Source organism: Lathyrus oleraceus, chromosome 7 (assembly GCF_024323335.1).
Source record: "Lathyrus oleraceus cultivar Zhongwan6 chromosome 7, CAAS_Psat_ZW6_1.0, whole genome shotgun sequence".
Classification (NCBI taxonomy): domain Eukaryota; kingdom Viridiplantae; phylum Streptophyta; class Magnoliopsida; order Fabales; family Fabaceae; genus Lathyrus; species Lathyrus oleraceus.
Genome location: NC_066585.1, coordinates 395977763 through 396121941, shown reverse-complemented (window position 1 = coordinate 396121941; position 144179 = coordinate 395977763). Strand labels below are relative to the sequence as shown.

The 144179-nt window shown below is 37.5% G+C and overlaps 1 protein-coding gene across 1 annotated transcript; it reads left to right on the top strand.

Annotated features, from left to right (window-relative positions):
* Positions 1–37393: 37393 nt before the first annotated feature.
* On the top strand, positions 37394–131763 carry LOC127104004 (uncharacterized). The gene is made up of 3 exons (XM_051041228.1): positions 37394–37491; positions 37800–39843; positions 130534–131763. Exons 1-3 carry the CDS (start codon positions 37394–37396, stop codon positions 131761–131763), a joined length of 3372 nt encoding a protein of 1123 aa, XP_050897185.1.
* Positions 131764–144179: the final 12416 nt, after the last annotated feature.

The window sequence follows — 144179 nt, the reverse complement described above, 5'->3', positions numbered from 1 at the left end:
ACTCCTAATTATTAAGGTCCATATGTTGTGAAGAGAGCCTTTTCAGGCGGTGATTTGATTACTACAACTATGGATGGTGAAGAGTTCACGTGTCTTGTGAATGTCGGTGTAGTCAAAAAATACTTCGTCTAAAAAAGGAAAAGAAAAACTCGCTATGTTGAAAACCTGAAAGGGCGGCTTAGGAAAAAATGAGCGTCTCGATTGATTGAAAACCCGAAAGGGAGATCCAGACAAAAGTTAGAAACATAAAATAGAAAATTTATCCCGGTAGATTGAGTACCCCACCTTGAGGCAATCTAGGCAAAATTAGGGATTATGGCAAGTAACCGCATTCGGTTGGTCCTAATCATGGAAGCAATTTTGAGCAAGTCATTTGGTTCTGATTCATCATTCTCAACTGAAGACAAGCACAATGGATGTTGAAGTTGGTAGGGAGAGTAGTGATCATTGTATTCAATGTATCCCTTTTCCATATAAATTACCATTTTCAAACTTTGTAAAGATCTATGGAGTTTCGTCATTTACGGACTACCATTCTATTAAATAAGGTTAAGCTATTATCTAATTGATTCTATTTTTATGATAATTTTGAAATAAATTAATGAATATTTATTTTTCGTAAAAATAATAAAAACAATCACTTTAAGAATAATCGATTTCAGTAAGGAATGTCAACAACAGTCTAAGAGCAGCTAAGTCTTAAAGTATGAAGCATTGTTGGTATTCCTTAAGCAATTGGTTTGGTAACTATTTTCCTCCCCAACATATCGTCATTTATCCCCAGCATGATCGATGAGTGATTTCTCATCCTCAGTAGAGACGGTGGTTCTCATTTCCAATTAAGCTGATGATTGGTCCCCTTTGCAAATTCATATTCCCCAGCTAAGGTGCTCATGTTTTGTATCCTCCTAGTTTTTGATTTTTGATTGGACCCTGGAAACTCGGAACCTTTATTTGGTTTCCATTTTGCATTTGACTGTGTTGCATAACTTCGACAGTTTCTCCTTTGTGTGAATCAGATCCAATTATCTTTGCCTTGGAATTAGTTTATTTCACAATTGCCAAGAAGAATTTAATTAGTATTGAGGATGTGATGGTCTTGGTCATAGCATCCCCAACAATTTTCTTAAGTCCTCATGCAGAGTTTTACCTCTTGCATTCCCTGGAGGAGTTTATCTTCTAATATGAAGATCCCTCGTTCCCGGCAGTATGGGATTCTGAGCAGTGTTTGATTTTTTTGTCCCATGCAAGGTTGCCTCCCATTCTGATATGGTGTTGACTTAAAATTCCCCATAGTGTTGACAATTTGGATCTTCATCAGATCCTTTTTTCTATCCTCAGCATGTTTGGTTGATAATCCTTCAGCAGTACCCTCCCCATAGAGTTTTTCGCGATTGAGTGGAATCATGTTCTCCATGACTTTCCCAGCCAGAACTAACTTATTCAGAGCTAGATGATTTATTTTCATCCCTATCATTTTCTCCAGTTGGTGTTTCCATCTTGTTGAGATTAGTCGAGTGTTGCAACAGTGATTCAAATCTTTGTTATTTGTATCCTTTGTGTTGTTTTGTCAGCATAATCATGGTCATACATGCATATTCATGCGTAAAACACATCATCAAATATTTCATTATTAATTTTATCGCATTTGTTTTTTCTTCGGATCCCCTACTTCGGTAATATTCTTTACCCGGGCATATTTAATGTGTCTGTCCTCCTTCAACTATAGAGTGCCATCCCCTTAAGCAGAAAGAGTTTAACCTTTCTCATTCCCCACTGATTTATTTCCTCGTGGATGATTATTATTTCAGTTTCCCCACTAGTTAATTACCTGGATGGAACCACTCCCCTTGAGTTAGACCCTCTTTGGGTTGAGTTTTTGTTTGATCGTTTCTTTCTAGTTTTTACCTATATAGATATTTTGGTCCCCTGAGAGTTTATTACCCAGTAAATGATAATATTCTTCTAGATTTTTTAGTACATTACTTTTGCCCAATACCCGATAATATGTAATCTGCTTCCTTTGTTTTCCCCAGCGGATTCGTTTTCACGTCTCCCCGAGTAGTCTATCATTGATATGTTCACCTTAATCGGTGACAGATGTTCTCCCTTTTTGGTTTTCTACCCAGTAAAAAGGTAGCTGTAATCCCTATTTTATTCCCCATAGGGTCTATCCTTGATATGTTCACTTTAACCGGTGACAGATATTCTCTCCCTTTTTTCGGTATTCTACCTAGTAATCGGTAGTTGTAATTCCTACTTTCCCTTGCTGAGTTTATCCTTGATATGTTCATCCTCTGCGGTGACGAATATTCTCTCTTTGGTATTCTATGCAGTAACTGATTGATAGAATTCCCATTTCTCCCCGGCAGTTTATCCTTGATATGTTCATCCTAACCGATGACGAATATTCTTCCATTGAGTTTATCCTTGATATATTCACTCCCAGTAGGTAAATCCTTGATATTCTTCCTTTGTGTTTATCCTTAATTCCCATTTCTCTCTCTTTGGTCTTCTTCCTAGTAACCGGTAGTTGTAAATCCTATTTGAGTTCTCTCCCCAGTAGGTTATTCTTACCCAGTAACAGGTAACGAATACACCTCTTTCTCCTCAACGAGTCATCTTTGATATGTTTACCCTAACCGGTAACGGATGTCCCTCTGTCAGAGTGTATTATCTTCCCACCCAGTAGTTTTTAATAGATAATATATCTCTTGTACTCCTGTGTTGAAGTCCATTCTTCCCCAATTGAGTTTGAGTGCTTATTTCCTTAGTGGAATCACATTTTCCTGTTTGATTCGAGTATTTCGGCTTTGTTGTGATCTACCCGTTTCCCCTGCAGATTTTCCTGGTTCCCTAGACCGAGTCCTTCTATCGATTTATTTTCATGGAAATCCCACTCGTATCCCCAGCGGTTTTAAGTCGTAGCTTGGCCTACTCATAGCTTATTGTCCCCCTAGAGTCTTTATCTCCCTAGGGAGTTTTCCTTACGAAATGCAGTTTGCTCCTGTGGACTTTCAGTCTCTCCGGATTCTTCTCCTTTGTGGAAATATATTCCCCACAAAGATTGTTTTAACATTCATATCATATGCATCATGAGGTCTCTTAGGGATCAAAATTTGTTTCTAGATGTTGTTATTTAAGTCCATTCTACTGAGTTGATACGAAGATTTTAGCCTTCACATCCTCAGTTAGAATGTCCTTAAATAGGGTCAACTGTAAGGCCCCAATTTTGACCCTGAGATCCCTCATGCTATCTCTTCATTTGAATTGGCTTTGGGATCACACGTTGGCATCCTCCTTACCCCTCATTCCTTGGGTTCGCATTGGGAGAGATCACCAAGCACATTTGAATGTATCATACTTTTTTTTTCATTATTTACTAACCAAAATACCAAAAATATGTCTATGTATAGTTTTGTTTCTTTTGTAGGTAGTGTGTGGATCCACCAATGCCTCATCAAGCTCACAACTAGGGTTTGAGACCCTCAATGCAAGGAGATCAATCGAGAGACGGTTCACATTGGTTCTAGACATCATATATGGGTCCACATGATCTTCATTTATCATTTTGATCAAGAATTCATCAAGCGTTAGAAGCTTGTTTACCTTGGAAACCCTAATCCACTTGGGTATTTGGTGTGACTTCCTCAACAAGTTTCTTCAACATTTGATCAAATATATCAAGTTATACATCATCTTATGCATATACGATCCTCCATGAGTCCAAAAGATCAAGAGAACTTCAAGTTCAGAAGTTGGTTCAAGGTGGTTGACCAGAGAAAGTCAACTGGTCAAAACTGGGGTTCACTAAACCCTATCTCCTACAATTTTTGTCATATGAAAATGATTCCAAAAGAAAAGTTACTTCTTAGGACATTTCAAACAACTTTAATGTAAACATCAAGAGCTAGGTTTTCTTGGAAAGCCATTTTTTATGGTGAAATATTATAGGTCATTTTGTTTGTGCCCGAGTTAGGAGGTCAACTTCCAAGAACCATAACTTTCTCAATATTTATGAGATGAAGGCCATCTAAGTTCCATGATAAATTTCAAGATGTCCTTTCCAACTTTTATTCTTTTAGAAATGTCAAATTCAACTTGCAAAGGCATGTGCTAAGAGGAAACATTATAGGTCATTTTGGGTCATTACCATTGAACAAGCAATTTTCCTCAACTTTTAAAATGCATAACTCCTTCATGCCAAATCCAAATGAGCTCAAATTTGTGACCAAACTGAAGAGGTTTGAAAGAGATACAACTTTGATGAGGGAACATTTTCCATTCGACTTGGTACTTAGAAACATTTGACTTGGTACTTAAAAAAATTTGACTTGGTACTTAGAAAAATTTGACTTGGTACTTACTCAAGGTGGAAGAAGTGAACATTTGACTTGGTACTTGGAAAATTTTCAATTATGTTTGAATTCCCAAACTTCCACCTCAAAAGTCATCATGATCCAAGCTTCAAATGCAAAAGTGTTCAACATGGAAGTTGTTCCCCTTGATGTCACCTTTCTAAAAAGTCCATTATCACCTAATTTGGACCAATATTGACGGACTTGCGCATGGTTCACTTCATAGGTTTGTTTTGGCAAAATTTGAATTCAATTATCCATTTCCTTTTGCATGCTTACATGTTATTGCTGCAGGGTCAATTGTGCACGAATTGGAATGTAATAGTATCACGAATTGGGCCCAAATCATTGCCCATGAATCCATGCAAAAACTTGCTAATTTTGGAAAATTTTCAAAGGGTGAAAAAGGAATATCATTGCCTATTTAAACAAGCTTATTGCCTCAGAAATGACACACACACACCTTGCCCAAGCTTTGCCAAGAGAACTCAGAACCTCACACCATATAATTCCTTGAAGATATTTTTGAAATCGAGTTTCAATTTCACCTTCTATTTGGAAGTTCAAACTCCAAGGATTCAAAGCCTTTTTCATCTTAATTGATCACTACAAGCAAGAGAAGGAAGTATCAAGAAAATTTAGATCGAGATCAAGCCAATTTGAAGCTACCCGAAGGTGATTTTTCAAAAACTTGGAGCCTTCGATTCTCTCTCATTTATACACTATTCTCTTTGATTTTTGGTTGGTTGTAGTCCTACTAATGTAGGCAACAAGATTGAGTTGCTTTAAGGTTATATCGAAGCAACTCAGATCATGAACCTCAAATTTAAAATCCATGTATCTTTCTATATACTTGGAATTGGAAGAAATGGAGGTCAGATTCGTGCTCCTGTGCATTTTTCCTTCAAAAACATGTACTCACTTTTCATTTTTCATTTGGTTGAGGGTGGACCAGTTTGGTGAGGTCTACATGAGAAGATGACCGGAGCTAGGGCTTCGGTGGTGCATTGGAAAGGTCCAAGCCATTTGATATGGTTCCAACGTTTTAATCTCAGCCTTCCATTTTGATTACCACGCGTGTGATGCTTTGACTAAGGTGTATCGTGGATAGCACGCATGTGGCCATCATATCTGCCACCTCAATTAATGGGGGATATCTGATGGGCCTTGTTTTTTTGAATTTCTATTTATTTTTTGATTTTTCATTTAATCCTTTTTTTTTGTTTCATTCATATTAATTTCATTTTTAATCCAAAAAATATGGGACTTTCACCAAAAATCTTTAAATATTTTTCTCTTCCATATTCTAAATTAAAATGATTTTTTGGATTAATTTTGATATTTTTCATGAATTAAATGTCTTTGTGCATATTTTTAATTGTTTAAAAATACTTCTGACTTTTTAAAAATAGTGAAAAAATTTGTCTAAGGTCCTTTGACCTTGTTTGACTTAGGATAAATCCCTTGGCCATTTATTTGGTGTTTTGACCAAATTAAAATGTATTTTTATTCATTTTTAAATTGATTTTTAATTGATTAAATATTTTAAAATATTGTTGAGCCACTTTTATGGTCTTGTGATGTTTGACTTTCTGTTTGGGCCTTGGTCAAGGTTGATTTGAATTTTGTTGGATCAAAACCATTGGATTTAGGGGATTGATGAAATGTACATTTCATCTCCCAAAATGAATTGATGGTTTTGATTCGATGAAAGCCCTCCCATGATCAATTTGGGTTTCTATCTCCCTCTCCCTCTTCATCTTCATCCCTATTCTTTCCCATTTCCTTATTTGACCAATGAAATCTCTAATGTATAAAGGCTAATTGATTCATCAATGACCTTGTGTCAAATGAATCAATAGAAGTATGACTGAGATAAGTCACTCCCTTTTGATTTTTATTTTTGTGTGTGGTATGTTTTAGGAGTTTAGTTCTTCATACCAAATCTCTAACATGCATTAACACCTATATTTTTATTACCCGGCCTCAGATAGTTGTGACTTTTACATAAGTCCAATTATGATTGCTTAACCTAGAGATAAATTTGACCCTCAAGGCATAGCATTATAGTAAGTTAGATTGTAAGTCTCCCATTCTTCATGGCATTGTGTGGAGAACTTGACCTTTTTTCTTTCATGGGAGCTACTAACATACTTGTTAAATATCCAAGTTGGAGCCCTTCTCATGGAAGATGGCTTGGTTTAAGGATTCATACTTGTGAGTGAATGGTTGAGGGTTCTCCAAAGAATGACTTAATCAATTAAAAATCACCATTAACACTTGACTAACATTTGACTAACTCTTGTTAATATTGCTTTACTTTCAAGTCGTTTTCTATTAAGCAATTTAAATTTCAGTCATTTATCCTTGATTGCCATTTACATTTCATATAACTTGGTTATGTTTATATCCTTTTCACATTGCTCATTTGTGTTAGAAAATTGGGTATGATATTCCTGGATAACTTCGAAGAATCGTGTTCGTACACTTTCCGAACAAAGTATTTCGACCCTATTCTTGCTTGGGTTCACGAAATCTTTGTGGGGATAATTCTTGAAGAACAATTTGTTTCTGGCAAAGAGAAATGTTCAGGAATGTAGAGGGAAAGTTTGGTTTCGTTATGTCTTGTTCAAACTGAGGCCAAATGACTCCTTATATAGGAGATCAATAACAGAAACCGAAAAGACGCAACTGTTCAGAAACGGTTACGTCGGTTGGGAAAGGATTCGAAATTCAAAAGAAAATTTCGAACGTTGGAACCCCGTTTCAATTATTCGCATTCAATTATACGTTGACTCGACGAGCGTGCACTCCGCACTACCCCTAACTCGTTTCCAAGCTTTAACGCATAATTGCATCGGCCTATAGTAAATCACATTACTACTAAAATTACATTGATGATACTAAAATCACCAACAAATCCCCCCCCCCCCCATTTTAGTGTAATCCTTGATTTACTCAGTATATACAATAATATATACAAGGGTATAACACACAAGTATAACGATCAAACAAATGCGTAAATGAAAATGTCTTGCGATTGAATTTTCATCTTAGTACAAATACACATTCCAAATAATCAAAAATCGGGGTGTCATAGCGATTGAACCCGTCAATCCATTTGAGTGTCTGAAGATATAGTACACATATGTTTCTTACAATACTCTACTATTCATACTTGACACTTTACAAGCCATGTGTCCTTATCCATTAATAAGCATATAGGAAGCCAAGTCCAAGCTTCTTGAAGCGGCAAAACTTCATGCTCACATAGGTGATTCTTTTAATCTTGCACCTGCATTTGCAATTTTCCAAAAGAACCATTAAGAAGATATAATTCAACCTAGCCATCACTTGCAGGTCTGAGAACATACCTTGGGAAGATAAACACAATTGCTCCAATCTCTAACTATGATCTTTCCATATTGAATTCTTCTTCTAATTTTGTATTAGAAGGGAATTGGGTATACCATAGCTAATAGATTTAAATGGACTTTAATCCCATCCCAATTACCGACTTCTTCACTAAGTCTCTAGCTAACCCCTTCGTCAAGTGGTAAGCTATGTTTTGTTGCGACCGAACAAACTCAATAGATATCACCCCATTCATGATTAATTCCCTAATCATACTATGTCTAACACCCAAATGTCTAGACTTTCCATTGTATATTTGACTATAAGCTTTAGCCAATGTGGTAGTACTATCACAACGGATAGAAATTGGTGATATCGGTTTAGGCCATATCGGAATCTGATATACCAAATTCCTTAGCCATTCCGCTTCTTTACCAGCAGCAGCTAATGCTACAAACTCAGATTCCATTGTGGAACCAGTTATACATGTTTGCTTCTTGGAAGCCCATGAGATGGCACCTCCCCCAAGCAAGAACACCCATCCACTTGTAGAGGATGAATCTTCAACATTATTTATCCAACTAGCATCCGAATAACCCTCTAACACCGAAGGAAATCCCATATATGACAATCCATAATTCATTGTACCCTTCAAGTACTTGAATACCCTAGTTATCGCATGCCAATGATGTCTACTAGGATTACTAGTAAATTTGCTCAACTTTCCAACCACATAAGAAATATCCGGTCTAGTGCTAATCATAGCATACATCAAAGAGCCTATAGCTTTTGAATATTCGAGTTGATCCACAGGTTTACCTGTATTTGGCATAAGCTTTTCTCACGGATCCATGGGAGTACTTACTGGAGAATAACTTTCATAATTGAACTTCTTGAGTATTTTCTCAATGTAATGAGATTGCGTAATTACAATCCCCTTATTCTCCCGTTTAATCTTAATACCAAGAATAACGTTCGCTTCTCCCATATCCTTCATGGAGAACTTTGATGACAAGAAATTCTTTGTTTTATCAACTTGATTTTGGTCGGTGCCGAAGATCAACATGTCATCAACATATAAGCAAATGAAAACTCCTTTACCGGAAGTATCAAATTTTCTATATACACATTTGTCATCTTGGTTTAGAATGAAACCATTAGACAAAACAACCTCATCAAACTTTTGATGCCACTGCTTCGGAGCTTGTTTCAGCCCATACAACGACTTAACTAGCTTACACACTTTATGCTCATTACCAGGCATTACAAATCCTTCAGGTTGCTTCATATACACTTCTTCCTCCAAATCACCATTCAGAAATGTTGTTTTGACATCCATTTGATGAATCACTAGATTATGAATAGCCGCCAAGGCAATCAACAATCTAATAGTAGTGATACGGGCAACAGGAGCATAGGTATCGAAATAATTAATCCCTTCCTTTTGTCTGAAGCCTTGGATAACTAATCTAGCTTTAAACTTGTCAATTTTACCATCGACTTTCATCTTCTTTTTGAAGATCCATTTGCAACCCAATGGTTTGCAACCTGGTGGTAAATCAGATAATACCCAAGTATTATTTTCCATGATAGAACCAATCTCTTCGTCAATTGCTTCTTTCCAAAAAGCAGAATCTCGAGATTTCACAGCTTCATCATACGTTCTTGGATCCTCCTCTATACTATAGCAATAATAGTATTGAGTGTCAATCTGATCCTTTGATCCCTCAACTAAATATAGTTGAAAATCAAATCCTTAAGATCTAGATTTTCTAGCTCTTTTGCTCCTACGGGGTTCAAGTGGCTCACTTGGCACATCATTTGAATGATCATCCCTTAGAGATTCATCTGAATTAGGTATAGAGTCCTTTGGTCTAGATATAGAAGAGAAACAATTCTCATCAAATATGGCATCTCTCGATTCTATAATCGTGTTAATAGAGATCGAGTTATTAGGTTCTATAACATAAAACCTATAGGCCTTGGAGTGCTCAGCATATCCAACAAAGATGCAAACTACACCCTTTTCACCCAAAGTTTTCCTTTTTGGGTTCGGGAGTCTAACCACGGCCCTACAACCCCAAACACGTAGAAATGTTAAGTTGGGTCGTTTCTTATACCAAAGTTCATATGGGGTAGTCTTGTTCCTTTTATTAGGAACCCTATTTAACAAATAGCAAGCCGTTAACATAGCTTCTCCCCAAAACCCTTCACTCAAACCAGAGTAAGATAACATGGCATTCACCATTTCCTTAAGCACTCTATTTTTCCTTTCAGCCACACCATTTTGTTGAGGTGTATAAGGTGTCGTAGTCTCATGAATGATTCCTACGGATTGGAAAAATACAGGATCATAATATTCACCACCTCTATCTGTCCGTAATGTTTTAATCAATACATTCTGTTGCACTTCAACTTCAGTTTTATAAATTTTGAATTTATCTAAGGATTCGTCCTTAGCTTGCAGCAAATAAACATAGCAGAATCTAGATGCATCATCTATGAAAGTGACAAAATATTTTTTATGTCCTAATGATGGAGTAGCATGCAAATCACATAAATCACTATGTATCAACTCAAGAATGACAGATTTCCTTGTTATACTTTTAAAAGGTTGCCTAGTGATCTTTGTTAACATGCAAGTTTTACAATTTTCTACATTTTTATCAAAAACAGGAATTAAATCATCTTTAGACATTTCATGCATTCTTTTATAATGTACGTGTCCTAGACGAGCATGCCATAACGATGAATTGATAACATTCGAAGAGGACATAAATACAGAACCAGAATCATTAGGAACTCCATTCAAATTCATCATAAACATACCATTATTATAATATCCAAATCCTTCAAACACACCAGACTTCGATAAAACATATTTATCGGATTCACACACTTGCTTGTATCCAAGCTTATTTAATACAGGACCAGAAATTAAATTCTTACGTAGTTTAGGAACATACAAAATATTAAACAAAGTAATAGTCTTTCCAGAACTGAATTCTAGCACCACGTTTCCTTTGCCTTCAACGGGAGCGAAGTGATCATCTCCCATGTAGAGGACAAAACCATCTTCAACTGGAACAAGAGTCTTGAACCAGAAACGATCCTTGCAAACATGTGTTGTAGCGCCAGAATCAATCCACCACGCGATAGCATCATCCTGCACATAGAATGCTTCAGAATTTAGTGAAACCGAATGTTTAATCAAACTATTCAATCACGAATTGATTTCTGACCTTGGTTTTCGGATTGGTCCTTAGGCCCCTTTCCTGAACCACTTGCATTCGCGTTATCATGCTTTTTTCCGGAACGACAATGCTTCTTGAAGTGGCCTGTTTGGCTACACTTCCAGCATTCTAGTTTCGGTTTCTTGTTAGTACCGAAACTGCCCTTATTGTTCTTGAAAGCACGCTTCTTTCCTTTGTTTTTGTTGTTACCGTTCTTACCACCCTCTTCGACCATATTAACCAAGGGTCCAACAATTTCTTTGCCTTTTCCTTTGTCATCCTCCTGCGCTCTTAGAGATTCTTCTATGCGTAAGTGACTTCCAAGTTGGATCAAAGACAGTTCGTCTTTTCCATGCTTCAGATTGTGTTTGAAGTCCTTCCACGAAGGAGGCAACTTGTCTATGATGCTTGAGACAGATATTGTTTCATCCATCTTCAATCCGTGTTGTGTGAACTATCCAAGGATTCGGAGGAGTTCATTGAATTGTTCCATGACAGACCTCGATTCAACCATTTTGTAATTGTTGAAATTGGTTACCAGGAACTTTTTACTGGATGAGTCCTCTGCCATGTACTTGGATTCGAGACAATCCCACAATTCCTTTGCAGATTCTATGTTTTGATAAATATCAAATAAGGGATCAGACATACCGTTAAGAATGTGCCCTCTGCATATGTAGTCGTCGTTTTCCCATTTTGATCTACGTCTCATATTTTCAACCGTGTCTTCCTCCAGAAGTTCTGGAATCGGTGTAGACAGGACGTGCACCACCTTCAACGTTGTCAACATGAAATGCATCTTCTTTTCCCAACGCCTGAATTCTTGTCCTTGAAACTTGTCCAATTTTCCGAAGTTTGTAGTCATCTCCTTGACGGTGCTTCCTCCAGCCATGATTATCAGAAATTACTTTGTTCGTTTGTTAGAAAATTGGGTATGATATTCCTGGATAACTTCGAAGAATCGTGTTCGTACACTTTCTGAACAAAGTATTTCGACCCTATTCTTGCCTGGGTTCACGAAATCTTTGTGGGGATAATTCTTGAAGAACAATTTGTTTTTGGCAAAGAGAAATATTCAGGAATGTAGAGAGAAAGTTTGGTTTCGTTGTGTCTTGTTCAAACTGAGGCCAAATGACTCCTTATATAGGAGATCAATAACAGAAACCGAAAAGACGCAACTGTTCAGAAACGGTTACGTCGGTTGGGAAAGGATTCGAAATTCAAAAAAAAATTCGAACGTTGGAACCCCGTTTCAATTATTCGCATTCAATTATACGTTGACTCGAGGAGCATGCACTCCGCACTACCCCTAACTCGTTTCCAAGCTTTAATGCATAATTGCATCGGCCTATAGTAAATCACATTACTACTAAAATTACGATGATGATACTAAAATCACCAACAATTTGAGCCATATCTTGTGATTCTATATATTTGTTTATGTGTTTTGGTTTTGTTTGTGGTCTTAGGACCTTAAAGTACCTAATAACAACAAAAACCCAAAAAACATCTTGTGGACTGTTGAACTTGTTCTGAACTTTTGGACTTAGGATTAGGCAACATCTTGAGACTAGGCTGTTTTGGATTGTGCCTTTATCTGATACAAGCCTTAGGAATTTCTTGGGTTCATCTGCTACTCTGTCTTTGTGCTTAATTGTTATTTTGATCTTGTGTCTAATGCTCTGTTCTGAGTTGATCAAGGAATATTTCATCTGATGCATTAAAAGACAATGAAGATTGCTAGCTAATGGAGTTTCTTACTTGGATGTGGCTATCTTTATTTGATGCCTTGATCTTCATGATGTTTGGATATTAATCATTGCTTATTGATCATTGCTTGATTAAAGTCCAAAGAAAAATGGGTTTCCATATGACATTCTTGTCTATTGGATTGTATCCCATTGGTCAGATCTTTTCAACTCTTAACTTTTAAATTTGTGCTTAGGATAGCCTCTTCATCTCCTCCCACTTCTTAAATTTCAAAATCTCTCCCCCTTTTCAAAAACTTTCTTGGCTTGTGATTTCAAACTGAGACTTTGTTTTAATAAATAGAAACTTTGGCCTTATGCCATTGAATTTTCAAACATTTTCTTAAAACAAATTTGTGACTAAACTTAATCATATTGACTTGAAATTTCAAAAGACAAAAAGAACTAACAACTCCATTCAAACTTTTAGCCCCTTTGTGCCTTCTCTTATTAACTTTTGTTAAAATCAATTCACCAACTCATTTAAATTTTTTACCATAAACTATGAGGTATTGATCCCTCATTTTTATGTTGGCACGTAGGCACGAGTTCCAAGGTCTTGTCAAACACTAAAATATAATTAATGAATTATTTTCTCACCCCCCACAATCCATTTTTGTTCAAACATCTTTTATACCAAAAACACATGCACACATAAACAAGGGCTCCCTAGGAGTACCTATGACACTTTAGGTGCTAACACCTTCCGTCTGTGTAACCAACCCCCTTACCTGTAATCTCTGGAATTTTATTAGTTTTGATTTAAAAACTTCTTATCTTTGGCTTTTGTTCGTACTTTTCCCTTTTCCTTTGGAAACAATAAAACACGGTTGCGACTCTAGTTTTTTGACGTCAAGTTTATCCATAACTTGATGGTCATGAATTTACCGCTACAGTATGTATATGGGTATGATGGGGTAAGGTGAGAGCATTTATAGGGTGGAGAATAATTAGAAGGATTAGAATAGTTAATTTAATATTAAATGATTAGAATGTATAGTTATATTAATTAATTAATTAAAATAAAATGAGAATTAGTGGAGTTGGAGCTGAATTGACATAAAGGAAAATTTGATGGGTAGTGGAGAGAGTTTATGTTTTAGTTGGGCTTTAGTGTAATTATCAATAGTTTAAATTAAATCTTAGAGATAAAAAGAGGATTAAAGACCGTAGAGTTGTCAGTATGTGAAGACATAACTTAGAGAGATTAGGCAAGAACAAGACTAAGGATTGAAGGAGGGAGATCTATAATCAAAAACCTTAATCAATTCATAGTTTTGCAAGGAATCAAGGTAATGGGGGATAAAGAGCTTTTATATGGGTGTATAGCATGAAATGATTAAGAATAGGTATCCTTACTCTCATTAGGATTGTGTAAAATTATGTTTTTATGTGTTGTTGGTATGTTACAATATGAAAATGTGATGATTGATTATGTTGATTATGTGATTGTTGCAACTGAATTCATGCGTGAATCATTATGTTTATGAATATATGATTTTATGCAATTGTTGGATAACTAAAGCTTTGAACATGAGTTTGAATGTTGGTGAAAGTGATGAATGGGTTGTATGTCAAGTTTCAATGATCCATGACTGAAGCTAGTTGAAATATCCCCACCGAACGTATTGCACGCTCGAAGGTACAACAAAGTTGCCACCAAACTTTATTTATCCCAAAAGAGGGAAGGGAAAACATAGAAAAAACCCAAGGGGAAAAAACACAGAGAAACGAGTAAGGGAATCAGTTATGCAAGGGGAAGGTATTAGAACCCCTCGCATACATGGTACTCCATGGGAATCGTCTCTAATGCTCTTGCTTGGATGGGTGTTGTTATATTCATGTTCCTGCAAAACAAAAAAGGGTTAGAAAAAGAAGTTCTCGAGGAGGATTAAGGTCGTCATGCCTGCGTATTCTCATGGTGCAATGAGAAAGTCAGAGCCTCATAGTTCGAAGAACCAGGGAGAAAAAAAGGGAAAAGAAATAAAAGTGCTCACAAAGGATTCACATCATCGTGGTTATGTATTCTCATAGTGAAATGAGAAAGTCAGAGCTCCGTAGTTCGGATAATAACGATTGAGAAAAAGATAAGATCGAGGGTGGTGTTTAAACCAACAGAAAAGGATGGGGGTTAACCATAAAGGTGTGTCCCAAAATAAAAGGAATTGCAATGGTGTTTAAACCAACGAAAAGGAAACTTGTCAAAACCGGAGACTCACATGACAAGGGTCTTACTAAAGCACTGAGTCTAACATGGTATGGAAGGATAGCAAGAACTTCTCAAATCCGGAGACTCACATGACAAGGGTCTTGCCAAAGAATTGGGTCTAACATGGTAAGGAAGGAAGCAGGAACTTGTCAAAGCTGGAGATTCACATGACAAGGGTCTTACTAAAGCACAAGGATTGAGATGGTAAGGAAGAGAAGAAGGAACTTGTCCAAGCGGGAGGCTCATATGACAAGGGTCTTAGCAAAGCACATAGACTGACATGGTTAGGAAGAGAAGTAGGAAATTGTCAAAGTCGGAAACTCACTTGACAAGATGTGCCCCAGAATGGGCATACTGGAGCGCAATGTTATTAGTAAACGGTTGAACCATAGCAGTATAAGCATAAGGATTTGGCTGAACAAGCGGAGCAAAGATATGGAAATTGAGATGAGGACCCATATGCGCAAGTTACTGATCTTCAGCGGCAACAGGTGTCTCTTCTGTTTCAACCCCTTGAGAAGAGTAAGGATTGGGCATTCCCCACTGGAATACAACATCATTCACAATAGCAAGAGCGACATCATAGGACTGGTATGACATGAACGTATTTCCATTAGCAAACTGAGGCTTGTAGGTGTGAGGAATTCCCCACGGGTAGGCAACAACAAACCTATTAGGACCAGCTTGAGATAAAGGCTGGCTAACAATAGCAGGTTGAACAACATGATCAGTAGCATCCATCACGACAAGAGTTGTGTCAGCAGCAGAAGTCAACATAGTAGCATCATCCTGATTGACAACAACAACATTGCCCCTCTAAGTTTGTAGATGTTCTAGGATGGTACCCATATGTCCTTGGAGAAGAGTCAGAGCCTCCCTTGTTGCAGCGTTTTCTTATTCAAAATCAAACATAATTCTTTGTTCTAGATTTGGTGAAGTACCGGTGAGTCGTCGTCTTTCTGAAGAGGATGAAGAAGGATGTAAGCATTTTGTATTTAGGATAGAAAAGTGCAAATGAATGAATGGGATTTTTATGTAAAAATATTTTTGATTATTATTTCTCAAGGAATGCTCGAGTCTTTATTTGTTGCAGGCAATCATAAAGCATAGGAAATAAAGGCACAAGATTAACTGATAGATAATAAACCCTTTTATATTCATAATGATGAAACAAAGAGTAAAATTATTACAATGTTGCCCCAAGGGCTACCTCAAGTGATTTCAACAAGATAATAATGAAACCCCTCAAACATAACTAAGCATCCACCGAAATCAGATCAACCATCACTATGTATCCTCGAAGGCATAAACTGAGTTGGCCTAGTCAACAGGTCTTATAGAACCACCTCTTTATGACTAGGGATGACGAAAATAAAATACTCATAATTGTTGATTGTATGCTTTCGGATAAAATCCTGCTAATGATGTATAGGCATTGTTTCAAATCCCCAAAAACTGGAGAGATAAGGAGTCAATCCCTAGTCAACCACTTCGAGCCTAGAAGTAGGAGTTTCTTTCGGATCTACAAACCCTTACGCTTAACCTGGGGAAGGGAAGTGTTCATTCGATCTGACTAAGCGGTCAAATTACAAGATGAGATGTCCCATATACGGATCAACCACATAATATTCTTCGCAAAACATCCTGAAGTGTCGAAGAAACCATACAAAATCCAAAAGTTATGTTGGTCGTTCTTTAATGAACAATGACTTGGCAGTCAAAGTTTTCAAAAAAATCAAAGTGGAGACTTAGGCAAAAATTGGGGCAATTCCGATGGATTAAAGCTTCAAAAGGAACTCCATGCAAAAATTAGGGATCAAAACAAAAATCGAGAGTGACAATGAAAGTCCTCAATAAAACAAAAATAGGTGGCCACCATGTTGGTGTAAGCCCTAGAGGCCAATACTTTTGGTACTTGTATCAAATTATTTATTAATAATAAAAGGTTTTTTCTTTATTACGTTTGTTTAATAAAGTCCCTAGAATAGCTAGTCTGTGTAATGTATCAAGTATGACTTAATCATGAGATCACATTAAACATAAGGACATTATTCTTAAAGTATCCGTAGTCGAGCTTTATTGTGAAGTGGGATGACATTAAAGCATTAAGACTATTATGTATATAGACTGATGATCATATCTCATGGATCATGGATAAGGAGTTATCAAGTCTTAAACATAGGTATGAATATTAAGAGTAATATTTATACCGGATTGACCCGCTATGAGAATACTATATAGAAAGTTATGCAAAGTGTCATAATTTATTCTCATGGTGATAATGGTGTATACCACTCTTGGACCTGAAACCACTATGGACCCTAGATGTAGAGTCGAGTGCTTTATTGATGATCAAACGTTATCCGTAACTGGATAACCATAAAGACAGTTGATGGGTACTCCACGAAGCATGCTGAGGGACATGGGTGACCTAGATGGAATTTGCCCATCCTGCATAACAGGATAAATGTCTATGGTCCCAATATTGAACTAGACAAGGATGACACGGTATATGCCTTGTGTTCAATATAGACATAAGGGCAAAAGGGTAATTATACACATAAGTATTATCACAGAAGGAATTGTCAGATCACATGAAATTTTCGTGTCTTGGGTAGCAGTGATGTGTTGCTAGATACCGCTCACTGTTTATTATGTTAAATGCGTGATTTAATATAATTTCCAACGTCACGAAAACCTACAGGGTCACACACAAAGGACGGATTGATGAGAGATAGAGTAACTAAGGAATACCGTAAGGTACGGTGCCCTTAAGTGAATTATAGAACATCGTAAGGTACGGTGTACTTGAGTAGAATACGAAATATGGTAAGGTACCATGGGCTTAAGTGATTTTGGGCATATTATAAGATATGGGCCAAAATACACTTAAGTGGGCCTTTTAGCTTAAAGCCCATACAAGTGGTTCTATAAATAAAACACTTGTGCAGAAGCATTCATTGCGGTTGCATTAGTTTCGTTTTCTCTCTCTCTTTCTCACTCAAAGCCTTTATTCGTACCAGCTAGCACTGAGATTGAAGAAATCCATTCGTGTGGACTGAGTAGAGACGTTGTCATCGTTCAACGTTCGTGATCGCTCTGTGGATCTGCAAAAAGGTTTTGATCGTCACAAGAGATCTGCACCAAAGGTTTCAATCGTCACAAGAGGTAAATAGTCTATCACTGATCATGACCATTCGTAAGGATCTCTAAAGGAGAACATTTTAATTTCCGCTTCGTTTTGGACCGCAATTCTCCTTCAGTGGTATCAGAGCCACTTACGAAACCATGACTCGGATAGCTGTTTATTTTCTATATTAATATGATTAAAAGACAAAATGAATCAATTAATTAGACGGGTAATTAAATTTGGCATCATGAGTGTACGAGTTGGATGATTGATGTTGACTATGCTTCGGAACCGACATTAGTATGGTGAAGCAGCGATACATCGATCGTCCATATGTTACGCAATTGAGACCGATCAACTTATATATGATATAAGTAATCCTAATGCAAAGTACGGTATATATGATATACTGTTTCTGTTTCATTCATTCAAACACTAAGTGGTTGTTTTCCTTTGAGCGATCAATGGTCATTTGCTTCGAAATCTGACATTAGTATGGTGAAGCAATGACCCGTTGATCGATCATACTGAATCAATAATCGAGGTGTGTTTGACAGTCTGAAATTGGTGCATTAGGGTTAGGGACGGCACAAGTGTTGTGCCGTCAAGGAGTTGTGAATTTAGGGCTTTGTGGAACACGTCTGTTGACTGTTTCAAAGTTCTGTTATTTTGGGCGCGTGACGTTCGTCACGAGCTTGTGACGATCGTAACAAGCTGGAGGTGACGGTCGTCACGTGCTTTGTGACGGTCGTCACACTCACAAATCCAGAATTCTAGGCGTTTCTGTTTTTGGCCGCGTGACGCTCGTCATGGGCCTGTGACGGTCGTAACAAGCTTGTGACGGTCGTAACATGCTTGTGACGGTCGTCACACTCACAGAGTCAGAATTCTTGGGGTTTCTGTTTTGTGACTGTGCAAGAGTTGTGTTGATGCAAAACGATGTCCATTTCAAATCAATTGTTCATTAAAATTTTTGGACAAGGGCGCTGCCCCCTTGAACCCTGTCCGCTGACCGAGCAGCGGAATCCTCGGCTAACTCTGCGTAGTATGATCGGTCGCCGAAATTTAATTTGGTTTTAATTAATTAAAGATATTAAAAATTAATAATAATAATGTGTTTCTTATTATTGCCTTGTTGTGATCAGTTATGGCCTTAGTCTTCCTTCATTTTGTTTTGGGTTTTTTAAAAATACGACCTGCGTGTCGTGCCTCTCCTTTTAATCTCTTAATGTAACTTCTTTTCTCATCTCAATCCCTCGTATGTAAAACGAGTTTCTTCTGTAATGTAATGTTATGAAGAAAGAAAAGAAGACAATGTTATGAAGAAAGAGAAGAATAAAATATCAAAGGAGGATAACCTTGAAGATCTTGCTTGGAAAAGCTTAGAGAAGAATTCAATATCAAAGGAGGACAACCTTGAAGGTCTTGCTTGGAGAAGCTTAGATCGTCATTAGGTTAACTTAGGTTCTCTCATTGGCTTGGGAGAACAATTGCGCTAGGGGCCATAACTGTTTCATTATGTATGTTGATGCATGTGTATGTATGTTGATGCATGTGAATATATGTTGATGCATGTGAGAGACGATTTATATGATAAATAAGCCGGTGAGATCATAACAATTACAATTCCCTCAAATTAAATATTAAGTTTATGCTTTCCAAGTTTTACCACTCATCAAGACTAGTATCGGATAATGTAGGTTTCGCCTACGCGAGGTGCATGTTCTATATTAGTAAGGTGCGATGGGATAATTGTAATATCCAATTGCTAAAACAATGGGTCAAACTTAACAAAATAAATTATAATAAGATTATATATGTTTAGAAGCAAGAGTTGGGAATGATCCATATGATGGATTGGAATAAGGAGTTATTCACCCAACTGAAATTTTTTAGAGTTGTATGAGATACAATTGGAAGGAGTTCATACCTAAATAACCTAGTTTTATGTAATCCGCCTACGTGGACTTAGAACAAAGTGAAATATGGATCTCGACCCACTAGAAAATCTTCCAACGAGATTTTCCAAATCAAATGATGAGGGTCATTTGTTTTGAGTAAAATAGTGGGAGCATATTTAATTAAAGGCCTAATTAAATATGTCAATGATACTTATATTTTCATTAATCCTTATGTAGATTACCAGGACAACAAACACCTCTAACAACATTTTGCGATCAATCCTTGACAAGGAAAAATTGTATGGGACAAATTTTCTGGATTGGCACCGAAACATGAGGATTGTCCTAAAAAATAATAGAAAGCTGTATGTCTTGGAGACACCTGTTCCTGAATAGGAACCTCCTAGTTCTGCCACTAAGGCAGAAAGAGATGCTTATAAGAAGCATGTCGATGATGTCAATGAAACTGCTTGTCTCATTCTGGATGTCATGAACTCAGAGTTGCAAAAGCAACATGAGAACATGACAGCGTTCGATATGATCAAACACCTGAAGATGCTCTATCAAGAGCAAGCAAGGCATGAAAGGTTTGAAGTTTCAAAAGGCCTTTTTCAAGGCAAGTTAGCTGAGGAGCCCCTGTAGGTCCCCATGTGCTCATAATGATTGGGTTTTCCCCTCGTAAGGGAACTTGCGAGTGATTTGATCTTGCAATCGTTGCCAGATGGATTCAGTCAATTTTTCCTAAATTTCAATCTGAATGATATGGACAAATCTCTTCACGAACTGCTAGACATGTTAAGAACTACTTAGCAGAATCTGAAGACAAAAAGGAAGTCCATTCTGATGATCAGAAATGGGAAGAGACAGAACAAAAGGCCCACCAAGCAGGGTGATAAAGGGAAGGGCAAGGAAGTTGCCAAACCCAGACCCACTGTTGCTGCTTTGAAGCCTAGTGGAGGCATAACAAAGGCAGGCACATGCTTCCATTGCGGTAAGACCGGACACTGGAAGAGAAACTGCCCAAAGTACTTGGAAGATGACAAAAATCTCCATTCACAAGAAAAGGTGAAAGAGCTAATGATCTTTTGGCCCTCATACATACTGATGTATGTGGACCACTGAACATACCAGCCAGAGGAGGTTTTCAGTACTTCATCACATTTACTGATGATTTCAGTAGATATGGTTATGTGTATTTAATGAAACACAAATCAGAGTCCTTTGAAAAGTTCAAGGAGTTCAAGAATGAAGTACAAAACCAACTAGGTAAGAATATTAAAACTCTTCGATTAGATCAAGGTGGTGAGTATTTAAGCTTAGAGTTTGATGACCAATTGAAAGAGTGTGGGATCCTATCCTAACTTACTCCTCCTGGAACACCCCAATGGAATGGTGTATCTGAGAGAAGAAATCAAACCCTGTTAGACATGGTCCGATCCATGATGAGTCACGCCGATCTTCCAAACTCCTTTTGGGGACATGCACTATTGACAGCAGCTTACACACTGAACCGTGTTCCATCCAAAAAGGTTGAGAAGACACCATATGAGATATGGAGTGGTAAGAAACCACATATGTCTTACATAGAGATTTGGGGTTGCGAGGTTTATGTGAAACGACAAATTTCAACTAAGCTTGAGCCCAAATTTGACAAATGCTTATTTGTGGGGTATCCTAAAGAAACAAGAGGGTATTACTTCTACAATCCTTCTGAGGGAAAAGTGTTTGTCGCTCGAACTGGAGTTTTCCTAGAAAAGGATTTTATTTCCGAAGGAACCAGTGGGAGGAAAGTAGAGCTTGAAGAAATTCAAGAATCACAAAGCATAGATACACCTATGGAGGAATTAGAGCAGGAAACACAAGAAGTTGTGGAAGAGCAACCTGCTCAAGTAGAAGAAGACCAGCGTAGGTCAAGCAAGATACGTCAACTACCTGAGAGATATGGATATCTCATAACTGATCAAGGTGATGTATTACTCATGGATCAAGATGAGCCTGTGACCTACCAAGAGGCCATAACTGGTCCCGAGTCTGAGAAGTGGCTAGAAGCCATGAAATCTGAAATGGATTCCATGTACACAAACCAAGTTTGGACCTTGGTAGAGCCTCCTGTAGGAGTTAACCCTATAGGATGCAAGTGGGTCTTCAAAAGGAAGACTGACATGGATGGTAAGGTACATACCTATAAGGCAAGACTGGTTGCAAAAGGATATAAACAAATTCATGGGATTGACTATGATGAAACCTTTTCACCAGTTGCAATGCTCAAATATGTTCGGATTTTACTTGCTATCGCTGCATATCATGATTATGAAATATGGCAGATAGATGTCAAAACTGCTTTCCTTAATGGAAATCTTCTTGAGGATGTGTACATGACACAGCCTGAAGGATTTGACATACCAGAGGAAGCCCAAAAGATATGTAAGTTACAAAGATCAATCTATGGATTGAAGCAAGCTTCCAGAAGCTGGAATCTTCGTTTTGATGAAACAGTAAAACAATATGGATTCATCAAGAACGAAGATGAGCCTTGTGTCTACAAGAAGGTTAGTGGGAGCATGATCGTTTTCCTGATATTATATGTAGATGACATATTACTCATTGGAAACGATATCCCTACCCTACAAAAGGTAAAGTCTTGGTTGGGGAAATGCTTTTCTATGAAGGACCTAGGTGAAGCAACCTATATATTAGGAATCAAAATCTATAGAGATAGATCACAAAAACTGCTTGGCCTAAGTCAGAGTACATACATAGACAAAGTGTTGAGACACTTTAATATGCATGATTCCAAGAAAGGATTCATACCTATGCAACATGGCCTGTGTCTATCAAAAACACAATCCCCTTTAACTAAGGAAGAAAGGGATCGCATGAATAAGATTCCATATGCATCTGCTTTAAGTGCAACGAGTAGGTACCAATCTGATCCTGGTGATGCTCACTGGGTAACTGTCAAGAATATCCTTAAGTATTTAAGAAGGACTAAGGACTCATTCTTGATATATGGAGGTGAGGAAGAGTTGGTTGTAATTGGATACACCGATGCTAGCTTCCAGACAGATAAGGATGACTTTAGATCGCAATCTGGTTATTTGTTTTGCTTAAATGGTGGCGCTGTGAGCTGGAAAAGTTCAAAGCAAGATACAGTTGCTGATTCTACAACCGAGGCCGAGTATATTGCTGCCTCAAGTGCAACAAAGGGAGCTGTTTGGATCAAAAAGTTCATTAGTGAACTTGGCATAGTTCCTAGCATTGTAGATCCCATTGGTCTCTACTGTGATAACAATGGTGCTATCGCACAAGCTAAGGAGCCTAGATCTCACCAACGATCCAAACACATACTTAGGCGTCATCTCATTCGAGAGATAATAGATAGAGGAGATGTGAAAATATGCAGAGTACCTACACTTGACAATATTGCTGACTCACTGACAAAGCCTCTTGCGCAGAAGAAGCATGATGGCCATACTAGATCTATGGGTATTAAGGGTATGCCTGATTAGCTCTAGTGCTAGTGGGAGATTGTTGGTGTAAGCCCTAGAGGCCAATACTTTTGGTACTTGTATCGAATTATTTATTAATAATAAAAGGCTTTTTCTTTATTACGTTTGTTTAATAAAGTCCCTAGAATAGTTAGTCTGTTTAATGTATCAAGTATGACTTAATCATGAGATCACATTAAACATAAGGACACTATTCTTAAAGTATCCGTAGTCGAGCTTTATTTTGAAGTGGGATGACATTAAAGCATTAAGACTATTATGTATATAGACTGATGATCACATCTCATTGATCATGGATAAGGAGTTATCAAGTCTTAAACATAGGTCTGAATATTAAGAGTAATATTTATACCGGATTGACCCGCTATGAGAATACTATATAGAAAGTTATGCAAAGTGTCATAAGTTATTCTCATGGTGATAATGGTGTATACCACTCTTCGACCTGAAACCACTATGGACCCTAGATGTAGAGTCGAGTGCTTTATTGCTGATCAAACATTGTCCATAACTGGATAACCATAAAGACAGTTGATGGGTACTCCACGAAGCATGCTGAGGGACACGAGTGACCTAGATGGAATTTGCCCATCCTGCATAACAGGATAAATGTCTATGGGCCCAATATTGAACTAGACAAGGATGACACGGTCTATGCCTTGTGTTCAATATAGACATAAGGGCAAAAGGGTAATTATACACATAAGTATTATCACAGAAGGAATTGTCAAATCACATGACATTTTCGTGTCTTGGGTAGCAGTGATGTGTTGCTAGATACCGCTCACTGTTTATTATGTTAAATGCGTGATTTAATATAATTGCCAACGTCACGAAAACCTACAGGGTCACACACAAAGGACGGATTGATGAGAGATAGAGTAACTAAGGAATACCGTAAGGTACGGTGCCCTTAAGTGAATTATAGAACATCGTAAGGTACGGTGTACTTGAGTAGAATACGAAATATGGTAAGGTACCATGGGCTTAAGTGATTTTGGGCATATTATAAGATATGGGCCAAAATACACTTAAGTGGGCCTTTTAGCTTAAAGCCCACACAAGTGGTTCTATAAATAGAACCCTTGTGCAGAAGCATTCATTGCGGTTACATTATTTTCGTTTTCTCTCTCTCTCTCTCACTCAAAGCCTTCATTCGTACCAGCTAGCACTGAGATTGAAGGAGTCCGTTCGTGTGGACTGAGTAGAGACGTTGTCATCGTTCAACGTTCGTGATCGCTCTGTGGATCTGCAAAAAGGTTTTGATCGTCACAAGAGATCTGCACCAAAGGTTTCAATCGTCACAAGAGGTAAATACTCTATCACTGATCATGACCATTCGTAAGGATCTCTAAAGGAGAAAATTTTAATTTCCGCTGCGTTTTGGACCGCAATTCTCCTTCACGCCATACCCAAATCTAAGAGTCACCATCATCCATGAAGAGCAAAATAAGATGACTGTCACTTAAAGAGATTTACACTGTTGAACTCTTGTAAAAGTAAAGTGTGCGTTGAATCAACTTAACATAGGATTGGAGATCATCATGAATAAGGGATGGGTTAAAATAAGCTTTGAGCCTTATATCCTTTTGTTTCGATAACCATGAACGAAGCCACGTTACAACCCTTAAAAGACCTAATTGAAGTAAGGCTTATTCTGATAGCATACTACAGTAAGGTTGAGTAAACTGACTCCTAGAGATTTGCTAATTTTCTATTCTCACTGTATCACTCACACGCTAGCTAAAATCAACATCGCATTTAGACTCATGGTCCACTCGTCACACACTACCACGACACTCCAAATGAATGATTGTTTTTCAAAACATGCATAACTGTTGCATTAAAATCACCATTTCCTGAATGAACAATTCTTTACTGCAAGTCAGCACTTGACATCTAGGAAATTACAACCAGGGGCAATTCGAGAGATACTTGATCGTTGGTGTTGACACAAATCAAAACCACCTCGTAATCCTACGAATCAGGGGCATGTCATCCTTTGATTATGTTGACTTAAGAAGTAGTCAGTGTAAGACAAATCTCCAAGCATCGGTGGATCAGGGAGGAAAAACACTTCAATACTCAGCCTGTCTAGGGCCAGTCCCTCAAAGGCTAATCAGGGGCAAGACAAGTGGTAAGGGGAAAATTCCCTTCATATCTTCAAGTTGGTCAAGAAGACTGTGTTAGACACTGGAAACTGTTTGAGATCACAATCAAAACATCGAAAGTTCACGCTAGTACAATATCATGTGGTGGCAAGATTCCTTAGGTCATATCAAAAGCATAATCATCATGCGTTGATCATATCGCTATGCTCAGTTATAGGATACTCAAATGCATCAGAAAAATAAATCGAGATCGCCTTATTGGCAAGGACACAACGTAATAACAAGAGATCAAACATGGGACACCAAGAGTATCCACACCTATTGTGTGTTCATCACATCATCAACTACCGAGTGTCGGGAAGTCAGATCCTTCTGCCAGCCGAAAAGTCCAATCCACATTGACAATTACAAAAAAAAAATTCCACCTTGCTAGCACCCACACAAAAACAAATACGACCAGCATTGGTTTCCAGAAAATGCTTCGCCCTTGAAAAACGGAGACCAATCCCAAAAAAACCAATCATCTTTTGCATTCAAACATGCACTGCATACATCAATTCATGCATAACACATACATGCCATTTATGCATATAGCACGAATCAAGATCCAAGGTTTAGTCGTAGGTGTCCAAGGGAATCCTCAGTTGAGTCATTGTCACTTTCTATGAGTGAGCTCCTACCTTATTTGCGTTGAGCGTCCCTCATTGAGTTGTTTCCTGTAAATCTTTGGTAAAGTGAAAATTAAATCTTTCCAGAGAATATTTTTCTGCAACCTTTTGTTGTGGATACCCCAAGCAAGTCTTACACAGTAATGTACCAATACTACTCAACAAGTCCGTTCCATTTGAACTGTTGTCGGTAGTCTGATTTTCCCACAGGTTTCTCTTGATATCATCCTTTTGATGAAAGTCCCTTGATGAATAATGATCATCGTCCTGTTTACATAATCGTTATCCTTTTGGTAATGGTAAATCCTTGACATTTGTACTGTCATCCTTTTGGTGTCGGTGATCCTTGTGGTAATAGGGATCCTTGTCTTTTTGGGTTCAACTATCATCCTTTTGTTGATGGTGATCTCTGTTATTATGTCTAATCATCATCCTTTTGGTGATGATGTCTAGTTCAACCTGATTATCATCCTTTTAGGGATAATCAAGTTTTGTTGTTTAATCTTACTGTCATCCTTTTGGTGCCAGTGATATTTGAAGTTATTATAACCTGGTATCATCCTTTTGGTGGTAACAAGTTTTGAAGTTATGGTCTCACCTTCATCCTTTTGGTGATGGTGATTGTGGACTGATTATCATCCTTTTGGTGATAACGGGATTTGTTTTGATCTTACCTTCACCCTTTTGGTGATGGTGATTGTTGACTCATTATGATCCTTTTGGAGATAACGAGTTTTGTTGTTTAATTGTACCTTCATCCTTTTTGTGATGGTGATTTGTTGTAACTTATTATCGACCTTTTGGTAATAACTTGTTTTGTTTTATGGTCTTACCTTCATCCTTTTAGTGATGGTGATCGTTTGATTTGTGTGTTTATTATCATCCTTTTGGTGGTAACAAGTTTCGTTGTTTGATAATACCTTCATCCTTTTGGTGATGGTGATCCTTTGAGTTGTCGACTTATTATCATCTTTTTGGTGGTAACGAGTTTTGTTTTGATCTTACCTTCATCCTTTTGGTGATGGGGATCATAGGGTTTGTTGACTTATTATCATCCTTTTGGTGATAACGAGTTTTGTTGTTTGAGAGTACCTTCATCCTTTTGGTGATGGTGACTGTCGACTTGTTATCATCCTTTTGGTGATAACAAGTTTTGTGGTTAGATCTTACCTTCACCCTTTTGGTGATGGTGATCATTTAGTCATTGAGATTTATTATCATCCTTTTGGTGATAGCGAGTTCTGTTGTTTGAGAGTACCTTCATCCTTTTGGTGATGGTGATTGTCGACTTATTATCATCCTTTTGGTGATAACAAGTTTTGTTTTAATCTTACCTTCATCCTTTCGGTGGCGGTGATTGTCGGAGTTATTGACTTATTATCACCTTTTTGGTGATAACGAGTTTTGTTATCAGGTCTTACCTTCATCCTTTTGGTGATAGTGACCATTGAAGTTATGGACTTGTTATCATCCTTTTGGTGATGACAAGTTTTGCTGTTGGACCTTACCTTCATCCTTTTGGTGACGATGATCTTTGAAGTGGATAACTATCATCCTTTTGGTGGTAGTCTTGTTATATTACTTTTGGTGATGGAAAGCTTTATAAGAATAACCATCATCCTTTTGGTGATGGACAAATTGTGTTTAACTTTCATTCTTTTGGCGATAACAAATTGTGTTGTTTATCTTACCACCATCCTTTTGATGAGGGCAATCTTTGTTGTTGTTACTGTAACCATTATCCTTTGATGATAACAATCCTAAAAATCATGGTGAATTACTATCATCCTTTTGGTGATGGCAATTAATTCTACTGTCATCCTTTTGATGCCAGAAAACCTGTTCAGTTTTTGTCTTTACATCGAAAAAGACCTTTGCATGAGTTGAGTATCGACTCGAGGGTTGGCATTTAATTTGACGTTCTAACACTAATACCTTGGTGTTGTTAGAATTTGTTGCATTTTCTTTTTGCATTTCTCCATTACGTTCCAAAAAGACAAAATTTGGGTCCTTTCGTATTTAATTACCTTCCACCATGAATGTATGAAGACTGTTGTCATTCTTACCTTCGAGTTCAAGTTAATTAAATAGGGGCAACTGTCATACCCCAATTTTGTCCATACATTTTTTATAAATTTTCATAAATTTGATTTCATTTTCAATTTGCATCAAATGCACAACATGACACGCATTTCATCATGAATACCTAAAATATCAGCCGGAATGAGTTGTTGAAAATACAGACAAATTGGTTGAATCATTTCTCAAAGGCGTGCAAAATCAGCAGGTAAAAAGTTTCGACATTAAATTGCAGATGCTAGCACTATTAATCTACAGTTCATGTAGTTTATCCCGGTGTACGCATTTTATTTTTCAGCGACTTTTTTAGTTGCATTTTGACCCGTCTGAGCCTTTTAACTGGTGAAAATTTATTTCGAAATTAAAAGAAACACTGTATTTTTTCAATAAGTATATTTCGTGTTGATCGTTTTAATGTATCCGATTTAATTTTCCGAGCAAAGTTATATTCGACTTCTATATATAATTCGACATTTTATTTATTTGTTCACGTATCCGAATTAGAGATTGTTTTATTATTATTCTTATTCAAATTGAAATATTGTTTAGGAATTTTTTAATAGGCATTTTCTTTAACCATATATAATAATAATTGTTGACAAATAAAATATATCTTGGCATTAGATCCCTTTTTTGCAAAAAAAGTCAGCTAGCATTGAAAATCTTGGAAGATTTCTTTTGACAGTTGGCAAAACCAATTGAGATCCCACTTAGATAATATCCTCTTACACCGAAAAAATAGAAAAGAGAACGAAAAGGAAAAGAAAAATATCACCCCCTCATTCTCCACTCACTCGCTGGCTCTCAGTAGGAAAATAGGAATAGAAAATGAACCTAGAGATTGCCATTCCCGAAAAAATACATTGGTAACTCCAACTGACTCTGAAAGAGGCCAATCACCTCACATTTCTAAAAGGAAAAACTCACTCTCTCTTAGAAAAAAGAAAAAGACAAAAGAGAAAGAAACGGTAGCCTCTTCTTCTCGACAGCATTTTCCACATCCCTTTTCCGATCCAAATCCACAACCTCCTCACTCATCACCTTCACAACCGCACTCCATCGTATAAACTCACCAACACCGCGCCCGCTTTCTTCTTCACGCATCAATCGCATCGTCCACCATTAAATCTCCGCAACCTCCGACCCTCCAAAACATGCCGCAAATCAACAAACCTCTTCTCGCCACCCTTCTTCACTTCTTTCGTCGCCATCTAAGCCTTCAAACGTCGTCCCTTCCGCCGGATCCAACGAATGCCATCCTCTTTCCAAATCTCCCACGGAAAACCCAAACACCTCACGAAACATCATCGGCAAACCCCTAACTCTCCATCGCACAACAACCACCATATGTTGGCTTAAAAGACACAAACTCACGTTCGCGCATCCTTCCGTTTCGCATGCGAAATCGCCCACCGACATCGTCCACGTGCCTCTGTTCATCATCTGGTCTTCCTGTCATCAACCACGAACGACCTCATTGTCACCTGTCGACCTTCATTCACCAACACCCACGCCGGTAACAACCTTTCCACCGCTGAAACCGCTCAGATAAGCATCCTCTTTCAGATCGCCGGAGACATCTTCGTTGTGACCATATCGGCATCACGAACTTCTCTTCAAACAACTTTCAACATAACCCGCATCTCCGTTTTGGTTTTCTCTTCGGTCTACCCCAACATCGACCTCCATCACCGCAAAGAATTTTTTTCAATCGGTAACAAGCTGTGTTCACTGATTTAGTTTATTATATTGTTAGATAGTTCCAAACATGCTGCATCTCTGTTAAAATTGCATAGGACCTATGTCTTGGTTATTCTTTCTACTTTGGATTTCAGCAAGTCAATTTTTTTTTCTAAAACAAACTCTAATCTTTGTTCATTAAGGAGTTGTAGGGGGGCGCCTATTGATACTTTGGTTTTAAATGAATGTTTGTGGTTTAGATTTTCGGCACTTTCTTTAGTTGTAATATCTTGCAGTTGTTCTAAATACTATGCCAAAAATTCCCTTTATACTTGAATGTGGATAAATGGAACCATTCTCGATCCAAGTTCAATTCTCGTTTAAGGTTTATGGTTGTTCATATTGTGAAACGAAAAGAGGGATAGTGATTTTTGCTTTCACGGTTCGATTGATGGTTCCAGGGAAAAGATTTTGTTTTCATCTTATTTTCTGTTAATTTTTTTAAATTTGTTTCTCACTTTATTTATTCATTTATTATTTATTATAATAATTTTAGATTAAGTATTTGGGCCATTTTTAACATTAGGCCCGTTAATTATTCTTTTTTGCACCACCTCAGTTGGCAATATACAAAAATATGATTTTACGTTGTTATCCCATCTTTTAATTCGATTAAATCAATGGACTCGACAAATTCATGTCAATATACCATCAATGTTTTAATAAATCAATGGAATATCTTCACCGCGTTTGGGTCTCGCGAATGACATTAGGCATGTTGTTGTTTCGCACACCGATGCAATTCGTTTATTTCACATGTAATTTTTTCACTCATTTCCTTTTTAAAGTAAATTAATTAAAGTTTTGATTAAATTAAGATGATTTTGTTAATTAATTTTAATTAACGTAATTATTTGATTGTATTAATTTTTAAATCAAATAATTTTGATAATTAATTGTAATTACCTTAATTAGACGATTTAATTAGATTGTAATCAATTAACTTTGTTAATTAAAAAATGTACCGACTTGTCTCATCATCAATTCATAATCCTTTCAAACCAATTCAATGTCATCATCAATCCAAACCAATTTCAAAAACACAAATCACACAATTCTTGATTTAACGTCAAGCCCACTTTCAAAACAAACCCTTTGTAAGTCGTTTGCTTTGGCATCGCCATCAACCTCACATGTAAATAATTTTACTAAATTCCGTACAAATTCAAACCATTTTCTAAAACAATTTAACTTCTAAAGATTTTTCTCTTTTAATGTAAACTTGTGATGAAAAGGATATAGGAAGCGTTCGCTTCGCTATTTCTCAAGTACTCGAATGATTGGCGCATGCCACATTGCCCGAATTCTTGTCACCCGATTAAAGCTTCAACCACAATATTCAAACCATTTATTCCAAATCAATCATAAATTATAAACCTTTTTCAATTCTAAATTTCAGATAATAAAAGGATGGGAGGCGTTCGCCTCACTATCTCTCGATTGTTCGAATAATTGGCGTACGCCATATTGATTGAATTCTCGTCATCCAATCAAAACTGCCATCGTAAAAATTCAACTTATTTTCCTATATCAAATACAACATCTAAGAACATAACGTTTATAAATCAAATTTCTGATGATAACAGAATGGGAGGCGTTCGCCTCACCATTCCTCAAATAATTGATCGATTGACGCTCGACATATTGCTCGATTTTCTTTCGACTTCCGATTAATACACATTAAATAAATTTGGATAAGGTAATAAGTGGCGCACGCCTCATTATTTCTATAATAGGCAAGTGGGAGGTGCACGCCTAACTATCGTGCATATTCGACTTCCGCAAACAAACTTTCAATAATAATTCGAACGAAAAAGGAGTAGAAGGCGGTCGCCTTATTATTCCTCGAAAGAATTGGACGATTGGTATGCACCATATTTCCCAATCTTTCGTCGTTCTTCAAAAAAAAACATCTTAACACATCAAACCTAATTTCTCGCCCACGTGTGACCGAAACCAATTCAAACAAAACATCAAACATACTAATTCAATTTGTCACCCCCGTGTGACCAAAATTCTTTTCTAAAAGAACATTGTTAACCATTTCTAATACGCACAACAAACTAGTGCTTAAGCCTCCGCCGAGAGTAGACATGCCGGTGTTTAGCCTTTAGAACGCGATCCACACAATCGTTCATTAAAACACACCAACCAAATCGTAGTTTCTCAAACTACGAATTCTCTGAGTTCCTTATTGCACTATAAGCATACGTAGGCACGAGATTACGAGATCTTGGCGAGCACACTAATAAAAAACCTCCCTTTTCCCCCTCTTCGAGGTTTCCATCCATCGCTTTTCAATATCTTTATCACTCTAAGAAAACAAATAACATTAACTAACATTCAAATTGCAAATTATAACTAAAAGGTTCCCGTTGAGTACAACAGACGTGAGGGATGCTAACACCTTCCCCTTGCGTAATCGACTCCCGAACCCGAATATGGTTACGACGACCATTATTCTATTTTTCAAAGGTTTTATCAATATTTTCCTATTCCTTCATTGGGATAAATAAAGTTCGGTGGCGACTCTGTTCGAACATAATATTTTCCGCGTCCATCGCAAGGGATCGTATTTTTCGAGATGCGACACATAGCAATTGATTTTCTCTGAGCAAAGAGAATTTTCTCAGAAACACGAAGAAACCTAGTTCTTCAAAGTAAAATTAAATGGTTAATATAAAAAAGAAATGGCAAGTAGGTTATGGCTTTGGATCAGTGGAACCTCACGAAGAGAATGGTAACTTGTTTGCTTGAAATGGTAACTCTTATCTACCTTCTTGATTGAAGCTTCATAAGTCAACAATGGTGGATCCGGAAGTAAGGTTACATGAGGACTCACACCAAAGAAAAGCTTCAAACACCTTCAAAGGATGCCGATGAAGGATTCTGGGCAAAGAATTGGAAGGAAAAGAGCTTGAATCGAAAAAGACAGTAACTGGTTTTTGGAGGTATTAGGCTTCAATGGTGGCATGGTTACTTTGGATTTTAAAGCCATGAAATGAATGCAATAGCTTCCACTATTTATAGGGAATTAAATGGGATCAAAATAATTATGGAATTGGCTAGAATTCGTGTGAATTGAGTGGGAAATATTTAGATTCTGAGTGTGTGAAAGTTTGATGTAAAACTCGTGCATTTGAAGTTTTTCAGGTTGTTTCAAGGTGTCTTCAGATGCGTTTGGTCATGGGTAATTGATTTACACGCGTGATAAGTGGTCCTAAAGTGTGGAAAGTAGGGGTCATGGCAAGGTTTGGGACCAAACTGGTAACTTGGACATTGGCACAAATGAGGTCTTAAATGGATGAATTGATGTTTGAAACATTAATCAATTTTGTATATGATCTGAAAAGAAACATTTTTCTCAAAGAAGCTTGGCATTTGGGTAAATAATGAAGAAGTTATGGGTTTGGACCAATAGTAGGGCATACTTGTAAATTAGGTCAACCACACTTGTACACCTCTTGCAAACTTGATGTTTTCTTGCATTTAAATCCATGATTATGATTTGATGAGGAACCCTTGATGAAATATTGATTAGGGCTTGAGTGACCTTGAAGATATCTTGAATATTGAATGATTTGGCATGGAAATGAACACATGAACCATCTTTGACTCCACATGAACAAACTTGCATTTCTCTTAGCCCAAAAGACCTTGTTCTTGCCTTGGTTTGAAGCATGATCACCTTGTAAGATCCCAAATTTTACCCTAAGATCCCTCATGCAATTTCATCATATGCATTAGCATTGGGATCATACCTTGGCATCCTCCTTACCCCTATTTCATAAGGTTTGTTTTGGGAGAGATCGCCAAGAACTATGTGATTGTATCATACTTGTATTTTAACATTTCACTAACCAAAATACCAAAAATATATCTTTGTATTTGCCTAACTCTTTTATAGGTAGGGCATGATCACCATTGATCTATCATGTTCACATCTAGGGTTCTAGACCCTCATTGCTAAGAGCACAACCACGGAATGATTCACAATTTCTCTAAGCATCATGTATAATTCCCAATGATATTTACATGTTATCTTGATCAAGATTTCTTCAAGAGTTTGGAGTTGGTTTTCCTTGGAAACCCTAGTTTATCTGGGTATTTTGAGTAACTTCTTCAACAAGCTTCCTCACCAATTGATCAAATTTATTAAGGGACACTTCAAAATTCATCATATTATACATATATGATCTACAATGAGCCTAAATAGTCAAGAGAATTGCAATTTAGCAAGTTGGTTGATGGTGGTTGGCCAGATGAATTCATCTGATCAAAACTGGGTCTCCCTAGACCCTATCTCCTACAATTTTCATCATATGAAAATTATTCCAAGAGCAAAGTTACTCTAAATTACACTCCAAACAACTTTAATGTTGAGTTCTAGAGCTAAGTTTGCTTGGAAAGCCATTTTCTATGTTGAAACCTTATAAGTCATTTTGTCTAAACCTTAATTTGAAAGTCAACTTCCCAAAGCCATAACTTGCTAATTTTTAATTATATGAAAGATTTCCAAGTTGCAAAATCAAATTCAAGGTGTCTACTTCAACTTTGATGTTTCGAGTGAAAGATAATTCAACTTTTATGAGCATGTGATATGATGATACATTATAGGTTATTTTGGACCAATACCATTGAAGAAGTAAGTTTCCTCAACTTCAAAAATGCATAACTCACTCATTCTAAATCAAAATGATGTCAAATTAGTGACCATTTTCAAGGTATTCGAAAGAGATACAACTTTTTATGAATACACTTCTCTCATTTGGAGCTCACATAAAAAGTTAAGCAAGGTGGAATAATGAAGTGTGTGACTTGACACTTAGAAACTTTTTCAACATGTTGAAATTTCCAAACTTCCACCTAAACATTCACCATGATAAAAGTTCCAAACGGAAAAGTGTTTAACATAAGAGTTGTTCCTCTTAATCTAAGCTTTCCAAAAAGTCCTAATTCATTCATTTTAGATGAAGTTTGAGGGGTCTGTGCATGGTGTAAACATGGTTGTATCAGTTGGCAAGATTCAAGATTCAAATGATCAAATAACTTTGCCTTGCCATTCAAGCTTCATTCAGACTTCATTTCATTGTATTTTGGATCTAATTAAGATGCTTCATGGGCCTGTACATGTCCATGCATGCGTGCCATTCACATTGCCAAATTTGGACAAAATTTCAAGTGTGCAAATAACACTTCATTTTGAAAATTGAGTTTGAATCTCACTGTTTGGAGATTCAAAAACTCCAGGATCCAAAGCTTTGTACTAATCCTAAGCCACTTCTGCAAGCTACCTGAGCAAGATCAAACACGAATTAAAGCAAGAGAGATCAAGTTCTACACAACATTGAAGGTATTTTCCAGATTTTTCTTCTCTTCAATTCTCACTCAATTCTTATCAATTCTATTGGATCTTTGGTTGTCTGAAGTCCTACTGTCATACCCCGATTTTGGCCCTGAAAATTTTTCCCCATCAATCACTCGTTTGCATTCTTTCTTCATGACCATTCCATCTGGTCATGATACTATCCAAAAAAAAACGTTTGTTGTTGGACTCGCTAGCACGACCAGTCCATGTTTGTCTTTTGGGCTTTGTTTCTTGATTTTTGGTATAAGATGATTAATCTCCTTATCCATGCGAGATTTGAAAACTCTTTCATTTTTTAGAATCAAGTGAACCACATGTTTCATCTTTCGTTCCAATTTCATCGAGGTGGTTATTCATCTGTCATTTGTCTTACTACCAGTTTTCACCCCCCTTTCGAGTAAATCATGTGTCAAGTACAAAATATTTTATTTTTGGGTCATCATGCATATTCATTTTCTCGTTCATTCATAATTCAAAGAAATTCCATACATACTCCTTCATTCATGTGCATATTTACTATTTCATATTTTTACATTTTTTCACATTTTAAAGTTTGCATTCATATTTTCTTCATTTCACATTGAGATTTTCCATTCATTCATGTTTAAAGATTTCCACATAATCATTCATATTCCAATCATTCATTCATGACCAAGGACCTTCTCACATTCATTCAATCATATTCATCCATGCATAAAATCAGAATATGGCTAATCTTGGAGGACAAGTAGCAAGTATTCAATGTGATAGTGCAGGTCATGTTGATCGAATGGCTTCCACTAATCAGATAGATGAATATTGTGAAAGAGCTCAAACTAGTCAATCTGCAGTGTCTTCTGCTCAGGACCTTCCCATGCCAAGTGGTATAAATCAAATCAATCCTAGAGATTCTGCCATGCAAATTTCAGCATTGGAGACTGGCACCGCTCCCCATCCTTCTGTAACATTTAATCCATCTCTACATGGTACTCCTTTAAAAGTTTTGCGCAATGTATGGACAAATGTTTCTTGCATGCAACAACCTACTGCTTTGAAGGCTCCATCCCATCCCCAACCAAATAGCATCTTTGAAACTGCAACAAGGCCACAAAAGCCACATGTTGAAGATTCAGAAAGTGATGCTAATGAACACTCTGAGAAACAGATGTTGCTTGAAGTTGTTGATGCTGCTGATGGGACTGCAAGCGCTTCATGTGTGAAGGAACGTGTTGTGAAAAGCACACCGGATGCATCTCAATCTAGCTCAGCTGCCAGACTCTCAGTCAGCAGGAACGTCCTGTGCATCAGATGATGATGATAATAGTTCATTCAAAAGAGATAGAACTGAAGAACATACCCAACTGCATGCTCAGTTATCAGATTTTCAATTGAATAGAAATTCCTCACTAGAAACTGAAAATATGCTTTCCAACCAGCTTCACAAACTGGAATTGAAAAAATTATGATGAGTTTGTCACACGTGATGATGCACATGATCTTGAGGGAGAAATATCTGATTCTGAACCAGTCTCTTCTGGTTCATGTCCGGTGGATTCAGGGTGTTTATTATTGTCTTCGGATCATGGAGCTACAACTCTATCAAATAAAGCACCACATGTTCCTATTGAAAGACATTTAAGACTAGAAGATGATGATGAGGATCCAAAGAAAAAGGTAGAGTGGGAATGCCACCAACCCGATGGATTAGTGTGTATGGTGCCCGCCGGCCTATGAAACAAAGTGTAGGTTGTTGTTCTAACCTTTGGGCACTAATTATGGATGCCGGTACTAGTTTCACTGCACAAGTTTATGAACTCTCATCCTACTTTCTTCACAAGGAATGTATTATGGAACAGTGAAATTTTTTTACACTAGCGCCATAGCAGGATCTAATAGTGGGAGCTCGTTCATTGTAATGTCGAAAAGGACCCAGTACTTGCAGCAATCTTACAAGATCAGGTTGTGGAACTTGATTTCTTGTATCCTAGTGAAGGCATTCATCGAAGATGGGACAACGGTTACCGCATCACCTCAACTGCAGCATCAGAGATGCATACTTATCTTTGTCTCAATTTGATGAAGTTGTTTTTGCATTTGAGAAGCGGTAACTGTCTTAAAGACCAACAAAGGAGAGAATCATCCAGTAGTATGATCGGTCTTTGTACGCTTGGCAGACTGATATAACAGAAAAAAGCTGGGAATTTGCAGGATGCTTCTTACAGTTCCATAAATGCTTTAATTGAAGGTGTTAAGTACTCTAAATCTGATGATTTTGGAATGAATCTTCTTACTAGTGCAACCACGCCAAATGATGTAAATAGCTCCAGTAAAATCGTGCTCGCCAGAACAAAAAAAAATTGTTGCTTCTGTTTCTGCACTTATTGTTGGTGCAATTATATATGGTGTTACCAGCCTGGCAGTGAATGAAAAGCTAGTGTTCAACCCGATACTCGAGAGATGGCATCCTTTGACAGCAGGTGTTGCGGTTGCTACCCTTCATGTATGTTATGGAAATGAGTTGAAGAAATATGCTAAAGGTATCACAGAGTTGACACCTGATGCTATAGAAGTGTTGATGGATGCCGACAAGTTGGAGAAAGAGCTGGTGCAGATAGCAGTGGAGGATTCTGTCGATAGTGAAGATGGTGGGAGATCCATTATAATGGAGATCCAACCTTATGAGGCTGAAGCTATAATTGCTAATCTAGTTAAGTCATGGATAAATATTAGAGTGGATAGACTGGTAGAATTGGTTGACAGAATTATGCATCAAGAGGCATGGAATCCACAGGAAAATAAAGAAGGCTTCGCTCCTTCTGCAATTCAAGTTCTACGATTCATAGGTGACACAGTGGCAACTTTCTGCCTCAATTTCTTCTACTTCATATGTTGTGTAAAGATGGATACTGGAACAATGCTGAAAACAGAAAAACAAGCCATCACAATTGGAATTTTTGTATCCGCGTTCGCATTTGCAATCCCTCTTGGATTATCCTTTGCATTCACCAATTTTGTTTCCATGGACAAAACCCTCGCGTCTGCTCTCCCGTTAATAGCCATCTCGCAAAGCATTATTGTACTCATCAGCATATCAGTCCTTCTAACAGAGCTTAAAATCCTAAACACCAATGTCGTCCGTCTAGCATTATCATCGGCGATGTTTACCAATGTTGTTATTCTGCCTTTGATAACAGTTATTTTTGCAGTAATGCAGGTTAAAACTGCTAATAAGAGTATAGTGACACTGCTATGGATCCTTCTATCAATAGGTTCACTCTTGGTTGTTATCTTCTATGTAATGAGGTCGACTATAATATGGTATGTAAGCCGGTTAAATGGAAAGCCGATTGACGAATTTTGCATTGTATGTATCATTATGTGTGTTCTCTTCACTGCATTTTGCAGTGAATTCATTGGACAACACTATTCTATGGGACCAATATTTTTAGGCTTGGTTGTTCCTGAAGGACCGCCTTTAGGATCGACTTTGATATCGAAAATGGAAACACTTACTGGTGGGTTTTTGTATCCATTATACCTTGCTGTTAGTGGATTGCAGACTGATATATTCAAAATCAACTTTCGGGCTGCTTGGATTATAATTGTCATAGTGATAGTCGCTTTTCTTGTAAAGATCATTGGTGTTATTTTTCAAGGTCATTATTACAAAGTTCCAATGAAAGATTGTGTTGTGATTGGGCTAGTTTTCATTGGCAGAGGTATAGCTGAGCTCTCCATGTACAATTTAATGAAGAACAACCAGCTACTAACAGGACAACTGTTCTCTTTTATGGTGTTGACCCTTATATTGATAAATGGTATCATAACACCACTGGTAAAATTGACATATAATTCTTCAGCCGAGTATCGTTCAGGAAAAAAAATTTCAATACAACATACAAAGCAAGATTCTGAGCCCCGAATCATGGTATGCTTTAACAAGAATGAAGACATCCCAACAATGTTCAACATCATAGAAGCATCGTGTGCAAGCAGACAAAGCAATGTTGAAGTTATAGCAGTTCACCTTGTAGAGCTTCTTGGAAGATCAATGCCTCTTCTCCTTGCTCACCAACCGAATGACACACTTCTGGTAACCAATTGTGATTCAACTCAACTCGACAATGCATTAGAGCAATATACACAACTCAATGAAGGGTGTGCACACGTTCAATCATTCACATCAATCTGCGACTTTGACATAATCCACGAGGACGTCTGCGGAATATCCCTCGACAGAAGAGCCAACATTTTGATCATGCCATTCCACAAAAGATGGGAGATAGATGGAACGGTCGATGTAAAGAATAGAGGAGTGCAAACAATAAACATTAAAGTCCTCGAAAGAGCCCCTTGTTCAGTCGGAATCCTCATCGACCGAGCTATCTTAAGCGGTTCTCCGTCACTTTTAATAGGTAAATCAACAACTATGCCAAATATTTTTGATCTTGAAAAGGTGACCAGAGACACTGTTTACTCAAACAACGAAGCAATCAATGATTTTCCTGACTCGCCGCAAGAAATTCCTCATTTCATATCAGAGCCACATGAATTGAATTTGGGATGTGTGAGTCCATCAGATGTTTTTGCCAGCAAACAAATATCCAAGAGTGAAGCTTGTTCTCCTCCCTCTGCGAGTCCCATCTTGGAAAGGGATCCTCATACAAGTGATAATTTTGCTTTGGATCACTTAGTAGGAATTCAAACCTTCATCGATTCTTCTACTGTTAATGATACAGTGTCACCACCAATTAGTACTGATACATCATTTTCTGGCCCAAAATTATAAGACGAAAAAACTGGTAAGGTCAATAACATCTTCAAATATGAAGACACACATAAAGAGTCTTTCAATAACATCTTTACGCCTGTTGAACTCATCAAGAAGGGAGACAAGGTTGGATCTTCTGAAGCTGCATTGCTTGCCAAGTTTGGTATTAGGCCCTTTTCATATGGTCTTTTGGTCCTTTCTGTCTATGACAATGGCTCCGTGTTTAGCCCTGAGGTTCTGGATCTTACTGATGATGACCTTGTTGCCAAGTTTGCTATTGGTATATCAATGGTTACATCACTTTCATTGGCCATCTCATACCCAACATTGTCAGCTCCTCCACACATGTTTGTGAATGCCTACAAGAATGTTCTTGCCATTGCAGTGGCAATAGAGTATTCCTACCCCGAGGCTGATGAGGTTAAGGAGTATCTCAAGGATCCAAGTAAGTTTGTTGTAGCTCCTGCTGCTCCTGCCAATATAACTTATGATGAACCTGCTACTGCCAAGGAGGAGAAGAAGGAGGAGCCTGAAGAAGAATCTTCCAAAGTATCTCGCATTTTGCACATGGACTCCTTGAAAGGACATCATAAAGGTCTTGAGAATTTTATCCAAAGCTACCTGTGTGAAGAACAGAAAGATCTCGTTAAACTTGTTGATGCCAAACTCGATCAAGAGTATGAACTTGTTGTTACTACTTATGTCGGACTATACCGTTATAGAATTGGTGATGTTCTAAAGGTAGCTGGATTCAAGAACAAAGCGCCACAGTTCAACTTTGTATGCAGAAAACATTGTACTAAGCATCCGTGTAGACAAAGCCGACGAGGTTGAGCTTCAGAATGCGATCCATCTGTATATGTGACTATTGTGAGACTTGAGGTGAAACACAGTTCCTCTGAATCGCCTCACCTTCATCGACATTTTTAATCCATGATCCAAAAAACACAAACACACAAAAATGAGTCCAAATTCCAAAAAAAAGAGAAAACACATATTCAAGTGAGTTACAGTAATGAATTGTTTCTTACCAACAATGATGTTTTAGAAACGAATAGAATTGAGAAGAGGACCACAAGTTGAATATGGACAAAATTCAAAACGTCTTCCGTACAGACACTTCCCACTACTCCGAGGAAACACAGCAACACAGCAGAGAGGAGATGAGTCACATATAAGAGAGGCCATTGTTCATAAAGAGGGGGGAGCCGAAAAACCCTATAAAAAAAAGAAGACTGTTCACACAAAGAAAACCCTACCGTTGAACCACCCCTTCCATTTTCGTTTTGAACCAGCTACCGTGAATCTCCGTCACCGTTATCACCATCTGCCAGTTGAATCCCCACGCCATACTCTTTGTGTCGGATTAAAGCTTGAAGGTCGAAGCTACGTGACTCGGTGAACAAGCCAACTCACGGCAACATGGTTTTTAAGCAGCTCACCAACAGTTGTGACTCCTTCCGTCTTCGACTTAGTAGGTAACCAGTTGGTTTCCTATTTTCTGTTTGGTTCATGTATGTTGTTAATGCTTCCAGTTTGTTAACTTGTTTTTTTTAACCAATACAATGCATGTTTTGAATATATATGTTAATAAATACAAGTTAATATCAACAAACGAGTTTGGTTGAGTTGGTAGGGGTGTCATTTGGCAAGCCCTAGGGTACGTGTTCGATAACTTGTACCCCATTTCTTACATTTTCCATTCTCCATTCTGTTTTCATTTTTCTATGTTTTTATTTTTATTTTTATTTTTTTACTCCTTTTATTTTTTTTATTATTCTCATTTTCTAGACACTTGTTGATTTTAATGTTTGTCTTTGATTTATTGTTTAAAGATCGATTTTTAATTTATGGATTTGGCAATTTTCTTGTTATTTATCCATGATTATTTTTATCGATATAGTGATAGTATTTCGCTGCGTTTTGACTAATCACATATGACATTTCAATTGTTGCCAATATGTGCAAACCGGCTTTGAGCACATTATTTAGGTTTTGTGTGTCCCTCAATTTCCATCCGTGCAAATCCCGATTTTACCATTTTTCGATTTAATTTTTAAGTGTATTGTAAATATAACTTGTTGTGTTATTTATTTTCTTCACATGACTTACTCTTGGGCCTTCTTACAATGAGACAGTTCGCTTGCACTTACACTCATAAATTGCATTATTTGTTGTTTGGGCCCGATTTAATTATTCCAGTATTTTGAATCCCCATTTGACAAAATGTACCCCACTCCCCCGATGTGTAATAATTTTACTGTTTTATTTCTTTATTGCTTGACTGTTTAGTTAGCTACTAACACAAGAATAAAATCAACAATTTCCAAAAGATAAAATCAACAATTTCCAAAAGATAAAAATAAACAAATCAATCCATTTCTTTTTCCCATTCTATTCCATTTCTTTCAAAAACTTCATCAAATGCTTGATCCAACGTCAAGTCATTTTTCATAATCAAAAATCAAAAAATTATTAATTCATATTTAAGACCTTTTCAATAAAGATGGAAATGGAACATGGTGGATACCACGCACTCTTGAGACTAAGATTCGAGGTGGATGCCTCGCCTATCTTAGCTCTCGCCATCATCCAAATTTATCTATTCTCCACTTCATTCAAACCTTCATTCAAACCTTTTTCAATCGTCCATCAAATCTTGATCCAGCATCAAGCCATTTTTCACAACAAAACTCAAAATACTTAATTCCTATCTAAACACTTTTCAATAAAGATGGAAATGGACCATGGTGGATACCATGCACTCCTGAGATTAAGATTCGAGGTGGATGCCTCGCCTATCTTAGCTCTCGTCATCATTTAAAATTGTCAATGCGGTTTCTTCAAACCCTTTCTCAATCAAATTCAAAACACTTAATCCTTATTAAACACTTTTTGCAAATAAGATGGAAATGGAACGTGGTGGATACCACTCACTCCTAAGACTAGGATTCGAGATGGATATCTCGCTCATCCAAGTTTTCTCCATTATTCAAAACACATCAAACCAATTAATTTCTTTTCTTGCCGCCGTGCGATTGACTCTTAAACTTTTTTTCTCGCCGCCGTGCGATCGACTCTTAAACCTTTTCTCAAACGAAAGGTACTTTGTTTCAAAACAATGCAAGGCAATGTTTTTCCACCTGTTTTGGGTAGTCCAACAATGTTTTTGTCGATTTGACACAAATTAGCTTTCGCTAAAATCGACCAACAAACAAACATTTTTCTACCCAGAACTACGTAAGCCTTGACTTCTCTATTGAGATACGTAGGAGCAGGATTTGTAAATCTTGTGAGGCCCAATAATAAAAAACTTAGGTTTAGTCCTTCGTTAAAAATCCAAAAATATTCTCCTCTCTTCTATTCTTTCCCATTTAATAACTTGAAAAGCCTAACATTTCAAACTAACATTAACGTGCACAACTGACCTAATGGTTCCGGTTGAGTACAACAGACGTGAGGGGTGCTAATACCTTCCCCTTGCATAATCGACTCCCGAACCCTGATTTGGTTGCGACGACCATAATCATTGTCGTTTTTTTTCTTGGGTTTTATCGATATTTCCCCTTTCCTTTTTAGGAATAAATAAAGTTCGGTGGCGACACTGTTCAGTCCATCATTGCGAGCGTGCGATCGCGCTCCGCTTAAGGTCGTATCCCCATTTTTCATGAGGTACGACAGATGGCGACTCTGCTGGGGACTGACGTTCCCTAAGCGAGTCAAGCCTAGTTAGGACGTTTGTGTGCCTTTGTTTGTTTAATAGTGTGGCTTTTCCTTATTTATTGCTTTTCATTATCTTTATTATTATATTGATATATTTGTTGAATATTGGTTCCACTGTGTTGGGTACTTGGATATTTGATTGCCAACCATGTGGGAAAGACTCTACACCCGAGTCTAGAGTGAAAAAAACATAAGATAGGATGATGGTTGAGTAGTACAGACTCCCGAGGTGAATACTTCGTAAGAGTCGGTACGAGAACCTCACTTAGAGTAGATCCTTTTGCAAATATTGTCGCCTAAGGTGTATACCTTGTAAGCTTCAATGTTTCAAAGGGGTCCATGACTCTAAGAACCTTTAGAATATTGAACCTTTGGCCAACTAGAAATGATGGTTACGTAGTATGGATTCCCGAGGTGAATACTTCGTAAGAATCGATACGAGAACCTCGCTCAGAATAGGTTCTCTAGATGGAGTTGACGATCGGAAAGTATTTTCCATAAGCGTCAAACATTCTTTTGAATCCATGACTCTGAGTACCCTGTCCAGAACCAAGTCGATGGTTGCGTAGTGCGGACTCCCGAGGTGAGTACTTCATAAGAGTCGGTACGAGAACCTCACCCAGAATAGATTCCCTTGATGGAGTTGACGATCGGAAAGTATTTTCTGTAAGCGTCAAACATTCTTGTGAATCAATGACTCTGGGGATCCTTTGTAACAAAGCCCTAGATCATACCCAGTGAGAACCTATTCTTGAAAAGCAATCAGATTCATCAGTACCTTATACTTTTGAACCCGTGTATTGAAAAAAAAAAAAAAATATATATATATATATATATATATATATATATATATATATATATATATATATATATATATATATATATATATATATATATATATATATATATATATATATATATATATATATATATATATATATATATATATATATATATATATATATGCATGACTTGCATTGCATTCATTCACATTCCATTGCATCTGCATCTCATCATAATGCATGTCATTTTCCAGACAAAATACAAAAAAAAAACCATCCATCCTTTGTCCATGATCAGCAAAATGATTCCTGACACGCGTTTAGAACAAGGAACCATGTCTCAAGAGATGATGGACAAGCTAAGGAAAGGTCAAGAAGCATTGAAGGAGGAACTCAATCTTTTGAAGAGCCAAGTGGGATGGGTCGTGGAAACCGTGCAAGCCTTATTGAGAATAAAGGGCCATCCCATACCCATTGCTACAACAGAGGGAGTTACCACTCCACATCCATGTGGTGTTACCCTAAGTCAAGGGAAATTCTATATGGCAGCTCCTCACCTACTAGCATATGGACCTCCTTTAGGTTGTCATCATCAACATCCTCTAACTATTCCTCCTCAAAATCACCGAAGTCATGTTCAAAGCGAAAATCAGAATCAGAACAAGGGGAACAAAAATCACAACGACCCGGTTCCGGTGCCATATAGCAAGCTCTACCCACAATTGCTCCAGAATGCTTTGGTGACCCCTCGAGCTCTCACACCTGTGTCACCATACCTGCCATGGTATAATACAAATGCAACATGTGAATTCCATAAAGGGGCAATGGGACATGACCTAGATTCTTGCTTAGCGCTGAAAGCCTTGGTACGTACATCTTGATTTCTGGGCAAGAGTTTTACGTTCAAGCTGCAAAGATTGATTGACATTAGGTCACCAACACTCAAGGAGGAAAGCTCAGGTACATACATCTTGATTTCTGGGCCAAGTAGCGAGAAAGGTAAAGGACCTCAGAAACCCCTCAAGGATTTGTACCACAAGAAAGAAGTCAGGGAGGTGGCTAATGAGATATCATCGTCTCCTGATAAGAGAATTGAGATATCACCTTGGATTTCTAATGTCACGACCCATGGCAACGGAAGCAAAGGAGAAGTGAGTAGTGGATCCAAGAGGGTTGCATCCAACGATCAGATTGAAGGAAAAGAATTTGAAGATCTTCGTGCCAATATCAAAAAGTTTGTTGATCCTAACCTTCAAGTGGCTGAAAATAAGCAGTTAGCAATGCCCGAATTGCCGTACCAACAAACGCTACCTTTTGGTCTTTATTACAAACAATCCTGGTTTGCTTCTCATCCAAATCAACAAGCCTAAGGCCCGAGATATCGAAATCAGCAGAGGCCTCAAAATAACTTGGAAAGAAGAAATGATCCTCGTTATCCAGTCCTCGTGACATATAGCCAACTCCTACAACCTCTGATTCAAAACTCGTTGGTGGTTCCCAAGTCTCTTAAGTCGGTTCCACAACCTTACCCCCCCCGGTTATGACCAAATGAGAAATGTGGATATCATACTGGATCAGAAGGGCACTCAACTAAAGACTACAACGCTTTCAAAGCCAAAGTACAACAGTTGATTGACAACAGGTACATAGCCTTTCAAGAAGGAAACTTGGTGGTAAACGTTAACCCATCGGCCAGACAAGTGCGAAGGTCTCAAGGGGTGTCCCCATAGGCTAATGGATCAAGTTTGAAGAAGTCATTCCCTAAAGTTGGCAATCATTTGGTTGTTTCAGCATTTCTTTTGTAGTTTCCTCGCATGTTGATTGTTAATTGCTTTTAAGCATTGTTGTTTTCTTTGAATTGGTAAGATTAATGAAATGTTTATGCATCTTTTGAATTGATCCATTCGTATTCACTCGTTTTTCATTCATGTTAAAAACAAAAATACTCCCCTCATTCACTTTTGATTATCAAACCGTTGTGTTAACAAAGATTGGAAGGAGGAGGATGAAAACGAAACACCTGAAATTGTTGTGGTATACTTTTGAGTAAAACCTTGTCGATGATGTAAGGCATTGTTTCAAATCCCCAAACACTGAAGTGATAAGGAGTTAATCCCTAGACAACCACTTTGATCCTAGAAGTTGGTGTTTATTTCGAATCTAAAACCCTTAATCTTGACCTGGGGCAGGGTAGTTGTGCTCAGATAGTTTGACCGTGCATTCGATCTTTCAAAAAAAATATATCGTCCATATGTACGCCATCCAATTAAGGTCAACCACATGTTATCCTTCGCGCACATGTTGAGGTGTTGAAGAAGTTGAGAAAAGCTAAAATTAGTGTTGGTTGATCCCCATCCACCAATAACCTGGTAGTCAACACGTAAAAAAAAAAGAAAAGAAGTCCACTAAGTCAAACACCACAAAATGACTTAGGAAAAAGTCAGGGCATCCCGATGGACCGAAAGCTTCAAAGAAGCGGTCCAGGCAAAATTAGGGATAAAGAAAATCAATCAAAAGAGGTCATTAAATCCTCAACAAAAACAAAACAAGGTGACTGCCATTTCAAGAAAATCTCACCTTGAATCCTCATTTTCACTTTCGCACCTTCGAAGTCGAATGCATGTATTAAATTAACTGAACATAGGAACTGGAGATCATCAAGAAGAAGGGGTGGGTAAAAAAAATTCTTTGAGCCTTATATCCTTTTGTTTCAAAAAACCGTGAACCAAACCACGTTACAATCCTTCAAAGACCTAATTGAGGCAAAGTTTATTCTGAAAGCATACTACAACAAGGTTGTGTTAACCTGACCCCAAATAATTTTTGTTAACCATTTGATGGCACAGACTTACATGTTGTGAATGACTTGATCATCATTGTGTTCTTATCAATGACTCGTTCATTGTATTTCACCCGTTCATATCAATAAACTCTGATTTCAAATTTTTGCATAAGCACTGCATTAAAATTACCATTTTTGAATGCACAATCTTATTTGCGAGTCAACACTTAGCATTAAAGAAATTCCAATAATATACAATTGAGGAATTTGATAAGGTAAAAGAAGTCCAGTCATGGGAAAATCACTTTGAGTATCATTCAATCCGATCCAATCACCCCCAAGGTTCACTTAGCAAAATGTGATTTGCTTCAAGACTCAGACCGGGGCAAGCCACCTCAGAAGCTCATTGAGTCCAACTATCCAAAGACAGTCAATCAGAAGTCTACCATTCCAACATTTGGTTAATCAGGGTCAGATCACTGCGATATTCAAACATTGGGGTAAGCCATCTTGATATCGTCTCATGTCAAGTTGTTCCAAACTCAGTTTCAAGGTGAACATTTTCAAGGACCCAACAGACTAGGGCAAGATGAGCCAAAGAGGGGCAGACCCCCTTCATATTTTCAAATTACTCAAACAAATTCTACCATACGTCAACAACTATTGATTCTGAGACGAGTGCCCGAAAGTTATGCTAGCACGATTCATTAATCCTCTGAAAGGGTCCATTTGGCTAAGTTGTGGCCGTCAAGATTGATAGAATTCTCCTTTGACAATATATATCACATAATATTTGGTTGAGTTCTCGGTGTTAAGGAATCATGATATCCATAAAAAGCCTCTATAACTCCCAGTCCACTCAAGTGTCAGCATTCTCATAATCATGATCATTCATATATCATGCATAAAAGAATTCAAATCATGCATAGCCGAAATGTACTTCGTGCTCATTTTGCATTGACCCAGGTCTTGTTGTTGATCCTATATTCTTTGACCTCTAATTCTAGTTTTTCTTTGGTGCCCTTAAACCATCATCCGGTTTCCGTAGTCATTTTCAAATCCAACTCAGTTGGCACCTATCAAAAAATTTATCCATGAGGTTTAATTCCTGTTTCGATTATCCGATGAATTTCCGGATTACTCCTTGGTCTATTGATGTATTTCCATAACTTGTCTGATGTGTTTCCAGATGTTTCCTCACCTATCTGATGTATGCTCAAATATGTTTGGCTTGTATTCTGATGTATTTCCAGAATTTCCTCGGTGTATTATCGGATATGTCTGTATTCTGTTATATCTTCAAAATATCACTTGTAATTCTGATGCATTTCCAGAATTCGTTTCTTTTACTCTCCGATGAATTCCCGAATAGGTCATTTTTGTTCTGACACACTTCCAGAACCCTTATGCCATTCCCTAGCACTATTTTAAGGCTCATTGGTGTCTCATGAAATTCAGTTGTCACTAGCATTATTCCAAGCTCAGTTGTTACTAGAACTCATGTTAAACCCAATTGTCGTTGGCATCACTGTCAGTCTGTTCGTAAATACATTTGTGATTGATATCTGAAGTTTGGTTGTCGCCAACATCATTTCAAGTCCAGTTGTTGCTGGCAAACTCCATTGTAGCCGGTATTTGTTTACTAATGGATTTCATCAAGTCCAATTGTTGTTGGCAAAATCCGTTAAAGAACCTGGTTGTAATCCTTTGCTTACGGTCAAAGTCCAATTGTTGTTGGCACGTACAGAGAGTTTGAATACCTTGTTTTTCCTGATGGTTCCGTGAAAGTCATGTATGACTCACCATCTTCAGGAGTTCCCAGAAGCTTGGAGGTTTTGTTTGATTTTCTCTGTAAAGAATCATCGTAGCCTTTTTGCGTTGATGGTCTACTTATAAGAAGACTTCCGTTTATCTTTGTTTTGCATAAATCCCCTGTTAGGAATCTCCGAAATCTGTGATTGGATGAATTTCTTGTGAGAAATCTCCAGAACTATCAAATGTATTCTAAAGTGTCAGGTCATGTATGAACCTACTGTTAAGCTTTTATTCCAGTATTACCAGGTCATGTCTGAACCTGTTTTTTTTTAAGAATCTTTCGCTTTAATTATTCCAGGGTCGTCAAGTCATGTATGAACTTGTTGTGGAAATTTTCTCAAAATGTTCAAGTTTGTCATCTGATCATGTATGAACCTGTTGATATACCTTTTTGAATTTTTCTGAGTGTTGTCAGGTGATGTATGAACCTGTTGTTGAAGATTCTTTGAATGTTCCTGTTTCGTCAGGTCATGTATGAACCCGCTGTTGAAAATTCTTTAAATAGTCAAGTGTTGTCAGGTCATGTATGAACCTGTTGTTGAAGATTCTCTGAATGTTCCAGCATTGTCAAGTCATGTATGAACCTGTTGCTGTTGAGCCTTTATTCCAATATTACCAGGTCATGTCTGAACCTGTTTTGGAAGAATCTTTTTCTTTGATTATTCCAGTGTTGTCAGGTCATGTATGAACCTGTTGCTGAACCTTTTGTTCCAATATTGTCAAGTCATGTATGAACTTGTTGTGGAAATTTTCTCAAAATGTTCAAGTTGGTCATCAGGTCATGTATGAACTTGTTGATATACTCTTTTTTGAATTTTTCTGAGTTTGTTAGGTCATGTCTGAACCTGCAGTCAGAATCGTTCTTGGTATTCCCCAGCATTGTTAGGTCATGTATGAACCCGTTGTTGTTGAGCCTTTATTCCAATATTACCAGGTCATGTCTGAACCTGTTTTGGAAGAATCTTTTTCTTTGATTTATTTCAGTGTTGTCAGGACATGTATGAACCTATTGCTGAACCTTTCGTTCCAATGTTGTCAAGTCATGTATGAACTTGTTGTGGAAATTTTCTCAAAATGTTCAAGTTATTCATCAGGTCATGTATGAACCTGTTGATATACTCTTTTTTGAATTTTTCTGAGTTTGTTAGGTCATGTCTGAACCTGCTATCAGAATCGTTCTTGGTATTCCACAGCATTGTTAGGTCATGTATGAACCTGTTGCTGTTGAGCCTTTATTCCAATATTACCAGGTCATGTCTGAACCTGTTTTGGAAGAATCTTTTTCTTTGATTTATTCCAGTGTTAACAGGTCATGTAGGAACCTGTTGCTAAACCTGTTGTTCCAATGTTGTCAAGTCATGTATGAACTTGTTGTGGAAATTTTCTCAAAATGTTCAAGTTTGTCATCAGATCATGTATGAACCTGTTGATATACTTTTTTGAATTTTTCTGAGTGTTGTCAGGTCATGTATGAACCTGTTGTTGAAGATTCTTTGAATGTTCCTGTTTCGTCAGGTCATGTATGAACCCGCTGTTGAAAATTCTTCGAATAGTCAAGTGTTGTCAGGTCATGTATGAACCTGTTGTTGAAGATTCTCTGAATGTTCCAGCATTGTCAGGTCATGTATGAACCTGTTGCTGTTGAGCCTTTATTCCATTATTACCAGGTCATGTCTGAACCTGTTTTGGAAGAATCTTTTTCTTTGATTTATTCCAGTGTTGTCAGGTCATGTATGAACCTGTTGCTGAACCTTTTGTTCCAATGTTGTCAAGTCATGTATGAACTTGTTGTGGAAATTTTCTCAAAATGTTCAAGTTGGTCATCAGGTCATGCATGAACCTGTTGATATACTTTTTTGAATTTTTTTGAGTGTTGTCAGGTCATGTCTGAACCTGCTGTGAAAATCGTTCTTGGTATTCCCCAGCATTGTCAGGTCATGTATGAACTTGTTGCTGTTGAGCCTTTATTCCAATATTACCAGGTTATGTCTGAACCTGTTTTGGAAGAATCTTTTTCTTTGATTATTCCAGTGTTTACAGGTCATGTATGAACCTGTTGCTGAACCTTTTGTTCCAATGTTGTCAAGTCATGTATGAACTTGTTGTGGAAATTTTCTCAAAATGTTCAAGTTGGTCATCAGGTCATGTATGAACTTGTTGATATACTCTTTTTTGAATTTTTCTGAGTTTGTTAGGTCATGTCTGAACCTGCTGTCAGAATCGATCTTGGTATTCCCCAGCATTGTTAGGTCATGTATGAACCCGTTGTTGTTGAGCCTTTATTCCAATATTACCAGGTCATGTCTGAACCTGTTTTGGAAGAATCTTTTTCTTTGATTTATTCCAGTGTTGTCAGATCAGGTATGAACCTGTTGTTGAACCTTTTGTTCCAATGTTGTCAAGTCATGTATGAACTTGTTGTGGAAATTTTCTCAGAATGTTCAAGTTAGTCATCAGGTCATGTATGAACCTGTTGATATACACTTTTTTGAATTTTTCTGAGTTTGTTAGGTCATATCTGAATCTGCTGTCAAAATCGTTCTTGGTATTCCCCAGCATTGTTAGGTCATGTATGAACCCGTTGTTGTTGAGCCTTTATTCCAATATTACCAGGTCAAGTCTGAACCTGTTTTGGAAGAATATTTTTCTTTGGTTTATTCTAGTGTTGTCAGGTCAAGTATGAACCAGTTGTTGATCCTTTTGTTCCAATGTTGTCAAGTCATGTATGAACTTATTGTGGAAATTTTCTCAAAACGTTCAAGTTAGTCATCAGGTCATGTATGAACTTGTTGATATACTCTTTTTTGAATTTTTTTGAGTTTGTTAGGTCATGTCTGAAACTGCTGTCAGAATCGTTCTTGGTATTCCCCAACAGTTAGGTCATGTATTAACCCGTTGTTGTTGAGCCTTTATTCCAATATTACCAGGTCATGTCTGAACCTGTTTTGGAAGAATCTTTTTCTTTGATTTATTCCAGTGTTGACAGGTCATGTATGAACCTGTTGCTGAACCTTTTGTTCCAATGTTGTCTAGTCGTGTATGAACTTGTTGTGGAAATTTTCTCAAAATGTTCAAGTTGGTCATCAGGTCATGTATGAACTTGTTGATATACTCTTTTTTGAATTTTTCTGAGTTTGTTAGGTCATGTCTGAACCTGCTGTCAGAATCGTTCTTGGTATTCCCCAGCATTGTTAGTTCATGTATGAACCCGTTGCTGTTGAGCCTTTGTTCCAATATTACCAGGTTATGTCTGAACCTGTTTTGGAAGAATCTTTTTCTTTGATTTATTCTAGTGTTGACAGGTCAAGTTTGAACCAGTTGTTGATCCTTTTGTTCCAATGTTGTCAAGTCATGTATGAACTTGTTGTGGAAATTTTCTCAAAACTTTCAAGTTAGTCATCAGGTCATGTATGAACTTGTTGATATACTCTTTTTTGAATTTTTCTGAGTTTGTTAGGTCATGTCTGAACCTGCTGTCAGAATCGTTCTTGGTATTCCCCAACAGTTAGGTCATGTATGAACCCGTTGTTGTTGAGCCTTTATTCCAATATTACCAGGTCATGTCTGAACCTGTTTTGGAAGAATCTTTTTCTTTGATTTATTCCAGTGTTGACAGGTCATGTATGAACCTGTTGCTGAACCTTTTGTTCCAATGTTGTCTAGTCGTGTATGAACTTGTTGTGGAAATTTTCTCAAAATGTTCAAGTTGGTCATCAGGTCATGTATGAACTTGTTGATATACTCTTTTTTGAATTTTTCTGAGTTTGTTAGGTCATGTCTGAACCTGCTGTCAGAATCGTTCTTGGTATTCCCCAGCATTGTTAGTTCATGTATGAACCCGTTGCTGTTGAGCCTTTGTTCCAATATTACAAGGTTATGTCTGAACCTGTTTTGGAAGAATCTTTTTCTTTGATTTATTCCAGTGTTGACAGGTCATGTATGAACCTGTTGCCAAACATTTTGTTCCAATGTTGTCAAGTCATGTATGAACTTGTTGTGGAAATTTTCTCAAAATGTTCAAGTTTGTCATCAGATCATGTATGAACCTGTTGATAAATTTTTTTGAATTTTTCTGAGTGTTGTCAGGTCATGTATGAACCCGTTGTTGAAGATGCTTTGAATGTTCCTGTTTCGTCAAGTCATGTATGAACCCGCTATGGAAAATTCTTCGAATAGTCAAGTGTTGTCAGGTCATGTATGAACCTGTTGTTGAAGATTCTCTGAATGTTCCAGCATTGTCAGGTCATGTATGAACCTGTTGCTGTTGAGCCTTTATTCCATTATTACCAGGTCATGTCTGAACCTGTTTTGGAAGAATCTTTTTCTTTGATTTATTCAAGTGTTGTCAGGTCATGTATGAACCTGTTGCTGAAACTTTTGTTCCAATGTTGTCAAGTCATGTATGAACTTGTTGTGGAATTTTTCTCAAAATGTTCAAGTTGGTCATCAGGTCATGTATGAACCTGTTGATATACTTTTTTGAATTTTTTTGAGTCTTGTCAGGTCATGTCTGAACCTGCAGTCAAAATCGTTCTTGGTATTCCCCAGCATTGTTAGGTCATGTATGAACCTGTTGTTGTTGAGCCTTTATTCCAATATTACCAGGTCAAGTCTGAACCTGTTTTTGAAGAATCTTTTTCTTTGGTTTATTCCAGTGTTGTCAGGTCAAGTATGAACCTGTTGCTGAACCTTTTGTTCCAATGTTGTCAAGTCATGTATGAACTTGTTGTGGAAATTTTCTCAAAATGTTCAAGTTAGTCATCAAGTCATGTATGAACCTGTTGATATACTCTTTTTTGAATTTTTCTGAGTTTGTTAGGTCATGTCTGAACCTACTGTCAGAATCGTTCTTGGTATTCCCCAACAATTAGGTCATGTATGAACCCGTTGTTGTTGAGCCTTTATTCCAATATTACCAGGTCATGTCTGAACCTGTTTTGGAAGAATCTTTTTCTTTGATTTATTCCAGTCTTGACAGGTTATGTATGAACCTGTTGCTGAACCTTTTGTTCCAATGTTGTATAGTCGTGTATGAACTTGTTGTGGAAGTTTTCTCAAAATGTTCAAGTTGGTCATCAGGTCATGTATGAACTTGTTGATATACTCCTTTTTGAATTTTTCTGAGTTTGTTAGGTCATGTCTGAACCTGCTGTCAGAATCGTTCTTGGTATTCCCCAGCATTGTTAGGTCATGTACGAACCCGTTGTTGTTGAGCCTTTATTCCTATATTACCAGGTCATGTCTGAACCTGTTTTGGAAGAATCTTTTTCTTTGATTTAATCCAGTGTTGTCAGGTCATGTATGAACCTGTTGCTGAACCTTTTGTTCCAATGTTGTCATGTCATGTATGAACTTGTTGTGGAAATTTTCTCAAAATGTTCAAGTTAGTCATCAAGTCATGTATGAACCTGTTGATATACTCTTTTTTGAATTTTTCTGAGTTTGTTAGGTCATGCCTGAACCTGATGTCAGAATCGTTCTTGGTATTCCCCAGCATTGTTAGGTCATGTATGAACCCGTTGCTGTTGAGCCTTTATTCCAATATTACCAGGTTATGTCTGAACCTGTTTTGGAAGAATCTTTTTCTTTGATTTATTCCAGTGTTGACAGGTCATGTATGAACCTGTTGCTAAACCTTTTGTTCCAATCTTGTCAAGTCATGTATGAACTTGTTGTGGAAATTTTCTCAAAATGTTCAAGTTTGTCATCAGATCATGTATGAACCTGTTGATATAATTTTTTGAATTTTTCTGAGTGTTGTCAGGTCATGTATGAACCTGTTGTTGAAGATTCTTTGAATGTTCCTGTTTCGTCAGGTCATGTATGAACCCGCTGTTGAAAATTCTTCGAATAGTCGAGTGTTGTCAGGTCATGTATGAACCTGTTGTTGAAGATTCTCTGAATGTTCCAGCATTGTAAGGTCATGTATGAACCTGTTGCTGTTGAGCCTTTTTTCCAATATTAACAGGTCATGTCTGAACCTGTTTTGGAAGAATCTTTTTCTTTGATTTATTCTAGTGTTGTCAGGTCATGTATGAACCTGTTGCTGAACCTTTGTTCCAATGTTATCAAGTCATGTATGAACTTGTTGTGGAAATTTTCTCAAAATGTTCAAGTTGGTCATCAGATCATGTATGAACCTGTTGATATACTTTTTTGAATTTTTTTGAGTCTTGTCAGGTCATGTCTGAACCTGCTGTCAAAATCGTTCATGGTATTCCCCAACATTGTTAGGTCATGTATGAACCCGTTGTTGTTGAGCCTTTATTCCAATATTACCAGGTCAAGTCTGAACCTGTTTTTGAAGAATCTTTTTCTTTGGTTTATTCCAGTGTTGTCAGGTCAAGTATGAACCTGTTGCTAAACCTTTTGTTCCAATGTTGTCAAGTCATGTATGAACTTGTTGTGGAAATTTTCTCAAAATGTTCAAGTTAGTCATCAGGTCATGTATGAACCTGTTGATATACTCTTTTTTGAATTTTTCTGAGTTTGTTAGGTCATGTCTGAACCTGCTGTCAGAATCGTTCTTGGTATTCCCCAACAGTTAGGTCATGTATGAACCCGTTGTTGTTGAGCCTTTATTCCAATATTACCAGGTCATGTCTGAACCTGTTTTGGAAGAATCTTTTTCTTTGATTTATTCCAGTCTTGACAGGTTATGTATGAACCTGTTGCTGAACCTTTTGTTCCAATGTTGTATAGTCGTGTATGAACTTGTTGTGGAAGTTTTCTCAAAATGTTCAAGTTGGTCATCAGGTCATGTATGAACTTGTTGATATACTCCTTTTTGAATTTTTCTGAGTTTGTTAGGTCATGTCTGAACCTGCTGTCAGAATCGTTCTTGGTATTCCCCAGCATTGTTAGGTCATGTATGAACCCGTTGCTGTTGAGCCTTTATTCCAATATTACCAGGTTATGTCTGAACCTGTTTTGGAAGAATCTTTTTCTTTGATTTATTCCAGTGTTGACAGGTCATGTATGAACCTGTTGCTAAACCTTTTGTTCCAATCTTGTCAAGTCATGTATGAACTTGTTGTGGAAATTTTCTCAAAATGTTCAAGTTTGTCATCAGATCATGTATGAACCTGTTGATATAATTTTTTGAATTTTTCTGAGTGTTGTCAGGTCATGTATGAACCTGTTGTTGAAGATTCTTTGAATGTTCCTGTTTCGTCAGGTCATGTATGAACCCGCTGTTGAAAATTCTTCGAATAGTCAAGTGTAGTCAGGTCATGTATGAACCTGTTGTTGAAGATTCTCTGAATGTTCCAGCATTGTAAGGTCATGTATGAACCTGTTGCTGTTGAGCCTTTTTTCCAATATTAACAGGTCATGTCTGAACCTGTTTTGGAAGAATCTTTTTCTTTGATTTATTCCAGTGTTGTCAGGTCATGTATGAACCTGTTGCTGAACCTTTTGTTCCAATGTTGTCAAGTCATGTATGAACTTGTTGTGGAAATTTTCTCAAAATGTTCAAGTTGGTCATCAGGTCATGTATGAATTTGTTGATATACTTTTTTGAATTTTTTTGAGTCTTGTCAGGTCATGTCTGAACCTGCTGTCAAAATCGTTCATGGTATTCCCCAACATTGTTAGGTCATGTATGAACCCGTTGTTGTTGAGCCTTTATTCCAATATTACCAGGTCAAGTCTGAACCTGTTTTTGAAGAATCTTTTTCTTTGGTTTATTCCAGTGTTGTCAGGTCAAGTATGAACCTGTTGCTGAACCTTTTGTTCCAATGTTGTCAAGTCATGTATGAACTTGTTGTGGAAATTTTCTCAAAATGTTCAAGTTAGTCATCAGGTCATGTATGAACCTGTTGATATACTCTTTTTTGAATTTTTCTGAGTTTGTTAGGTCATGTCTGAACCTGCTGTCAGAATCGTTCTTGGTATTCCCCAACAGTTAGGTCATGTATGAACCCGTTGTTGTTGAGCCTTTATTCCAATATTACCAGGTCATGTCTGAACCTGTTTTGGAAGCATATTTTTCTTTGATTTATTCCAGTCTTGACAGGTTATGTATGAACCTGTTGCTGAACCTTTTGTTCCAATGTTGTATAGTCGTGTATGAACTTGTTGTGGAAGTTTTCTCAAAATGTTCAAGTTGGTCATCAGGTCATGTATGAACTTGTTGATATACTCCTTTTTGAATTTTTCTGAGTTTGTTAGGTCATGTCTGAACCTGCTGTCAGAATCGTTCTTGGTATTCCCCAGCATTGTTAGGTCATGTATGAACCCGTTGTTGTTGAGCCTTTATTCCTATATTACCAGGTCATGTCTGAACCTGTTTTGGAAGAATCTTTTTCTTTGATTTAATCCAGTGTTGTCAGGTCATGTATGAACCTGTTGCTGAACCTTTTGTTCCAATGTTGTCAAGTCATGTATGAACTTGTTGTGGAAATTTTCTCAAAATGTTCAAGTTAGTCATCAAGTCATGTATGAACCTGTTGATATACTCTTTTTTGAATTTTTCTGAGTTTGTTAGGTCATGCCTGAACCTGATGTCAGAATCGTTCTTGGTATTCCCCAGCATTGTTAGGTCATGTATGAACCCGTTGCTGTTGAGCCTTTATTCCAATATTACCAGGTTATGTCTGAACCTGTTTTGGAAGAATCTTTTTCTTTGATTTATTCCAGTGTTGACAGGTCATGTATGAACCTGTTGCTAAACCTTTTGTTCCAATCTTGTCAAGTCATGTATGAACTTGTTGTGGAAATTTTCTCAAAATGTTCAAGTTTGTCATCAGATCATGTATGAACCTGTTGATATAATTTTTTGAATTTTTCTGAGTGTTGTCAGGTCATGTATGAACCTGTTGTTGAAGATTCTTTGAATGTTCCTGTTTCGTCAGGTCATGTATGAACCCGCTGTTGAAAATTCTTCGAATAGTCAAGTGTTGTCAGGTCATGTATGAACCTGTTGTTGAAGATTCTCTGAATGTTCCAGCATTGTAAGGTCATGTATGAACCTGTTGCTGTTGAGCCTTTTTTCCAATATTAACAGGTCATGTCTGAACCTGTTTTGGAAGAATCTTTTTCTTTGATTTATTCCAGTGTTGTCAGGTCATGTATGAACCTGTTGCTGAACCTTTTGTTCCAATGTTGTCAAGTCATGTATGAACTTGTTGTGGAAATTTTCTCAAAATGTTCAAGTTGGTCATCAGGTCATGTATGAACCTGTTGATATACTTTTTTGAATTTTTTTGAGTCTTGTCAGGTCATGTCTGAACCTGCTGTCAAAATCGTTCATGGTATTCCCCAACATTGTTAGGTCATGTATGAACCCGTTGTTGTTGAGCCTTTATTCCAATATTACCAGGTCAAGTCTGAACCTGTTTTTGAAGAATCTTTTTCTTTGGTTTATTCCAGTGTTGTCAGGTCAATTATGAACCTGTTGCTGAACCTTTTGTTCCAATGTTGTCAAGTCATGTATGAACTTGTTGTGGAAATTTTCTCAAAATGTTCAAGTTAGTCATCAGGTCATGTATGAACCTGTTGATATACTCTTTTTTGAATTTTTCTGAGTTTGTTAGGTCATGTCTGAACCTGCTGTCAGAATCGTTCTTGGTATTCCCCAACAGTTAGGTCATGTATGAACCCGTTGTTGTTGAGCCTTTATTCCAATATTACCAGGTCATGTCTGAACCTGTTTTGGAAGAATCTTTTTCTTTGATTTATTCCAGTCTTGACAGGTTATGTATGAACCTGTTGCTGAACCTTTTGTTCCAATGTTGTATAGTCGTGTATGAACTTGTTGTGGAAGTTTTCTCAAAATGTTCAAGTTGTTCATCAGGTCATGTATGAACTTGTTGATATACTCCTTTTTGAATTTTTCTGAGTTTGTTAGGTCATGTCTGAACCTGCTGTCAGAATCGTTCTTGGTATTCCCCAGCATTGTTAGGTCATGTATGAACCTGTTGCTGTTGAGCGTTTATTCCAATATTACCAGGTTATGTCTGAACCTGTTTTGGAAGAATCTTTTTCTTTGATTTATTCCAGTGTTGACAGGTCATGTATGAACCTGTTGCTAAACCTTTTGTTCCAGTCTTGTCAAGTCATGTATGAACTTGTTGTGGAAATTTTCTCAAAATGTTCAAGTTTGTCATCAGATCATGTATGAACCTGTTGATATAATTTTTTGAATTTTTCTGAGTGTTGTCAGGTCATGTATGAACCTGTTGTTGAAGATTCTTTGAATGTTCCTGTTTCGTCAGGTCATGTATGAACCCGCTGTTGAAAATTCTTCGAATAGTCAAGTGTTGTCAGGTCATGTATGAACCTGTTGTTGAAGATTCTCTGAATGTTCCAGCATTGTAAGGTCATGTATGAACCTGTTGCTGTTGAGCCTTTTTTCCAATATTAACAGGTCATGTCTGAACCTGTTTTGGAAGAATCTTTTTCTTTGATTTATTCCAGTATTGTCAGGTCATGTATGAACCTGTTGCTGAACCTTTTGTTCCAATGTTGTCAAGTCATGTATGAACTTGTTGTTGAAATTTTCTCAAAATGTTCAAGTTGGTCATCAGGTCATGTATGAACCTGTTGATATACTTTTTTGAATTTTTTTGAGTCTTGTCAGGTCATGTCTGAACCTGCTGTCAAAATCGTTCATGGTATTCCCCAACATTGTTAGGTCATGTATGAACCCGTTGTTGTTGAGCCTTTATTCCAATATTACCAGGTCAAGTCTGAACTTGTTTTTGAAGAATCTTTTTCTTTGGTTTATTCCAGTGTTGTCAGGTCAAGTATGAACCTGTTGCTGAACCTTTTGTTCCAATGTTGTCAAGTCATGTATGAACTTGTTGTGGAAATTTTCTCAAAATGTTCAAGTTAGTCATCAGGTCATGTATGAACCTGTTGATATACTCTTTTTTGAATTTTTCTGAGTTTGTTAGGTCATGTCTGAACCTGCTGTCAGAATCGTTCTTGGTATTCCCCAACAGTTAGGTCATGTATGAACCCGTTGTTGTTGAGCCTTTATTCCAATATTACCAGGTCATGTCTGAACCTGTTTTGGAAGAATCTTTTTCTTTGATTTATTCCAGTCTTGACAGGTTATGTATGAACCTGTTGCTGAACCTTTTGTTCCAATGTTGTATAGTCGTGTATGAACTTGTTGTGGAAGTTTTCTCAAAATGTTCAAGTTGGTCATCAGGTCATGTATGAACTTGTTGATATACTCCTTTTTGAATTTTTCTGAGTTTGTTAGGTCATGTCTGAACCTGCTGTCAGAATCGTTCTTGGTATTCCCCAGCATTGTTAGGTCATGTATGAACCCGTTGTTGTTGAACCTTTATTCCTATATTACCAGGTCATGTCTGAACCTGTTTTGGAAGAATCTTTTTCTTTGATTTAATCCAGTGTTGTCAGATCATGTATGAACCTGTTGCTGAACCTTTTGTTCCAATGTTGTCAAGTCATGTATGAACTTGTTGTGGAAATTTTCTCAAAATGTTCAAGTTAGTCATCAAGTCATGTATGAACCTGTTGATATACTCTTTTTTGAATTTTTCTGAGTTGGTTAGGTCATGCCTGAACCTGATGTCAGAATCGTTCTTGGTATTCCCCAGCATTGTTAGGTCATGTATGAACCCGTTGCTGTTGAGCCTTTATTCCAATATTACCAGGTTATGTCTGAACCTGTTTTGGAAGAATCTTTTTCTTTGATTTATTCCAGTGTTGACAGGTCATGTATGAACCTGTTGCTAAACCTTTTGTTCCAATCTTGTCAAGTCATGTATGAACTTGTTGTGGAAATTTTCTCAAAATGTTCAAGTTTGTCATCAGATCATGTATGAACCTGTTGATATAATTTTTTGAATTTTTCTGAGTGTTGTCAGGTCATGTATGAACCTGTTGTTGAAGATTCTTTGAATGTTCCTGTTTCGTCAAGTCATGTATGAACCCGCTGTTGAAAATTCTTCGAATAGTCAAGTGTTGTCAGGTCATGTATGAACCTGTTGTTGAAGATTCTCTGAATGTTCCAGCATTGTCAGGTCATGTATGAACCTGTTGCTGTTGAGCCCTTTTTCCAATATTAATAGGTCATGTCTGAACCTGTTTTGGAAGAATCTTTTTCTTTGATTTATTCCAGTGTTGTCAGGTCATGTATGAACCTGTTGCTGAACCATTTGTTCCAATGTTGTCAAGTCATGTATCAACTTGTTGTGGAAATTTTCTCAAAATGTTCAAGTTGGTCATCAGGTCATGTATGAACCTGTTGATATACTTTTTTGATTTTTTTTGAGTCTTGTCAGGTCATGTCTGAACCTGCTGTCAAAATCGTTCATGGTATTCCCCAGCATTGTTAGGTACTGTATGAACCCGTTGTTGTTGAGCCTTTATTCCAATATTACCAGGTCAAGTCTGAACCTGTTTTTGAAGTATCTTTTTCTTTGGTTTATTCCAGTGTTGTCAAGTCAAGTATGAACCTGTTGCTGAACCTTTTGTTGCAATGTTGTCAAGTCATGTATGAACTTGTTGTGGAAATTTTCTCAAAACGTTCAAGTTCGTCATCAGGTCATGTATGAACCTGTTGATATACTCTTTTTTGAATTTTTCTGAGTTTGTTAGGTCATGTCTGAACCTGCTGTCAGAATCGTTCTTGGTATTCCCCAACAGTTAGGTCATGTATGAACCCGTTGTTGTTGAGCCTTTATTCCAATATTACCAGGTCATGTCTGAACCTGTTTTGGAAGAATCTTTTTCTTTGATTTATTCCAGTGTTGACAGGTTATGTATGAACCTGTTGCTGAACCTTTTGTTCCAATGTTGTCTAGTCGTGAATGAACTTGTTGTGGAAGTTTTCTCAAAATGTTCAAGTTGGTCATCAGGTCATGTATGAACTTGTTGATATACTCCTTTTTGAAATTTTCTGAGTTTGTTAGGTAATTTCTGAACCTGCTGTCTGAATCGTTCTTGGTATTCCCCAGCATTGTTAGGTCATGTATGAACCCGTTGTTGTTGAGCCTTTATTCCTATATTACCAGGTCATGTCTGAACCTGTTTTGGAAGAATCTTTTTCCTTGATTTATTCAAGTGTTGTCAGGTCATGTATGAACCTATTGCTGAACCTTTTGTTCCAATGTTGTCAAGTCATGTATGAACTTGTTGTGGAAATTTTCTCAAAATGTTCAAGTTAGTCATCAAGTCATGTATGAACCTGTTGATATACTCTTTTTTGAATTTTTCTGAGTTTGTTAGGTCATGTCTGAACCTGATGTCATAATCGTTCTTGGTATTCCCCAGCATTGTTAGGTCATGTATGAACCCGTTGCTGTTGAGCCTTTATACCAATATTACCAGGTTATGTCTGAACCTGTTTTGGAAGAATCTTTTTCTTTGATTTATTCCAGTGTTGACAGGTCATGTATGAACCTGTTGCTAAACCTTTTGTTCCAATCTTGTCAAGTCATGTATGAACTTGTTGTGCAAATTTTCTCAAAATGTTCGAGTTTGTCATCAGATCATGTATGAACCTGTTGATATAATTTTTTGAATTTTTCTGAGTGTTGTCAGGTCATGTATGAACCTGTTGTTGAAGATTCTTTGAATGTTCCTGTTTCGTCAGGTCATGTATGAACCCGCTGTTGAAAATTCTTCGAATAGTCAAGTGTTGTCAGGTCATGTATGGACCTGTTGTTGAAGATTCTTTGAATGTTTCAGCATTGTCAGGTCATGTATGAACCTGTTGCTGTTGAGCCTTTATTCCAATATTACCAGGTCATGTCTGAACTTGTTTTGGAAGAATCTTTTTCTTTAATTTATTCCAGTATTGTCAGGTCATGTATGAACCTGTTGCTGAACCTTTTGTTCCAATGTTGTCAAGTCATGTATGAACTTGTTGTGGAAATTTTCTCAAAATGTTCAAGTTAGTCATCAGGTCATGTTTGAACCTGTTGATATACTCTTTTTTGAATTTTTCTTAGTTTGTTAGGTCATGTCTGATCCTGCTATCAGAATCGTTATTGGTATTCCCCAGCATTGTTAAGTCATGTATGAACCTGTTGTTGTTGAGCCTTTATTCCTATATTACCAGGTCATGTCTGAACTTGTTTTGGAAGAATCTTTTTCTTTGATTTATTCCACTGTTGTCAGGTCATGTATAAACCTGTTGCTGAACCTTTTATTCCAATGTTGTCAAGTCATGTATGAACTTGTTGTGGAAATTTTCTCTAAATGTTCAAGTTAGTCATCAAGTCATGTATGAACCTATGATATACTCTTTTTTGAATTTTTCTGAGTTTGTTAGGTCATGTCTGAACCTGCTGTTAGAATCGTTCTTGGTATTCCCCAGCATTGTTAGGTCATGTATGAACCCGTTGTTGTTGAGCCTTTATTCTAATATTACCAGGTCATGTCTGAACCTGTTTTGGAAGAATCTTTTTCTTTGATTTATTTCAGTGTTGACAGGTCATGTATGAACCTGTTGCTGAACCTTTTGTTCCAATGTTGTCATGTCATGTATGAACTTGTTGTGGAAATTTTCTCAAAATGTTCAAGTTGGTCATCAGGTCATGTATGAACCTGTTGATATACTTTTTTGAATTTTTTTGAGTCTTGTCAGGTCATGTCTGAACCTGCTGTCAAAATCGTTCTTGGTATTCCCCAGCATTGTTAGGTCATGTATGAACCCGTTGTTGTTGGGCCTTTATTCCAATATTACCAGGTCAAGTTTGAACCTGTTTTTGAAGAATCTTTTTCTTTGGTTTATTCCAGTGTTGTCAGGTCAAGTATGAACCTGTTGCTGAACCTTTGTTCCAATATTGTCAAGTCATGTATGAACTTGTTGTGGAAATTTTCTCAAAACGTTCAAGTTAGTCATCAGGTCATGTATGAACTTGTTGATATACTCTTTTTTGAATTTTTCTGAGTTTGTTAGGTCATGTCAGAACCTGCTGTCAGAATCGTTCTTGGTATTCCCCAATAGTTAGGTCATGTATGAACCCGTTGTTGTTGAGCCTTTATTCCAATATTACCAGGTCATGTCTGAACCTGTTTTGGAAGAATCTTTTTCTTTGATTTATTCCAGTGTTGACAGGTTATGTATGAACCTGTTGCTGAACCTTTTGTTCCAATGTTGTATAGTCGTGTATGAACTTGTTGTGGAAGTTTTCTTAAAATGTTCAAGTTGGTCATCAGGTCATGTATGAACTTGTTGATATACTCCTTTTTGAATTTTTCTGAGTTTGTTAGGTCATGTCTAAACCTGATGTCAGAATTGTTCTTGGTATTCCCCAGCATTGTTAGGTCATGTATGAACCCGTTGCTGTTGAGCCTTTATTCCAATATTACCAGGTTATGTCTGAACCTGTTTTGGAAGAATCTTTTTCTTTGATTTATTCCAGTGTTGACAGGTCATGTATGAACCTGTTGCTAAACCTTTTGTTCCAATCTTGTCAAGTCATGTATGAACTTGTTGTGGAAATTTTCTCAAAATGTTCAAGTTTGTCATCAGATCATGTATGAACCTGTTGATATAATTTTTAGAATTTTTCTGAGTGTTGTCAGGTCATGTATGAACCTGTTGTTGAAGATTCTTTGAATGTTCCTATTTCGTCAGGTCATGTATGAACCCGCTGTTGAAAATTCTTCGAATAGTCAAGTGTTGTCAGGTCATGTATGAACCTGTTGTTGAAGATTCTCTGAATGTTCCAGCATTGTCAGGTCATGTATGAACCTGTTGCTGTTGAGCCTTTATTCCAATATTAACAGGTCATGTCTGAACCTGTTTTGGTAGAATCTTTTTCTTTGATTTATTCCAGTGTTGTCAGGTCATGTATGAACCTGTTGCTGAACCTTTTGTTCCAATGTTGTCAAGTCATGTATGAACTTGTTGTGGAAATTTTCTCAAAATGTTCAAGTTGGTCATCAGGTCATGTATGAACCTGTTGATATACTTTTTTGAATTTTTTTGAGTCTTGTCAGGTCATGTCTGAACCTGCTGTCAAAATCGTTCTTGGTATTCCCCAGCATTGTTAGGTCATGTATGAACCCGTTGTTGTTGAGCCTTTATTCCAATATTACCAGGTCAAGTCTGAACCTGTTTTTGAAGTATCTTTTTCTTTGGTTTATTCTAGTGTTGTCAGGTCAAGTATGAACCTGTTGCTGAACCTTTTGTTCCAATGTTGTCAAGTCATGTATGAACTTGTTGTGGAAATTTTCTCAAAACGTTCAAGTTAGTCATCAGGTCATGTATGAACTTGTTGATATACTCTTTTTTGAATTTTTCTGAGTTTGTTAGGTCATGTCTGAACCTGCTGTCAAAATCGTTCTTGGTATTCCCCAACAGTTAGGTCATGTATGAACGCGTTGTTGTTGAGCCTTTATTCCAATATTACCAGGTCATGTCTGAACCTGTTTTGGAAGAATCTTTTTCTTTGATTTATTCTAGTGTTGACAGGTTATGTATGAACCTGTTGCTGACCCTTTTGTTCCAATGTTGTTTAGTCGTGTATGAACTTGTTGTGGAAGTTTTCTCAAAATGTTCAAGTTGGTCATCAGGTCATGTATGAACTTGTTGATATACTCCTTTTTGAATTTTTCTGAGTTTGTTAGGTCATGTCTGAACCTGCTGTCAGAATCGTTCTTGGTATTCCCCAGCATTGTTAGGTCATGTATGAACCCGTTGTTGTTGAGCCTTTATTCCTATATTACCAGGTCATGTCTGAACCTGTTTTGGAAGAATCTTTTTCTTTGATTTATTCCAGTGTTGTCAGGTCATGTATGAACCTGTTGCTGAACCTTTTGTTCCAATGTTGTCAAGTCATGTATGAACTTGTTGTGGAAATTTTCTCAAAATGTTCAAGTTAGTCATCAAGTCATGTATGAACCTGTTGATATACTCTTTTTTGAATTTTTCTGAGTTTGTTAGGTCATGTATGAACCTGATGTCATAATCGTTCTTGGTATTCCCCAGCATTGTTAGGTCATGTATGAACCCGTTGCTCTTGAGCCTTTATTCCAATATTACCAGGTTATGTCTGAACCTGTTTTGGAAGAATATTTTTCTTTGATTTATTCCAGTGTTGACAGGTCATGTATGAACCTGTTGCTAAACCTTTTGTTCCAATCTTGTCAAGTCATGTATGAAATTGTTGTGGAAATTTTCTCGAAATGTTCAAGTTTGTCATCAGATCATGTATGAACCTGTTGATATAATTTTTTGAATTTTTCTGAGTGTTGTCAGGTCCTGTATGAACCTGTTTTTGAAGATTCTTTGAATGTTCCTGTTTCGTCAGGTCATGTATGAACCCGCTGTTGAAAATTCTTCGAATAGTCAAGTGTTGTCAGGTCATGTATGAACCTGTTGTTGAAGATTCTCTGAATGTTCCAGCATTGTTAGGTCATGTATGAACCCGTTGTTGTTGAGCCTTTATTCCAATATTACCAGGTCAAGTCTGAACCTGTTTTTGAAGTGTCTTTTTCTTTGGTTTATTCCAGTGTTGTCAGATCAAGTATGAACCTGTTGCTGAACCTTTTGTTCCAATGTTGTCAAGTCATGTATGAACTTGTTGTGGAAATTTTCTCAAAACGTTCAAGTTAGTCATCAGGTCATGTATGAACTTGTTGATATATTCTTTTTTGAATTTTTCTGAGTTTGTTAGGTCATGTATGAACCTGCTGTCAGAATCGTTCTTGGTATTCCCCAACAGTTAGGTCATGTATGAACCCGTTGTTGTTGAGCCTTTATTCCAATATTACCAGGTCATGTCTGAACCTGTTTTGGAAGAATCTTTTTCTTTGATTTATTCCAGTGTTGACAGGTTATGTATGAACCTGTTGCTGAACCTTTTGTTCCAATGTTGTATAGTCGTGTATGAACTTGTTGTGGAAGTTTTCTCAAAATGTTCAAGTTGGTCATCAGGTCATGTATGAACTTGTTGATATACTCCTTTTTGAATTTTTCTGAGTTTGTTAGGTCATGTCTGAACCTGCTGTCAGAATCGTTCTTGGTATTCCCCAGAATTGTTAGGTCATGTATGAACCCGTTGTTGTTGAGCCTTTATTCCTATATTACCAGGTCATGTCTGAACCTGTTTTGGAAGAATCTTTTTCTTTGATTTAATCCAGTGTTGTCAGGTCATGTATGAACCTGTTGCTGAACCTTTTGTTCCAATGTTGTCAAGTCATGTATGAACTTGTTGTGGAAATTTTCTCAAAATGTTCAAGTTAGTCATCAAGTCATGTATGAACCTGTTGATATACTCTTTTTTGAATTTTTCTGAGTTTGTTAGGTCATGTCTGAACCTGCTGTCAAAATCGTTCTTGGTATTCCCCAACAGTTAGGTCATTTATGAACGCGTTGTTGTTGAGCCTTTATTCCAATATTACCAGGTCATGTCTGAACCTGTTTTGGAAGAATCTTTTTCTTTGATTTATTCTAGTGTTGACAGGTTATGTATGAACCTGTTGCTGACCCTTTTGTTCCAATGTTGTTTAGTCGTGTATGAACTTGTTGTGGAAGTTTTCTCAAAATGTTCAAGTTGGTCATCAGGTCATGTATGAACTTGTTGATATACTCCTTTTTGAATTTTTCTGAGTTTGTTAGGTCATGTCTGAACCTGCTGTCAGAATCGTTCTTGGTATTCCCAAGCATTGTTAGGTCATGTATGAACCCGTTGTTGTTGAGCCTTTATTCCTATATTACCAGGTCATGTCTGAACCTGTTTTGGAAGAATCTTTTTCTTTGATTTATTCCAGTGTTGTCAGGTCATGTATGAACCTGTTGCTGAACCTTTTGTTCCAATGTTGTCAAGTCATGTATGAACTTGTTGTGGAAATTTTCTCAAAATGTTCAAGTTAGTCATCAAGTCATGTATGAACCTGTTGATATACTCTTTTTTGAATTTTTCTGAGTTTGTTAGGTCATGTATGAACCTGATGTCATAATCGTTCTTGGTATTCCCCAGCATTGTTAGGTCATGTATGAACCCGTTGCTCTTGAGCCTTTATTCCAATATTACCAGGTTATGTCTGAACCTGTTTTGGAAGAATATTTTTCTTTGATTTATTCCAGTGTTGACAGGTCATGTATGAACCTGTTGCTAAACCTTTTGTTCCAATCTTGTCAAGTCATGTATGAACTTGTTGTGGAAATTTTCTCGAAATGTTCAAGTTTGTCATCAGATCATGTATGAACCTGTTGATATAATTTTTTGAATTTTTCTGAGTGTTGTCAGGTCATGTATGAACCTGTTTTTGAAGATTCTTTGAATGTTCCTGTTTCGTCAGGTCATGTATGAACCCGCTGTTTAAAATTCTTCGAATAGTCAAGTGTTGTCAGGTCATGTATGAACCTGTTGTTGAAGATTCTCTGAATGTTCCAGCATTGTTAGGTCATGTATGAACCCGTTGTTGTTGAGCCTTTATTCCAATATTACCAGGTCAAGTCTGAACCTGTTTTTGAAGTGTCTTTTTCTTTGGTTTATTCCAGTGTTGTCAGATCAAGTATGAACCTGTTGCTGAACCTTTTGTTCCAATGTTGTCAAGTCATGTATGAACTTGTTGTGGAAATTTTCTCAAAACGTTCAAGTTAGTCATCAGGTCATGTATGAACTTGTTGATATATTCTTTTTTGAATTTTTCTGAGTTTGTTAGGTCATGTATGAACCTGCTGTCAGAATCGTTCTTGGTATTCCCCAACAGTTAGGTCATGTATGAACCTGTTGTTGTTGAGCCTTTATTCCAATATTACCAGGTCATGTCTGAACCTGTTTTGGAAGAATCTTTTTCTTTGATTTATTCCAGTGTTGACAGGTTATGTATGAACCTGTTGCTGAACCTTTTGTTCCAATGTTGTATAGTCGTGTATGAACTTGTTGTGGAAGTTTTCTCAAAATGTTCAAGTTGGTCATCAGGTCATGTATGAACTTGTTGATATACTCCTTTTTGAATTTTTCTGAGTTTGTTAGGTCATGTCTGAACCTGCTGTCAGAATCGTTCTTGGTATTCCCCAGAATTGTTAGGTCATGTATGAACCCGTTGTTGTTGAGCCTTTATTCCTATATTACCAGGTCATGTCTGAACCTGTTTTGGAAGAATCTTTTTCTTTGATTTAATCTAGTGTTGTCAGGTCATGTATGAACCTGTTGCTGAACCTTTTGTTCCAATGTTGTCAAGTCATGTATGAACTTGTTGTGGAAATTTTCTCAAAATGTTCAAGTTAGTCATCAAGTCATGTATGAACCTGTTGATATACTCTTTTTTGAATTTTTCTGAGTTTGTTAGGTCATGTCTGAACCTGATGTCAGAATCGTTCTTGGTATTCCCCAGCATTGTTAGGTCATGTATGAACCCGTTGTTGTTGAGCCTTTATTCCAATATTACCAGGTTATGTCTGAACCTGTTTTGGAAGAATCTTTTTCTTTGATTTATTCCAGTGTTGACAGGTCATGTATGAACCTGTTGCTAAACCTTTTGTTCCAATCTTGTCAAGTCATGTATGAACTTGTTGTGGAAATTTTCTCAAAATGTTCAAGTTTGTCATCAGATCATGTATGAACCTGTTGATATAATTTTCTGAATTTTTCTGAGTGTTGTCAGGTCATGTATGAACCTGTTTTTGAAGATTCTTTGAATGTTCCTGTTTCGTCAGGTCATGTATGAACCCGCTGTTGAAAATTCTTCGAATAGTCAAGTGTTGTCAGGTCATGTATGAACCTGTTGTTGAAGATTCTCTGAATGTTCCAGCATTGTTAGGTCATGTATGAACCCGTTGTTGTTGAGCCTTTATTCCAATATTACCAGGTCAAGTCTGAACATGTTTTTGAAGTGTCTTTTTCTTTGGTTTATTCCAGTGTTGTCAGATCAAGTATGAACCTGTTGCTGAACCTTTTGTTCCAATGTTGTCAAGTCATGTATGAACTTGTTGTGGAAATTTTCTCAAAACGTTCAAGTTAGTCATCAGGTCATGTATGAACTTGTTGATATACTCATTTTTGAATTTTCTGAGTTTGTTAGGTCATGTCTGAACTTGTTGTCAGAATCGTTCTTGGTATTCCCCAACAGTTAGGTTATGTATGAACCCGTTGTTGTTGAGCCTTTATTCCAATATTACCAGGTCATGTCTGAACCTGTTTTGGAAGAATCTTTTTCTTTGATTTATTCCAGTGTTGACAGGTTATGTATGAACCTGTTGCTGAACCTTTTATTCCAATGTTGTATAGTCGTGTTTGAACTTATTGTGGAAGTTTTCTCAAAATGTTCAAGTTGGTCATCAGGTCATGTATGAACTTGTTGATATACTCCTTTTTGAAATTTTCTGAGTTTGTTAGGTCATGTCCGAACCTGCTGTCAGAATCGTTCTTGGTATTCCCCAGCATTGTTAGGTCATGTATGAACCCGTTGTTGTTGAGCCTTTATTCCTATATTACCAGGTCATGTCTGAACCTGTTTTGGAAGAATCTTTTTCTTTGATTTAATCTAGTGTTGTCAGGTCATGTATGAACCTGTTGCTGAACCTTTTGTTCCAATGTTGTCAAGTCATGTATGAACTTGTTGTGGAAATTTTCTCAAAATGTTCAAGTTAGTCATCAAGTCATGTATGAACCTGTTGATATACTCTTTTTTGAATTTTTTTGAGTTTGTTAGGTCATGTCTGAACCTGCTGTCAGAATCGTTCTTGGTATTCCCCAACAGTTAGGTCATGTATGAACCCGTTGTTGTTGAGCCTTTATTCCAATATTACCAGGTCATGTCTGAACCTGTTTTGGAAGAATCTTTTTCTTTGATTTATTCCAGTGTTGACAGGTTATGTATGAACCTGTTGCTGAACCTTTTGTTCCAATGTTGTATAGTCGTGTATGAACTTGTTGTGGAAGTTTTCTCAAAATGTTCAAGTTGGTCATCAGGTCATGTATGAACTTGTTGATATACTCCTTTTTGAATTTTTCTGAGTTTGTTAGGTCATGTCTGAACCTGCTGTCAGAATCGTTCTTGGTATTCCCCAGCATTGTTAGGTCATGTATGAACCTGTTGTTGTTGAGCCTTTATTCCTATATTACCAGGTCATGTCTGAACCTGTTTTGGAAGAATCTTTTTATTTGATTTAATCTAGTGTTGTCAGGTCATGTATGAACCTGTTGCTGAACCTTTTGTTCCAATGTTGTCAAGTCATGTATGAACTTGTTGTGGAAATTTTCTCAAAATGTTCAAGTTAGTCATCAAGTCATGTATGAACCTGTTGATATACTCTTTTTTGAATTTTTCTGAGTTTGTTAGGTCATGTCTGAACCTGATGTCAGAATCGTTCTTGGTATTCCCCAGCATTGTTAGGTCATGTATGAACCCGTTGCTGTTGAGCCTTTATTCCAATATTACCAGGTTATGTCTGAACCTGTTTTGGAAGAATCTTTTTCTTTGATTTATTCTAGTGTTGACAGGTCATGTATGAACCTGTTGCTAAACCTTTTGTTCCAATCTTGTCAAGTCATGTATGAACTTGTTGTGGAAATTTTCTCAAAATGTTCAAGTTTGTCATCAGATCATGTATGAACCTGTTGATATAATTTTTTGAATTTTTCTGAGTGTTGTCAGGTCATGTATGAACCTGTTTTTGAAGATTCTTTGAATGTTCCTGTTTCGTCAGGTCATGTATGAACCCGCTGTTGAAAATTCTTCGAATAGTCAAGTGTTGTCAGGTCATGTATGAACCTGTTGTTGAAGATTCTCTGAATGTTCCAGCATTGTTAGATCATGTATGAACCCGTTGTTGTTGAGCCTTTATTCAAATATTACCAGGTCAAGTATGAACCTGTTTTTGAAGTGTCTTTTTCTTTGGTTTATTCCAGTGTTGTCAGATCAAGTATGAACCTGTTGCTGAACCTTTTGTTCCAATGTTGTCAAGTCATGTATGAACTTGTTGTGGAAATTTTCTCAAAACGTTCAAGTTAGTCATCAGGTCATGTATGAACTTGTTGATATACTCTTTTTTGAATTTTTCTGAGTTTGTTAGGTCATGTATGAACCTGCTGTCAGAATCGTTCTTGGTATTCCCCAACAGTTAGGTCATGTATGAACCCGTTGTTGTTGAGCCTTTATTCCAATATTACCAGGTCATGTCTGAACCTGTTTTGGAAGAATCTTTTTCTTTGATTTATTCCAGTGTTGACAGGTCATGTATGAACCTGTTGCTAAACCTTTTGTTCCAATCTTGTCAAGTCATGTATGAACTTGTTGTGGAAATTTTCTCAAAATGTTCAAGTTTGTCATCAGATCATGTATGAACCTGTTGATATAATTTTTTGAATTTTTCTGAGTGTTGTCAGGTCATGTATGAACCTGTTTTTGAAGATTCTTTGAATGTTCCTGTTTCGTCAGGTCATGTATGAACCCGCTGTTGAAAATTCTTCGAATAGTCAAGTGTTGTCAGGTCATGTATGGACCTGTTGTTGAAGATTCTCTGAATGTTCCAGCATTGTTAGGTCATGTATGAACCCGTTGTTGTTGAGCCTTTATTCCAATATTACTAGGTCAAGTCTGAACCTGTTTTTGAAGTGTCTTTTTCTTTGGTTTATTCCAGTGTTGTCAGATCAAGTATGAACCTGTTGCTGAACCTTTTGTTCCAATGTTGTCAAGTCATGTATGAACTTGTTGTGGAAATTTTCTCAAAACGTTCAAGTTAGTCATCAGGTCATGTATGAACTTGTTGATATACTCATTTTTGAATTTTTCTGAGTTTGTTAGGTCATGTCTGAACCTGCTGTGAGAATCGTTCTTGGTATTCCCCAGCATTGTTAGGTCATGTATAAACCCGTTGTTGTTGAGCCTTTATTCCTATATTACCAGGTCATGTCTGAACCTGTTTTGGAAGAATCTTTTTATTTGATTTAATCTAGTGTTGTCAGGTCATGTATGAACCTGTTGCTGAACCTTTTGTTCCAATGTTGTCAAGTCATGTATGAACTAGTTGTGGAAATTTTCTCAAAATGTTCAAGTTAGTCATCAAGTCATGTATGAACCTGTTGATATACTCTTTTTTGAATTTTTCTTAGTTTGTTAGGTCATGTCTGAACCTGATGTCAGAATCGTTCTTGGTATTCCCCAGCATTGTTAGGTCATGTATGAACCCGTTGCTGTTGAGCCTTTATTCCAATATTACCAGGTTATGTCTGAACCTGTTTTGGAAGAATCTTTTTCTTTGATTTATTCCAGTGTTGACAGGTCATGTATGAACCTGTTGCTAAACCTTTTGTTCCAATCTTGTCAAGTCATGTGAGAACTTGTTGTGGAAATTTTCTCAAAATGTTCAAGTTTGTCATCAGATCATGTATGAACCTGTTGATATAATTTTTTGAATTTTTCTGAGTGTTGTCAGGTCATGTATGAACCTGTTTTTGAAGATTCTTTGAATGTTCCTGTTTCGTCAGGTCATGTATGAACCCGCTGTTGAAAATTCTTCGAATAGTCAAGTGTTGTCAGGTCATGTATGAACCTGTTGTTGAAGATTCTCTGAATGTTCCAGCATTGTTAGATCATGTATGAACCCGTTGTTGTTGAGCCTTTATTCCAATATTACCAGGTCAAGTATGAACCTGTTTTTGAAGTGTCTTTTTCTTTGGTTTATTCCAGTGTTGTCAGATCAAGTATGAACCTGTTGCTGAACCTTTTGTTCCAATGTTGTCAAGTCATGTATGAACTTGTTGTGGAAATTTTCTCAAAACGTTCAAGTTAGTCATCAGGTCATGTATGAACTTGTTGATATACTCTTTTTTGAATTTTTCTGAGTTTGTTAGGTCATGTATGAACCTGCTGTCAGAATCGTTCTTGGTATTCCCCAACAGTTAGGTCATGTATGAACCCGTTGTTGTTGAGCCTTTATTCCAATATTACCAGGTCATGTCTGAACCTGTTTTGGAAGAATCTTTTTCTTTGATTTATTCCAGTGTTGACAGGTCATGTATGAACCTGTTGCTAAACCTTTTGTTCCAATCTTGTCAAGTCATGTATGAACTTGTTGTGGAAATTTTCTCAAAATGTTCAAGTTTGTCATCAGATCATGTATGAACCTGTTGATATAATTTTTTTAATTTTTCTGAGTGTTGTCAGGTCATGTATGAACCTGTTTTTGAAGATTCTATGAATGTTCCTGTTTCGTCAGGTCATGTATGAACCCGCTGTTGAAAATTCTTCGAATAGTCAAGTGTTGTCAGGTCATGTATGGACCTGTTGTTGAAGATTCTCTGAATGTTCCAGCATTGTTAGGTCATGTATGAACCCGTTGTTGTTGAGCCTTTATTCCAATATTACCAGGTCAAGTCTGAACCTGTTTTTGAAGTGTCTTTTTCTTTGGTTTATTCCAGTGTTGTCAGATCAAGTATGAACCTGTTGCTGAACCTTTTGTTCCAATGTTGTCAAGTCATGTATGAACTTGTTGTGGAAATTTTCTCAAAACGTTCAAGTTAGTCATCAGGTCATGTATGAACTTGTTGATATACTCATTTTTGAATTTTTCTGAGTTTGTTAGGTCATGTCTGAACCTGCTGTGAGAATCGTTCTTGGTATTCCCCAGCATTGTTAGGTCATGTATGAACCCGTTGTTGTTGAGCCTTTATTCCTATATTACCAGGTCATGTCTGAACCTGTTTTGGAAGAATCTTTTTATTTGATTTAATCTAGTGTTGTCAGGTCATGTATGAACCTGTTGCTGAACCTTTTGTTCCAATGTTGTCAAGTCATGTATGAACTTGTTGTGGAAATTTTCTCAAAATGTTCAAGTTAGTCATCAAGTCATGTATGAACCTGTTGATATACTCTTTTTTGAATTTTTCTGAGTTTGTTAGGTCATGTCTGAACCTGATGTCAGAATCGTTCTTGGTATTCCCCAGCATTGTTAGGTCATGTATGAACCCGTTGCTGTTGAGCCTTTATTCCAATATTACCAGGTTATGTCTGAACCTGTTTTGGAAGAATCTTTTTCTTTGATTTATTCCAGTGTTAACAGGTCATGTATGAACCTGTTGCTAAACCTTTTGTTCCAATCTTGTCAAGTCATGTATGAACTTGTCGTGGAAATTTTCTCAAAATGTTCAAGTTTGTCATCAGATCATGTATGAACCTGTTGATATAATTTTTTGAATTTTTCTGAGTGTTGTCAGGTCATGTATGAACCTGTTTTTGAAGATTCTTTGAATGTTCCTGTTTCGTCAGGTCATGTATGAACCCGCTGTTGAAAATTCTTCGAATAGTCAAGTGTTGTTAGGTCATGTATGAACCTGTTGTTGAAGATTCTCTCAATGTTCCAGCATTGTTAGGTCATGTATGAACCCGTTGTTGTTGAGCCTTTATTCCAATATTACCAGGTCAAGTCTGAACCTATTTTTGAAGTGTCTTTTTCTTTGGTTTATTCCAGTGTTGTCAGATCAAGTATGAACCTGTTGCTGAACCTTTTGTTCCAATGTTGTCAAGTCATGTATGAACTTGTTGTGGAAATTTTCTCAAAACGTTCAAGTTAGTCATCAGGTCATGTATGAACTTGTTGATATACTCTTTTTTGAATTTTTCTGAGTTTGTTAGGTCATGTATGAACCTGCTGTCAGAATCGTTCTTGGTATTCCCCAACAGTTAGGTCATGTATGAACCTGTTGTTGTTGAGCCTTTATTCCAATATTACCAGGTCATGTCTGAACCTGTTTTGGAAGAATCTTTTTCTTTGATTTATTCCAGTGTTGACAGGTCATGTATGAACCTGTTGCTAAACCTTTTGTTCCAATCTTGTCAAGTCATGTATGAACTTGTTGTGGAAATTTTCTCAAAATGTTCAAGTTTGTCATCAGATCATGTATGAACCTGTTGATATAATTTTTTGAATTTTTCTGAGTGTTGTCAGGTCATGTATGAACCTATTTTTGAAGATTCTTTGAATGTTCCTGTTTCGTCAGGTCATGTATGAACCCGCTGTTGAAAATTCTTCGAATAGTCAAGTGTTGTCAGGTCATGTATGGACCTGTTGTTGAAGATTCTCTGAATGTTCCAGCATTGTTAGGTCATGTATGAACCCGTTGTTGTTGAGCCTTTATTCCAATATTACCAGGTCAAGTCTGAACCTGTTTTTGAAGTGTCTTTTTCTTTGGTTTATTCCAGTGTTGTCAGATCAAGTATGAACCTGTTGCTGAACCTTTTGTTCCAATGTTGTCAAGTCATGTATGAACTTGTTGTGGAAATTTTCTCAAAACGTTCAAGTTAGTCATCAGGTCATGTATGAACTTGTTATATACTCATTTTTGAATTTTTCTGAGTTTGTTAGGTCATGTCTGAACCTGCTGTGAGAATCGTTCTTGGTATTCCCCAGCATTGTTAGGTCATGTATGAACCCGTTGTTGTTGAGCCTTTATTCCTATATTACCAGGTCATGTCTGAACCTGTTTTGGAAGAATCTTTTTATTTGATTTAATCTAGTGTTGTCAGGTCATGTATGAACCTGTTGCTGAACCTTTTGTTCCAATGTTGTCAAGTCATGTATGAACTTGTTGTGGAAATTTTCTCAAAATGTTCAAGTTAGTCATCAAGTCATGTATGAACCTGTTGATATACTCTTTTTTGAATTTTTCTGAGTTTGTTAGGTCATGTCTGAACCTGATGTCAGAATCGTTCTTGGTATTCCCCAGCATTGTTAGGTCATGTATGAACCCGTTGCTGTTGAGCCTTTATTCCAATATTACCAGGTTATGTCTGAACCTGTTTTGGAAGAATCTTTTTCTTTGATTTATTCCAGTGTTGACAGGTCATGTATGAACCTGTTGCTAAACCTTTTGTTCCAATCTTGTCAAGTCATGTATGAACTTGTTGTGGAAATTTTCTCAAAATGTTCAAGTTTGTCATCAGATCATGTATGAACCTGTTGATATAATTTTTTGAATTTTTCTGAGTGTTGTCAGGTCATGTATGAACCTGTTTTTGAAGATTCTTTGAATGTTCCTGTTTCGTCAGGTCATGTATGAACCCGCTGTTGAAAATTCTTCGAATAGTCAAGTGTTGTTAGGTCATGTATGAACCTGTTGTTGAAGATTCTCTCAATGTTCCAGCATTGTTAGGTCATGTATGAACCCGTTGTTGTTGAGCCTTTATTCCAATATTACCAGGTCAAGTCTGAACCTGTTTTTGAAGTGTCTTTTTCTTTGGTTTATTCCAGTGTTGTCAGATCAAGTATGAACCTGTTGCTGAACCTTTTGTTCCAATGTTGTCAAGTCATGTATGAACTTGTTGTGGAAATTTTCTCAAAACGTTCAAGTTAGTCATCAGGTCATGTATGAACTTGTTGATATACTCATTTTTGAATTTTTCTGAGTTTGTTAGGTCATGTCTGAACCTGCTGTCAGAATCGTTCTTGGTATTCCCCAACAGTTAGGTCATGTATGAACCCGTTGTTGTTGAGCCTTTATTCCAATATTACCAGGTCATGTCTGAACCTGTTTTGGAAGAATCTTTTTCTTTGATTTATTCCAGTGTTGACAGGTTATGTATGAACCTGTTGCTGAACCTTTTGTTCCAATGTTGTATAGTCGTGTATGAACTTGTTGTGGAAGTTTTCTCAAAATGTTCAAGTTGGTCATCAGGTCATGTATGAACTTGTTGATATACTCCTTTTTGAATTTTTCTGAGTTTGTTAGGTCATGTCTGAACCTGCTGTCAGAATCGTTCTTGGTATTCCCCAGCATTGTTAGGTCATGTATGAACCCGTTGTTGTTGAGCCTTTATTCCTATATTACCAGGTCATGTCTGAACCTGTTTTGGAAGAATCTTTTTCTTTGATTTAATCCAGTGTTGTCAGGTCATGTATGAACCTGTTGCTGAACCTTTTATTCCAATGTTGTCAAGTCATGTATGGACTTGTTGTGGAAATTTTCTCAAAATGTTCAAGTTAGTCATCAAGTCATGTATGAACCTGTTGATATACTTTTTTTTGAAGTTTTCTGAGTTTGTTAGGTCATGTCTGGACCTGCTGTCAGAATCGTTCTTGGTATTCCCCAACAGTTAGGTCATGTATGAACCCGTTGTTGTTGAGCCTTTATTCCAATCTTACCAGGTCATGTCTGAACCTGTTTTGGAAGAATCTTTTTCTTTGATTTATTCCAGTGTTGACAGGTTATGTATGAACCTGTTGCTGAACCTTTTGTTCCAATGTTGTATAGTCGTGTATCAACTTGTTGTGGAAGTTTTCTCAAAATGTTCAAGTTGGTCATCAGGTCATGTATGAACTTGTTGATATACTCCTTTTTGAATTTTTCTGAGTTTGTTAGGTCATGTCTGAACCTGCTGTCAGAATCGTTCTTGGTATTCCCCAGCATTGTTAGGTCATGTATGAACCCGTTGTTGTTGAGCCTTTATTCCTATATTATCAGGTCATGTCTGAACCTGTTTTGGAAGAATCTTTTTCTTTGATTTAATCCAGTGTTGTCAGGTCATGTATGAACCTGTTGCTGAACCTTTTGTTCCAATGTTGTCAAGTCATGTATGAACTTGTTGTGGAAATTTTCTCAAAATGTTCAAGTTAGTCATCAAGTCATGTATGAACCTGTTGATATACTCTTTTTTGAATTTTTCTGAGTTTGTTAGGTCATGTCTGAACCTGATGTCAGAATCGTTCTTGGTATTCCCCAGCATTGTTAGGTCATGTATGAACCCGTTGCTGTTGAGCCTTTATTCCAATATTACCAGGTCAAGTCTGAACCTGTTTTTGAAGTGTCTTTTTCTTTGGTTTATTCCAGTGTTGTCAGATCAAGTATGAACCTGTTGCTGAACCTTTTGTTCCAATGTTGTCAAGTCATGTATGAACTTGTTGTGGAAATTTTCTCAAAACGTTCAAGTTAGTCATCAGGTCATGTATGAACTTGTTGATATACTCATTTTTGAATTTTTCTGAGTTTGTTAGGTCATGTCTGAACCTGCTGTCAGAATCGTTCTTGGTATTCCCCAACAGTTAGGTCATGTATGAACCCGTTGTTGTTGAGCCTTTATTCCAATATTACCAGGTCATGTCTGAACCTGTTTTGGAAGAATCTTTTTCTTTGATTTATTCCAGTGTTGACAGGTTATGTATGAACCTGTTGCTGAACCTTTTGTTCCAATGTTGTATAGTCGTGTATGAACTTGTTGTGGACGTTTTCTCAAAATGTTCAAGTTGGTCATCAGGTCATGTATGAACTTGTTGATATACTCCTTTTTGAATTTTTCTGAGTTTGTTAGGTCATGTCTGAACCTGCTGTCAGAATCGTTCTTGGTATTCCCCAGCATTGTTAGGTCATGTATGAACCCGTTGTTGTTGAGCCTTTATTCCTATATTACCAGGTCATGTCTGAACCTGTTTTGGAAGAATCTTTTTCTTTGATTTAATCCAGTGTTGTCAGGTCATGTATGAACCTGTTGCTGAACCTTTTATTCCAATGTTGTCAAGTCATGTATGGACTTGTTGTGGAAATTTTCTCAAAATGTTCAAGTTAGTCATCAAGTCATGTATGAACCTGTTGATATACTTTTTTTTGAAGTTTTCTGAGTTTGTTAGGTCATGTCTGGACCTGCTGTCAGAATCGTTCTTGGTATTCCCCAACAGTTAGGTCATGTATGAACCCGTTGTTGTTGAGCCTTTATTCCAATATTACCAGGTCATGTCTGAACCTGTTTTGGAAGAATCTTTTTCTTTGATTTATTCCAGTGTTGACAGGTTATGTATGAACCTGTTGCTGAACCTTTTGTTCCAATGTTGTATAGTCGTGTATGAACTTGTTGTGGAAGTTTTCTCAAAATGTTCAAGTTGGTCATCAGGTCATGTATGAACTTGTTGATATACTCCTTTTTGAATTTTTCTGAGTTTGTTAGGTCATGTCTGAACCTGCTGTCAGAATCGTTCTTGGTATTCCCCAGCATTGTTAGGTCATGTATGAACCCGTTGTTGTTGAGCCTTTATTCCTATATTACCAGGTCATGTCTGAACCTGTTTTGGAAGAATCTTTTTCTTTGATTTAATCCAGTGTTGTCAGGTCATGTATGAACCTGTTGCTGAACCTTTTGTTCCAATGTTGTCAAGTCATGTATGAACTTGTTGTGGAAATTTTCTCAAAATGTTCAAGTTAGTCATCAAGTCATGTATGAACCTGTTGATATACTCTTTTTTGAATTTTTCTGAGTTTGTTAGGTCATGTCTGAACCTGATGTCAGAATCGTTCTTGGTATTCCCCAGCATTGTTAGGTCATGTATGAACCCGTTGCTGTTGAGCCTTTATTCCAATATTACCAGGTTATGTCTGAACCTGTTTTGGAAGAATCTTTTTCTTTGATTTATTCCAGTGTTGACAGGTCATGTATGAACCTGTTGCTAAACCTTTTGTTCCAATCTTGTCAAGTCATGTATGAACTTGTTGTGGAAATTTTCTCAAAATGTTCAAGTTTGTCATCAGATCATGTATGAACCTGTTGATATAATTTTTTGAATTTTTCTGAGTGTTGTCAGGTCATGTATGAACCTGTTTTTGAAGATTCTTTGAATGTTCCTTTTTCGTCAGGTCATGTATGAACCCGCTGTTGAAAATTCTTCGAATAGTCAAGTGTTGTCAGGTCATGTATGAACCTGTTGTTGAAGATTCTCTGAATGTTCCAGCATTGTTAGGTCATGTATGAACCCGTTGTTGTTGAGCCTTTATTCCAATATTACCAGGTCAAGTCTGAACCTGTGTTTGAAGTGTCTTTTTCTTTGGTTTATTCCAGTGTTGTCAGATCAAGTATGAACCTGTTGCTGAACCTTTTGTTCCAATGTTGTCAAGTCATGTATGAACTTGTTGTGGAAATTTTCTCAAAACGTTCAAGTTAGTCATCAGGTCATGTATGAACTTGTTGATATACTCTTTTTTGAATTTTTCTGAGTTTGTTAGGTCATGTCTGAACCTGCTGTCAGAATCGTTCTTGGTATTCCCCATCATTGTTAGGTCATGTATGAACCCGTTGTTGTTGAGCCTTTATTCCTATATTACCAGGTCATGTCTGAACCTGTTTTGGAAGAATCTTTTTATTTGATTTAATCTAGTGTTGTCAGGTCATGTATGAACCTGTTGCTGAACGTTTTGTTCCAATGTTGTCAAGTCATGTATGAACTTGTTGTGGAAATTTTCTCAAAATGTTCAAGTTAGTCATCAAGTCATGTATGAACCTGTTGATATACTCTTTTTTGAATTTTTCTGAGTTTGTTAGGTCATGTCTGAACCTGATGTCAGAATCGTTCTTGGTATTCCCCAGCATTGTTAGGTCATGTATGAACCCGTTGCTGTTGAGCCTTTATTCCAATATTACCAGGTTATGTCTGAACCTGTTTTGGAAGAATCTTTTTCTTTGATTTATTCCAGTGTTGACAGGTCATGTATGAACCTGTTGCTAAACCTTTTGTTCCAATCTTGTCAAGTCATGTATGAACTTGTTGTGGAAATTTTCTCAAAATGTTCAAGTTTGTCATCAGATCATGTATGAACCTGTTGATATAATTTTTTGAATTTTTCTGAGTGTTGTCAGGTCATGTATGAACCTGTTTTTGAAGATTCTTTGAATGTTCCTTTTTCGTCAGGTCATGTATGAACCCGCTGTTGAAAATTCTTCGAATAGTCAAGTGTTGTCAGGTCATGTATGAACCTGTTGTTGAAGATTCTCTGAATGTTCCAGCATTGTTAGGTCATGTATGAACCCATTGTTGTTGAGCCTTTATTCCAATATTACCAGGTCAAGTCTGAACCTGTTTTTGAAGTGTCTTTTTCTTTGGTTTATTCCAGTGTTGTCAGATCAAGTATGAACCTGTTGCCGAACCTTTTGTTCCAATGTTGTCAAGTCATGTATGAACTTGTTGTGGAAATTTTCTCAAAACGTTCAAGTTAGTCATCAGGTCATGTATGAACTTGTTGATATACTCTTTTTTGAATTTTTTTGAGTTTGTTAGGTCATGTCTGAACCTGCTGTCAGAATCGTTCTTGGTATTCCCCATCATTGTTAGGTCATGTATGAACCCGTTGTTGTTGAGCCTTTATTCCTATATTACCAGGTCATGTCTGAACCTGTTTTGGAAGAATCTTTTTATTTGATTTAATCTAGTGTTGTCAGGTCATGTATGAACCTGTTGCTGAACCTTTTGTTCCAATGTTGTCAAGTCATGTATGAACTTGTTGTGGAAATTTTCTCAAAATGTTCAAGTTAGTCATCAAGTCATGTATGAACCTGTTGATATACTCTTTTTTGAATTTTTCTGAGTTTGTTAGGTCATGTCTGAACCTGATGTCAGAATCGTTCTTGGTATTCCCCAGCATTGTTAGGTCATGTATGAACCCGTTGCTGTTGAGCCTTTATTCCAATATTACCAGGTTATGTCTGAACCTGTTTTGGAAGAATCTTTTTCTTTGATTTATTCCAGTGTTGACAGGTCATGTATGAACCTGTTGCTAAACCTTTTGTTCCAATCTTGTCAAGTCATGTATGAACTTGTTGTGGAAATTTTCTCAAAATGTTCAAGTTAGTCATCAAGTCATGTATGAACCTGTTGATATACTCTTTTTTGAATTTTTCTGAGTTTGTTTGGTCATGTCTGAACCTAATGTCATAATCGTTCTTGGTATTCCCCAGCATTGTTAGGTCATGTATGAACCCGTTGCTGTTGAGCCTTTATTCCAATATTACCAGGTTATGTCTGAACCTGTTTTGGAAGAATCTTTTTCTTTGATTTATTCCAGTGTTGACAGGTCATGTATGAACCTGTTGCTAAACCTTTTGTTCCAATCTTGTCAAGTCATGTATGAACTTGTTGTGGAAATTTTCTCAAAATGTTCAAGTTTGTCATCAGATCATGTATGAACCTGTTGATATAATTTTTTGAATTTTTCTGAGTGTTGTCAGGTCATGTATGAACCTGTTGTTGAAGATTCTTTGAATGTTCCTGTTTCGTCAGGTCATGTATGAACCCGCTGTTGAAAATTCTACGAATAGTCAAGTGTTGTCAGGTCATGTATGAACCTGTTGTTGAAGATTCTCTGAATGTTCCAGCATTGTCAGGTCATGTATGAACCTGTTGCTGTTGAGCCTTTATTCCAATATTACCAGATCATGTCTGAACCTGTTTTGGAAGAATCTTTTTCTTTAATTTATTCCAGTGTTGTCAGGTCATGTATGAACCTGTTGCTGAACCTTTTGTTCCAATGTTGTCAAGTCATGTATGAACTTGTTGTGGAAATTTTCTCAAAATGTTCAAGTTAGTCATCAGGTCATGTTTGAACCTGTTGATATACTCTTTTTTGAATTTTTCTTAGTTTGTTAGGTCATGTCTGATCCTGCTATCAGAATCGTTCTTGGTATTCCCCAGCATTGTTAAGTCATGTATGAACCCGTTGTTGTTGAGCCTTTATTCCTATATTACCAGGTCATGTCTGAACTTGTTTTGGAAGAATCTTTTTCTTTGATTTATTCCACTGTTGTCAGGTCATGTATAAACCTGTTGCTGAACCTTTTATTCCAATGTTGTCAAGTCATGTATGAACTTGTTGTGGAAATTTTCTCAAAATGTTGAAGTTAGTCATCAAGTCATCTATGAACCTATTGATATACTCTTTTTTGAATTTTTCTAAGTTTGTTAGGTCATGTCTGAACCTGCTGTCAGAATCGTTCTTGGTATTCCCCAGCATTGTTAGGTCATGTATGAACCCGTTGTTGTTGAGCCTTTATTCCAATATTACCAGGGCATGTCTGAACCTGTTTTGGAAGAATCTTTTTCTTTGATTTATTCCAGTGTTGACAGGTTATGCATGAACCTGTTGCTGAACCTTTTGTTCCAATGTTGTATAGTCGTGTATGAACTTGTTGTGGAAGTTTTCTCAAAATGTTCAAGTTGGTCATCAGGTCATGTATGAACTTGTTGATATACTCCTTTTTGAATTTTTCTGAGTTTGTTAGGTCATGTCTGAACCTGCTGTCAGAATCGTTCTTGGTATTCCCTAGCATTGTTAGGTCATGTATGAACCCGTTGTTGTTGAGCCTTTATTCCTATATTACCAGGTCATGTCTGAACCTGTTTTGGAAGAATCTTTTTATTTGATTTAATCTAGTGTTGTCAGGTCATGTATGAACCTGTTGCTGAACCTTTTGTTCCAATGTTGTCAAGTCATGTATGAACTTGTTGTGGAAATTTTCTCAAAATGTTCAAGTTAGTCATCAAGTCATGTATGAACCTGTTGATATACTCTTTTTTGAATTTTTCTGAGTTTGTTAGGTCATGTCTGAACCTGATGTCAGAATCGTTCTTGGTATTCCCCAGCATTGTTAGGTCATGTATGAACCCGTTGCTGTTGAGCCTTTATTCCAATATTACCAGGTTATGTCTGAACCTGTTTTGGAAGAATCTTTTTCTTTGATTTATTCCAGTGTTGACAGGTCATGTATGAACCTGTTGCTAAACCTTTTGTTCCAATCTTGTCAAGTCATGTATGAACTTGTTGTGGAAATTTTCTCAAAATGTTCAAGTTTGTCATCAGATCATGTATGAACCTGTTGATATAATTTTTTGAATTTTTCTGAGTGTTGTCAGGTCATGTATGAACCTGTTGTTGAAGATTCTTTGAATGTTCCTGTTTCGTCAGGTCATGTATGAACCCGCTGTTGAAAATTCTACGAATAGTCAAGTGTTGTCAGGTCATGTATGAACCTGTTGTTGAAGATTCTCTGAATGTTCCAGCATTGTCAGGTCATGTATGAACCTGTTGCTGTTGAGCCTTTATTCCAATATTACCAGATCATGTCTGAACCTGTTTTGGAAGAATCTTTTTCTTTAATTTATTCCAGTGTTGTCAGGTCATGTATGAACCTGTTGCTGAACCTTTTGTTCCAATGTTGTCAAGTCATGTATGAACTTGTTGTGGAAATTTTCTCAAAATGTTCAAGTTAGTCATCAGGTCATGTTTGAACCTGTTGATATACTCTTTTTTGAATTTTTCTTAGTTTGTTAGGTCATGTCTGATCCTGCTATCAGAATCGTTCTTGGTATTCCCCAGCATTGTTAAGTCATGTATGAACCCGTTGTTGTTGAGCCTTTATTCCTATATTACCAGGTCATGTCTGAACTTGTTTTGGAAGAATCTTTTTCTTTGATTTATTCCACTGTTGTCAGGTCATGTATAAACCTGTTGCTGAACCTTTTATTCCAATGTTTTCAAGTCATGCATGAACTTGTTGTGGAAATTTTCTCAAAATGTTGAAGTTAGTCATCAAGTCATCTATGAACCTATTGATATACTCTTTTTTGAATTTTTCTAAGTTTGTTAGGTCATGTCTGAACCTGCTGTCAGAATCGTTCTTGGTATTCCCCAGCATTGTTAGGTCATGTATGAACCCGTTGTTGTTGAGCCTTTATTCCAATATTACCAGGTCATGTCTGAACCTGTTTTGGAAGAATCTTTTTCTTTGATTTATTCCAGTGTTGACAGGTTATGTATGAACCTGTTGCTGAACCTTTTGTTCCAATGTTGTATAGTCGTGTATGAACTTTTTGTGGAAGTTTTCTCAAAATGTTCAAGTTGGTCATCAGGTCATGTATGAACTTGTTGATATACTCCTTTTTGAATTTTTCTGAGTTTGTTAGGTCATGTCTGAACCTGCTGTCAGAATCGTTCTTGGTATTCCCCAGCATTGTTAGGTCATGTATGAACCCGTTGTTGTTGAGCCTTTATTCCTATATTACCAGGTCATGTCTGAACCTGTTTTGGAAGAATCTTTTTCTTTGATTTAATCCAGTGTTGTCAGGTCATGTATGAACCTGTTGCTGAACCTTTTATTCCAATGTTGTCAAGTCATGTATGGACTTGTTGTGGAAATTTTCTCAAAATGTTCAAGTTAGTCATCAAGTCATGTATGAACCTGTTGATATACTTTTTTTTGAAGTTTTCTGAGTTTGTTAGGTCATGTCTGGACCTGCTGTCAGAATCGTTCTTGGTATTCCCCAACAGTTAGGTCATGTATGAACCCGTTGTTGTTGAGCCTTTATTCCAATATTACCAGGTCATGTCTGAACCTGTTTGGAAGAATCTTTTTCTTTGATTTATTCCAGTGTTGACAGGTTATGTATGAACCTGTTGCTGAACCTTTTGTTCCAATGTTGTATAGTCGTGTATGAACTTGTTGTGGAAGTTTTCTCAAAATGTTCAAGTTGGTCATCAGGTCATGTATGAACTTGTTGATATACTCCTTTTTGAATTTTTCTGAGTTTGTTAGGTCATGTCTGAACCTGCTGTCAGAATCGTTCTTGGTATTCCCCAGCATTGTTAGGTCATGTATGAACCCGTTGTTGTTGAGCCTTTATTCCTATATTACCAGGTCATGTCTGAACCTGTTTTGGAAGAATCTTTTTCTTTGATTTAATCCAGTGTTGTCAGGTCATGTATGAACCTGTTGCTGAACCTTTTGTTCCAATGTTGTCAAGTCATGTATGAACTTGTTGTGGAAATTTTCTCAAAATGTTCAAGTTAGTCATCAAGTCATGTATGAACCTGTTGATATACTCTTTTTTGAATTTTTCTGAGTTTGTTAGGTCATGTCTGAACCTGATGTCAGAATCGTTCTTGGTATTCCCCAGCATTGTTAGGTCATGTATGAACCCGTTGCTGTTGAGCCTTTATTCCAATATTACCAGGTTATGTCTGAACCTGTTTTGGAAGAATCTTTTTCTTTGATTTATTCCAGTGTTGACAGGTCATGTATGAACCTGTTGCTAAACCTTTTGTTCCAATCTTGTCAAGTCATGTATGAACTTGTTGTGGAAATTTTCTCAAAATGTTCAAGTTTGTCATCAGATCATGTATGAACCTGTTGATATAATTTTTTGAATTTTTCTGAGTGTTGTCAGGTCATGTATGAACCTGTTTTTGAAGATTCTTTGAATGTTCCTTTTTCGTCAGGTCATGTATGAACCCGCTGTTGAAAATTCTTCGAATAGTCAAGTGTTGTCAGGTCATGTATGAACCTGTTGTTGAAGATTCTCTGAATGTTCCAGCATTGTTAGGTCATGTATGAACCCGTTGTTGTTGAGCCTTTATTCCAATATTACCAGGTCAAGTCTGAACCTGTGTTTGAAGTGTCTTTATCTTTGGTTTATTCCAGTGTTGTCAGATCAAGTATGAACCTGTTGCTGAACCTTTTGTTCCAATGTTGTCAAGTCATGTATGAACTTGTTGTGGAAATTTTCTCAAAACGTTCAAGTTAGTCATCAGGTCATGTATGAACTTGTTGATATACTCTTTTTTGAATTTTTCAGAGTTTGTTAGGTCATGTCTGAACCTGCTGTCAGAATCGTTCTTGGTATTCCCTAGCATTGTTAGGTCATGTATGAACCCGTTGTTGTTGAGCCTTTATTCCTATATTACCAGGTCATGTCTGAACCTGTTTTGGAAGAATCTTTTTATTTGATTTAATCTAGTGTTGTCAGGTCATGTATGAACCTGTTGCTGAACGTTTTGTTCCAATGTTGTCAAGTCATGTATGAACTTGTTGTGGAAATTTTCTCAAAATGTTCAAGTTAGTCATCAAGTCATGTATGAACCTGTTGATATACTCTTTTTTGAATTTTTCTGAGTTTGTTAGGTCATGTCTGAACCTGATGTCAGAATCGTTCTTGGTATTCCCCAGCATTGTTAGGTCATGTATGAACCCGTTGCTGTTGAGCCTTTATTCCAATATTACCAGGTTATGTCTGAACCTGTTTTGGAAGAATCTTTTTCTTTGATTTATTCCAGTGTTGACAGGTCATGTATGAACCTGTTGCTAAACCTTTTGTTCCAGTCTTGTCAAGTCATGTATGAACTTGTTGTGGAAATTTTCTCAAAATGTTCAAGTTTGTCATCAGATCATGTATGAACCTGTTGATATAATTTTTTGAATTTTTCTGAGTGTTGTCAGGTCATGTATGAACCTGTTTTTGAAGATTCTTTGAATGTTCCTTTTTCGTCAGGTCATGTATGAACCCGCTGTTGAAAATTCTTCGAATAGTCAAGTGTTGTCAGGTCATGTATGAACCTGTTGTTGAAGATTCTCTGAATGTTCCAGCATTGTTAGGTCATGTATGAACCCGTTGTTGTTGAGCCTTTATTCCAATATTACCAGGTCAAGTCTGAACCTGTTTTTGAAGTGTCTTTTTCTTTGGTTTATTCCAGTGTTGTCAGATCAAGTATGAACCTGTTGCTGAACCTTTTGTTCCAATGTTGTCAAGTCATGTATGAACTTGTTGTGGAAATTTTCTCAAAACGTTCAAGTTAGTCATCAGGTCATGTATGAACTTGTTGATATACTCTTTTTTGAATTTTTTTGAGTTTGTTAGGTCATGTCTGAACCTGCTGTCAGAATCGTTCTTGGTATTCCCCATCATTGTTAGGTCATGTATGAACCCGTTGTTGTTGAGCCTTTATTCCTATATTACCAGGTCATGTCTGAACCTGTTTTGGAAGAATCTTTTTATTTGATTTAATCTAGTGTTGTCAGGTCATGTATGAACCTGTTGCTGAACCTTTTGTTCCAATGTTGTCAAGTCATGTATGAACTTGTTGTGGAAATTTTCTCAAAATGTTCAAGTTAGTCATCAAGTCATGTATGAACCTGTTGATATACTCTTTTTTGAATTTTTCTGAGTTTGTTAGGTCATGTCTGAACCTGATGTCAGAATCGTTCTTGGTATTCCCCAGCATTGTTAGGTCATGTATGAACCCGTTGCTGTTGAGCCTTTATTCCAATATTACCAGGTTATGTCTGAACCTGTTTTGGAAGAATCTTTTTCTTTGATTTATTCCAGTGTTGACAGGTCATGTATGAACCTGTTGCTAAACCTTTTGTTCCAATCTTGTCAAGTCATGTATGAACTTGTTGTGGAAATTTTCTCAAAATGTTCAAGTTAGTCATCAAGTCATGTATGAACCTGTTGATATACTCTTTTTTGAATTTTTCTGAGTTTGTTTGGTCATGTCTGAACCTAATGTCATAATCGTTCTTGGTATTCCCCAGCATTGTTAGGTCATGTATGAACCCGTTGCTGTTGAGCCTTTATTCCAATATTACCAGGTTATGTCTGAACCTGTTTTGGAAGAATCTTTTTCTTTGATTTATTCCAGTGTTGACAGGTCATGTATGAACCTGTTGCTAAACCTTTTGTTCCAATCTTGTCAAGTCATGTATGAACTTGTTGTGGAAATTTTCTCAAAATGTTCAAGTTTGTCATCAGATCATGTATGAACCTGTTGATATAATTTTTTGAATTTTTCTGAGTGTTGTCAGGTCATGTATGAACCTGTTGTTGAAGATTCTTTGAATGTTCCTGTTTCGTCAGGTCATGTATGAACCCGCTGTTGAAAATTCTACGAATAGTCAAGTGTTGTCAGGTCATGTATGAACCTGTTGTTGAAGATTCTCTGAATGTTCCAGCATTGTCAGGTCATGTATGAACCTGTTGCTGTTGAGCCTTTATTCCAATATTACCAGATCATGTCTGAACCTGTTTTGGAAGAATCTTTTTCTTTAATTTATTCCAGTGTTGTCAGGTCATGTATGAACCTGTTGCTGAACCTTTTGTTCCAATGTTGTCAAGTCATGTATGAACTTGTTGTGGAAATTTTCTCAAAATGTTCAAGTTAGTCATCAGGTCATGTTTGAACCTATTGATATACTCTTTTTTGAATTTTTCTTAGTTTGTTAGGTCATGTCTGATCCTGCTATCAGAATCGTTCTTGGTATTCCCCAGCATTGTTAAGTCATGTATGAACCCGTTGTTGTTGAGCCTTTATTCCTATATTACCAGGTCATGTCTGAACTTGTTTTGGAAGAATCTTTTTCTTTGATTTATTCCACTGTTGTCAGGTCATGTATAAACCTGTTGCTGAACCTTTTATTCCAATGTTGTCAAGTCATGTATGAACTTGTTGTGGAAATTTTCTCAAAATGTTGAAGTTAGTCATCAAGTCATCTATGAACCTATTGATATACTCTTTTTTGAATTTTTCTATGTTTGTTAGGTCATGTCTGAACCTGCTGTCAGAATCGTTCTTGGTATTCCCCAGCATTGTTAGGTCATGTATGAACCCGTTGTTGTTGAGCCTTTATTCCAATATTACCAGGTCATGTCTGAACCTGTTTTGGAAGAATCTTTTTCTTTGATTTATTTCATTGTTGACAGGTCATGTATGAACCTGTTGCTGAACCTTTTGTTCCAATGTTGTCATGTCATGTATGAACTTGTTGTGGAAATTTTCTCAAAATGTTCAAGTTTGTAATCAGATCATGTATGAACCTGTTGATATACTTTTTTGAATTTTTCTGAGTGTTGTCAAGTCATGTATGAACCTGTTGTTGAAGATTCTTTGAATGTTCCTGTTTCGTCAGGTCATGTATGAACCCACTGTTGAAAATTCTTCGAATAGTCAAGTGTTGTAAGGTCATGTATGAACCTGTTGTTGAAGATTCTCTGAATGTTCCAGCATTGTTTGGTCATGTATGAACAATGTTGTTGTTGAGCCTTTATTCCAATATTACCAGGTCATGTCTGAACCTGTTTTGGAAGAATCTTTTTCTTTGATTATTCCAGTGTTGTCAGGTCATGTATGAACTTGTTGCTGAACCTTTTGTTCCAATGTTGTCAAGTCATGTATGAACTTGTTGTGGAAATTTTCTTAAAATGTTTAAGTTGGTCATCAGATCATGTATGAACTTGTTGATATACTCTTTTTTGAATTTTTCTGAGTTTGTTAGGTCATGTCTGAACCTGTTGTCAAAATCGTTCTTGGTATTCCCCAGCATTGTTAGCTCATGTATGAACCCGTTGTTGTTGAGCCTTTATTCCAATATTACCAGGTCAAGTCTGAACCTGTTTTGGAAGAATCTTTTTCTTTGGTTTATTCCAGTGTTGTCAGGTCAAGTATGAACCTGTTGCTGAACCTTTTGTTCCAATGTTGTCTAGTCATGTATGAACTTGTTGTGGAAATTTTCTCAAAATGTTCAAGTTTGTCATCAGATCATGGATGAACCTGTTGATATACTTTTTTGAATTTTTCTGAGTGTTGTCAGGTCATGTATGAACCTGTTGTTGAAGATTCTTTGAATGTTCCTGTTTCGTCAGGTCATGTATGAACCCACTGTTGAAAATTCTTTGAATAGTCAAGTGTTGTCAGGTCATGTATGAACCTGTTGTTGAAGATTCTTTGAATGTTCCTGCATTGTCAGGTCATGTATGAACCTGTTGCTGTTGAGCCTTTATTCCAATATTACCAGGTCATGTCTGAACCTGTTTTGGAAGAATCTTTATCTTTGATTTATTCCAGTGTTGACAGGTCATGTATGAACCTGTTGTTGAACCTTTTGTTCCAATGTTGTCAAGTCATGTATGAACTTGTTGTGGAAATTTTCTCAAAATGTTCAAGTTTGTCATTAGATCATGTATGAACCTGTTGATATACTTTTTTGAATTTTTCTGAGTGTTGTCAGGTCGTGTCTGGACCTGTTGTTGAAGATTCTTTGAATGTTCTTATTTCATCAGTGTAGCGGGGTATTCGTTACCATTAGAGATATTGACTAAATCCAAGGTAAACCATACAAAGTCGAGTCGCCACCACACTTCTATTTATCCAAAGGAATGGTTAGAAAGCGAACAAAAACCTAAAAGTTTTAACAAAAACTAGTAAAAGAAACAGAGATCCCTAGGTACTCAAAACATCCTAGGTACTCCTATGGATCCCTTTTCATACTTGTTGTAAGGTTGGTAATTTGTGAAAGTTTATTTACATTTTGTGGTGTTTGGATGGATAAAACCCATTGCCTACGTACCATCTTATAAAAAGATTAGGATCAAAACCTCGTAGTTCGGGGTAAAAATCTCAAAACAAATGAGTGGATTGATTGGTCCAAAAGCCTTAAGGTCTTTTGTTATCCAAGGGAGAAAACTCAACCTAAAACCACAAGTCCACCATGTGAGGATAGCTTCAACATGCTAGTGAGGGGTTAACCCTATAATAAGCATGGAAGGCTCATTGTCCATCACTAAGGACAAAGGTGAGTATTACATCTACCACAAGGATAACTCAAACCTCATAGCTAAAGGTTATGAAAAATTTTGATTAAAGAAGTGGCCATTGGAACCACAAAAGAAAATTGAATGGGTTATATTTACTAATTAGAAGTATATACGAAACGGTCAAAGTTGATTTAGAAGTTTAATTCAAAATAAGTGTTATGAAAAGAAAGTTTGAAAATCAAAAGCATAAGGCTTAGGTTTCTAATGTTGAACACAAATGAAATGTTTGCACAAAAAGTTTTTGCTTGGGTTAGAGTGGGGAGAAGAAGAAGAATGGCTATGTCCTAAGGAAAATAAAAGGGAAAGGGAAAGAAATGAAACCACACTAGGAGTCCCTCTATTGAGATCATATTAATGATCCAAGTAGCTCCCATCCTTTGGAATAAGCAGCCACAAAGTATAGGCAATCAGACAAGTCTCAAAAGAGATCCTCAATGCATCTTGTTTCTTCCACTTAGATGAACATGGCAATGGTCCTCCGATTAAGCTCAAATGGAAACTCCTAGCACAAAAGCACACACATCAAAAGCTCCATGAAGTAAAATAAGAATGGACAAGAGAGTTTAGAGATTTGGTCCTTCTAATTCCATTTTCATCATTTAAGATCCTTTTACTCCAATTTTTCATAAGGAAGGTCCTAAAATCTAAGTCCAATTCTCCATTTCTTTGCATAGGGAAAGTCCTAGAAACTAATTCCATTTCTTTGCATTTGGTCCACAACAATCAAAACAAAAACACAAGCACAATAATATATACACAATTATGTTCTCAAATGAGCAAAAGGCAAATGGCATTAACATAAACATGTGCTCAAGTGAGCAAAGAGAAAAGCAAATGGATAATATGTGCAAGAATAGTAAATTGCATAAAAGTAAAGTGCATAAAGTAAAAGTTAGTTGTTAGTGGTTAATAGTTATATGCCATAAGGCAAAAATTTAGCGCTATGTTAAGCAATCGTAATTGGACTTATGTAGAAGTCACAACTATCTAAGGCCGGTCAATAATAATGTAGGCAACAAACACAAGTTAGGAGTCTTGATTAGTAAACCAAGTCCCAACAACTTGCCATGCCAAAAAGTGGAAGAAAATGATCTTGTATTGGTTCAAGCCATTTGCATGATTTAGAAGACAGCATATCCTTAATGCAAAGCCATTCACTTGATCAATTGATCAAGATGAATTAGATTTGAATAATGTTAAGTCTCCCTAATCAATGCTAACTTATCAACCTTCAACTCATTGATCAAAAAGAAAAGAAGAAGAAGAAGGAGGAGATGAATGAAAGAAAATGGAAATGACCAAATAAAAATGCATAAAATGGAATAAAATGTATCAATCCTCATATGTTGACCAATAACATTGAAAGTCAAGGTCAAACAATCCAAAACAGAAGTGAGATGAAGATTGGAAGTCAAGAAAAGAATAAAATATTTTTGGCATTTTTTAATATTAGAATAAACTTGAATTAAAATAAAATGGAAAGGTCAAACTTCAAAATCACTTCAAATCAACCTTGAAAGTTCCAAGTGATTTATCCCAAGTTCAACAAGGTCAAACAAAGTTTGACAAAAAAATTCAGCATTTTTTAAAGTCAGAAGCTATTTTTTATCAATTAAAAATGAATAAAAATAACCTAATTGAACTAAAATCTCAAATAAATCTCAAATTAATTCAAAAATTGATGAGAATATTTTTCATAGATCCATCATCATTCAAATAGGTTAGGAAAATATTTTTGTAATTTTTGAATATCAAAAACTATTTAAAATGAATTAAAAATAACTAGAAAAGAGAAAATTCACAAAAAATATCAAATGATGAAATAAAAAATATTAAAAATCAGAAATAGAAACTAGAATTTATTTGGGAAATAATGAAATTAGTCCCATATTTTTTGGATAAAAAATGAAAGAGATATTAATTTTTGAAATAAAATGGAATTAAAGAAAATAAAAGGAAAATAAAACAGAAAATGGAAATTGCAAAAAAGTGTGACCGTCTGATCTAAGCTCATTAATTGAGCTGGCTAATCATGAGGCCAAGAAGCGCGCGCCTATGGTGATCCACGGTCAATGCACGCGTATGGGAAAGAATTAAAAGTCATAACAATGAAGGGACGAGATCAAATCTGGAGAATGGATCCAACGGCCAGGATTTAAACTGGACTTGATGAAGCCACCGGAGCCACCGTCTTCTCCGGTGAGCTTCCCAGATTTCGGCCAAGTTGCAAAAAATAAAAAGGCAACCAAAACATGCGATCTATACATCAATAGAAAGCTGGGATGATGTACATCATCCCTATACCATCCATTTTCATTCTAGACCTCTATGATTTGAGAAATCAGAAGTTAAAAATTCTGGTGTTCATCATGAACTCAATGAATTGCAAAAATTAAAAGCATAAACATGATGCCTCCATTGAGAGGACTTCAACCAACACAAAATCACAGCCAATAGGTCAAAGGATGAAGAGAATCGAAGCAAATACCAGTTGGAGTTCAAGTTTGAGTTCTGGTGATTTGAGCTTGGAACCTTGCTTGCTTTATCAAAACAGAAGTTCAATGGAGTGTGGAGTGAAGGTCTAGAAGCATTAGATCTATGAAAACAACCAGATGAAGTTGAATTCAAGATCTGAATTTTTTTTGAAGAAAATGCAATTGCTTCTTTAGTGATGGTTAGGGAACGATTTCAGCAGCATTTCAGGTTGAAATTGGTTGTCCAAATGGAGGGAATGAAGCATGTATTTATAGCTGAATTGGCAAGGAAAGTGTGAAGGAAACCGTGTGCATGAATTTGGATATCACTTGCAATAGCTTGCCAAGGGGTGATGGACGTGTAATTTGCCTTGCAATAGCTTGCATTTCAAGATTCAATGTGAAATTCACAATTGGTCACAAATATTCAGCTCTTCGAAAGTCACTTATGAAAAATCCAAATATAAGCATATAAGTAATGGTTGGAAAGGTATTTGTATAAGGAACAAATGTGATGTTGGACAAAAACTCATTTGAAGTGTGGAAATTTATGGAATTTGAGTTTAAAGTGTGATGTGCAAAACATGTCAAGGCAAGGTTTCTAAAATTGGCCAACTTTCAAGCCCTTCTGTTTTGATGATGAAAGCTTCAAATGTAACCATCTCCAACATCAAAGTTGTAGCTCTTTTCAAGACAATCAAAATGGACTTAAATTTTGCATCATTTGGATTTTTGATGAAGAAGTTATGGGCACTTGAAGTTGGACTTTTTTGACTTTTAATGCCTTTGACCCAAAGGGACCTATAATGTCTTGCATTATCACATGTATTTTCTTTGAGATTTTGATATTTTGTTCAACATAACATTTGAAGTAGACATCTTAAGCTTTCCAATGCATTTTATGAACATATTGTCCTTAAGAACATTTTTGCTTTTGGGATCACCTCAATTTGACCAACACATCAAAAGTTAGGTCTCAGTGCATTTCAAAATAGTCAGATGAATTGACTGATCAACTTCTCAAGTCCATGACTAACATCTTGATGAATTGATGATTGAGGACACTCAAATAAGTTCAAATATGCATGAAATGATGAATTAAATAACTTCCCTTGATTATATTTGACCATGGGCTGAGGTTGCTTCATGAGCAAGGCATTATGATGCACAGATGAATTAGGGCTTCTCTGGGGAACAACCTCAAGTCCTTTGACTTGCCTTAATCAAAAATGATGAATTGAAACACTAGGGGGAATATTTGATGGATGAGAGCTTTGGGAACCATTACCATGCTTGCTTTCATCTCCTCTTGACCATGTCTTTGAAGCTTTTGATCTTGTGATTGCTCAAGCTACAACCAAAAGATGTTAGTGACATATTTTTGGGCTTTTGGTTAGTAAACAAAATGAGAAAAACAATGATATACAATTCAAGCATGCTTGGTGATCTCAAACCATTCACAAAGAGTCCCACCCAAAGGCAAGGGGAACCAAGATGCTTAAAGATCCTTGAGGCTATGCAATGCAATGCTATGATGCCATGAGGGATCTTAGGGGGAAAATTAGGGTCTTACAGTCAGGTCATGTATGAACCCGCTGTTGAAAATTCTTTGAAAAGTCAAGTGTTGTCAGGTCATGTATGAACCTGTTGTTGAAGATTCTCTAAATGTTCCAGCATTGTCAGGTCATGTATGAACCTATTGTTGTTGAGCCTTTATTCCAATATTACCAGGTCATGTCTGAACCTGTTTTGGAAGAATCTTTTTCTTTGATTATTTTAGTGTTGTCAGATCATGTATGAACCTGTTGCTGAACCTTTTGTTCCAATGTTGTCAAGTCATGTATGAACTTGTTGTGGAAATTTTCTCAAAATGTTCAAGTTAGTCATCAGGTCATGTATGAACCTGTTGATATAGTCTTTTTTGAATTTTTCTGAGTTTGTTATGTCATGTCTGAACCTGCAGTCAGAATCGTTCTTGGTATTCCCCAACATTGTTAGGTCATGTATGAACCCGTTCCTGTTGAGCCTTTCTTCCAATATTACCAGGTCATGTCTGAACCTGTTTTGGAAGAATCTTTTTCTTTGATTTATTCCAGTGTTGACAGGTCATGTATGAACCTGTTGCTGAACCTTTTGTTCCAATGTTGTCAAGTCATGTATGAACTTGTGGAAATTTTCTCAAAATGTTCAAGTTTGTCATCAGATCATGTATGAACCTGTTGATATACTTTTTTGAATTTTTCTGAGTGTTGTCAGGTCATGTATGAACCTGTTGTTGAAGATTCTTTGAACGTTCCTGTTTCGTCAAGTCATGTATGAACCCACTGTTGAAAATTCTTTGAATAGTCAAGTGTTGTCAGGTCATGTATGAACCTGTTGTTGAAGATTCTCTGAATGTTCCAGCATTGTCAGGTCATGTATGAACCTGTTACTGTTGAGCCTTTATTCCAATATTACCAGGTCATGTCTGAACCTGTTTTGGAAGAATCTTTTTCTTTGATTATTCCAGTGTTGTCAGGTCATGTATGAACCTGTTGCTGAACCTTTTGTTCCAGTGTTGTCATGTCATGTATGAACTTGTTGTGGAAATTTTCTCCAAATGTTCAAGTTGGTCATCAGGTCATGTATGAACTTGTTGATATACTCTTTTTTGAATTTTTCTGAGTTTGTTAGGTCATGTCTGAACCTCCTGTCAGAATCGTTCTTGGTATTCCCCAACATTGTTAGGTCATGTATGAATTCGTTGTTGTTGAGCCTTTATTCCAATATTACCAGGTCATGTCTGAACCTGTTTTGGAAGAATCTTTTTCTTTGATTTATTCCAGTGTTGTCAGGTCATGTAAGAACCTGTTGCTGAACCTTTTGTTCCAATGTTGTCAAGTCATGTATGAACTTGTTGTGGAAATTTTCTCAAAATGTTCAAGTTAGTCATCAGGTCATGTATGAACCTGTTGATATACTCTTTTTTGAATTTTTCTGAGTTTGTTAAGTCATGTTTGAACCTGCTGTCAGAATCGTTCTTGGTATTCCCTAGCATTGTTAGGTCATGTATGAAACCGTTGTTGTTGAGCCTTTATTCCAATATTACCAGGTCATGACTGAACCTATTTTGGAAGAATCTTATTCTTTGATTTATTCCAGTGTTGACAGGTCATGTATGAACCTGTTGCTGAACCTTTTGTTCCAATATTGTCAAGTCATGTATGAACTTATTGTGGAAATTTTCTCAAAATGTTCAAGTTAGTCATCAGGTCATGTATGAACCTGTTGATATACTCTTTTTTGAATTTTTCTGAGTTTGTTAGGTCATGTCTGAACCTGCTGTCAGAATCGTTCTTGGTATTCCCCAGCATTGTGAGGTCATGTATCAACCCGTTGCTGTTCAGCCTTTATTCCAATATTACCAGGTCATGTCTGAACGTGTTTTGAAGAATCTTTCTCTCTGATTATTCTAGTGTTGTCATGTCATGTATGAACTTCTTGTGGAAAATTTCTCAAAATGTTCAAGTTAGTCATCAGGTCATGTATGAACCTTTTGATATACTCTTTTTTGAATTTTTCTGAGTTTGTTAGGTCACGTCTGAACCTGCTGTCAGAATCTTTCTTAGTATTCCCTAGCATTGTGAGGTCATGTATCAACCCGTTGCCGTTGAGCCTTTATTCCAATATTACCAGATCATGTCTGAACTTGTTTTGAAGAATCTTTCTCTTTGATTATTCCAGTGTCGTCAAGTCATGTATGAACTTGTTGTGGAAATTTTCTCAAAATGTTCAAGTTTGTCATCAGGTCATGTATGAACCTGTTGTTATACTCTTTTTGAATTTTTCTGAGTTTGTTAGGTCATGTCTGAACCTGCTGTCAAAACTTCTTAATATTACCCAGCATTGTCAGGTCATGTATGAACCTGCTGTTGAGCTTTCATTCCAGTATTACCAGGTTATGTATGAACCTGTTTTGAAGAGTCTTTCTCTATGATTGTTTCAGTGTTTTCAGGTCATGTATGAACCTGTCGTAGAATTTTTTCTTATTCGGGTTTAGTAAGTCATGTGTGAACTTACTACCGATATCTCTTGTATTCTAAGTGTCGTTCATCGAATTTCACTTTGAGTACTCTCTAGTGTGTGTCTGATTCTCCAGCAGGATTGTTTTCCCCATGTCCCTAACAAGATAAATTCAGAAATAAATAATCTTTCACTCATGCATATCATATCATAGCATTTGCATTTTTCAGGTTCAAAATATGGGTCTCCATGGTATTTAACCATCCCCCACTGCGATCCAATGAAAAAGTGTTGTTTCATTATCCTCTGGTGGAGGATGTTTAAATAGGGGCAACTGTCATACCCCGATTTTGGCCCTGAAAATTTTTCCCCATCAATCACTCGTTTGCATTCTTTCTTCATGACCATTCCATCTGGTCATGATACTATCCAAAAAAAAAACGTTTGTTGTTGGACTCGCTACCACGACCAGTCCATGTTTGTCTTTTGGGCTTTGTTTCTTGATTTTTGGTATAAGAAGATTAATCTCCTTAGCCATATGAGATTTGAAAACTCTTTCATTTGTTAGAATCAAGTGAACCACATGTTTCATCTTTCGTTCCAATTTCATCGAGGTGGTTATTCATCTGTCATTTGTCTTACTACCAGTTTTCACCCCCCTTTCGAGTAAATCATGTGTCAAGTACAAAATATTTTATTTTTGGGTCATCATGCATATTAATTTTCTCGTTCATTCATAATTCAAAGAAATTTCATACATACTCCTTCATTCATGTGCATATTTACTATTTCATATTTTTACATTTTTTCACATTTTAAAGTTTGCATTCATATTTTCTTCATTTCACATTGAGATTTTCCATTCATTCATGTTTAAAGATTTCCACATAATCATTCATATTCCAATCATTCATTCATGATCAAGGACCTTTTCACATTCATTCAATCATATTCATCCATGCATAAAATCAGAATATGGCTAATCTTGGAGGACAAGTAGCAAGTATTCAATGTGATAGTGCATGTCATGTTGATCGAATGGCTTCCACTAATCAGATAGATGAATATTGTGAAAGAGCTCAAACTAGTCAATCTGCAGTGTCATCTGCTCAGGACCTTCCCATGCCAAGTGGTATAAATCAAATCCATCCTAGAGATCCTGCCATGCAAATTTCAGCATTGGAGACTGGCACCGCTCCCCATCCTTCTGTAACATTTAATCCATCTCTACATTGTACTCCGTCAAAAGTTTTACGCAATGTACGGACAAATGTTTCTTGCATGCAACAGCCTACTGCTTTGAAGGCTCCATCCCATCCCCAACCAAATAGCATCTTTGAAACTGCAACAAGGCCACAAAAGCCACATGTTGAAGATTCAGAAAGTGATGCTAATGAGCGCTCTGAGAAACAGATGTTGCTTGAAGTTGTTGATGCTGCTGATGGGACTGCAAGCGCTTCATGAGTGAAGGAACATGTTGTGAAAAGCACACCGGATGCATCTCAATCTAGCTCAGCTTCCAGACTCTCGGTCAGCAGGAACGCCCTGTGCATCAAATGATGATAATAGTTCATTCAGAAGAGATAGAACTTAAGAACATGCCCAATTGCATGCTCAGTTATCATATTTTCAATTGATTGGAAATTCCTCACTAGAAACTGAAAATATGCTTTCCAACCAGCTTCCACAAACTGGAATTGAAAAAATTATGATGAGTTTGTCACACGTGATGATGCACATGATCTTGAGGGAGAAATATCTGATTCTGAACCAGTCTCTTCTGGTTCATGTCTGGTGGATTCAGGGTTTTTATTATTGTCTTCGGATCATGGAGCTACAACTCTATCAGATAAAGCACCACATGTTCCTGTTGAAAGACATTTAAGACTAGAAGATGATGATGAGCATCCAAAGAAAAAGTTAGAGTGGGAATGCCAGTAACCCGATGGATAAGTGTGTATGGTGCTCGCCGGCCTATTAAACAAAGTGTAGGTTGTTGTTCTAACCTTTGGGCACTAATTATGGATTCCGACACTGGTTTCACTGCACAAGTTTCTGAACTCTCATCCTACTTTCTTCACAAGGAATGTATTATGGAACAGTGAAAAATGTTTACACTAGCGCCATAGCAGGATCTAATAGTGGGGCTCGTTTGTTGTAATGTCGAAAAGGACCCAGTACTTGCAGCAATCTTACAAGATCAGGTTGTGGAGCTTGATTTCTTGTATCCTAGTGAAGGCATTCATCGAAGATGGGACAACGGTTACCGCATCACCTCAACTGCAGCATCGGAGACGCATACTTATCTTTGTCTCAATTTGATGAAGTTGTTTTTGCATTTGAGAAGCGGTAACTATCTTAAAGACCAACAAAGGAGAGAATCATCCAGCAGTAGGATCAGTCTTTGTACGCTTGGCAGACTGATATAACAGACAAAAAGATGGGAATTTGCAGGATGCTTCTTACAGTTCCATAAATGCTTTAATTGAAGGTGTTAAGTACTCTGAATCTGATGATTTTGGAATGAATCTTCTTACTAGTGCAACCACGCCAAATGATGTAAATAGCTCCAGTAAAATCGTGCTCGCCAGAACAACAAAAATTGCTGCTTTTGTTTCTGCACTTATTGTTGGTGCAATTATATATGGTGTTACTAGCCTGGCAATGAATGAAAAGCTAGTGTTCAGCCCGATACTCGAGAGATGGCATCCTTTTACAACAGGTGTTGCGGTTGCTACCCTTCATGTATGTTATGGAAATGAGTTGAAGAAATATGTTAAAGGTATCACAGAGTTGACACCTGATGCTATAGAAGTGTTGATGGATGCCGACAAGTTAGAGAAAGAGCTGGTGCAGATAGCAATGGAAGATTCTGTTGATAGTGAAGATGGTGGGAAATCCATTATAATGGAGATCCAACCTTATGAGGCTGAAGCTATAATTGCTAATCTAGTTAAGTCATGGATAAATATCAGAGTGGATAGACCGGTAGAATTCGTTGACAGAATTATGCATCAAGAGGCATGGAATCCACAGGAAAATAAAGAAGGCTTCGCTCCTTCTGCAATTCAAGTTCTACGATTCATAGATGACACAGTGGCAACTTTCTGCCTCAATTTCTTCTACTTCATATGTTGTGTAAAGATGGATACTGGAACAATGCTGAAAACAGAAAAACAAGCCATCACAATTGGTATTTCTGTATCCGCGTTCGCATTTGCAATCCCTCTTAGATTATCCTTTGCATTCACCAATTTTGTTTCCATGGACCAAACCCTCGCGTCTGCTCTCCCGTTAATAGCCATCTCGCAAAGCTTTACTGTATTCATCAGCATATCAGTCCTTCTAACAGAGCTTAAAATCCTAAACACCAATGTCGGCCGTCTAGCATTATCATCGGCGATGTTTACCAATGTTGTTAGTCTCCCTTTGATAACATTTATTTTTGCAGTAATGCAGGTTAAAACTGCTATCAAGAGTATAGTGACACTACTATGGATCCTTTTATCCATAGGTGCACTCTTGGTTGTTGTCTTCTATGTAATGAGGCCGACTATAATAAGGTATGTAAGCCGGTTAAATGGAAAGCCGATTGACGAGTTTTGTATTGTCTGTATCATTCTGTGTGTTCTCTTCATTGCATTTTGCATTGAATTCATTAGACAACACTATTCTATGGCACCAATATTTTTAGGATTGGTTGTTCCTGAAGGACCGCCTTTAGGATCGACTTTGATATCAAAAATGGAAACACTTACTGGTGGGTTTTTGTATCCATTATACCTTGTTGTTAGTGGATTGCAGACTGATATATTCAAAATCAACTTTCGGGCTGCTTGGATTATAACTGTCATAGTGATAGTCGCTTTTCTTGTAAAGATCATTGCTGTTATTTTTCCAGGTCATTATTACAAAGTTCCAATGAAAGATTGTGTTGTGATTGGGCTAGTTCTAAATGGCATAGGTATAGCTGAGCTCTCCATGTACAATTTAATGAAGAACAACCAACTACTAACAGGACAACTGTTCTCTTTTATGGTGCTGACCCTTATATTGATAAATGGTATCATAGCACCACTGGTAAAATTGACATATAATTCTTCAGCCGAGTATCATTCAGGAAAAATAATTTCAATACAACATACAAAGCAAGATTCTGAGCCCCGAATCATGGTATGCTTTAACCAGAATGAAGACATCCCAACATTGTTCAACATCATAGAAGCATTATGTGCAAGCAGACAGAGCAATGTTGAAGTTATAGCAGTTTACCTTGTAGAGCTTCTTGGAAGATCAAGGCCTCTTCTCCTTGCTCACCAACCGCATGACACGTTTCCGGTAACCAATTGTGATTCAACTCAACTCGACAATGCATTGAAGCAATATACACAGCTCAATGAAGGGTGTGCACATGTTCAATCATTCACATCAATCTACGACTTTGACACAATCCACGAGGACGTCTGTAACACCCTTATAAAATACCCCAATAATTAATTAATTCAACAAAATATAAATCAGAGTAGATATGCAATTTAAGGGTGTCACACTTGACACTTCACACCATTCACCATAATAACTTGTCATGCTCATTTATTAATCAAAATAAAACATTGCACAATCCGCAGCGGATAGAGATCTAATCAATCATGCAAACCATGTAACACATTACATGTAAAGTTGTTCAACAACCAAAATGAAAACAAAGTAAAACATCCCGTCCTGATGTTACATCTACCAGAGCATGACCCACTAAGGAACTACACTAGACTCCAAGCACTAGCTTCTACTCAATCACTGCTCGTTACCTGAAACATAGTTGTAAGGGTGAGTTCCTCAATCGATATAATAAGCATTATAAAATATCATGTAATGCTAAGTAATTTAACACATTTCATCACCCAAATCAGATCACACATTCAGCAACGGCACATCAACTCAAAATCATAATCATACTCAACCCAACACAAAACACACGTATAATATTGGAATTCATCCATTCATATTATACGCCATACATACATTATGCAATGAGACTCCATGCATGCGGTACCGACTATTCGTGAACACGTAGTTCAACCTCACCGATCAAACCCAGATGCGGCTACCAAGCTCACTAGTCCCACTCATTTGAGACCTAGTGACTCACTCACTAATTCCTCACCATGGGAATTAGCTACCACCATAAAGGCCATGCTATGCACGCTAAATCACCTAGCATGCAAACATCAACAACAATCCACAACAACTCACTCACTAATTCCTCACCATGGGAATTAGCTACCACCATAAAGGCCATACTATACACGCTAAATCACCTAGCATGTAACCATCAACAACAATCCACAATGGACATATGCTCACACTCTAAGCCATAAACAGTTCATCCACAATTGCATACATAATAGATATATTCACAGCATTATGCATACCATCATACATTATCAGCATATTTATCACAGAATCATATTCATATCATGCCAAATAATAAATCACAGTATTAGCACACTCTACTAATACCTATACTGCTCAAAACAACGGGAAATGATCCCTACTATATCATACATCAGCTAATTTACATCACTCAGCTGAAATGACCAAAAACTACACAACAACAGCTCAGAAAAATCCCACTTCTGCCCATACGCGTATGCCTCATGCCCATACGCGTATGGCCCATTTCCTAGCCAACCCATACGCGTATTGCCTGTCTCATACGCGTATCCTACGCGTACCACCTCTCCCATACGCGTACTAACAGAGACAAAACTACGTTAGAATCATCATCTTCTTCATCCATACGCGTATGGGATCACCCCATACGCGTACCAGACCATCTCATACGCGTATTGCCTAGTGCCATACGCGTATGACCAGAACCCAGAATTCCAGATCTGCTATGGGTTTTCTCTGCTACGAGATTTCTCAGATCCAACCTTCCACAGTCCAATTTTTACACAGCATTCGTTCATATTATCTAATACAGATCATACCCATTCGATTTTATAATTTCTAACTGTAAGAACAAAAATTGTTCTACAACAGACTCCATGATTTTGATGATAACAAAGGATGAAACCAAAAATGGCACCCTAACGAAAAGTTTCTAAGTGTGCAGGGTTCTAAAGAAAGAAGAAACAAATCTGATGATGTCATCAGATGCAAAACAAGATTAGATGCAAAATCTCAAGTATCAGAAGCATCTAAAGTGGAATCTCATTCAAGAAGCTCTGACTCTGGACAAAACTACAAAGTATCAGAAGCATCTGAATATGAAGTAAAGTCTAGAAGCTCTGACTCTGAATTAATGCCTTCTGTAAATTCTGAAGTTATCAGCGTCATCTGAACTTTCAAGAGATAACATCAGAAGCCAGTTTCTCCAGATACACAAAGACTCTAATCAGAATTGTTAATCATGATGAAGTAACGTTTAAGCCAAGTTAAAGTTCTGCAAATGGATTTCCTCAATTAGAAAGAGACGTTAATCTCCACTTCCAAGAGAGAAGATACTAATTGTGGTAAGTAGTCACTTCTAAGAGAAAAAGTCTACTGCAGAAGCTATTAATGGAATGGCGTAACTACATCTCAATATCCAACAGATTCAACGCTACTTCAACTCTACTTCAACTCCTATAAATAGAGAAGAAATCTCATTCAGCAAAAAAAGAAATCACTAGCCAAAACTATACTGAAATTATATCACGCTCAAGAAAAACATCCTTGTTCTTCAAAGAATTTCACTAAGTTTTTGCTTATCAAGTGAAAAATTTGTTCTTAAGTTTGTAATATTTGCTTTCTTAGAAGCACTCTAGATTACACATCTTGTATCTTATTTTTATTTGATTTCCTCAAGTGACTCTTTGTAGTCTGTAGACTTGAGAGGACTAAGAGATTTTCTTCTCTCTTAGGGGTTGTTTGTAATCTTTCAAGATTAGTGGATTAAGTCCTTGTTGAAGGCGAAATCACCTTGGCCGGGTGGACTGGAGTAGCTTTGTGTTATAAGCGAACCAGTATAAAATCATTGTGTGATTTCATTTTGCAAAAGCGCTTATTTTTAAAACAATTCAAACCCCCCCCCCCCCCCCTTTCTTGTTTTTCTCACCTTCAATTGGTATCAGAGCTCCGGCTCTGTTATTGATTTTCAAATCAAACACTTAACCGTGTAGAGAGATCCAGTGCGAGAAAAACAAATGGCCCACTCAAATGAGAAAGATTCTTACAATGCCAAGCCTCCTGTTTTTGATGGAGAAAAGTTTGATTACTGGAAAGATAGAATCGAAAGTTTCTTTCTGGGTTATGATGCTGACCTCTGGGACATTGTCACAGATGGATACAAACCTCCAACCTTAAATGGAGCTGAAGTTCCCAGAAGAAAAATGTCAGAAAATCAGAAACGTGAGTTCAAAAATCATCACAAGGCCAGAACAATACTTCTAAATGCTATATCATACAACGAATACGAAAAGATCACCAACAGAGAGACGGCTAAAGATATACTTGACTCTCTGAAGATGACCCATGAAGGAAACTCCCAAGTCAAGGAGACGAAGGCTCTGGCGTTGATCCAGAAATATGAAGCCTTCAAGATGGAAGATGACGAAGCTATAGAAGCTATGTTTTCCAGATTCCAAACTCTTATTGCAGGTCTTAAAGTGCTAGACAAAGGATACACGACTGCAGATCATGTTAAGAAGATAGTCAGAAGTCTGCCAAAGAAATGGAGACCAATGGTTACTGCTCTGAAGTTATCAAAGGATCTGAACAATATCAGCCTTGAAGAACTTGTTAGTTCTCTCAGAAGCCATGAGATAGAACTAGAGGAGGATGAGCCTCAGAAAAGGAACAAGTCAGTGGCGCTGAAGTCCAGACCTGAAAGACGGAAGTCAGACAGAACCAAAGCTCTCCAGGCAGAAACTGCAGATACTGACGACTCTGAACCTGAAGACTCTGATGATGAAGAAGAACTGTCCTTACTAACCAGAAGAGTTAAGCAACTCTGGAAAAGAAGGAACAACAACAACTTCAGAAGATCAAGACCCAGAGGGGATAGATCAGAGTCAACTTCAAAAGGTAAACCTAATAAAGATATTACCTGTTTTGAATGTAAAGAAACAGGTCATTATAGAAATGAATGCCCCAAGCTGAAGAAAGATAACTCTAAGAAAGAAAGCTTCAAGAAAAATGCCTTCAGAACAAAGAAGGGATTAATGGCCACCTGGGACGATAGTGAATCCGAATCATCAGAATCTGACTCTGATGAACAGGCCAACGTAGCTCTTATGGCTACCACATCCAGCAGCTCAGATGAAGAATCTGAAGAGGTATTTTCTGAACTTTCTAGATCTGACTTAGAATCATGTTTATCAGAAACTCTTACCTCTCTTCAGAAACTAAAACAAAAAGTTAAAGACATTAAAGGCCTTCTTAAAGCAAAATCTGAAGTATGTAGTAGACTTGAGACAACAATTCTAGCACAAGATGATACTATCAGATCTTTAACGTTAGAAAAAGATGGAGCTAAAACCAAAAGCTTAGAATTAGAAAAAGCGTTGTCTCAAGCACCACAAACTTCAAATGAAATTATTTATAAATATGAAGAAGCCTTTCAACAATTTCTGAAGAATGGGATAAATAGGAGTATTATGGCATCCATGATTTATGGAGTAGGTCAGAATAATAAAAGGGGAATTGGGTATGATTCTGAGGAAAATAAAACCTCTACCAATAACCAAATTAAATCGCCTTTTTCATACCACTATACACACACACAAGAACACAAATTTAAAAATGCTAGAAGACCCAAAGTTGTAAGAAACTCTGGGAAAACTAATCTGAAAGGACCCAAGAGATTCTGGGTACCGAAAGATAAGATTATCTATGTTGCAGATATCCTATGCAGCAAAGTTCAGACACCAGTCATGGTACCTGGACTCTGGATGCTCGCGACATATGACGGGAAGAAAGTCTATGTTCCAAAGCCTGGAACTTAAAGACGCTGGCCTCGTAGGCTTTGGAGGAGATCAGAAAGGAAGGATCAGAGGCTCCGGAACTATTGGTAACGGTACTCTTCCCTCTATATCTGATGTTCTTTATGTAGAAGGATTAATGCATAACTTGTTATCCATAAGTCAATTAAGTGATAACGGTTATGATGTAATCTTTAATCAAAAAACGTGTAAAGCCATTAATCAGAATGATGGCTCTGTCCTTTTCACAGGCAAGAGGAAAAACAACATTTATAAAATAAATCTTTCTGATTTAAAAGATCAAAATGTTAAATGTTTAATGTCAGTTCACGAAGAGCAATGGGTATGGCATAGACGCTTAGGCCACATTAGCATGAGGAAACTTTCTCAGCTAACTAAACTTGAGTTAGTCAGAGGCCTGCCTAAACTGAAGTTTTCTTCAGATGCTCTGTGTGAAGCTTGTCAGAAAGGAAAGTTTTCAAAAACATCTTTTAAAAAGAAAAATGTTGTTTCTACCTCTAAGCCTCTGGAGCTTCTTCACATTGACTTATTTGGTCCTGTGAAAACAGCATTAGTCAATGGAAAGAAGTATGGACTAGTAATCGTTGATGATTACAGCCGCTGGACATGGGTAAAATTCCTAAAGCACAAGAGTGAGTCTCACTCTGTATTCACCAGTTTCTGTTCTAAAGTGCAAAAAGAATTTGACTCTAAAATTGTTAGAGTCAGAAGTGATCATGGTGGAGAATTTGAAAATAAAGATTTTGAAGAACTATTTGATTCTAATGGAATATCCCATGATTTCTCCTGCCCTAGAACTCCACAACAAAATGGAGTTGTAGAGAGGAAGAATAGGACACTCCAAGAAATGGCCAGAACCATGATCAATGAAACAAATGTAGCAAAGCACTTTTGGGCAGAAGCTGTAAATACAGCGTGTTACATTCAGAATAGAATCTCTATTAGACCTATTCTGGATAAGACTCCCTATGAACTGTGTAAGGGAAGAAAACCCAACATCTCATATTTTCATCCTTTTGGATGCATTTGTTTTATATTAAATACTAAAGAACATCTGAACAAGTTTGATTCCAAAGCACAGAAAGGTATTATGTTAGGATACTCAGAACGCTCTAAAGGCTATAGAGTATACAACACAGAAACCAAAATTGTGGAGGAATCAATTCATGTTAGATTTGATGATAAGCTTGACCCTGAAAAGTCAAAGCTAGTTGAAAAGTTTGCAGATTTAGAGATCACTCTGGTAGAATCTGAGAAAACTCCAGAAGCAACTGTCACTCCAGACTCTGAAGAAATTAAATCTCCAGAAATTCCAAGGAAAGTCAAGAGTCGTAGCAACGTATCTGAAGATTTGATTTTAGGAAACAAAGATGAACCTGTTAGAACCAGATCTACCTTTAGAACTTCTGAAGATATTCCTCTGGGACTAGTGTCTCTGATTGAGCCTACGTCCTGTGATGAAGCTCTTCAAGATAATGATTGGGTGGCAGCTATGCAAGAAGAGTTAGATCAATTCTCCAAGAATGATGTCTGGGATCTCGTTCCTAAACCCAGAGGCACTCATGTCATTGGAACCAGATGGGTTTTCAGAAACAAACTGAACGAGAAAGGAGAAGTTGTCAGAAACAAAGCACGACTGGTAGCTCAAGGTTATAGTCAACAAGAAGGTATTGATTATAATGAAACTTTTGCTCCAGTCGCAAGGTTAGAGTCTATTCGTCTTCTTGTATCATTTGCTATTAATCACTCTATAAAATTATACCAAATGGATGTCAAGAGTGCATTTCTAAATGGTTATATTTCAGAAGAAGTGTATGTTAATCAACCTCCTGGTTTTGAAAACTCAAATTTTCCAGAACATGTTTTCAAACTTAAGAAATCCTTATATGGACTTAAACAAGCTCCCAGAGCTTGGTATGAACGCTTAAGTAATTTTCTTCTAGAACAAAATTTTATCAGAGGGAAAGTTGATTCTACACTCTTCTGTAAAAACCATAAAAATGATCTCGTGATATGCCAGATTTATGTTGATGACATTATTTTTGGTTCTGCTAATATCTCTGTTTGCCAAGAATTTTCTAAGCTAATGCAGGCAGAATTTGAAATGAGTCTAATGCAAGAACTAAAGTTCTTTCTGGGAATTCAAATCAATCAAACTCCAGAAGTCACGTACATTCATCAAAGCAAGTACATTAAAGATGTTCTGAAGAAGTTTGACATGACTGAATGCAACTCTGCAAAGACTCCTATGCACCCAACTTGCATTCTGGAGAAGGAAGAGGTAAGCAACAAGGTTTGTCAGAAGCTCTATCGAGGTATGATAGGCTCTCTTCTCTATCTGACTGCTACTCGTCCTGATATTCTCTTTAGTGTCTGTCTTTGTGCCAGATTCCAATCAGATCCTAGAGAATCTCATTTAACAGCTGTTAAGAGAATTCTTAAGTATCTGAAAGGAACTCCTAACCTGGGCCTGATGTATGAGAAAACATCAGAGTATAGGCTTTCTGGTTATTGTGATGCAGATTATGCAGGAGATAGAATAGAACGAAAAAGCACATCTGGAAATTGCCAGCTTCTGGGAAACAATCTAATATCCTGGGCTAGCAAAAGACAGTCAACTATCGCTCTATCAACTGCAGAAGCAGAATACATCTCAGCATCACTGTGCACAACTCAGATGCTCTGGATGAAGCATCAGCTAGAAGATCTTCAGATATTTGAGAGTAACATTCCTATCCTTTGTGATAATACTGCTGCTATTTGTTTGAGTAAGAATCCTATTCTACATTCCAGAGCCAAACACATAGAAATTAAACATCATTTTATTAGAGACTATGTTCAGAAAGGAATAGTAACGCTGAAGTTCATTGATACAGAACATCAATGGGCAGATATCTTTACTAAGCCTCTGGCTGAAGATAGATTTCGTTTTATATTAGAAAATCTGAACATTAAAAATTGCCCTGAGTAAAATTTGGCTCTGAACATGTAAAATAAGAATCTGATAAAAACAAATACACTTCTGCCTCTGACTCTGATACTTCTACAAGTTAAGAAGATATCTGAGTTAGAAATCTTCAGAAACCAATCCTTTGGTATTCCTGAAGATCAGATACATCAACACGTGGAGCTCTGAGCGTCAAACCTTAGAACTTCTAGACAGCTGTCAAGAAATTCAAAAGGCAGACGTTTGAGTTTTCCTCGAGCAGTGTGCAAACTGTGGGATTAGACATTCATTTATGAGCTGTAATCATTTTCCCCCCAAGCGTGCCATTTTGAGTTTTGTGTCTAACGCTTTCTGAGGTGTCGTTTTGCATGCGTTTTTACTTAGGTATATAAACACTTTTCTCACATTTCACACACTTATCACTCTTCACTCACTCTTAAACCCTAAACCCTCTCTCGAAGTTTTCTCTGCAACTCCTTCAGTTCTTCATCTTCTTCATCAATCTTCTTCATGAATGCTCAAGAGCAAGAAGTTTTTAACTTCTCCCAACAAATGGAAGCCAATTCTAATCCCCAAACCTCAAACACTCAAACACCCACTGTTACAGGCGTTACCATAACCCCTGTCTACAAAGAACCTCACATTCTTGACCGTGAACAACACATAAACCTTTCAACTCCCTTTGAAGGTTTAGATGTACTGTGTGAATCGCTGGTGGATTTTGAGAACTTAAGAAGAAACGGTGTTGATCTTACTGAAGATCTTCACAAGCAAGGTTGGGAAAACTACTTCAACAGGCTTTATGGTCCCATTTACCCTCTCCTTGTCAAAGAGTTCTGGAGATGTGCAGATGCTGATGACCAGTTCATTGTCTCGTTTGTTCTGGGTGTGAAGATTGTCATCACTGAAGCATCAATTGCTTCCTTGCTAAACATGGAGAAAGCTGGAGGTAAAAGGATTTACAATATTCCTCCAAGGTCAAAACGCATCACTGAAGTCATCAACCCTACAATCTTCAAACCTAATGTTGAAGGAAACCCCTCTAAGAACAAGGAGCTTCATCAGAACCTCCGAGTTTGGCTGAAGATTATTCTGGGAACAATCCATCATCGTCCAGCCTCCAACTCTTCAGATTATATAAATGCTGATCAGAAATGCATCCTTTACTGTATTCAGAAGGGTATCCAGATCAACCTCCCTGTTCTCCTCTTCAGATATCTGAGGGATTCAGTCAGAGAAACGAGGAATAATATGAAGCCCAGATCCTACATTCCTCTGGGAAGATTGCTCTCTGATGTCTTCATTGAGCATGGCTTGGTAGATGATCTGGAGAAGACCAGATGTATGGATGATCTGGCAATTGATGTGGGAAAGCCTCTGAATGCCAAAAACCTGAGGAGCATGGGAATCATCAAAGACATTAGAGTCAAGCCAACTATGGATGTGTCCTGGGAATCTCTAAAAGATCAGAGGAAGATGCCTCATGGCCTTGCCAGGTTCTTCAAGAATGAACCCAAGAATGCCATTGCTATCTACCTTCAGGATCGTCTGGATGAAGGCGTTGATATTTCTGATTTCCGCCTTGAAGACTGTCTGGACTCTGTAGAAGATCTTGTCAGATACAAGAGAGGTGTCTCTGAGAAACAGATAGCTGCTGAGGCAAGGAAAGCAAAGAAAGCCAGACTTGGAGAAACCTCTGGCAGCAAAACTTCAGCACCTCTGAATGTCTCTTCTGGTAAGTCTATTCCTCCTGTCTCCTCTGCATCTATAATGGCTTCCTCTAACCCTCTCTCCTCTCAACCAATATATACCACCTCTGAAATACCACCCTCAATCACCAGAACCTCCCAACCAACACCAGCTCTAAACATAGCCAGAACCTTCATTCCTCCCTCTAAACCTATACAAACCCACCAAAGCACTTCTTCTTCTTCATCCTCTGAATATGAATCACCCCCTTATCTTTCCCCTTCTTCTGACCAAGAGTTCTCTGACCAAGAGTCCTCTGACCAAGAACACTCTGACCCTAACTCCCCAACAATAGCTGAAATTTATGCTAAAAATTTCGCTCCACAACCCACACGACAATCTGAAGTAACCTCACCCCTCCAAACTTCACTTCCACCACAACAAACAACAACCTTACCCTCTGAAACTCAACCATCTAATCCCTTCGCCTCTAATATCACTCCACCATTTATTCCCGCTGTACCTGGACCAGACTCTGACCCATTAGACCTAAATCCACTATATGCTTCATCCCCCAGTCTTCAACCAGACGCAGATTCTGAACTTCAAGCAGAATCTGAACCTCAACAAACTGAACCTCAACCTCTAAATCTCAGCCCTCAAAACTCTCCACCTCATTCACCTGAACCTGAACCTGAACTTACCATACCTACCCTTGAGGAGGCCATTATACAGGTTGCAGAAGCCTCAGTCCAGAAGATCAAGTCTCTGGCTAAAAACTCTGAAGTTAGTGATGATCCTAAATCTGTTAGGACACACTGGAACAGAGTCATTAGTTGGATGACCTCTGAGTCTTATAGGCTGAAGAGTATCTCTGAACAAGTCAGAAATGGCTACATCAGAGACTCTGAGGAAAGACTCCAAGAGAGACTGGCTAGAGAAGCTGAGGCCAAGAGATTAGAGGAAGAAAGATTGGCTAAGGAAGCTAAGGAAGAAGCAAAGAGGTTGGAAGAAGAACGACTGGCAAAGGAAGCAGAACTTCTAAGGATTAAGGAAGCTGAAGCCAAGGCTCAGGCAGATGCAGAAGCCCAAGCTGCTGCTGAAGCTGAAGCTCAGCAGGCTCTGATTCAGGGGGAGTCTTCCTCTGCGATCCCTCTGATTCTTAACACTCTGAAAGAGATAAAGCAAGATCAGCAAGAGATCAAGAAAGATCAGAATGAGCTTCGTGCCAGGATGGACAAGCAAGATGCCTTGAATGAAAACATCCAGAACATGTTTGCCATGTTGCTTCAGAGACTTCCTCAACCTCCGAACCCTTAGGCACTTAGGATTTATTTTGTTTGCTTGCCTAGTGTTTTTGCTTCTGTCTTCTTTTAGCTCTGATATTCTTCTTTGATTCTGATGTTTTTGACTGTTGTTTGCCTTTGTGCTTTTTAATGAAGTGTTTTTCTCTTTATTATTCTTTTTATTTTTTATGCCTTTTTGATTATGCCAAAAAGGGGGAGAAATTATTAAATAGCTCTGATGAAAATTATGTCTAAAACCTTAAGCATTCTGCAACAATTATAGAAATAGTTCTGATAAAAATAGCTCTGATTAATTAATAGCTCTGATTAAATAACTCTAACATTAAATTTAAGAATTTGCAGAAAGTTTCAGAAATCTCATTACTTGAAAAGCTCTGGTAAGAACTTCTGAACTCCCTAGTACTAACTCAGGGGGAGCTTTTGTCTATCTGATCTAATATTTTTCATGTTTCATCTGATAATTTTATTTGTTTTGTCATCATCAAAAAGGGGGAGATTGTAAGAACAAAAATTGTTCTACAACAGACTCCATGATTTTGATGATAACAAAGGATGAAACCAAAAATGGCACCCTAACGAAAAGTTTCTAAGTGTGCAGGGTTCTAAAGAAAGAAGAAACAAATCTGATGATGTCATCAGATGCAAAACAAGATCAGATGCAAAATCTCAAGTATCAGAAGCATCTAAAGTGGAATCTCATTCAAGAAGCTCTGACTCTGGACAAAACTACAAAGTATCAGAAGCATCTGAATATGAAGTAAAGTCTAGAAGCTCTGACTCTGAATTAATGCCTTCTGTAAATTCTGAAGTTATCAGCGTCATCTGAACTTTCAAGAGATAACATCAGAAGCCAGTTTCTCCAGATACACAAAGACTCTAATCAGAATTGTTAATCATGATGAAGTAACGTTTAAGCCAAGTTAAAGTTCTGCAAATGGATTTCCTCAATTAGAAAGAGACGTTAATCTCCACTTCCAAGAGAGAAGATACTAATTGTGGTAAGTAGTCACTTCTAAGAGAAAAAGTCTACTGCAGAAGCTATTAATGGAATGGCGTAACTACATCTCAATATCCAACAGATTCAACGCTACTTCAACTCTACTTCAACTCCTATAAATAGAGAAGAAATCTCATTCAGCAAAAAAAAGAAATCACTAGCCAAAACTATACTGAAATTATATCACGCTCAAGAAAAACATCCTTGTTCTTCAAAGAATTTCACTAAGTTTTTGCTTATCAAGTGAAAAATTTGTTCTTAAGTTTGTAATATTTGCTTTCTTAGAAGCACTCTAGATTACACATCTTGTATCTTATTTTTATTTGATTTCCTCAAGTGACTCTTTGTAGTCTGTAGACTTGAGAGGACTAAGAGATTTTCTTCTCTCTTAGGGGTTGTTTGTAATCTTTCAAGATTAGTGGATTAAGTCCTTGTTGAAGGCGAAATCACCTTGGCCGGGTGGACTGGAGTAGCTTTGTGTTATAAGCGAACCAGTATAAAATCATTGTGTGATTTCATTTTGCAAAAGCGCTTATTTTTAAAACAATTCAAACCCCCCCCTTTCTTGTTTTTCTCACCTTCACTAACCTCATTACATCTAATTCCTACGAATTTTCTTCAATTATAACCCATATCTCATTCATCCATAAGTTCACCATTTTCAGCATGCATCATCCTAATTAGAGTCGATTCAATGGTTTATTACTACCCATTACATGTTAACCCATAATACCCATTAAACGACGATAAACACCCCTTACCTGAGTTAATCCGGCAATCCTTTAGCTTCAAGCTTTTCCTTTTCTTCAACCCTTGCTCTCTTGCTCTTCCTTTTTGCCCTTTTCCACTTTTCTGTCGCTTCTCCCTTTTCACGTGAAAAAACCCTTTTTACCAAAATGGGACTTTTTACATATATATTCCAACTTTATTATTCCAATAATAATAATCCAATAATATTCCAATTATTTAATTAAATTAATAAATATACTATTAACTTAAATTAAATAATTATCATATTTTATCGGGGTGTTACAACTCTCCCCCACTAAAAGAGTTTTCGTCCTCGAAAACATACCTCAAGTGAAAAACTCTGGATAAGACTCCTTCATCTGACTCTCAAGTTCCCAAGTCACATTACCACCTGCTGGTCCTCCCCAAGCTACCTTTACCAAAGCAATCTCTTTACCCCGCAACTGCTTCAACTCTCGATCCTCGATCCTCATAGGTGATGTTTCAACAGTCAGGTTATGTCTCACCTGTACATCATCTACTTGGACTACATGCGACGGATCAGGAATGTACCTCCTCAACTGAGACACATGAAAAACCTCATGCAAATTCGCAAGCGACGGAGGTAAAGCGATACGATAGGCTACCTCCCCTATCCTCTCCAAAATCTGATAAGGACCAATAAATCGAGGTGTCAACTTCTTCGACTTCAAAGCTCTACCAACCCCAGTTATCGGAGTAACACGAAGAAACACATGATCTACCTCTTGAAACTCAAGTGACTTCCTCCTCTTGTCGTGATAACTCTTCTGACGACTCTGAGCAATCCTCATCTTCTCCCGAATCATCTTAATCTTTTCCTTAGTTTGTTGAACAATCTCTGGTCCAACCACAGCACTCTCACTGGACTCATACCAACATAAAGGTGTCCGACATCTCCTACCATACAAAGCTTCAAACGGTGCCATACCAATGCTCGAATGAAAACTATTGTTGTAGGTAAACTCAATCAAAGGTAAATAACAATCCCAAGCACCTCCCTTTTCCAAAACACAAGCCCTCAAAAGATCCTCCAGCGACTGAATCGTCCTCTCAGTCTGACCATCAGTCTGCGGATGATATGCAGAACTCAATCTCAGCTTAGTTCCCAAAGCCCTCTGCAAACCTTCCCAGAACTTCGATGTAAATCTAGGATCTCTGTCCGAAACAATACTCGACGGAATACCATGCAAACTTACAATTTTCTCAATATACAACTCAGCTAATCTCTCTAACGGATAATCCATTCTGATCGGAATGAAATGAGCCGATTTTGTCAATCTGTCAACAATCACCCAAATAGCTTCAAAATTCTTAATTGTCCTCGGTAAACCCGAAACAAAATCCATACTGATACTATCCCACTTCCACTCTGGAATAGCCAACGGTTGCATTAGCCCAGACGGCTTCTGATGCTCAATCTTTGACTTCTGACAAGTCAAACAAGAATAAACCAAACTCGCAATTTCTCTTTTCATTCCCGGCCACCAAAATAACTTTTTCAAATCATGATACATCTTCGTAGCCCCAGGATGAATACTCAGGCCACTACGATGTCCTTCCTCAAGAATACTCTTCTTAAGTTCGGTAACATCCGGAATACACACCCGATTACCAAATTTCAAAACACCATTCTCATCAACTCTGAATTCACCACCTTGACCTTGATTCACTAGAGTCAACTTATCAACCAAAAGCACATCGGATTTCTGACCCTCTCTAATCTCATCCAAAATACCACTCGTTAACTTCAACATTCCCAATTTAACACTATTGTGAGTACTCTCACACACCAAACTCAAGTCTCTAAACTGCTCAATTAAATCCAATTCCTTAACCATTAACATAGACATATGCAATGATTTCCGACTCAATGCATCAGCCACTACGTTTGCTTTACCCGGATGGTAATTCAAACCAAAGTCATAATCCTTCAGAAACTCTAACCATCTCCTCTCTCTCATATTCAACTCTTTCTGATCAAACAAATACTTTAAACCTTTATGGTCACTGAAAACCTCAAATCTTGACCCGTACAAGTAATGCCTCCATAACTTCAGAACAAATACCACAGCTGCCAACTCTAAATCGTGTGTCGGATAGTTCCTCTCATGAACCTTCAGTTGTCTCGAAGCATAAGCTACAACCTGCTTATTCTGCATCAAAACACCACCCAAACCCAACAATGAAGCATCACAGTAAACCTCAAATAGTTCCGACGGACTTGGTAATATCAGAATAGGAGCAGTAGTTAACCTCCTCTTTAACTCTTGGAAACCTTCTTCACATTTTGAGTCCCAAACAAACGCTTGCCCCTTTCTAGTCAACATCGTTAACGGTAACGCCAACTTAGAAAATCCCTCAATGAATTTCCTATAATAACCTGCAAGTCCAAGAAAACTCCTTATCTCAGAAACTGACTTCGGAGCTTCCACTTAGATACCGCTTCTATCTTAGAAGGATCAACAGCAACACCACCTCTTGAAACCACATGACCAAGAAAACTAACCTCTTCTAACCAAAATTCACACTTGGACAGTTTAGCAAATAACTTCTTTTCTCGTAGAACTCCTAAAACCACTCTCAAATGTTCAGCATGCTCTTCTTCAGATTTCGAATACACCAAAATATTGTCAATAAACACCACAACAAACTTGTCTAGGTACGGATGGAAAATCCTATTCATATACTCCATAAATACCCCAGGCGCATTAGTTACACCAAAAGGCATTACAGAATACTCATAATGTCCATACCTTGTTCTGAAAGCAGTCTTCTGAATATCCTCGGTTTTCACACGTATCTGATGATACCCCGATCTCAAATCTATTTTGCTGAACACACTCGCACCAACCAACTGATCCATCAAATCATCAATCCTCGGCAAAGGATACCGATTCTTGATCGTCACTTTATTCAGTTGCCTGTAGTCCACACACAACCTCATAGTACCTTCTTTCTTCTTAACCAATAACACTGGTGCACCCCACGGTGACACACTCGGACGAATAAATTTCTTATCCAACAGATCTTCCAGCTGACTCTTCAATTCAGTTAACTCAACAGCAGACATATGGTACGGAGCCATCGATATCGGCCTACTACCAGGTACTAAATCAATCGAGAACTCAACTTCACGCTCTGGCGGTAATTCATTCACTTCTTCAGGAAACACATCAGGAAAATCACACACCACGGCTAGATCGCAAATCACCAGTTTATCTTTAGCCTCCAAAGTCGCTAACAGCATAAACAACTCTGCCCCATCTGCTACTGCCTCATTCACCTGCCTTGCTGATAAAAACAAACTCTTTCCTTCCTCAATCTCAGGAAAAATCACAGTCTTATCAAAACAGTTGATATAAACTCGGTTAAACACCAACCAGTTCATACCCAGGATAACATCAATCTGCACTAGTGGAAGACACACGAGGTCCATCCCAAAGTCTCTACCAAAAATACTCAAAGGACAATCTAAACAAACTGAAGTAGTAGTCACTGAACCCTTCGCAGGAGTATCAATCACAATACTCCCATGCATCTCAGATATCTCTAATTTAAGTTTCACAGCACAATCCAAAGATATAAAGGAATGAGTCGCACCTGTGTCAATAATAGCTACAAGAGGAAAGCCATTAATATAACACGTACCTCGGATCAAACGATCATCTGCAGAAGTCTCAGAACCCGATAAAGCAAAGACCTTGCCTCCCGACTGGTTCTCTTTCTTCGGCTTAGGACACTGTGGGCTAATATGACCCACCTCTCCACAGTTGAAACAAGTCATAGTCTTCAACCGACACTCTGCAGCCAAGTGACCACCTTTGCCACACTTGAAACACTTCTTCTCAGCACTGGTACACTCATGGATACGATGTCCAGCCTGACCACATCTGTAACACTTAGCAGGGGCAATGGAGTCTCCCCCACTAGGTCTCTTCATCCCACTCTGTCTCTGGAAACCTTTGCCAGCTGCATACGGTTTCCCACGATCATTCTGATTCTTGCCTTTCCTATCAACCCTCTGCTGATAGCTCTCCGTTCTGGCCTTGGTATCCTGTTCAAAAATCCTGCAACAGTCAACCAAGTCAGGAAACACTCTGATCCGCTGATACCCAATAGCCTGCTTGATCTCGGGACGTAACCCGTTCTCAAACTTCACACATTTTGAAAATTCCCCAGTAGCCTCATCATAGGGAGTGTAATACTTCGACAGCTCTGTGAACTTAGCAGCATACTCAATAACAGACCGGTTGCCCTGCTTCAATTCTAAGAACTCTATTTCTTTCTTTCCTCTGACATCCTCTGGAAAGTACTTCCTCAGGAATCTCTCTCTGAACACCGCCCAAGTGATCTCAGTACTCCCAGCAGCTTCCAACTCAGTGCGGGCAGCAACCCACCAATCATCTGCTTCCTCTGACAGCATATGCGTACCGAACCTGACCTTCTGGTTATCGGCACACTCAGTCACTCGGAAGATCCTCTCGATCTCCTTCAACCACTTCTGAGCACCATCTGGATCGTATGCTCCCTTGAACATTGGAGGATTGTTCTTCTGGAACTCACTCAGTTGACGAGTGTAACACCCCAATAATAACATGATAATTATTTAAATTAAGTTAATAATATATTTATTAATTTAATTAGATAATTGGATTATTATTATTATTATTATTTTGGAATTATTGAATTATTATTATTATTGGAATAATAATATAATTTGGAAAATATATAAGTTGGAATAAGAGAAAAGAGTTCATTTTGGAAAATAAGGTTTTCACGTGAAACTCAGGGAAGCGGCTGAAAGAGGAAAAAGGGCAAGAGGCAGAGCAAGAGGAAGAGGGTTGAAGAAGAGAAAAGCTTGAAGCTTAGAGATTGCCGGATTATCTCACGTAAGGGGGGTTTATCGTTGTTTAATGGGTATTATAGATTAACATGTCATGGGTAGTGATAAACCGTTGAAGTGACCCTAATTGGGATTGTGAATGCTGAAAATGATGTTGGATAAACTGTGTTAAAAACTGAAATTTAATCGATAATGGTGTGTGTCGTAATTTACTGGACGTATAGCTTTTTACGGAAATTGAATCGGAGGTCCGGAAGTCCTCCAACGGCGGAAAATGCGGAGAACTCTGCATTCTGCCTTGTGTTAGCGCAGGAACTGCTGTTTTGTCTGCGTTAACCGGTTAACCCAGGGCGTTAACCGGTTAACCCAGGGCGTTAACCGGTTAACACTGTTATATTTTATGGAAATGTGTTGTTTTGCATGCGTTAACCGGTTAACCCAGGGCGTTAACCGGTTAACACTGTTGCGTTTTGCCAGAAAGTGTGTTTTGTCCTGCGTTAACCGGTTAACCCAGGGCGTTAACCGGTTAACACTGTTGGAAATTGGAAAAATTGATATTTTAATGTTGTGAACATAATTGGTTATTGGCCTATTATCGTTAATTTTGATGAGTAACTTTGTTGAGTTTATGTTATGAAGTGTTGATACAAATATGTTGATAAGTTGTGTTAAAGTTGTTGAAAATACTGAGTTGTAGGCTTGGTGAGCCAAAGTTGATTATAAGTTGATTATAAGTTGATTTTGTTGAAAACATTGTTGTATTGCTATTCTTATTATGTTGTCGACAGTTTAAAGTCGTGTATGCCATGTACATTCATATGCATTAAGTCGGAGCTTTGCTCACACCACGTTGGCCTGGATTGGCAAAATTTTAAGTTGAAAGTTGAAGGCTTATGCCTTGATGCCCAATAAAATGGCAATGATTTTAAGTTGGGAGTTTTACTCCGAATGGTACCACATGCATGACGAGTCGAGTCTCATTTGAGTTGCATTTTATGTTGTTATTGAGTATGATATTGGAGTTGATGTGCCGTTACTGAATGTGTAAATCTGATTTGGGTGATGAAACGTGTTAAATTACTTAGCATTACATGATGATTTATAATGCTTATTATATCGATTGAAGAACTCACGCTTACAACTATTTTTCAGGTAACGAGCAGTGATTGAGTAGAAGCTAGTGCTTGGAGTCTAGTGTAGTCTCCGTAGTGGGTCGTGCTCTGATAGATGTAACATCGGGACGGGATGTTTTTAATTGTTGAATAATTTTACATGTAATCTGTTATATGTTTCGAATGGTTGATTTGATTTCTATCCGCTGCGAATTTTGCAAAAATGTTATTTTGAATTAAAAAATGAGCATGACTGAATTTTATGGTGAAATGTGTGAAGTGTTGTGTGACACCCTTGGTGCATAATTACTCTGATATATATATTTGTTATTGTTATTTTAATTAAATATTTGGGGTATTTTAGAAGGGTGTTACATTAGTGGTATCAGAGCAGGTTGGTCTGTCCGGCCAGTTGTCGTGTCGTTACTGTCTAACAATTGTGTATTGTTACTAATCTAACTTTAAGTTGTGTTGTATTGATAAGTTGAAATGGCTGGAAGGAATGACGCTGCAATGGCTGCCGCAATGCAAGCGATGGCACAAGCTGTGCAGAACTTGCCAAATGCTGGTGGTGATGCTGGATCACGTAGCTTGGCGACTTTTCAGAGAGAGAATCCGCCGGTGTTTAAAGGGAAGCATGATCCAGATGCAGCCTTGGGATGGTTGAAAGAGATTGAGAGAATCTTCCGTGTTATGGATTGCACTCCAGCTCAGAAGGTTCGGTATGGTACTCACATGCTAGCAGTCGAAGCTGATGACTGGTGGCTAGAGACTCACGAGAGGTTGACCGTGGCAGGTGAAGTCATTACTTGGGATGTATTCCGTAGGGAATTCATGAGAAAGTATTATCCAGGAAGATGTCCGTGGTAAGAAGGAAATTGAGTTCCTTGAGCTGAAGCAAGGAAACATGTCTGTCACTGATTATGCTGCGAAATTTGTGGAGCTGTCCAAATTTTATCCTCATTACACTGGTGCTGGTGCTGAATTTTCAAAGTGCATCAAGTTTGAAAATGGACTGCGCTCTGAAATTAAGAAGGCTGTTGGGTATCAGAAGATACGCATTTTTACTGAATTGGTTGATAGCTGCAGGATATTTGAAGAAGACAATAATGCTCATTACAAGATTGTCAGTGACCGCAGGGGCAAGCAACATCAAAACCGTGGCAAGCCGTATGATGCCCCAGTGGGAAAAGGGAAACAAGGAGCTGCTCCGGCTCAGAGAACTAGTAGGGGAGGTGCTCCTGCTGGTATAGTTTGCTTCAAATGTGGTCAGGCTGGTCATAAGAGTAATGTATGCACTGCTGAAGTAAAGAGATGTTTTCGTTGTGGTAAGACTGGTCATGCAATAGTTGATTGCAAGCACAAGGAAATGATTTGTTTTAATTGTGGCGAAGAAGGGCATATTGGAAGTCAGTGTCAGAAGCCAAAGAAATCTCAAACTGGGAAGGTGTTCGCATTGACCGGAACTCAAACCTCCAGTGAGGACAGACTTATCCGAGGTACGTGTTATATTAATGGCCTTCCTCTTGTAGCTATTATTGACACAGGTGCGACTCATTCCTTTATATCTTTGGATTGTGCTGGGAAACTTAAGTTAGAGATATCTGAGATGTTTGGTAGTATGGTAATTGATACTCCTGCGAAGGGTTCAGTGACTACTACTTCGGTTTGTTTAAATTGTCCTTTGAGTATTTTTGGTAGAGACTTTGGGATGGACCTAGTGTGTCTTCCACTAGTGCAGATTGATGTTATTCTGGGTATGAATTAGTTAGTGTTTAACCGAGTTTCTATTAATTGTTTTGATAAGACTGTGATATTTCCTGAGGTTGAGGAAGGAAAAAGTTTGTTTCTATCAGCGAGGCAGGTGAATGAGGAAGTAGCTGATGGGGCAGAGTTGTTTATGCTGTTAGCGACTTTGGAGGCTAAAGATAAACTGGTGATTGGCGATCTAGCCGTGGTGTCTGATTTTCCTGATGTGTTTCCGGAAGAGGTGAATGAATTACCGCCAGAGCGCGAAGTGGAGTTCTCAATTGATTTGGTACCTGGTACTAGGCCGATATCGATGGCTCCGTACCGTATGTCTGCTGTTGAGTTAACTGAATTGAAGAGTCAGTTGGAAGATCTGTTGGATAAGAAATTTATTCGTCCGAGTGTGTCACCGTGGGGTGCACCAGTGCTATTGGTTAAGAAGAAAGAAGGTACTATGAGGTTGTGTGTGGACTACAGGCAACTGAATAAAGTGACGATCAAGAATCGGTATCCTTTGCCGAGGATTGATGATTTGATGGATCAGTTGGTTGGTGCAAGTGTGTTCAGCAAAATAGATTTGAGATCTGGGTATCATCAGATCCGTGTGAAAACCGAGGATATTCAGAAGACTGCTTTCAGAACAAGGTATGGACATTATGAGTATTCTGTAATGCCTTTTGGTGTGACTAATGCACCTGGAGTATTTATGGAGGATATGAATAGGATTTTCCATCCGTACCTAGACAAGTTTGTTGTGGTGTTTATTGATGATATTTTGGTGTATTCGAAATCTGAAGAAGAGCATGCTGAGCATTTGAGAGTGGTTTTGGGAGTTCTACGAGAAAAGAAGTTATTTGCTAAATTGTCCAAGTGTGAATTTTGGTTAGGAGAAGTGAGTTTTCTTGGTCATGTGATTTCAAGAGGTGGCGTTGCTGTTGATCCTTCTAAGATAGAAGCGGTATCTAAGTGGGAAGCTCCGAAGTCTGTTGCTGAGATTCGAAGTTTCCTTGGTTTGGCTGGTTATTATAGGAAGTTCATTGAGGGATTTTCTAAGTTGGCGTTACCGTTGACGATGTTGACTAGAAAGGGGCAAGCATTTGTTTGGGACTCAAAATGTGAAGAAGGGTTCCAAGAGTTAAAGAGAAGGTTGACTACTGCTCCTATTCTGATATTACCGAGTTCGTCGGAACCATTTGAGGTTTACTGTGATGCTTCATTATTGGGTTTGGGTGGCGTGTTGATGCAGAATAAGCAGGTTATAGCTTATGCTTCAAGACAGCTGAGGGTTCATGAGAGGAACTATCCGACGCACGATTTAGAGTTGGCGGCTGTGGTGTTTGTTCTGAAGTTATGGAGGCATTACTTGTACGGGTCAAGATTTGAGGTTTTCAGTGACCATAAAAGTTTAAAGTATTTGTTTGATCAGAAAGAGCTGAATATGAGACAGAGAAGATGGTTAGAGTTTTTGAAGGATTATGACTTTGGTTTGAATTACCATCCGGGTAAAGCAAACGTAGTGGCTGATGCATTGAGTCAGAAATCATTACATATGTCTATGTTAATGGTTAATGAATTGGATTTAATTGAGCAGTTTAGAGACTTGAGTTTGGTGTGTGAGAGTACTCACAATAGTGTTAAATTGGGAATGTTGAAGTTAACAAGTGGTATTCTGGATGAGATCAGAGAGGGTCAGAAATCTGATGTGCTTTTGGTTGATAAGTTGACTCTAGTGAATCAAGGTCAAGGTGGCAAATTCAGAGTTGATGAGAATGATGTTTTGAAATTTGGTAATCGGGTGTGTATTCCGGATGTTATCGAACTTAAGAAGAGTATTCTTGAAGAAGGACATCGTAGTGGCCTGAGTATTCATCCTAGAGCTACGAAGATGTATCATGATTTGAAAAAGTTATTTTGGTGGCCGGGAATGAAGAAAGAAATTGCGAGTTTTGTTTATTCCTGTTTGACTTGTCAGAAGTCAAAGATTGAGCATCAGAAGCCGTCTGGGCTAATGCAACCGTTGGCTATTCCAGAGTGGAAGTGGGATAGTATCAGTATGGATTTTGTTTCTGGTTTACCGAGGACAAATAAGAATTTTGAAGCTATTTGGGTGATTGTTGACAGATTGACAAAGTCGGCTCATTTCATTCCGATCAGAATGGACTATCCGTTAGAGAGATTAGCCGAGTTGTATATTGAGAAGATTGTAAGTTTGCATGGTATTCCGTCGAGTATTGTTTCAGACAGGGACCCTAGATTTACATCGAAGTTCTGGGAAGGTTTGCAGAAGGCTTTGGGAACTAAGCTGAGATTGAGTTCTGCATATCATCCGCAGACTGATGGTCAGACTGAGAGGACGATTCAGTCACTAGAGGATCTGTTGAGAGCTTGCGTTTTGGAAAAGGGAGGTGCTTGGGATTGTTATTTACCTTTGATTGAGTTTACCTACAACAATAGTTTTCATTCGAGCATTGGTATGGCACCGTTTGAAGCTTTGTATGGTAGGAGATGTCGGACACCGTTATGTTGGTATGAGTCCGGTGAGAGTGTTGTAGTTGGACCGGAGATTGTTCAACAAACTACAGAAAAGATTAAGATGATTCAGGAGAAGATGAGAATTGCTCAGAGTCGTCAGAAGAGTTATCATGATAAGAGGAGGAAGTCACTTGAGTTCCGAGAGGGAGATCACGTGTTTCTTCGTGTTACTCCGATAACTGGGGTTGGTCGAGCTTTGAAGTCAAAGAAGTTGACACCTCGATTTATTGGTCCTTATCAGATTTTGGAGAGGATAGGAGAGGTAGCCTATCGTATCGCTTTACCGCCGTCACTTGCGAATTTGCATGAGGTTTTTCATGTGTCTCAGTTGAGGAGGTACATTCATGATCCGTCGCATGTGATCCAAGTAGATGATGTACAGGTAAGAGATAACCTGACTGTTGAAATATCGCCTATGAGGATTGAGGATCGAGAGTTGAAGCAGTTGCGGGGTAAAGAGATTGCCTTAGTGAAAGTAGCTTGGGGAGGACCAGCAGGTGGCAATGTGACTTGGGAACTGGAGAGTCAGATGAAAGAGTCTTATCCAGAGTTATTTGCTTGAGGTATGTTTTCGAGGACGAAAACTCTTTTAGTGGGGGAGAGTTGTAACACCCCAATAATAACATGATAATTATTTAAATTAAGTTAATAATATATTTATTAATTTAATTAGATAATTGGATTATTATTATTATTATTATTATTTTGGAATTATTGAATTATTATTATTATTGGAATAATAATATAATTTGGAAAATATATAAGTTGGAATAAGAGAAAAGAGTTCATTTTGGAAAATAAGGTTTTCACGTGAAACTCAGGGAAGCGGCTGAAAGAGGAAAAAGGGCAAGAGGCAGAGCAAGAGGAAGAGGGTTGAAGAAGAGAAAAGCTTGAAGCTTAGAGATTGCCGGATTATCTCAGGTAAGGGGGGTTTATCGTCGTTTAATGGGTATTATAGATTAACATGTCATGGGTAGTGATAAACCGTTGAAGTGACCCTAATTGGGATTGTGAATGCTGAAAATGATGTTGGATAAACTGTGTTAAAAACTGAAATTTAATCGATAATGGTGTGTGTCGTAATTTACTGGACGTATAGCTTTTTACGGAAATTGAATCGGAGGTCCGGAAGTCCTCCAACGGCGGAAAATGCGGAGAACTCTGCATTCTGCCTTGTGTTAGCGCAGGAACTGCTGTTTTGTCTGCGTTAACCGGTTAACCCAGGGCGTTAACCGGTTAACACTGTTATATTTTGTGGAAATGTGCTGTTTTGCCTGCGTTAACCGGTTAACCCAGGGCGTTAACCGGTTAACACTGTTGCGTTTTGCCAGAAAGTGTGTTTTGTCCTGCGTTAACCGGTTAACCCAGGGCGTTAACCGGTTAACACTGTTGGAAATTGGAAAAATTGATATTTTAATGTTGTGAACATAATTGGTTATTGGCCTATTATCGTTAATTTTGATGAGTAACTTTGTTGAGTTTATGTTATGAAGTGTTGATACAAATATGTTGATAAGTTGTGTTAAAGTTGTTAAAAATACTGAGTTGTAGGCTTGGTGAGCCAAAGTTGATTATAAGTTGATTATAAGTTGATTTTGTTGAAAACATTGTTGTATTGCTATTCTTATTATGTTGTCGACAGTTTAAAGTCGTGTATGCCATGTACATTCATATGCATTAAGTCGGAGCTTTGCTCACACCACGTTGGCCTGGATTGGCAAAATTTTAAGTTGAAAGTTGAAGGCTTATGCCTTGATTCCCAATAAAATGGCAATGATTTTAAGTTGGGAGTTTTACTCCGAATGGTACCACATGCATGACGAGTCGAGTCTCATTTGAGTTGCATTTTATGTTGTTATTGAGTATGATATTGGAGTTGATGTGCCGTTACTGAATGTGTAAATCTGATTTGGGTGATGAAACGTGTTAAATTACTTAGCATTACATGATGATTTATAATGCTTATTATATCGATTGAAGAACTCACCCTTACAACTATTTTTCAGGTGACGAGCAGTGATTGAGTAGAAGCTAGTGCTTGGAGTCTAGTGTAGTCTCCGTAGTGGGTCGTGCTCTGATAGATGTAACATCGGGACGGGATGTTTTTAATTGTTGAATAATTTTACATGTAATCTGTTATATGTTTCGAATGGTTGATTTGATTTCTATCCGCTGCGAATTTTGCAAAAATGTTATTTTGAATTAAAAAATGAGCATGACTGAATTTTATGGTGAAATGTGTGAAGTGTTGTGTGACACCCTTGGTGCATAATTACTCTGATATATATATTTGTTATTGTTATTTTAATTAAATATTTGGGGTATTTTAGAAGGGTGTTACAACGAGCAGCTCCCAATCCCACAACATTCGGATTCCCTCCAAGTACTCCAGCTAGCATACCCAGAGCCTCAGCAATCGCAGCATCGTCTCTACCTCTTCCAGCCATCTCTATTCTGAAAACCCAACAAGCTAAAACAATAAGTACTGATAGGGTTACACAACACCTATCACGTACAGGGAAACAGAATAATTACGACTCGACTCGACCGACTATGCTCTGATACCACTAATGTAACACCCTTATAAAATACCCCAATAATTAATTAATTCAACAAAATATAAATCAGAGTAGATATGCAATTTAAGGGTGTCACACTTGACACTTCACACCATTCACCATAATAACTTGTCATGCTCATTTATTAATCAAAATAAAACATTGCACAATCCGCAGCGGATAGAGATCTAATCAATCATGCAAACCATGTAACACATTACATGTAAAGTTGTTCAACAACCAAAATGAAAACAAAGTAAAACATCCCGTCCCGATGTTACATCTACCAGAGCATGACCCACTAAGGAACTACACTAGACTCCAAGCACTAGCTTCTACTCAATCACTGCTCGTTACCTAAAACATAGTTGTAAGGGTGAGTTCCTCAATCGATATAATAAGCATTATAAAATATCATGTAATGCTAAGTAATTTAACACATTTCATCACCCAAATCAGATCACACATTCAGCAACGGCACATCAACTCAAAATCATAATCATACTCAACCCAACACAAAACACACGTATAATATTGGAATTCATCCATTCATATTATACGCCATACATACATTATGCAATGAGACTCCATGCATGCGGTACCGACTATTCGTGAACACGTAGTTCAACCTCACCGATCAAACCCAGATGCGGCTACCAAGCTCACTAGTCCCACTCATTTGAGACCTAGTGACTCACTCACTAATTCCTCACCATGGGAATTAGCTACCACCATAAAGGCCATGCTATGCACGCTAAATCACCTAGCATGTAAACATCAACAACAATCCACAACAACTCACTCACTAATTCCTCACCATGGGAATTAGCTACCACCATAAAGGCCATACTATACACGCTAAATCACCTAGCATGTAACCATCAACAACAATCCACAATGGACATATGCTCACACTCTAAGCCATAAACAGTCCATCCACAATTGCATACATAATAGATATATTCACAGCATTATGCATACCATTATACATTATCAGCATATTTATCACAAAATCATATTCATATCATGCCAAATAATAAATCACAGTATTAGCACACTCTACTAATACCTATACTGCTCAAAACAACGGGAAATGATCCCTACTATATCATACATCAGCTAATTTACATCACTCAGCTGAAACGACCAAAAACTGCACAACAACAGCTCAGAAAAATCCCACTTCTGCCCATACGCGTATGCCTCATGCCCATACGCGTATGGCCCATTTCCTAGCCAACCCATACGCGTATTGCCTGTCTCATACGCGTATCCTACGCGTACCACCTCTCCCATACGCGTACTAACAGAGACAAAACTACGTTAGAATCATCATCTTCTTCATCCATACGCGTATGGCCTCACCCCATACGCGTACCAGACCATCTCATACGCGTATTGCCTAGTGCCATACGCGTATGACCAGAACCCAGAATTCCATATCTGCTATGGGTTTTCTCTGCTACGAGATTTCTCAGATCCAACCTTCCACAGTCCAATTTTTACACAACATTCGTTCATATTATCTAATACAGATCATACCCATTCGATTTTATAATTTCTAACCTCATTACATCTAATTCCTACGAATTTTCTTCAATTATAACCCATATCTCATTCATCCATAAGTTCACCATTTTCAGCATGCATCATCCTAATTAGAGTCGATTCAATGGTTTATTACTACCCATTACATGTTAACCCATAATACCCATTAAACGACGATAAAACCCCCTTACCTGAGTTAATCCGGCAATCCTTTAGCTTCAAGCTTTTCCTTTTCTTCAACCCTTGTTCTCTTGCTCTTCCTTTTTGCCCTTTTCCACTTTTTTGTCGCTTCTCCCTTTTCACGTGAAAAAACCCTTTTTACCAAAATGGGACTTTTTACATATATATTCCAACTTTATTATTCCAATAATAATAATCCAATAATATTCCAATTATTTAATTAAATTAATAAATATACTATTAACTTAAATTAAATAATTATCATATTTTATCGGGGTGTTACAACGTCTGCGGAATATCCCTCGACAGAAGAGCCAACATTTTGATCATGCCATTCCACAAAAGATGGGAGATAGATGGAACGGTCGATGTAAAGAATAGAGGAGTCCAAACAATAAACATTAAAGTCCTCGAAAGAGCCCCTTGTTCAGTCGGAATCCTCATCGGCCGGGCTATCTTAAGTGGTTTTTCGTCACTTTTAATAGCTAAATCAGCAACTATGCCAAATATTCTTGATCTTGAAAAGGTGACCAGAGACACTGTTTACTCAAACAACGAAGCAATCAATGATTTGCCTGACTCGCCGCAAGAAATTCCTCATTTCATATCAGAGCCACATGAATTGAATTTGGGATGTGTGAGTCCATCAGATGTTTTTGCCAGCGAACAAATATCCAAGAGTGAAGCTTGCTCTCATCCCTCTGCGAGTCCCATCTTGGAAAGGGATCCTCATACAAGTGATAATTTTGCTTTGGATCACTTAGTAGGAATTCATACCTCCATTGATTCTTCTACTGTTAATGATACAGTGTCATCACCAATTAGTACTGATACATCATTTTCTGGCTCAAAATTATCAGACGAAAAAACTGGTAAGGTCAATAACATCTTCAAATATGAAGACACACATAAAGAGTCTTTCAGTGATAATTCGGTTAGGTTGTGTACTAATGGCGGATTATCAGGACTCGACCCATCCCAAACCTCTTTCTTCCAAGTGCTCAACATTCCCACAAAGATTAACAAGGGTACTGTTGAAATCTTTACGCCTGTTGAACTCATCAAGAAGGGAGACAAGGTTGGATCTTCTGAAGCTGCATTGCTTGCCAAGTTAGGCATTAGGCCCTTTTCATATGGTCTTGTGGTCCTTTCTGTCTATGACAATGGCTCCGTGTTTAGCCCTGAGGTTCTGGATCTTACTGATGATGACCTTGTTGCCAAGTTTGCTATTGGTATATCAATGGTTACATCACTTTCATTGGCCATCTCATACCCAACATTGTCAGCTGCTCCACACATGTTTGTGAATGCCTACAAGAATGTTCTTGCCATTGCAGTGGCAACAGAATATTCCTACCCCGAGGCTGACGAGGTTAAGGAGTATCTCAAAGATCCAAGTAAGTTTGTTGTAGCTGCTGCTGCTCCTGCCAATATAACTTATGATGAACCTGCTGCTGCCAAGGAGGAGAAAAAGGAGGAGCTTGAAGAAGAATCTTCCAAAGTATCTCGCATTTTGCACATGGACTCCTTGAAAGGACATCATAAAGGTCTTGAGAATTTTATCCAAAGCTACCTGTGTGAAGAACAGAAAGAGCTCGTTAAACTTGTTGATGCCAAAGTCGGGAAAGAGTATGAACTTGTTGTTACTACATATGCCGGACTATACCGTTATAGAATTGGTGATGTGCTAAAGGTAGCTGGATTCAAGAACAAAGCGCCACAATTCAACTTTGTATGCAGAAAAACATTGTATTAAGCATCCGTGCAGACAAAACCGACGAGGTTGAGCTTTAGAATGCGATCCATCTGTATATGTGACTATTGTGAGACTTGAGGTGAAACACAGTTCCTCTGAATCGCCGCACCTTCATCGACATTTTTAATCCATGATACAAACAACACAAACACACAAAAATCAGTCCAAATTCCAAGAAAAAGAGAAAACACATATTCAAGTGAGTTATGGTGGTGAATTGTTTCTTACCAACAGTGAAGTTTTAGAAACGAAGAGAATTGAGAAGGGGACCACAAGTTGAATATGGACAAAATTTAAAACGTCTTCCGTACAGACACTTCCCACTACTCTGAGGAAACACAACAACACAACAGAGAGGAGATGAGTCACATATAAAAGAGGCCACTGTTCATAAAAAGGGGGGAGCCGAAAAACCCTAGAAAAAAATAAGACTGTTCACACAAAGAAAACCCTACCGTTGAACCACCCCTTCCATTTTCATTTTGAACCAGCTACCATGAAACTCCGTCACCGTTATCACCATCTGCCAGTTAAAATCCCCATGCCATACTCTTTGTGCTGGATTAACGCTTGAAGGTCGAAGCTACGTGACTCGGTGAACAAGCCAACTCACGGCAACACGGTTTTTAAGCAGCTCACCAACGGTTGTGACTCCTCCCATCTTCGACTTAGTAGGTAACCAGTTGGTTTCCTATTTTCTGTTTGGTTCATGTATGTTGTTAATACTTCCAGTTTGTTAACTTGTTTTTTAACCAATACAACGCATGTTTTGAATATATGTGTTAATGAATACAAGTTAATATCAACAAACGAGTTTGGTTGAGTTGGTAGGGGTGTCATTTGGCAAGCCCTAGGGTACGGGTTCGATACCTTGTACCCCATTTCTTACATTTTCCATTCTCCATTTTGTTTTCATTTTTCTATGTTTTTATTTTTATTTTTATTTTTTTACTCCTTTTATTTTTTTTTTATTCTCATTTTCTAAACACTTGTTGATTTTAATGTTTGTCTTTGATTTATTGTTTAAACATCAATTTTTAATTTATGGATTTGGCAATTTTCTTGTTATTTATCCATGATTAGTTTTATCGATATATTGATAGTATTTCGCCCGTGCAAATCCCGATTTTACCTTTTTTCGATTTAATTTTTATGTGTATTGTAAATATAACTTGTTGTGTTATTTATTTTCTTCACATGGCTTACTCTTGGGCCTTCTTACAATGAGACAGTTCGCTTGCACTTACACTCATAAATTGCATTATTTGTTGTTTGGGCCCGATTTAATTATTCCAGTATTTTGAATCCCCATTTGACAAAATGTACCCCACTCCCCCGATGTGTAATAATTTTACTGTTTTATTTCTTTATTGCTTGACTGTTTAGTTAGCTACTAACACAAGAATAAAATCAACAATTTCCAAAAGATCAAAAATAAGACTCGATCCAACGTCGAGTATTTTCTCAATAAACAAATCAATCCATTTCTTTTTCCCATTCTATTCCATTTCTTTCAAAAACTTTATCAAATGCTTGATCCAACGTCAAGCCATTTTTCATAATCAAAAATCAAAAAATTATTAATTCATATTTAAGACCTTTTCAATAAAGATGGAAATGGAACGTGGTGGATATCACGCACTTCTGAGACTAAGATTCGAGGTGGATGCCTCGCCTATCTTAGCTCTCACCATCATCCAAATTTATCTATTCTCCACTTCATTCAAACCTTCATTCAAACCTTTCTCAATCGTCCATCAATGCTTGATCCAGCATCAAGCCATTCTTCACAACAAAACTCAAAATACTTAATTCATATCTAAACACTTTTCAATAAAGATGGAAATGGAACATAGTGGATACCATGCACTCCTGAGATTAAGATTCGAGGTGGATGCGTCGCCTATCTTAGCTCTCGTCATCATTTAAAATTGTCAATGCGGTTTCTTCAAACCCTTTCTCAATCAAATTCAAAACACTTAATCATTATTAAACACTTTTTGCAAATAAGATGGAAACGGAACATGGTGGATACCACGCACTCCTGAGACTAGGATTTGAGATGGATATCTCGCTCATCCAAGTTTTCGCCATTATTCAAAACACATCAAACCAATCAATTTCTTTTCTCGCCGCCGTACGATTGACTCTTAAACTTTTTTTCTCGCTGTCGTGCGATTGACTCTTAAACCTTTTCTCAAATGAAAGGTACTTTGTTTCAAAACAATGCAAGGCAATGTTTTTCCACCTGTTTTGGGTAGTCCAACAATGTTTTCGTCGATTTGACACAAAGTAGCTTTCGCTAAAATCGACCAACAAACAAACATTTTTCTACCCAGAACTACGTAAGCCTTGACTTCTCTATTGAGATACGTAAGAGCAGGATTTGTAAATCTTGTTAGGCCCACTAATAAAAAACTTAGGTTTAGTCCTTCGTTAAAAATCCAAAAGTATTCTCCTCTCTTCTATTCTTTCCCACTTAATAACTTGAAAAGCCTAACATTTCAAACTAACATTAACGCGCACAACTGATCTAATGGTTCCCATTGAGTACAATGGACGTGAGGGGTGCTAATACCTTCCCCATGCGTAATCGACTCCCGAACCCTGATTTGGTTGCGACGACCATAATCATTGTCGTTTTTTTTCTTGGGTTTTATCGATATTTCCCCTTTCCTTTTTAGTGTGAGAGAATTCTTTACTTGAATTAATTTTGAATGATAGCAAATTGTGTGATCATCATACAAATGTTGGTTGTGCATTACATCACTTGATACACTTGTGTTCTTATTGTGTTTCTATCCCATTCTATTGTTGCATAACATTACATAAAAGACCTACATTGACACATCTCTTAAAATAACACATAAAATCCATTTTATGTCAGTATGCATCAACACATAAACCTTTGCATCGATACATACTGCATGTGGTATATCACAAAACTTCTTTTGTTCAGTATGCATCGATGCATACGAGTCATGCATCAATACATGAAAGGCAAAAGGCTCCATGTATCGATCCATACGATCCCTGCATCGATACATGATCAATTGAAATAGACTGTGTATCAATGCATACGCATTAGGCATCGATACATGACAAATTGAAACAGCCTGTGTATCAATACATACGCATTAGGCATCGATACATGCTAGTGAAAAAGGAGCATGCATCAATACATACGAATTGTGCATCGATACATGATTAATTCATTTCACCAAATACTCACTTATATTACAGTATGCATCGATGCATACTCTCATGTTTCAATGCATAAAGCTGTTTTGTTTTATAACAGTTCTTGTGGTTGCATATATAAGACAGGTTATGACAGCAGAAAATTGCACGAATTCATTAAGGAAAAACAATTGAACACAAGATCAAAAAGTAGTGTTGGAGCAATTGTTTGAGAGCACATAGAAACCTGAAAGAGACTTCATCTTCTTCATCTTCTCAATCACTTTTCTTCAAGAACATTTACACATAACCATTCTTGTTCTTTGGATAAAAAGAAGCATCGAGATAACGTTCAGTGGTACGATCAAGGATCTAGCTGTGGTTTTCAGTGGAACGATCAAGGATCTAGCTGAGTTGAAGATTGAAGGGGGTTTCTAGGAAAAACCTACTGGTTTGTCCTTCAAGAACTGGAGTGTTCTTGAGGGTTTGGGAGTCACGTTTGCAGAACATATTCAGCCACAGCGTTGCGTTTGGAGATCGGGGGATTTCGCAAGCAGGTCGTGGAACCGGTGAATTGTTTGCAATTTCGTGCAGGAAAATCTTGATTGTGCTCAGATGAAGTGAAGGTTCATACAAGAAGAGGTTCTTAGAGTTTAGAATTCTGTCTTTGTATCATAACCTTGTATCAACGGATTCGGCAATAATTGATAATCAAAGTTCTCAATTTCATTTGAAATTGAGAGGGAGACGTACCCACACGCGAGGACGACGTGGGGAACTTCCTTACCAAATCTCTGCGTATCGTATTCTTACCTTATTCCTCTTTACGTTTTAAAACTGTTTTAGCAATTCCAGTTAGTGTGTTGTGATTGTTCCTTTTGCAAGACAGCAGTGGCAAGAAAACTTTTAAGCAAACTTCATTGCTGTCTATCATTGATCACACACACACCAACTGTTTGACAAAACGGTTAGCTAGATTTTATTCATTGGAAATAGACTTTAATGAAAAGTGCATTCAATTAGTTAAAATTCTGGTGTGGATTGTCTATGTCATTCTCATTAAAATCCAGCATTAAACTTGTGTGTCCGGTTTTCTAGTAGCGGTTCAGAATAGACGGAAGTCGATTCGGGACTGATTTTTCCGCCAACTTTGAAAACTCTGATAAAACTTTAAATCCGTTAAATTTAAAAGAGGTGATCTATTCACCCCCCCTCTCGATGACTAGCCACACCGTCTAACAAGTGGTATCAGAGCGCCGGTTCGCTGGTGCTCTGTGGCTGCCTGTAACAGTATGGATTCTGAACCAAAGGGGGCGTATAATAGAGCGCCTATTTTCAACGGTGAAAATTACGGCTACTGGAAAGACTGCATGCGAGTTCATATAAATTCTGTGGATAGGCTAGTATGGGCTGCCATTGAAAACGGTCCGTTTCAAATTACTATGACAAATGCGGCTGGCGCCATAGTACCTAAACCAGAAGATGATTGGAATGAGAAAGATGAGAAAAAGTGGTCGTGTGATTGGAAAGCTCGAAACATGCTAATTTCAGCACTTGGTGTTGATGAGTATTATCGAGTATCTCATTGCACGACAGCTAAAGAAATGTGGGATGCTTTAGAAGTTGCCCATGAGGGTACTACTGAAGTAAAACAGTCCCGCATTAACACACTCAATCAAGAATTTGAGCTCTTTCGCATGAAACAAGGAGAATCTATCTCCGACATGCAAAAGAGATTCACTCACCTAACTAACCGATTGAATGCGCTTGGAAAACCTATTTCCAATGAAATTGCTACTAATAAAATTCTCAGGTGTCTTAGCAGGGAGTGGCAACCTAAAGTAACAGCAATTAAGGAAGCCAACGATCTTACAAGACTTACGATTACAACTCTGTTTGGAAAGCTGGAAGAACATCAGCAAGCATTGGAAAGTCTTGAAAAATATGAGAATAAAAGTAAGAAGGAAAAGGAGAAGAAAAGAGACAAATAGGGAGAGAAGAAGCCAATAGCTCTTGTGGCCTCCAGCTTTAAGTCCTCACGAAAAGAGCAAAGCGACAATGATTCAAGTAGTGACAAAGACTCGAATGATGAGGAAATGGGACTGTTTGTAAGGAGATATAATAGATTCATTCGAAAGATGGAGTCAAGCATTCCGACAAAAATCTCATGAAGTTTCGAAGACAATCTATAAATTCGAAACAAGAAGAGAACAAGAAGAGTAGAGGAAGAGGATCCTGTTTTAACTGTGGTAAATCTGGACATTATAAAACGGACTGCCCTATGAAGTATAAGGATCAAAGAAAAGATTCACCAAAAGGGTACAGCAAACAAAGAAGAGCATATATTGCATGGGAAAGTGATAGTGATTCATCAAGCACACAAAGCTCAAGTGATGGTGATGAAGCTGCAAATCTGTGCCTTAAGGCTCACACAAAAAATCTGTCCTACCACAAGAAGAAAAACAATGACAAAAAGGTAAAACAAGACTATTACAATAATTTCTCCTCTATGTCTTTTTTGGAACTAAAAATAGCCTTTGAAAAACTGCATAACGAAGCTGTAGATGCTTTTAAAAGACTATCTTCCGACAAACATATTTTCTCATTTTCTGAAGGTAAAGTAAACAAAGCTGAAATTGATTTAGAAGCCTTGAATGCTAGTATTACAGAAAATTCAAAAACTATTGACATTGATGGATGTAGTAGAGTTAGGTATTGTGACGCTTGTTATATTTGGCAAAAAGAGGTAAACACTCTTAAGGTCAAATTGAAGAAGGCGCTACAACCTAAAGTTACTTATGCCGTTGACTCTAGGTTGTTTAAGAAGTCATTAAATCCTCCATATGCAAAATACTCTTTTATTCTAAAGGATTCAATGAACAAGAAACAACAAACACATCATCATGGTTTATGTCATTATTGTTGTCATGCTGGCCATACCATTGAGAAATGCAAGTTTAGGAGATTTCTTGTCCCTAAAGGCATTTATCAATGGAAGCCAAAAGGCAACCATGTTAGCACTTACCCACTTGGACCCAATGAAAATTGGGTACCAACTTCTCTCTTTTGATGTTGTAGGATGAGTGCCTTGCCTCCGCAGACAGAAGATGGTTTCTTGACAGCGGCTGCTCGAGGCACATGACCGGTGACATATCGCTCTTTATAGACTTCAAGGCAAAGAAGAAGGGATATGTCACTTATGGAGACAACAACAAAGGAGCTATACTCGGCAAAGGTAGTGTAGGTAATCCCTCCACCACTACTATTTCAAATGTCCATCTAGTAGAGGGACTTAAACACAATTTGTTAAGTATAAGTCAACTATGCGACATGGGCTATAAAGTTTCGTTTACAAAAACTTGCTGCATAATTGAACATGTTGAACAAAACATTGTGTTTAAGGGTGTAAGAGTAAACAATATCTATATGCTTGACCTGTTTGATGTACCTCTAACAAGTACTAAATGTCTAGTCACCTTGAATGATGATTCTTGGCTTTGGCATAGACGTTTAGCGCATGTTAACTTCGATTTGCTAAATAAGGTTGTATCTAAGGATCTAGTAGTCGGTCTACCAAAAATAAAATTTTCAAAAGACCACCTATGTGACGCGTGCCAAATGGGAAAGCAAACGAGGGTGTCTTTTAAATCTAAAAATGTAATTTCAACTTCACGACCCCTTGAGCTTCTCCATATGGACCTCTTTGGACCTTCTAGGACAAAGAGCCTAGGTGGAAATTACTATGGCTTTGTAATAGTTGATGACTACTCTTGATTCACTTGGACTATATTCCTTCATAGCAAAGATGAAACTTTTTCTGCTTTTAAAAATTTTGCAAATCTGTCCCAAAACAAAATGAATTCCAAAATAGTTACAATTCGTAGCGATCATGGTGGTGAGTTTCAAAATTATCACTTTGAGAAGTTTTGTGACAAGTATGGTAGTGAGCATAACTTTTCAGCCCCTCGCACTCCACAACAAAATGGCGTTGTGGAGCGTAAAAATCGTGTTTTAGAGGAGTTGGCAAGAACAATGCTTAATGAGGGTGGATTACCAAAATACTTTTGGGCTGATGCTGTCAGCACAGCCTGTTATGTTCTAAACAGAATCTTAATTCGCCCTATTTTAAATAAAACTCCTTATGAACTTTTGAAAGGAAGAAAACCAAACTTGTCACATCTTCACGTATTCGGTTGTAAATGTTTTATTTTGAATAACGATAAGGAAAACATTGGGAAGTTTGATGCAAAAGCGGATGAAGGTATCTTTCTTGGCTACTCACTGTCAAGTAAAGCATATAGAGTGTATAATAAGCGTTTACTTACTGTTGAAGAATCTGTTCATGTTTCTTTTGATGAGTCTTATCCGAAAAATGTCGGAAAAGGTATTTCTTTTGATGACGCAGGTGTATCTACAGAAGACATACTCAAGGAAGTTGTTGAGGAAACTGATCAGCCCAAAACAGCTGCCCATGAGAAGGAGGAAGATACTAGTCATGAAGAAATTGAGGAAGCAAAGACAACTGAAGTGAATGATCTTCCAACAGCTTGGAGATCCTCAAAAGACCATCCCATTGACAACATCTTGGGAGACATTTCAAAGGGAGTAATGACTCGTTCTAAGATAAGTAATTTTTGTTCTCACTTCGCGTTTGTTTCACAAGTAGAACCTAAGAATGCCAAAGAGGCCTTGATTGATGAATTTTGGCTAATGGCCATGCAAGAAGAGCTTAATCAATTTAAAAGAAATGACATTTGGGAACTTGTCCCTCGTCCGCGAGATCATCATATCATAGGCACTAAGTGGGTTTTTAGAAACAAGCTTGATGAAAACGGAGTGATTACTAGGAACAAGGCACGTTTAGTAGCACAAGGGTATAACCAAGAGGAGGGCATAGACTATGAGGAAACTTATGCTCCAGTTGCTCGCCTTGAAGCTATACGTCTTTTGCTTGCCTATGCGTGTTATAAGGATTTTAAACTTTACCAAATGGACGTAAAGAGTGCCTTTCTTAATGGTGTCATAAATGAAGAAGTATATGTTTCACAACCTCCTGGTTTTGAAAATGCTGAAAATCCAGATCATGTTTACAAATTAAAACGAGCTTTGTATGGTCTTAAACAAGCCCCTCGGGTTTGGTATGAAAGGCTTAGCAAATTCCTAATTGATCATGGATATTCAAGAGGTAAAGTGGACAATACTCTCTTTATTAAACACAAAGGGAAGCACATTCTTTTAGTTCAAGTTTATGTCGACGATATCATATTTGGTTCAACTAACATACACTTGGTCGAAGAATTTTCTAAGGTTATGCAGGGTGAATTTGAGATGAGTCTAATGGGGGAGCTGAACTACTTCTTAGGACTGCAAATAAAGCAACTTGATGAGGGTACAGCAGTATGTCAAACAAAATACTGCAGAGAACTACTCAAGCGCTTTGGAATGAATGACTCAAAATCAATCGACACCCCAATGCCTACCAACGGAAATCTAGATAAGGATGAGCACGGTAAGTGTGTAGATGTCAAAAGGTTTAGAGGTATGATTGGATCTCTCTTGTATCTTTCTGCTTCTAGACCTGACACCATGTTTAGTGTTTGTATGTGTGCACGCTATCAATCAAATCCTAAGGAATCGCACCTAAAAGCGGTGAAGCGCATATTTAGATATCTTTACGGAACACCTAAATATGGGCTTTGGTATTCCAAAGGAAGTGATTGTAGCTTAGTAGGGTACTCCGATTCTGATTTTGCTGGCTGCAAATCAGATAGGAAAAGCACAAGTGGTACATGTCACCTGTTTTCAAACTCCTTGGTCAGTTGGCATAGCAAAAAGCAAGTTTCTGTGGCTTTGTCAACTGCAGAGGCAGAATACGTTGCAGCCGGTAGTTGTTGCGCTCAGATTTTATGGCTGAAGCAGCAACTATAAGACTTCAACATTCAACTCAAACGTATTCCTATAAAATGTGACAACACTAGTGCCATAAACCTTACTAAAAACCCTGTTTTACACTCACGCACTAAACACATAGAGATTAGACATCATTTCCTTCGTGATCATGTTGAAAAAGAAGACGTTGTCTTTGAGCACGTTGATTCCAAAAATCAGCTTGCTGATATTTTCACTAAACCGTTGGCAACGGAACCTTTCTTCAACATTCGTCGCGAATTAGGGATCTTAGATCTTTCTCAATTGATGTCATAAGCATGTTACCTCTTAATTATATTATGCCTCACCATTGTTGATAAGAGCTGTTTTAGATGTCAATTATCCATCACAAGATTTCTCCAACAGAGGGAATATCAATCCTTTCTACAATTTTCTTATTGCTAAGTGATTGTGTATGTTAGAACAAATGTTCTTACTCTAGTTGATATAAAATTTGATTACATATATTCCTTGTCTATATTGTGTGCACATTAACAATCTGACTTCTGAATCTTTCTTGAGAATAATCATCATGACATAGTGCATAATGCATATCCATACTGCATCAAAAGTCATCAAAATCTGCTTTGGCATCAGTATGCATCGACACAAAACATGTATGCATCGATACATATATTCAGAATTTCAATTTTTTTCAAAATGGTTCAGGATGCATCGATGCATCCATCGCACGTATCGATACACAGGCCAAATGTGAATAATAGGCATCGATGCATGACCATTTGCATCGACACATACTGATGCTATTTGAATTAAATGCATTTTTTTTCTCTCTCATGCATCGACACATCAGCCAATCCTATCACTTCCTATCTCAAGACTTCATATCATCTCTCTCAAAAACCCCAAAACCAGTGGCTAACCCTAATCTTTCTCATCTTCACTCTCTCTCTAAAACCCTAAATCTCACATCACCATGCCTCCACGCACTATTCCAGCCAGAGCCAAAGGAAAAGGAAAGGGAAAGGAAACAGCTGGTACTTCTCAGCAACCACCAGACGTTCCTTCAAATGCCTTAGAGCTACTTCATCCTGCTATTGCTGCTGAATTTGAGGAATCCTTCAAGACAAGGTTAGTCATGAAACCTCATGTCTTTGATAAAACAGATGCTATTCACCTGCACCTGAATGAAGTGGTTGAACTCTTACATGCACAAAGACTTGGGTCGTTTCTGTCCACAAAGGATGATTATCATGAGGATTTCATTCGGGTCTTTTATGCTGGCTTACAAACTGGTAGAGGCTATCTGTTCCGGTGTTCTATCGGAGTCAGAACATATACCTTTGAAGCCTCTGATTGGGAAACGGTATTTCAAATGCCGCCTCCGTCGATGGCTGTCAAGTCCTGGCATGACCTGCATTTTGATCCTGAATTTGACATGAAGGACTTTACTCCATCTATCCTAAAGATAGACAGACCGTTGAGTGATGATGAACACGTCATGTCTGGTATGATCAAGCAAACTCCGCGTATTCTTCACTGGATTATTACACACATTCTGCGTCCCACAAACAGTGGACATTCCCGGTTGGACAGGCCCAGCATACATCTTCTCTACATTCTGCAAAATAAGGTTTTCTTAAATTGGGCTAACTACTTTGTAAAACGTCTATTTTTCGTACGAGACAGCTCCAAGAATGTGGCTCTAGGTTATGCTTCTCAAATAATGAAAATTCTTAAGTTTTGGAAAGTTGCAATACCAATTGTTCCTCTCCTATCTCCATCTGCTACTCAAGAGTTTGACTCTGCCACTCTATCGCATATGGGATATCGGTGGGACAAGGACCGCAAATGTTTCTATTTCTTCGAAAGAAAATCCAAAACCAGAATTTACAACTTTGACGTGCCTTCGGAACGCATCCATGTTGCTGAAGATCAGCCTGATGAGGAAATGCAGGATGCGGCTGAAACAGATGTACCACAAGCTGAGGCGAATGCTGGTTGGGGTGATTGGGTGCCACGAAGGTGGTCCCCTACCGACTATGTACCTGAACCTACAGCCCCTCCATTCTCCGGTGGTACTTCATCCTCAACACCAACTGCGGACATCACTCATATGCTTCAACAGATGGAAATTGTCAACAAAGAACGCCATGAAGAAGCACGGTACTGGCATGTTCAACAATCTGAATGGCACAACGAGCATCGTGACTGGCATGATGAGCATACACGGATGTATCAGAATCAACACGCTTGGCACCAAGACTTGGTTAAATGGCATCAGGTTTTCTACAACGAAATGTCCAGCTTTATGGACGACTGCCGTGAAAATCCTGGTATTATGGACAGATTTAGAAGCACTGAAGTTCAGAACCGATTTAGGAAATCCTCCTTCATGGGCCAAAATCCAGACACAATGCCTCCTCCTCCGCCTCCGCCAAGCTACAGAGATCCTGACAGACATGATGAGGAGTTCTGTGGTGGCCACAATCCAAATTAACCCACCATCTTTTCATCTCACTGCATTTCATTTCATATTGCTCAAGTTTTATTTTGTTGCACAATATATGGTTTAGCTTATGTAACTCTTAAACTCGTTCGTATCTTTACAATGCTTTTCTATTGCTGTTTATCTCTACTGTTTTTACCCTTATTCGTCATTCTTTGTGAATGATTCTTTACCTTGAAGCTTCCTTCTTTGTGAATGATAGCTTTTTATCAATTTTTTGTCATGACCTGCTTCACCATGCTACCGTGATAAACCTGTTTCTCTCTCTTTTTGATGTTGACAAAGGGGGAGAAAATGCAGATATGCACAAACTCAGGGGGAGTATCACACATCCTGCCAAGAATTTGCCATCATCAAAAAGGGGGAGTTTGTGAGAGAATTCTTTACTTGAATTAATTTTGAATGATAGCAAATTGTGTGGTCATCATACAAATGTTGGTTGTGCATTACATCACTTGATACACTTGTGTTCTTATTGTGTTTCTATCCCATTCTATTGTTGCATAACATTACATAAAAGACCTACATTGACACATCTCTTAAAATAACACATAAAATCCATTTTATGTCAGTATGCATCAACGCATAAACCTTTGCATCGATACATACTGCATGTGGTATATCACAAAACTTCTTTTGTTCAGTATGCATCGATGCATACGAGTCATGCATCAATACATGAAAGGCAAAAGGCTCCATCTATCGATCCATACGATCCCTGCATCGATACATGATCAATTGAAACAGACTGTGTATCAATGCATACGCATTAGGCATCGATACATGACAAATTGAAACAGCCTGTGTATCAATACATACGCATTAGGCATCGATACAT

Coding starts and splice junctions, on each gene's coding strand:
- LOC127104004 (XM_051041228.1), top strand. CDS start 37,394: ATGGGACAACGGTTACCGCATCACCTCAACTGCAGCATCAGAGATGCA. Junction 37,492..37,799: donor GTTTTTGCATTTGAGAAGCG/GTAACTGTCTTA, acceptor TGGTGTTACCAG/CCTGGCAGTGAATGAAAAGC. Junction 39,844..130,533: donor ATATTTTTGATCTTGAAAAG/GTGACCAGAGAC, acceptor GATCTTGAAAAG/GTGACCAGAGACACTGTTTA.